Source organism: Chenopodium album, chromosome 2 (assembly GCF_948465745.1).
Source record: "Chenopodium album chromosome 2, dcCheAlbu1.1, whole genome shotgun sequence".
Classification (NCBI taxonomy): domain Eukaryota; kingdom Viridiplantae; phylum Streptophyta; class Magnoliopsida; order Caryophyllales; family Amaranthaceae; genus Chenopodium; species Chenopodium album.
Genome location: NC_137835.1, coordinates 76,821,585 through 76,936,255, shown reverse-complemented (window position 1 = coordinate 76,936,255; position 114,671 = coordinate 76,821,585). Strand labels below are relative to the sequence as shown.

At 33.6% G+C, this 114,671-nt stretch overlaps 9 protein-coding genes, 1 long non-coding RNA gene, 1 other non-coding gene and 7 pseudogenes across 12 annotated transcripts; 8 read left to right on the top strand and 10 right to left on the bottom strand.

Moving 5' to 3' along the window:
- Positions 1–3,976: 3,976 nt before the first annotated feature.
- Positions 3,977–5,352, bottom strand: LOC145588301 (hevamine-A-like). The gene is made up of 2 exons (XM_081644946.1): positions 4,895–5,352; positions 3,977–4,561 (listed from the first exon to the last, which is right to left on the bottom strand). Exons 1-2 carry the CDS (start codon positions 5,350–5,352, stop codon positions 4,135–4,137), a joined length of 885 nt encoding a protein of 294 aa, XP_081501072.1. The 3' UTR covers positions 3,977–4,134.
- A 10,375-nt stretch (positions 5,353–15,727) lies between these two features.
- On the top strand, positions 15,728–17,091 carry LOC145576051 (B3 domain-containing protein REM16-like). Its single transcript, XM_081633841.1, has 4 exons — positions 15,728–15,844; positions 15,936–16,410; positions 16,499–16,680; positions 16,777–17,091. The coding sequence occupies exons 1-4, from the start codon at positions 15,728–15,730 to the stop codon at positions 17,089–17,091; spliced, it is 1,089 nt and encodes a 362-aa protein (XP_081489967.1).
- A 1,784-nt stretch (positions 17,092–18,875) lies between these two features.
- On the bottom strand, positions 18,876–18,948 carry TRNAK-CUU (transfer RNA lysine (anticodon CUU)). Its single transcript has one exon. It is a non-coding gene; the product is annotated as a tRNA-Lys (tRNA).
- Positions 18,949–20,625: 1,677 nt separating this feature from the next.
- Positions 20,626–23,455, bottom strand: LOC145588288 (protein POLYCHOME-like). Of its 2 annotated transcripts, XR_014101572.1 has the most exons (4): positions 23,334–23,455; positions 22,261–22,624; positions 21,151–21,607; positions 20,626–21,118 (listed from the first exon to the last, which is right to left on the bottom strand). XR_014101572.1 is itself a non-coding variant. In XM_081644935.1 (3 exons), exons 2-3 carry the CDS (start codon positions 22,603–22,605, stop codon positions 21,242–21,244), a joined length of 711 nt encoding a protein of 236 aa, XP_081501061.1. In that variant the 5' UTR covers positions 22,606–22,624; positions 23,334–23,455; the 3' UTR covers positions 21,126–21,241. The 2 variants fall into 2 exon arrangements, 1 of the variants encoding a protein (XP_081501061.1); XM_081644935.1 differs by lacking the exon at positions 20,626–21,118 and having other exon boundaries at positions 21,126–21,607.
- A 1,787-nt stretch (positions 23,456–25,242) lies between these two features.
- Positions 25,243–27,829, bottom strand: LOC145576040 (glycerophosphodiester phosphodiesterase GDPD6-like; annotated as a pseudogene).
- Positions 27,830–39,564: 11,735 nt separating this feature from the next.
- On the top strand, positions 39,565–41,958 carry LOC145601146 (uncharacterized). The gene is made up of 3 exons (XM_081657099.1): positions 39,565–39,758; positions 41,403–41,482; positions 41,610–41,958. Exons 1-3 carry the CDS (start codon positions 39,618–39,620, stop codon positions 41,677–41,679), a joined length of 291 nt encoding a protein of 96 aa, XP_081513225.1. The 5' UTR covers positions 39,565–39,617; the 3' UTR covers positions 41,680–41,958.
- Positions 41,959–42,106: 148 nt separating this feature from the next.
- Positions 42,107–46,472, bottom strand: LOC145601139 (glycerophosphodiester phosphodiesterase GDPD6-like). Its single transcript, XM_081657086.1, has 8 exons — positions 46,207–46,472; positions 45,233–45,411; positions 44,550–44,733; positions 44,348–44,422; positions 44,150–44,259; positions 43,163–43,381; positions 42,911–43,066; positions 42,107–42,546 (listed from the first exon to the last, which is right to left on the bottom strand). Exons 1-8 carry the CDS (start codon positions 46,217–46,219, stop codon positions 42,304–42,306), a joined length of 1,179 nt encoding a protein of 392 aa, XP_081513212.1. The 5' UTR covers positions 46,220–46,472; the 3' UTR covers positions 42,107–42,303.
- Positions 46,473–51,549: 5,077 nt separating this feature from the next.
- Positions 51,550–60,510, top strand: LOC145601119 (nuclear transport factor 2-like). Its single transcript, XM_081657064.1, has 9 exons — positions 51,550–51,791; positions 55,249–55,434; positions 56,807–57,110; positions 57,206–57,438; positions 57,528–57,702; positions 58,832–58,953; positions 59,061–59,123; positions 59,867–59,930; positions 60,058–60,510. Exons 2-9 carry the CDS (start codon positions 55,249–55,251, stop codon positions 60,303–60,305), a joined length of 1,395 nt encoding a protein of 464 aa, XP_081513190.1. The 5' UTR covers positions 51,550–51,791; the 3' UTR covers positions 60,306–60,510.
- Positions 60,511–61,113: 603 nt separating this feature from the next.
- LOC145601129 (uncharacterized) lies at positions 61,114–62,339 on the bottom strand. The gene is made up of 2 exons (XM_081657076.1): positions 62,075–62,339; positions 61,114–61,524 (listed from the first exon to the last, which is right to left on the bottom strand). Exons 1-2 carry the CDS (start codon positions 62,234–62,236, stop codon positions 61,156–61,158), a joined length of 531 nt encoding a protein of 176 aa, XP_081513202.1. The 5' UTR covers positions 62,237–62,339; the 3' UTR covers positions 61,114–61,155.
- A 1,253-nt stretch (positions 62,340–63,592) lies between these two features.
- On the top strand, positions 63,593–65,835 carry LOC145588282 (uncharacterized). The gene is made up of 2 exons (XR_014101571.1): positions 63,593–63,744; positions 65,456–65,835. It is a non-coding gene; the product is annotated as an uncharacterized LOC145588282 (long non-coding RNA).
- A 3,608-nt stretch (positions 65,836–69,443) lies between these two features.
- LOC145588273 (translationally-controlled tumor protein homolog pseudogene) lies at positions 69,444–70,590 on the top strand (annotated as a pseudogene).
- A 903-nt stretch (positions 70,591–71,493) lies between these two features.
- LOC145588263 (pentatricopeptide repeat-containing protein At4g16835, mitochondrial pseudogene) lies at positions 71,494–73,439 on the bottom strand (annotated as a pseudogene).
- Positions 73,440–75,157: 1,718 nt separating this feature from the next.
- On the top strand, positions 75,158–75,795 carry LOC145588252 (translationally-controlled tumor protein homolog pseudogene; annotated as a pseudogene).
- Positions 75,796–77,311: 1,516 nt separating this feature from the next.
- LOC145576029 (pentatricopeptide repeat-containing protein At2g29760, chloroplastic-like) lies at positions 77,312–81,315 on the bottom strand (annotated as a pseudogene).
- Positions 81,316–86,468: 5,153 nt separating this feature from the next.
- On the top strand, positions 86,469–88,394 carry LOC145588242 (translationally-controlled tumor protein homolog pseudogene; annotated as a pseudogene).
- A 903-nt stretch (positions 88,395–89,297) lies between these two features.
- Positions 89,298–91,262, bottom strand: LOC145588232 (pentatricopeptide repeat-containing protein At4g16835, mitochondrial pseudogene; annotated as a pseudogene).
- Positions 90,742–94,354, bottom strand: LOC145588222 (pentatricopeptide repeat-containing protein At2g29760, chloroplastic-like). Its single transcript, XM_081644874.1, has 3 exons — positions 94,227–94,354; positions 91,629–93,600; positions 90,742–90,872 (listed from the first exon to the last, which is right to left on the bottom strand). Exon 2 carries the CDS (start codon positions 93,519–93,521, stop codon positions 91,710–91,712), a length of 1,812 nt encoding a protein of 603 aa, XP_081501000.1. The 5' UTR covers positions 93,522–93,600; positions 94,227–94,354; the 3' UTR covers positions 90,742–90,872; positions 91,629–91,709.
- A 1,642-nt stretch (positions 94,355–95,996) lies between these two features.
- On the top strand, positions 95,997–99,366 carry LOC145588214 (uncharacterized). The gene is made up of 3 exons (XM_081644864.1): positions 95,997–96,181; positions 96,386–96,676; positions 98,685–99,366. Exons 1-3 carry the CDS (start codon positions 96,050–96,052, stop codon positions 99,246–99,248), a joined length of 987 nt encoding a protein of 328 aa, XP_081500990.1. The 5' UTR covers positions 95,997–96,049; the 3' UTR covers positions 99,249–99,366.
- Positions 99,367–114,671: the final 15,305 nt, after the last annotated feature.

Genomic DNA, 114,671 nt, shown 5'->3' with positions numbered 1-114,671 from the left:
TTTTAAAATAAATTGAAATCCATTAAGATTACATAATTAAAAAGTCAAAACAAGGTTACAATCAATCTCCTAAATCTCAGTTGAATCGTCCTCCCCATCAGCACTAAGATAAGCAATAAGTATTAATTTGGCCTTATCTATCTATATATTATACTAAAAGACAAGCGCCTCAATGTGAGGATGACAAATGTCACTCTCTCATTGGCTTATCTTATGTATAAAATATATCTATATAATTACTGTTTACATATTCAAGCATAGTTATTTTTGTTAAACTTCAAACAATAAAAGCAAGTTTCTATACATGCATAAGATTTTCATGATTTCCTAACATAAATATTGATTTAATTTTTTGTAAAAGTTTTGTTTAGAACGGACTCACGTGAGTCCGGTCATACAAACAGAAAAAAAAATAAATTGAGGTCATAAATTAGATAATAATAGTCAGATATTAGATTATAATGGTCAGAAATTAAATTATAATGGTCAGTTATTAAATTATAAATATCAGATACCATATTATAAATTTATAATTGTCATAAAATATGTTGTAAATATCAGAAAATAGGTTAAATATATTAGAAATTAGAGTATAATGGTCAGGTATTGAAACCCCTCCTTCCTTCTTCTCTTTCTCTCTCCTCAACAACCACCATCTCTCTCATCTTTCTCTGCAACTCACATTATTAGTTGCTGAAATCATGTAATTTGAATCGATTAGTATTTTTTTGATTAGAGAAAGCAAAGAAGGAAGCGACAAAAGCAGGTGGTTGACGCTGCTAATGGCGGAGTTCAAGAAACATTTCTACATCAAAAGCAAATCGAGCTCGAAATTCAAGCTATTACTCAATTGTTTTACTCATCAATGGCAGAGTTCAATGGCGGAGTTCGAAATTCGAGCTGTTAATGGCGGAGTTCAATGTTTTACTCATTAATGGTTTTACTCGAAATTCGAGCTTTTACTACATTAACAGAAGGTTAATGGCGGACTTCAATGTTTTACTCATCAATGGCTTGCTGCTTAGCTTCTCGATCTCTTAATGCCGCAATTAAAATTAAGGTCTGGGTTTGGGCTCTTTGGTCGGTGGTGGTGGACTCACGTGAAACAGACTCATACAAAACCTTCTGTAATTTTTTATAATAAATATATACTTTCCAATACTACAAATAATCCATAAAATCTTTCCAATCTTTATTTATAGTTAAGTTACAGAATAATAACTAATTTGAAGCAATATGATTAAAGTGGCATAATTAAGAAAACAAATATTTCGTATTTTGAAAGGCTAATATTTTTTTTTTATGAAAATTAAATAAAATCGATAATATTTAGTTTGACGTCAATTATGAAATCAATACAAACATTTAAAAAAAAAAATCAGATGTACAATAAAATATTGTGCACCTATTATAAAAGCTACCATGTAATGAATGAAAGTGATTTATGCTTTACTGATAAAGGTTACCCAGAATAGTCTACAAGTTATCCTAAATTCAATTCAAGTAATCGGATGAATACAAAAGTTTTTGATAAAGATACAAAATAGTGTAAAAATTACTTTTATCGTTTGTTGTACTCCTTGACAAATACTGAATGCTGAGCCGAAATGTTGTCTTGGAAAAAAATACATAATCTTGAACATAAATTTAATTTTAATCGGCCTTTCATTTTCTATACAATGTTTTTTACAATGACCTTTTGTTTTTGTTGCAAAAAAAAAAAAAAAAAAAAAAACTGAACCAATAACCAATCTAAACAAGAAGAATAAAAGTTAAATTGAATTAGACAATTGACGGAAAAGGGATAGATATAAAATGTATTATATATAACTATTAATCATGTTTTAAATTGTAATATTCGTATTAATAATGCTATTACTTATGAATTTTTTTTTAGAAAAACTAACATTTTGATTTAAAAATCGTGCATTGCTCATGTACTATACTAGATATACAACAATCACGTGCAATAATTTATATTGTTTTATACATAATAATACTTTTAACTATAATAGTATGTGTATATAATATAATATTTTTTATAATATAAAAAAATATATGTATATAATGTAATATTTTATAACACGTGTCCTCCATATCAAGTGTAGTCTCATTCACCACTACACCAATTGGTTGTTGGTGTAGTGGTGATTGAGACTACACTTGGTAGGGAGGACCTGTGTGCTCCCCTGCAACAACAATCGGAAGGGGAGTGGAACCTAATAACCTAGAACTGATCCTCAAATCTGGATTAGCCCAAAGGGTGAACCGGATTGAACATCCAACACTCAATGCATATATGACGGGAATTAACTTATCCTTTATCTATCTTATACAAAACTCCAAAGTCTAATTTTTTTTTCAAAATATGATAATAACATTTGTAAATTTTTGTTAATATGAAAGATATAAACCTATCAAAATGTATATATAGTTAAATTGTTTAATAACTTATATCGAATGCGTAGTTTTATTAAAATTATTTGCATGTAATCATTAAATGTGTTGGATGTTGTGTAGCTATGCAATGTCCAAAACTTTAGTTGAGCGACTTTGATTTAGTGATTGTACGGTAAAAAGATATTGACTTCGATCTTGAAACCTAATAGTCTAATAAATTCTAAATAGAAAAATTAAAACAAAAGGAAATGAAAATAGTAAATGGCTTTAAATATTGAAATAAACATAACCTTTTAAATCAATTTAGCGAATTAAAGAGACAATTTTAAGGCATTTAAAATTAAATATAATGGTGGAAAATATATGTAAAAAGAACATTTTTAGATATATAAATGTACATGCACTATTATAAGAGTTTTGTTAACCTTTTTATAATTAAGTTAGAGATAAATCTTAGTAATATATACTCCGTATATTTTATTTATATAAAACTATTAGTATCCATACCTATATACAAAGTAAAGTAAATGGCTTTAAATATTGAAATAAACATAACCTTTTAAATCAATTTAGCGAATTCAAGAGACAATTTTAAGGAATTTAAAATTAAATGGGGGAAAATATATGTAAAAAGAACATTTTTAGATATATAAATGTCCATGCACTATTATAAGAGTTTTGTTAACCTTTTTATAATTAAGTTAGGGATAAATCTTAGTAATATATACTCCCTATATTTTATTTATATAAAACTATCAGTATCCATACCTATATACATGGTATTTATGTCGTATACTATATTTAATCAGCTGTTGGTTATATATATGACTATTATATAATATATAATTTTTGGCACAATGCTTAACTTAGAAAAATATATGTTCTGGTAGGTCAAATATAAGGTTATTATTGTGTCTATAGATTTAATGAGTGCAACGGGTAAATAAAACATGTATATATTAGATTGATTGTAGCTACTGATGCGGATTGTATGATAAGAAAATTTTAGTTTTTTCTCAACGGGAGATATAAATAAATTAGTCCACTTCTTATATAGCTATGTGGAGTATTATTCAATTATTTTTCAATTAATAAAATAACATTATAAAAAATTAAAAGAAATTCAAATAACATAAAATACTATTCAAATAACGTTCCTTTAATTTTTTTTATTGACCATTAGTACAAGTCCTTTAATAGTAAATGAATTACCTTTGTTTTTATTTTTATTTTTCCTACGGGTTTAATAATTTGATTTATAAACCGTGCATCGCACGGACACTATGCTAGTTAAGACCTAAAAGTTTTATTGCTATTTGCCAATATAATTAAGTGTAATGATATAAATACGGAAAGTTACACAATAACGTATACTCTAATACAGTATATCATGAAGTGCACTCCATATAAAAGAGAAATACTTGTATTAAGTTTTATTAATGTTAATTGAAATACATACATAATTTTATATCGGCTATTTTACCAAGCCTATGTTGATATAAACTGATACGAAGAGAAGAGAAGAGAAATTGAGAAGTATTTCTATTCTCTCCTCCCATTTTATAATTACACCCTCTTTAATTCTTTATTTATGTTAAACTACATGCATACATAAAATGAAAACAACGACATTACATAAAAATGCACGTAATTAAATTACGTACACACATCCTTTTAGCTTATTCATGAGTAACGTAAAGTTTCTTGATAAATTTGTGAGTATTCACAAATTCATCAAACGTAGTATTTAATGGAAGGACTGTATTTTTCAATTTGATCCCAATACCTTGACCAAAGCATCACACCTCCATACTTAGGAGATTTCTTAATAACAGGAAGCACTTGTGACTTTAGTACATCTACCGGAATAAACCCGGTGTCGGCGGCTTTAGGGGATGCAGGCAACCCTAAGAACACATTTCTTGCTTTGATTGATGTCCAATAATTCCATGTCTTAAAGAAGTTTTTCTTATTCCAAGCAGTGTACTCACATGAAGGATTGTTAAAGAATCGAACCCAAACGTAGTCGAAAAGGCCCGTGTTTAGGGCAGCATCTAGATGCTTGTCTGGGATGAGGCATTGAGGAGTTGCACTTAGGTACACCTTTCTTGGAGATTTTGTGTTGTAGGCAGCCAAATAACGCGCCAATAGGTCATAATATCTGCATCAATACAAACTATATTTTAGAAATAAAGGACTAAAGGGGTAAAGGTAATATATGTATTATTTGATGTATGTTTTTTTTTTTTTTTTTTTTTTGGGTGTTTAGAGAGCCTCAAAGGGCGGGTGATGATAATCGATTCTAGGTTTCTTGGGATCAGGAGGGAAGCTCTAATCACTTTAGCTATCCCTCACTTTCTATGTATGGTGTATGTAATAGATTGTATAAATTATTTAGTTGTAATAAAAAAAAACAAGAAATAGTTTTAATAAGTCGTAATTGATTCAATCAATTAAAAAAAAGTAATAACACGTTACTATATATGATTCTTACTTTGTTGGTCCACTTTGGATATAAAAGTCGATCCCATCAAGCACAACATTATCAAATGGTCGTGTACGAGAGTAGCCGCCCAAGAAATTGTTCCACAAATAATTTGCTAGGTCTTTAGCTTCAATTGGAGAGTTCAAGGTGTAATCCGCGCCATTACCACCTATTGAGAGTAAGACCTTTACCCCAATCGATTGACAATACTTGATTTCGTTACTTAGAAATCTGCAACCACCTGTTGATGGATTGCAATGTGTAGCAAGATCTAGCATAGGAGTTCTTCCTTTGCCAAACTTACTAAGAAAGGCTATGTTAACATGTGAATATAATTTGGTCGAGCATGCTTGGCTGAGAGTACTCTCACGACCTTGGCCCCAATAGATCGGAATGCTACCCCCATAGGCGGCATCAATTGCTAGGACTAGGACAAGGAAAGAAACAAACAGGACTTTTGTAGTCATTTTGTGTACGTAAAATTTGTTTTTAGTAAGATATATATGTGTATATTTCTGTGTCTTGGTACATTTTAAGCTCAATAAGCGATCATATTTATAGAGTTCAAGAATTATGATCAATTCATGGCTTTGTACGTACTCTAAGCAAGACACATTATATTAAACGACGTGCAATTATAGCTTGTAATAATAAAACACACGGCTTCATGTTGTAAAATTTAGTACTTGTGTATGTACATAGATTGAGAAAGGCCAGTTTATGAAATCTATTGCTCAAGTTCAACGGAATTTAGCGGATATTTCAATACCATGCATTTTCAAAATACAGCAAATTAAACTGGTTGTGATTGTTAAACTATTCATGTCTTTCCGAAATTTGAATTAAATAATCAATGGCTATTGGCTAGTAGCCATTGATTAGCTAGGCTATAAACTGAGGAATAATTTTTTTAGGGCTGTACCGGTTTAGATTGCACCAAACCGCAAACCAAACCGTAATTTTGCGGTTTGCGGTTTGAAAATTGCGGTGCGGTTTTTGAAAATGACCAAACCGCGGTTTGCGATTTGGTGCGGTTTCCAAAAATATTGAGACCAAACCGCACTTTAATGCGGTTTGCGATTTTCATGCTAAATTTTCATTAAAATTATACAAAAGAACTAAAATATATGAGCTAATCTTTGACTATTAGTTAATTAGAGGTTAATAAAAAGAGTTTAATAGTAGAATTATAAACTAATAATTATAAAATAAAATAAAAGTTTTGTTTTAAAAAGAATAATTACAATTTTAATAAAATACGGTTAAACCGCAAACCGCATTTTACGGTACGGTTTGGTGCGGTTTTTTTATAAGTGCGATTTGGTGCGGTTTGAAAAAATTACAAACTGCACTTTTGCAGTTTGGTGTGGTTTATGATCCAAACCGCACCGCGAACACCCCTAAATTTTTTGATAATACTAAGCTAGCTAGTACGGAGTAGCTATTACAGCTTATTTAAATACCAAATATACAGTATATACTTCGTATTTAGCTTTAGTAATCTACTTTATTTGATCTTTATGTTTACTGTGTTTAAAAAGGAGATGATTGTGTTGTACATGTTGGGCCAATTATAACAAGAGTTTTTTTACCTTGCATAATTAGGTTTTAATAAAATAGATCGTATTAAATTATACCACGTGTATAAGAGCAGGGTTTTGTTGGCTATACCTAACGACTTAGGTCTGTTCTCATTGACTAAACTGAACTGATGAACTGAATTTATTAGAGCTGAAATGAATATTTTATAAGAGAAGGAAATTAGGAGCTTATTAGAGCTGAACTGAATTGAACTTATTAGAGCTGAACTGAATTGAACTTAATTAAAAATAAACGTATGAGAATAGGCCCTTGCTAGCTTAATTAATACATACTCCCAGGCTCCACCAAAGTAAGTTGAAAAGATTAAATTCAATGTGTAGGGGCATAGATTTGATAATGTAAAGTTGTAATCTTGCACTTGTAATAAACTAGTCGTAGGATCGCGGAGTATTATTTTGAAAGGGTAGTTGACTTTATATTGAATACTCTGCATGAATTTGCATTAAAAAGATTCACATAAGTTTTGTCAAAAAAAAAAAAAAATTCACATACGGAGTACTTAAGCCCACAGGGTTCAGTTGCATTATGATTCCACTTTGACGTGCAAGTTTTCTTTATAACTGACAATATTAAAGAACTTAAGGTGTAAAGAACTTAAAGATCAAAAGGTGTAACGAAAACCCTATTGATTTGATGTAAAACATTTTCAATGAAATTGTGAAATGCATATTTTCAAGGGGTGTCAAAACCAAGAAACACTAACATTAAACAAAGATCAAAATCTCAACCTCCTTTGGTTTCCATGTTTTTTCCATGTTTTCCTTCTTCCTTTACTCAGCTAATCTTATTGTTAGGACTGTCATCTTCCAATTCGTTCTAAGACATTCTACAACTGAATTAACTTTTCAAGTTGCAGAAATTCTTTTTGATTCTTTAGAAAAATAAACGTGTTTCCCCCAAACGTGTTTCCCCCTTTTCTTAGATAAAGCAAGGAATTTCTAGTATTTATACATGCATTACTCCCTCCGTTATACAATGATGTTTTTGTTTGGAATCTTTGACTTTTTTTTTTAAAAAAAAATTATTCTAAATTTCTCTTAATTTATAAGAACAAATATAGTCATGTGAGATCTAGTTTGATTCGTCTTGATGATTAGATTAATAGGAACATCATTTTAAAACGGATGGTGTATTAAACAAAAAAATGTTCAGTGAGGTATTTATTTAGGTAGCAGTTAATGGTAAATTGGTAATGGGGGTCGTAAGACCGGTAACGTTTGGACATCATTAAACATAGTCCCTCCTCATTTTTTAAATGCATCACTTGCATTTATATGGAGTTTTAGGAGTGTTTATATGCTCTAAGCCTCTAATTTTATATTGTGTAAGTGGGATAAGTGATGATTAATTTATTTTGATAATAATACATTGCAGATCATAAAAGAGATAGTATGTGAAATTGTGAGTCTTTTAATCATTAAAGTAGGAAACATGAAAAATAGAGAAATGATAAAATATTTTGTACTCGTATGTAGAGTTGTTAATTCGGGTAAATGGGTCGGGTAAGAGTAGTGGGCGAGTCAACTCGGGTCGGGTCAATTCAGATTAATTCCATAACCTATGCGGGTCGGGTTTGGGTTGGGTCATGCTTGAGTCGGGTCACGTAGGGTCATATTTCTTATCAGGTTTGGGTCAGGTTTAGGTCGGGTTAATAACAGGTCGGTTTACATTCGGATCAGGTGAACAATAGGTCGGGTTTAATTCGGGTTTTCACGGGTTAAAACGGGTTAGGGTAATTCTCGGGTTCGGTTTAAGTCAATAATTTGCGGGTTAGAATCAGGTCGGGTCATTCTCGGGTTTGAGGCGGGTTCGGTTCAAGTCAATAATTTGCGGATTATAATCAGGTTGGGTCATTTTCAAGTCGGATCATTCTCGGGTTCAAGTCGGGTTCTGTTCAAGTCAATAATTTGCGGGTTATAATCAGGTTGGGTCATTTCCAAGTCGGGTCATTCTCGGATCACTACTAGAAAACAGGGAAATAGCGACGGACTACTTCCGACGGAACAAATATTTCGTCGGAAAAATCGAATTTTCCGACGGATTTTAATTCCGTCGGATATTTCCGACGAATTCTACAAATCCGTCGGAAATTTCCGACGGAATAAAAATCCGTCGAAATATATGTGATTTCCGACGGATATTTCTGTAGGAAATTACTTTTTCCGACGGATTTTTAGTCTGTCGGAAATTTCCGACGGAATTTTCAGTCGGAATATATTTTATTATTATTTTTTTAAAATAAACCCCTAGAAACCCTAACACTCATGTTCAATTTCCGCCTCTTCTTCCTGTCTCCTTATCTTTCCTCTTCTCTCTCCTTCCCTTCTCTTTCGTTCTCACTCCTCTCTCTGAATCTCACTCCCCTCTCTGAATCTCCTGCTCGTTTTCCTTCTTCTTTCGATCTCGTTCTCCTTCTCTATCTCTCCTCTACTCTACTTTCCCCTTAAATCTCCCACCATAGCCAACACTAACCACTGCACCGACATCAACAACGAACAACACCAGCAACACCGACATCAACAACACCATCACCGGCATCAACATTAACAACAATATTCATCCTTTTCGCCCTTATTCTCTCTCTTCATGCTTAAAACAAAGGTTTCCGGGTCAAATTCGACCATGAAAACTCTAGATCTAGAGGTTTTATGGTCGAATTTGGCCTCTTAAACCCAATTTGAAGGTTATGTGTGGTCGAATTAAGGTATGTATCTTTTTTTTCAATTTTGATTTTTTTTTTGTTATTTTATTGGATTTTTTTTATAATTTCTGGTGGTGGAAGGTGGTTGTTGTTGGAGTTTGAGTTTTGTGGGTAATGGTTAGGGATATCAATTTTTTTCTTTAATTTTTTTTGTTAATTTTTGGTGATGACGGTGGTTTTCGGTAGCCACGACAGTGGTGGTTTTTAGGTGGGTGGTGGGGTGGTTTGCTTAGGTTGGGGGGTTTGGCCGAATTTGTAAGGGTTAGGGTTGTAGATCTGGGTTTGGTTTGGGTGGGCTTGGGTTAGGTGAGGAGTCGGATAGTCGGATCTTTTAGGGTTCTGGTGGAGGTTTCAGTGGGCTGGTGTGGGGCTGGTGCTGTGCGGTGGTACGGGTTAGGTGGGTTGGTGTGGGGCTGGTGTTGTGCGGTGGTGACTGGTAGTGGGGGTAGGCTTTTTTTTTTGTTTGTTTTTTTAGAGAATTTTCCGACGGAATTTCCGTCGGAATTTTCCAGGCCCGAAAACCTCTTCAGACGGACGGAAAGTCCGTCGGAAATTCCATCGAAAAAGTGCGTTTTTCCGACAAAGTATATTGCGACAACCAGTTCCGACGGAAAATGAGGTGTTTCCGACGGAAAATTTCCGTCGTAATTTTCTGTTTTCTAGTAGTGGATTCAAGTCGGGTTATGTTCAAGTCAATAATTTGCAGGTTACAATCAGGTTGGGTCATTTCCAAGTCAGGTCATCATATTCGGGTTCAACTAACTATAAATAGATAATTATCATTTTTATCAAGCTAATTATTTCCTTTGACTATAATATATATGTCAATATATTAGGGAACTATAGTCTATAATTTAGGAAGAAAATTATCTCCTTTGACCATACAACAAATATATACTATATTTAACTCTTAAATTTGAGGATGATGCTCCTTTCTTTTGCTGGCCTGGACCGACTTGGTCTCCCAAGACAAAATGCTTTGATCAACAATATATAATAATGTGGTCTAATTTGCATTTAAGGAGATTTGAAATCGGGTCAAGAACAAATTGGGTTGAATTTAGGTCGGGTCAATAACAAGTCGTGTTAATTTTGAGTCGGGTTAGTAACAGATCGGGTTGAATTTTTGGGCTGGGTAAATAATAGGTATGGTAAAATTCGGGTCGGGTCAATAACAAGTCGGGTTAATTTGGGTCAGGTCAATAACAAGTCGGGTTGATTTCGGGTCGGGTTTGTAACAGGTTGGGTTAAATTCGGGTCGGATTGAATTCAAGTCAGGTTAGTAACAAGTCGGGTTAAATTCGGGTTTTGACGGGTTAAAACACGTTTGAGTCAATTTCGATTGAAGTCGAGTTCGTAGCAAGTTAATTAAATTGGCCGATGTAAATCGGTAAATCGGTGCAAGATGTAAACCGGTAAAATGATCGTTTAAAAGCAAATTGAATTGTTCCACACACCCAATTGGACTTCCAGAGGGTATTAGGGACCATGGTAAACATTTCGGCAATTTTTATTTCTGGACGAAAAAAAAAGTCAAAAAATTCCAAAAATGAAGGTTAATATCTACGCTTTTTTGACAAATTTTGGAGGTTTCGGGACCCGGTGTCGAAAAGTCTTGAAATTCTATGGGATACATCTCGGGGTCATATAATGTCATTTGGAACCACTTATGATCATTAGTTGTTGTCATAAATGTTCGTGGTAGGCTTGAATTAATGAAATCGGTGCAAGTTGTAAACCGGTAAATTGGTCGTTTAAAGGCAAATTAGATAATTCCACCCACCCAATTGAACTCCCGGAGGGTATTAGGGACCATGGTAAAAATTTCGGCAATTTTTATTTTCAGGCGAAAAAAAAAAATCAAAATTAAAGGCTAATATCAACGCTTCTTGTGAAATTTTGGAGATTTCGAGGCCCAGTGTAGAAAAGTAATAATATTTTATGGTATAGTGTCGTTTTGAACCATATATGATCATTATATGTTGTCATAAATGTTCGTAGTAGACTTGAGTTAATGAAATCCGCGTAAGTTGTAAACCGGTAATTAAATTGGCTGTTTAAAGACAAATTAGATGGTTCCACCAACCTAATTGAACTCCCGGAGGGTATTAGGGACCATGGTAAACATTTCGGCAATTTATATTTCCGGGGGAAAAAAGTCAAAAAATTCTAAAATTGAAGAATAATATCCACGTTTTTTGAAAAATTTTGGAGGTTTCGGGCCCAGTGTCGAAAAGTCTTGAAATTTTAAGGGATACATCTTGGGGTCATATAATGATGTTTGGAACCATGCATATATGATCACTATTTGTTGTCATAAATGTCCGTGGTAGGCTTGAGTTAATGAAATCGATCCATGTTACGTTGTAAACCGGTAAATTGGTCGTTAAAGGCAAATTGGATGGTTCCACCCACCCACTCAATGGGACTCATGGACGATATTAGGGATCATGGTAAAAAAATTCGGCAATTTTTATTTGCGGGCGAAAAAAAAGGTTAAAAATTTCAAAATTGAAAGCTTAATATCCACGCTTTTTGAGAAATTTTTGAGGATTCAGGGCCTGGTGTCGAAAAGTATTGATTTTTTAGAGTATACATCTCGAAGTCATTTAATGCCATTTGGAACCATATATGATCATTATTTGTTGTCACAAATATTCGTGGTAGGCTTGAGTTAATGAAATCGGTGCAAGTTATTAACCGATAAATAGGTCGTTTAAAGGCAAATTGGATGGTTCCACCCACCTAATTTCACGAATGGTATTAGGGACCATGGTAAACATTTCAACAATTATTATTTCCGGGCGAAAAAAAGTCTAAAAATTCCAAAATTAAAGGCTAATATCCACGCTTTTTGAGAAATTTTTGAGGTTTCAGGGCCCGATATCGAAAAGCCTTGAGATTCTTTGGAATATATCTCGGGGTTATATAATGTCGTTTGGAACCATATATGATCACTAGTTGTTGTTATAAATGTCCGTGGTTGGCTTGAGTTAATGAAATAATAAATGATGTGAAAATGTAATGAACTATGGATCCACTTTTACATTCTTTTACTCTCTGTAGTCGGTAAGTGTTTTTATAAGAAGTGGGAAGAACATTAGAAAACGTAAAGAATATACAAATTTGACCTCAAATTAGATGGAATAAACGTAGGTGAAACAAGTCCACATTGATTTTCTAAAACCACAAAAAAAAAAAAAAAAAAAAAAATATAAGGGGGGTCAAGATTGAACTTAAATGACTATAAAGAAATCTAAATAAACCAAATTGATCTCAAATAAGTTAGACTTTACTTAAAATGAACAAGCTCACGTAGTCAAATCGATTGTAAATAACTCAAAAAGAGCTTAAACAAGCCAAAATTACCTCAGATTTGCAAGAAGTTGTTTAAAATGGAGAATATATGCCTATGAATAAGCCAAAATCACCTCAAAATCTCAGTTATGCAAGAAGTTTCTTAAATAGAACAGGTTTTCATACCAATTGCCAAAAGCACCATTAACTAGTGGATTACTTAACATAAACATAAATAAGCCAATATGAAGTCAAATGATGAGGTAGAAATTACTTAAATTTAATAAGCTCTCCTTTAAACTTCCAAAACCATCAAATAAAAGTAAATAGAATGTAGATGACTTACAAAAATGACCTCAAATTATTTAGAAGTTTCTTAATAGAATAAGTTTACCTATAAACCAAAATGACCTCAAATTATTTAGAATAAGAGCCTTTAAACCAAAATGACTCAAATTATTTAGAAGTTTCTTAATAGAATAAGTTTACCTATAATTTGTCAAAGCCACCAAAAGCACATCCAAATTCACCTATAATCTGCCAAAACCACCGAAAGTCAAATTGTAAATAACTCAAAAGCACCAAAAGCAAGTTGATTGAACATAAATCACTCAACATGAAGATAAATAAGCCAAAATGGCATTAAATAAGTTTGAAGCTGCTTAGATAGAACAAGTTCATTTAGGATCGATGTTCCCAAATCTCCCATGGCAAGTCATATTAATTTACATGATTCAATATGAACATGAACTATAAAAAATGACCTAATATAAGCTAGATATTCCTTAGATTGAACGAGCTCACCTATAATTTGCCTAAACAACCTAAATGAAGTGAACTCGAACATATATCACTCGAAAAGACCTAAATTCAGCAAAATGACCTCAAATAAGCTAGGATTTAATTAAATAGAACAAATTCTTCTATAGTTCACAAAAACCACCAAAAGCAAGTCTTTAACTTAAGTGATTACACTAGAACATAAATAAACCAAAATTACCCTTATTAAACTAGAAGTTGTTTAGATCGATTAAGTGCACCTATATTATCCCAAAATCAGCTAAATAACTCATAAAAGATACCCCAAAAAAAAAAAAAAAAAAAAAGGCAAATGGAAATTTGATAATTCAAAATGATTGTTTATATCATAACCTACAATATCCATATTTCTAACTTAAGTTTTATTTGTTTTGATGGTGCTCTTACTTATTAGGTCTTCAAGATATTATGGGAATCGCCAATAGTGCCATTTAGCAAAGAGGATATACATAAAGTTCGAACTCGATATTGTAATGACTCTATTGGTTTCTCTATAGAGCAACTTTGTTATCCTATGTATATATGTCGAGTTTGCAAAATTGGTGAATTTGTGTGTGGTGGTGGCTGATGTTGGTTTGTGAGGTGGAAAGATCGAGGCGGTGCTGGTTGAAAAGGTAGTTGCAGCCCTTGCAAGTGGTGGTAAAAGTGCTCCAGTTCATCTAACAAACCAGAGCATATAACATTATTAATGCTCTAATTTAAGTGCAACCGAAGCTTTTGATGTGTAATATGCTTCAGTTTATTAGAGGAAGTAGAGAAATTGATGTTCTGAATGCACGAGTTTTTTTTGGAGGAAGCAGAGCAATTGATGTGTTAAATGCTCTAGTTCATCACAGTCTGTCTTTGGAATCTTAGCAGTTTGCATCGCATAAGCACATATGTATTTTTTTACAGAGACGAGTGTGACCATTTTATCGCACAGCAATATAATGCCTAATTTCACTGCCTTAAAATGTCTGTGGCCTTGTATACATTTTATCTTTGTCCGTACCTTTTATCGTGCATAATTAATCTGATCAGGCACTTAAGAACACGAGTGGTGATTAACTTACAGGAATTAAAAGTTGTATGAGATGACTCAGATTAATCCCATAGTATTATTACCACTTTAATCTTGTTCAAAGTATAGTTGTGTTCTTAAAAAGATGTATGAATATAGGACAAAAATGAAGCATATGGTTACTAAAATTAGGAATGTTTGCAGTCATCATTTCTGCCCCTATTTGCTTGGTCATGTGATATACATTATCATATAATTTGATGTTGGACCATTGCACACAACTTTGGTGTTTTATGGCTCAATAAAATTCCACAAATACGTCAATAGAGACCCTTATTTGTCACACCCTTTACTCTTTTCAACAACCATCTTCAACTGCATTCTTTTGCCTCTGTTCTCCTTTCAAAATACAGCTCTTGATTTTCCTGACATTCATAGTGCAGTTCCGCCATCAGTCACCAGTGATCAGGGGCTGTTTAACATTGTGTTGTCCTTGCACTCAGAGGATAAAAGGTATTTCATTTGTACGTACTATTGTTTTTATTTGTAAGAGGTATTGTTGATATATAGTTTTAAGCTTTTTTCATTCAGCATTTATAGGTAAATTGCATCATCATTTCTGACTTGTAATGGAACTAGTGCAATTTGGATTAATTGGCTCAATTGTAACCAAAAATATGTTTTGTGTGTGTGTGTGTGTGTGTGTGTGTGTGTGTGTTTTTGTTTTAACATAGAGTACAATTGAAACTTTCAATAAATTAACGCAAAATAATGAAAAAAAGAAGGCCTAGGATTACTGATTTGCTGAGACTTCACTCTTAAGACAGAGGAGCAAGCTGTATGTTGGCTCAAGTTGTGTGCCTGAACTGGTGCCGGGGACTAGGCCCGGTGATCATGAGATTCTGGTGAAGGGTGTGGACTGTGGAGACATCAGGTCGCAGACCCCCCATTAGGATGTTACAATCAGCTGACAGTCATCAAAACCCGAAAAGAATATGGAAACCTGAGTTTGAGCCTAATTTATATTGCATAAATATTTACTGTATGACTGAAGTAAAATAAAATCAAAAGATCACAAAATTATCTATTAGATTGTTAATATCTAGTAGTCTAGTGTTTATCTAGTATTTTGCATTGACCTTTGGCATGGCTTCAAATTGAATAGTTGATTTTGTGCATTCACTTGCATAAATTCTATGTTATTAGTCATTATACAAGCCTTGTTACATAACAGAAAAATGCAATAGTTGTGAAATAGCAAATTGATGAATATCGGTTAAAGTTCCCTACAATTTAGCACCAATTCTTTAAGAGTTTTGAGTTAAATTCTGACATATAGTATGGAAACATAGATTAAGGCCTAAATTTCTATGTTCAGTGTCACCATATAGGCATTGTTAATTTTATGTTTATCACTGCAGTTATGGGGAAGAAATGCGAAGGCTGTAAAATTGCGGAGAATTATAATTATTGGTCTGAACTTCCTGCAACAAAACACCAATTCTTCAAGGTCATGTATGGCGAATTTGAGCTCCAAATGGTAGGAAAAATTTTTATGAAAGTAACTGTACATACTTATATTATAAATATTAGCTCACTTAATTGTATTTCTCGGTGAACATTTCTTGCAGAATATTCCTCAGAAGTTCATGGAGTGTTTCAAGGAGAAACTCTCCCCCTGGTGTACAATTATAGGGCCAAGTAAACAGAAATGGAAAATCAGACTCTCGAGTACATATAATGAAAGGCAAATGGTGTTTTCAGATGGGTGGAAACAGTTTGTTCGTGACAACGGAGTGGAAACAAATGACTTCTTAGTGTTCCGTTTTGTTGGAGACTCCTCGTTTGAGGTGTCAGTGTTCGACAAGAGTGGTTGCGAGAAAGAGGGGTGTCACTTTTCCATTAATTCCAATTCAAGGTCAAGAAGAACTTCTTGTACAAGTACTCTCCACATCAACAACCATGGTAGTGTGGTTAAAGAAGAAATTGAGATTTTTGACTCATCATCAGAGGATAAATCTTTGTGGGAGGAAGGCGAAGAAGAGACTGAGGATGTAAGCCATGTAACGGAAGAAAAGAGGGAGAGAAGAGGAAGCTCAAGTGAAGGTAATACAAACTAGTCATTTCTCATTCGAGTTTTGTATATGAATTCATATATGTGTTACTGTATTATAACTTGATGACCATGGTGCAGGTAAACTTCCTCAAAGCCAAAAGTACTTCATATCGAATAGGCGGGATCTTAAACCTGGAGAAAAGCAAAGAGCTTCCAAGATGGCTGAGAGTTATAGGCACAACATGAAGGATAATAAGAGAGTGTTACCTATGTTTCAGATAACCATGCTGCCTACACATGTTTACAGGGGATTTTATCTGGTTTGTCTTCCTTTATACTGTGCAAAATTTGAAGAATTTCTTGTCTGTTTCAATATGAATTTGGGTGGATTTTTTTGTTTGTTTGTTTGTTTGCAGACAATCCCAAAGGTATGGGCAAATAAGCATATGATCAAAGAGTCTCACGAGGTGGAGCTGCGTGTCCCAGGCTCTACAAAGGGAAGTTGGAGAGTCGGATGCAGATGGACAAAAGGAGGATCTATACAATGCCAACTTAGATCAAAGTGGCCGGTATTTGTGCTGGAAAACAACTTGGAGGAGTACGATACTTGTGTATTTGAGCTGATTCAGAAAGGAATTTCAGATGATGTTAGAGCTCCCATCTTCAATGTCCACATATTTCGCACTGTTGACCACATTGTTCCCTTGACTGTGTCTACGCGTATGGTCTAGCTTCAAGGACAAACCATGAGCATTGTATTTATGGATACTCTATTGAATTGTGTGTGTTAGAACTCTTAGAAGTCACTGATGACTGATCACTACTATTATAAATCTATAAGGATTACTAATGCATAGCATGGTTATTGGTCCTTTAAGCGCATTATTAGAAAGTCACTTAATTTACTCATGTTTGGTTGCTCCCAAGTTTCACATGCACAACACATTTTCTTTCCTAAGGAACATCCTGCTACTTGAAACCATTTGCATGTTATAGAGTACATAAGTCCGAAAAGACTTTGTAATAAGGCAAACCAATGAATACTGAGAAGTAAAATCAGACTAGAATTAACAAATTACCATAAATAATTGTACTGCAATGAGCTCATAAGTTCTATATCGCCTGAAATCACTAAAATCCTTTTGCAATACAGCCTGCCCTGCTATTCCTTCTTCTCTTGCAGTCACCAGAACTCCTACCATTTTGATGCCCTCACCTCCTAGATCTTTATTACCTTGACCTCCTAAACCAGAATATCACTTTCTCATCCTTCTTTTAGCGCCTTTTTTCTCCTATCTCTTTCTCAGCCCAACACTTCATGAACTGAATGACGTCTACTTTTGAACATCTTATTTTTGACTTGTAAACAATTGAGCATGTGTAGATGTATTTTGACTTGAGATGATTATACTTACATTAAAACTTTGTTCCTCATGCAAATGCCCTACTTTCATCCTTGCCACCATGATGTTTGTGTTTTTGAGCTTATTATGGTCTAGCTTTGAGGAAAACAATGCAATAATTTCTCCCTTGCCAATCTGCTCAACTTTGAGCATAGCCTACTCCATATGACGGCATTTCAGTATTTTTACTAAGTTTATGTTTATTAAGGTGCTTTGCAGTATCAATGATATCCTTAATATGTACCTCCTCTTTTGTTTGATTTTATCACCACTTCCTGGAGGAAGTTAAGGCTTAAGCTTACAATAGATAAGACTCCGTTTTTTATTTAGTGACATGATCATACTTTTCCAGATTACATTAAACTAGATCCTGGGTGTGTCTGGCTGATTATTTTAAGTTGATTTCTTCATCAAGTAACAAAATGAACACGTTAAAGACGGACTCTAAGGAATCATTGTGCACCTGTGTGACTGTGTAAGACTTCTCTGTTTCACTTTTTTCTTGGACTAAAGTGACAGTGTTGTGAGCACAGAAGTAGGATGCAGATAATTTTTTTTGTAAGTAAATGTGTACAAATGATTTAGCTTGAGGCCTTGACCATATCTCACCTTTATCTAATTGTAATATGTAAAAATAGCACAACATTCCCCTAACCTGTTTCTAAACACCAGAAAAATAATAACAGTCACATAAAAACATCAGATGATCAAGCTAGACCAGGCCACCTTCATCTGCCTTTTGATTTGTCTCGGCCAGGAGTCGATCTGCCTTTTAATTCCTCTTTCCAATCTGCCATCGTACATCTCAAGTTCCTTTACAAGCTTGTATGATCATTGTTTGTTGTTGTTGAGAGAAGAATTTTATGCTCACTTAGCATATTTTTCTTACATAATGCAGCAACTTTTTTGTGCCTTTTTTTCGAAATAAAGAGCAAAAGGAAGGAATAAGCAACTGCACAAGTATATTTGGGGTGCTGTAAAGCTGAAAAACTGTACAAAAATCCATGATTATACATTATGTGAATATGTTATCATTACCAGCATCAAAACATAGAAGTTTAACTAACACCTTTATGCAAATCAGACTGAAAAAAGATTGAAAAATTTGTAAACGCCCACCGTGGGGCTCGAACCCACGACCACAAGGTTAAGAGCCTTGCGCTCTACGAACTGAGCTAGACGGGCTGTTATTTAATAGTAAAATGTACTAAATTTATTTAATAGAGTTTTTTTGTTTTAATACTTTAACTAGGAAAGAAAACAAGATTACACGGAAGAACATTAGGGGTCAGACCATTATGATTAGGAAACCAAGTATATCTGGTGAGACATAATGCTAAACCTATGGCTGGATCTTTCTTGCATCAAATCTGGAGTTATTTCACACCTATCATGCCCTTCCACATGAGGGTGACTAAACTCCATTGGTGTAGAAACTTCTTGAGTTTCACCACTATCCAACTTCCTTAAAGTTATTTAACAGTTTGTATAATCTTGATTGTTTACAATCGTATTAGGATTTATGGAAAGAAATTATGTGTAAGTAGCTATTAATATAGTGATTTATTGGTTATAAATTAGGAATAAAGCTTTTCTTAATTTTTGCTCATTTTAGTAATTTTACTAGCTAAATACATGATCATATCCATCATAAAAATTAATTAAAAAAATTATACAGTACTTGTGTAATATATTAGTTAAGGAGTATATAATATGATCCCACTATAAAAATATTAGTCCTATATTAATTAGTTTTAAAAATTCCAACTCTTTGTAAATTTGTATATGTTGATTAATGGGCTTTGCAATATCAATCATATCCTTAGATATGGACAATGGACCTCCTCTTCCGGGTTAAATTTAGTGACATGCATGATTAGACTTTAACTAGATTACATTAGTAAATTGTATGTTTAGCCTGGAATTTTCTTAAAACAAATTAACAAATTAGGTGTATTCTCTGTGTCTATGAAATTATTCTAGATTAATTTCTTTATCAAGGAATCATCGTGCACCTACCAGCACCTGTGTAGGCTGTGTTAGATTTTTCTGTTTCACTCTTTTCTTGGACTGACTATGTTGTGACTTGTGAGCAAAGAAGTAGGATGCAGATTATATTTGTAAGTGAATGTGTACAAATAATTTAGCTTAAGCATTTCTCACCTTTTATCTAATTGTAGTACGTACAAGCTTTGCAATATTCTCTAACCTGTTTCTAAACACCAGAACATAAAAACAGCAAATGATCATGCTAGACCATGCACCTTCATCTGCCTTTTGATTTGTCCTGACCCCTCTCCGAATCAATGGAAGTTAATCTACATTTTAATTCCTCTTTGATTTCAACTACATTGGTACCAGAATTATATATTTTGTTATTATAAAATACTCGTATCATTTACAGTTTTTTACATGGGAAGCGAAATTAAGAATGTATAAAGTAGGTGGTAGGGGGAGTAAGATGAGTATTAAATGGGTGTGGTCGTGTGGAATTGTGGATACACTAATAAGTAGAGGGAGTGACGATAAATTTGTTTTGTACCCAGTAGGGCTGAGATAAAAATGGGATGGGGTGTATGAGATTTTAGGTGAGGACGGGAAAGAGGGCACAACGTAGATTATCATCCACTCCGCCCCAATGACATCCATGGGTTGCATACTCATATACAGAACAACCATGTAGTTGGCCGACTCTAGTCTTGCAGTTTTGCACCCTTGATCTTAACCTGAACACAAAAAAAAAAAAAAAAAACCATTTACCAGAATCAGTTTTCTAGTAAAACTCCACATAAGCGTACCTTTGCCTGTCCACAACATTGTGCTTCAAGCCATCAAGGCCACCAACTTACAAGGTAAAATATGAACGGCAGAAACTCAGAGAAATACATGAATTTTTTCCTTCAATTATACTAAGAATCAATCTTTACAATGTTATCAGATGAAACAAAATCTAATCCGACCTCTCATTTACATGGAGTGCTCCAGTTTCCTCTATTCCTAAAGCAACAAGCATTGCTGTTATGCAACAACTAAGCTGCCAAAAATGCAAAATTTGCCGCGCATCTTACACTACAATGTCAGCAGAGGCTAACAGCTAATATTAGTATTTACCTAGCAGTAATAGTTTGCTTCTGAACTTCACTAGAAGTGAAGTGCAGTAAATGTCAGTTATGATAACTAAATCATAGCTAAGCTTAGATGCTGCCTACCACAGCTACAAGCATAGCTGGTAAACTACATGAGGTGAAAGATAGCTGCAAGTGTAGCTAAACTAGTTGCTGTGAGCGATAGCACAAGCATAGCTGAAGGATAGTAGTAGTAGTATTAGGATATGGGATCATCAGAAGATGATCGCCTTAGGATATGGGATCATCAGAAGATGATCGCCTGTGGCCATTCTCCTCCTTTCAACTCGTTCCCATCACTCTGAACTTGAAAGTACACAAAACTCCCTTCCCATCTGGGCATACTCCATGGGTCATCTCATTGACATCAATGTACGCACCTTCTTTTCTCGTTCTGCCCTCTTGGCAGCAGGTGTCTTCTCTAGTTTTTTTCGATCTTCCAGCCAAACTTCTCTCACCTTTTCAATCGAATGTAGAAGTCTTTTCTGTGGGGTCATGAAATCAGAACCTGTCTCGTTGTTATCAGCATTCCTAGATGTGATCTGCCATACTTTAGTGGCTGGTGAAGGTTGAGGCTTTACTGAAATGGTAGGGAGGGGCGTTTGGGAACCAATTTCTTGCTCAGGCTCAGCATTTGGTGCCGTTGCAGTATCTGTATTTGTCTGCTCTTCAGTAGCCTCAGTGGTTCGATTCAGCTCAGCTCTCCTCCTCTCAATGGCCTGTGTACATCAGGAACAATGCAGGTATTGGTTCACAGATGTAGCAGTAAACATACCAATACATAACACAGCACCTGCTACTTCGAGTAATTAAGCTTGTGCAACAAAATGCCTAATCACTCGAATGTGGCAAGCGAAAAAACGTGTCTAATGAGTAACATTCAAGCCACATTGCTTGTGACACTTAAAAGTAAGCATGACAGATCAAACAATTATCTTCAACTGATTTCTCTAGATTCCAACGTAAAGTTTAAAGTAAGCCACTCTTAAGTGTTGAACTATTAGCCGACATCAATTCAAATACATCCAAAATTGGCACATCATATCTATAGTAACCATTCTATGCAAATTATAGCAGTTTGAATGATACAGTAAAAAGTTCTAGTGTTCCACTTTACTAATCAGTAATCACATATACTAATGTCCCACATAAATTAATTTCAATAAAGATATAACAACTAATTTTTCAGAATCAGCTTTAAATCCCATCATTTCAACATCATAGTTCATAAAACAAAATGCAATCCAATCATACCTACATGTAACAATACTAACACACATTAAAAAATTCATCAGAAAAGATATCAAATATCATTAATTAAACCAAAATTACACTGAAAAAGATTATACAATACATGGGTAAGAATCATTACCCTCACAATAGCAGTGATATCCCTTAAAGGGGTTCTTGGATACCATGAAGGCAACCTACTTCCCCTGCCTCGGGCACCGCCATAACGTCGTCCAGCCATCATCCTCGGAGTTCTGTTTTCCTGGCCTGTCTGCAGTTGCCTCTGTGTATACCAGCCTCGCCCAATCCCAGCTCTTCGACCCGATACACTACCACCACCAGAGACATTTCGAGGCCCGTCTCCAGATAACCCTGTCCAAGTAAGCCCGGGTTGATCGACAATAAGATCAACTCGCCGGGCAGCTCCCCGGTACAGGGCAGATATATCCACAGGTCTTGCTAATCTATCTCTTGATGGTGTAGGCATTTTTTTAATGCTTGAATTCCTGCATTTTTTTTCAATTCAAACTGAAATTAATTACAATTGACAATCATTTGAAACATAAAATGCAGGTTTATGATGAAATTTGAATCAATTAAGTAAGCCAAATTTGAAGAATAGTGCAATTAAGACACCAAGAACTGATTCGTACATTTGAATTCAGCAGAAAAACCCCATTTCTTCAGTAAATTAATTGAATTAAAAATGAAAATACTGAGCAATAATTCAAGATAACCCAGTTATTATTGAAAAGTTGGTTAAATTAATTAGAAACGCAGATGATCAGTGATGATTAAAGAATCAAAGCAATAAACACCTAGAAACAAATTTCATATTCTACCCCAAAATTTGGCCCATAAAATTGAAACCCAGATTAATAAAATAAGCTTAAAGAAACCCATAAAGTCAAACAAATGTTTTTACAGAAATTTGAGCTCAGATAAATAATTATTGATTAGAACACAAAATGAGAAATGCCCAAATAAATTTTCGACGTAAAATGCTAATAAATTGAAAACCCAGATAAATAAACTCACCCATTTCAACAAATGCATTGACATAAACTCAAACCCAGATAATAATTACAATCATCATCAATTAAAACGCATAAAATTAAATACCCAGATAAATTATCAACAAAAAGCTTCGAATTAAACCGAAAACCCAGTAAAATAAATTAAAATTGTCGATTAAATTAACAAAACGAAACATACCCAATGAAATTCCTCCAGAAAATAAGAATAAGAACTGTAATTTTTGAGGAGGAGATGATGAAGAAGGGAGAGAAAACTGAGTTGAGTAAAGGGTAGAGAGAGAAAGTAGGAGAGAGAAAATGGCGAAGTTCAAAATGAGGAAGAGAAGCAGGTTTTATGGTGAAGGGTTTTGTGAATTTGCAGACAAATTTCTCATTTTTTTAATTTTTCTTGAAAATTTGAAATCATGAGCGGGATTCTGTGATAATTTTGAATGGTAGTAAAAAGACGAATATACCCTTCATAGTCTGAATAAAACAGGGTTGGATTGAAGGGTATTTTTGGAATATTGGGATTGGGTCAGAACACGTTTGACCCATTATGGGTATAAATGTAATTTAGAAAGGACAAGTGGGGGAGTGATATAAGGAATATTTAGTCAACTTTAATTGGATTTAAATTTACATAATAATAATATGAAAATGGGTGGATTAATGCATAAAGATATTACTCGTGTGATACAATTGTGAGTGGCACAGCCTTAGAGGGGTACACCAAGTGTTGGAGCGTATCATGATTTATGAATGAATGAATATTCAAGATTATACTATATGGTCTATATCTATGTTGATTTTTATATTGGCACTTTTGTTACTCTTAATCTTATGTCCTATGTTCCTTTTTTTGAATTTGAATTTTTTGGGTTGGATCGGACACAACCAGCCCTAATTTGATTTATTAGTTGATTTTTCAAAGTTAACCTAATTACTTCCTCTGTGTTTTTTTAATTGTTACACTTTGACTTTTTTTACTATTTGTATAATGGTTTTTGACTTAATTAGTTCACTAATCTAGAGAAAAACAAATGTTATTGTATAATACATTGTTGGATTCGTCATAATGTATACTTTCATAATATCAAATTTGTTATAATTTTACTTTACATATAATTAGATAAATTAGTTGTCAAAGTTGTGTCTCGACATGCGTATTTAATCAAACTGTAACACTTAAAAAAACACAGAGGGAGTATTGATTTCAATTTGAAATAAATAAGCACATATCGTAGTAGGAGTATATTTTTTAATTTTATAATGGATTGTGGATTTATGGTTTTAGTTTTTCTATTCCAACCCACTTCAACCTACCCCAATCTAACTTGGCACAGCCCGATCCAAGACCCATCTAACCCGCTGACTAGAGATGATTTTACAGTAGTCGTTTGAAAAATGACTACCATATTATTTTAATGGTATACAATATGATTGGTTTATTTTTTTCACCTTATACAATGGTCATATCACAATTAGTCTTTTTATATCTACTATGCATACATATTTTTTGAAAATTTTAATCCAACATATAATGATTTTTTTTTCAAGAAACTATAAAATAAGAATAAAAATTACATAAATGTAACTAAAAATTTGATAAATCAGAAAAATATTGATAATACTATTTTATACCTAAAAGTAAAGGGAAAATGGAAAAGAATATGTTCTACTCGATTGAAATAAAATACTTCACACTCTGTATGATTTTATTACTGTATGTATCAATCGGGTCATATTTCAGGTTGGGTCACTTCAGGTCACGAGTCGTGAATTTTCAACGCTAGTCCAAAGTTTCGGGTTTGGGTCAACCCAACGGGTTTAGAATAATTTTTTTTTTAAAAAAAAAAAATATATTTTTGGCTAATGTTTAGAAATTTCTAATATTTTAATCTTACTTTGCTATTTGTTTTATATATAATTTCGATCAAACATTTTCACCAATATTATTGTTAGTCATTACATGCCCACTACATAATTTAAATAGTTTTGATACTTAGATAAAAAGTTTATTAAACAACCTGGGCGATGCAAATAATAACTATAACTAGCTTCGCTATTTGTAGAAACCTCATGCAACGCGATGGTAATATTGTTAATCATGGTTTTTTCACCATACCTGGAGAGAGAGGAGCGGTCCATTCTTGGAAGTTATGAAGGCTTCCTGGGAAATCAGTGAAGAGGCCATCCACCCCCATCTTGTTTATCCAGAAGTCAAATTCAATATAAGGATCTTGATGAAACTCGAAATGAATGTATTTGTTCTCATTTTGAAAGGTATAAGGATGCACCTGGAAGTAACAATGGGAAACAACTTAGCATAAAGTCCTTGATTGTGCAACTGAACAAGTACGCACGCACTGAATGTTTATTCAATTAGGTTCGAGGTTGAAATCAGATAGTTGTTTGCTTGTTCCCTAAACATATATAGCAAGGGTCTGTTCTCTTCAACTTAATTTCAATTATGTTCAATTCAGCTCCAATCAGTTTCTAATTTCCTTCTCTTATAAACAATTCATTTCAGCTCTATTCAGTTCAGTTCAGTAAATCATAATACACTCTAATAACTTGGTTATATATAAGTGTGTCAAAGTTTCATATTCCCAGGTGAGTCCAATTAGTCAACAACCCTAAAATTACCACAACTAAAAGGGTTTCATGTATTCATTAACTTCTTCATTAAAATCAGTCAAATTGAGAACTCTTTCATCACATAAACAACATGCTAAACAACATGAAGTTACATGTTCATGCCAAAAGCTACTGGATATGAAAATTTAGATGTTGAAAATCAAAAGAAGGATTACACACCTGAAGACCATGAGCATGTGCTCTGGCAACCAGATCAGTAGGAGATTGCAGATGATTGTTTACTGCCGGAACCACTGTATCCTTCCCCGGCCCAATACCAACTACGTATTTCTTTATGTAGTCAAAATAGGCATTCGAAGTGACTTCAAAGTAAGTCTGCAAATCATCAATTACATTTTGAAATCTAATCAGAAAATAAATGATCATGCATTGATCCATAATGCTAGCAGTTAAAGAAGCAACACAAGCAACTACTCGCTAACTACCAAGTTGATGAAAAAGGATTCACAACAACAGCTAGTGTATTGTTATCTAGTACGAAGTGCGTTGTTTAATTTAACTTGGTAGTTCTTTATATTGCATTTGTTAAGATCCTTCTTGAACCTTGCTAAGCAAGCAAGGTTCAAGAAGGATCCTAACAAATGCAATACGTCATATCTATTTACTCTGTTAAATTTAGAAATTCTAGTAAACATTGGTGGGAATTTATCACTCGCCAACAAATTAAAAGAGGGAAAAGAAAATGAAATAAGGGTAATAACCTGGTTAGTATCTTCTGTTCGCAAAGTTGTGTTATCAATCAAGAAGATTTTGGGCAAGTCTGTCTTATTTGATATGTAGACAATTGATGATGGTGCAAATGATTGAATGAAACAAGGCTGTTTTAGCCAATCTTTAGATAAATATGAGCCATTGTAACCATACTTCTTCAGAGTGTACAAAAACATCCTCAAACTTCTTCCCATCTGGCCACTTCACCTGTAGAAAGCAAATCCATTATCCGTCCTCAGTACAAGTTAAGGCAAAGAAACATATTTGTACTACCTCCGTTACATATTATTTGCAACGATTAGACATTTTTCCTCTCTACTGATTAAATTATGCTCAACGATACTTCAGCAAAAATTTAAAATCTATATCAAAACCCTTAACATGATTTTCAACTGATTAAATTTATACAGGAGAAACTTACATGTTTGTTGATGAATATGGAATCTTTTATCTCTGGATATATCCCGACAACTCTGGAAGCATTGAGAGCAATGGAGATGTACTCTTCAAAAGTAATAATAGGAAACTTTCCTGTATTACATTGAGTATAATTTGTGTTAGTGGACCAACTCAACCAAAAGCTTAAGCTTATGGTTGAGGCCTAGGAATATGTTTTATACTCTATCACTCCCCCTCACATAAAAGGTCTTTTCGGCTTGAAATGTGGATGCAACACAGGCCCAACCATACCTGATGCGAATCAATTCCACTTTGAAGGAGTGGCGGATGAGATTCGAACCCGTGACCTTTGTGTCACGCTGGCTCCGATACCATGTTAGTGGACTAACTCAACCAAAACCTTTAGCTGATGGTTGAGGCCCAGGAATATGTTTTATACTCGATCACGCCCCCTCACACGAGAGCCCGTTTGGGCTAGAAGTGTGGATGCAGCATGGGCCCTCCTCATACCCAGCGCTTAATATTCCATTTGAAAGTGGGGGGGGGGGGGTAGATGAGATTCGAACCTGTGACCTATATGTCATGTTGGCTCTGATACCATGTTAGTGGACCATCTCAACCGGGAAAATAGTGACAATTTTTCTACGACAGCCAGCAAAACTGTCGTAATTTTTAAATTTTACGACGGTTTTTGTTTTTGTCGCAATATTACGACAGTTTTCTAGTTTGTCGCTGATTTACGACGGTTTTTGGCCAATAAATTGTCGTAATAGACATTAAAAATAAGTGTAAATTTTTTTAATATTGCAGAGTTGTTTTTTCAAAAAAAACATACGGTATATAAATACCCCACAATCCCACACCAAACCCTAATAACGCCGATTCATTACTCCTCTCCCTATCAGTTTCTCTCTCCTCTTTCATTTCTTTTCTCTTCTCACTTTCTCATATCATCTCCTCTCTCCTCCTCCCCTCTTTCCTCTCTTTTTCTTCCTCCTCTTTTTTTCCTCTCTTTTCCTTTCTCCTCTCTATTTCTCATCCTCCATTCTTTTCTTTCTCGTACTCCTCCTTCTTTCTACTTAATGTTGAGGGGTTTTTTTTAGTCAAATTCATATTTTTAAAGTTCAATATCGTGATGGTGAGGTTTTTTTAGCCAAATTGGACCATAAAAATTCCAGATCTGGAGTTTTTATGGTCGAATTTGACCCTTAAAACCCAAAGAAGAGGAAAGTTTCGAAGGTATGTTAATTATTTTCGTTCATCTTCATTTGATTTTTATTTAATTTGTTAGATCATGTTATTTTGTCATTTATTTTCGTTTGATTTTTTGTGGTATTTTTGTTTGAATTTTGTACCGTTTTTGATAACTTCTGTTATTTCATTAACTTGTTTGTTTTATTATTCTTGGTTTTTTTTTATTATTTGATGTATATTTGTATTTCTTGTTTGATGTTTGTTATTTTTATGTATTTGTTTTATATTTTCATTTATCTTTGGTTATTATGTTGGGTTTTTTCTTTGATTTTTTGTTTGTTGGGGTTTAACTTTTAGATCTTAATGTTTATTTTTTTGGGTGCAAGGTTAGGGGGTTGTCGGTGGTTAGTGTAAGGGGGAATTGTTGGATTTTAGATTTTTTTTTTGGTTTAATTTCAGATCTAGGGTTGTTTGTGGGTTTATGAGTTTTCTGGGCTTAATTTGGTGGTTTTGGGTGGCGGTGGAAAGTGTGTGGTGGCGCTAGGTGGTTTGTGGTGGAGGTTGGTCGTGGTTACGGGTTATGCGGCTGGGCTATTGTGGGTGAGGGTTAAAGGAGGGATGTGGCTGGGTTGAGGGGTTACGTTTTTTTTTTTTTTTTTTTAATTTTTTGCGACGGCTTTTAGCTGTCGCTAAAGTTGGTGTTTGCGACAATTTTCATGGCTGTCGTAGTTTGCGACGGTTTTTAGCTGTCGCAGATTAATTATTACGACAAAAAATAAAACTGTCGCTGAAATTAGTAAAACCGTCGTAAAAAAGGTTTACGGCAGTCAAACTGTCGCAAAAATAAAATTTTGCGACAATTGTGATTGCGACAAACGGTTTACGACAGTTGATTGTCGCAATTATTTTTTGCGACGGTTTTTACTATTTTTGCGACAAATTTTGGCTGTCGCAAAATAGCTTATTTCTTGTAGTGACATAATTTTAGGCAATTTAATTGATTTAAATAAAATAAGAGGTAAGTGGGGTAATTGGAATAATAAAAAATTGTAAAAGAAAGATATTGGGGTTAATAGTTTATTGAAAAATAATGAATGTGAGAGGAGAGATATAATAATAATAAAATAAAAATAGTAGTGGGTTTGGGTGGGGACCATGAGAAAAGAAAGATATTCCGTATAATATTTTAATGTAGTTTTTTTGCCAAAAAAAGAAGTGTAACACTCATTAAAATACGGCAGAATTTAGTAAGTGTAAAACTTAAAAAAAACACGGAGAGGGTAGTTTGAGTCGGAAAGGTTAGAAGTGAGAGTAACTATGCAATGATCAAGTGTTACCATAAATTTGGCCACAACTCACAAGGCACAAAATCAAAAGGTCTAAGAAGACATGGAAAAACTAATCCGACTCAACTACACCAACCTGAAATGACCCAAATTGTACATGAAACTAATTGGCAATAGATCAAGATATTACTCAACAGTCAACATTCCAATATGACCAACCATAACTGAACTTGAAATGTATCACTCAGAGCCTGTTCACATTTAACGAACCGAGCTGAACTGAACTAAATTAAATTGTTTATGAGAGAAGGAAATTAGGACTTTAACTGAACTAAGTTGAGCTAAACTAAACTGACCTGAAAAATTAAGCTGAAGAAAACATGCCCTCAATCACTCACCACTCCAATACGACAAGCCAAATTGACTTGAACCAAACTTTGATCTAAACGACTCATATACCATTTCTTGAACTAAACTTACCAAAAAAAAAAAAAAAAAAAAAAAAAGAGCTAAACAGTGAAACTTCAGAGTTTACTTCAGACACCTTATTATTAGAGCACTCATATCATGTTGATTATGATTGAAAACCTATAAGACTCAAATATCATGGTCCCAATATAAATGCTTAATGCTACATTCTCAATTCTAACCTTTATCAATGAATCAATTCCATTATAAAAGCCTCCTAGAATAATAATTGCATTGTTCCACAAAGAAATTTCAAAATCTAATCTAATCTAATCTAATATACCAATTCTCCTTTACTTATACCAATAATTCCCTGCCACTTTGGTAACCTTTCGGTACACCATTTGCTAATTCATTTTGCCAATTGGTAGACATACTTCAATTATTATAAATTGTCACCAATATTGGTTTACTGGTTTGTTAATACTACCTCTGTTACATATTAGTTGCAACTTTGAAAATTTTTAAATCTCACAAATAATACCAAAAAATTGCAACTAATATGTAGCGGAGGTAATATTATCAATACGAAATTTCTGGAAAAGACATCTAACTAAAATCAAAATAGGACGAGTTTACTTTTGTCCTTGGGATAATATTAGCTCTCCCATATAATGTTGTTAGGAATAATTATGCTAATTTACCCTAGGATTCTCCTATCACTTACAACGAAATAATTTTACATTCTCCATTGACATGAAAATTTGTGGAAAAGTAAAATGAAAAACAAAAGATAAAAACTGAAGATATATTTATAGAGATTGATATGACAGTTATTTATCACAAAATAACTGTCATATAATCTTATAAGAAATTATTTATTTTATCAATTAAAAAAAGATAAAAAAAAATTAAATTAATATAACCGACTAAACTACACAATTAACCGCACATGCTAAGAGCAAAGCCAATAATTGCCCAAATCAATAATGGTCATCAACTTTTTTTTTTATTAATATCTCTCTTCCATCTCATCCATGCCCAATCACCATGCCTATATATACCCATTACTCCCATTAGTTGCCCTAATTCTTTATGATCATAATATTCATCACTTATTAAGAAAATAAATAAAAATTGACACCTACTCATACCATGACAAATGGCACATACATATTGTTTGCCCACCCGCCAATGGTCATGGATCTGGTCATTAGATTTCTCTCTTCTTAAGTAATGTACTAATGTTTCATTCTATTGAGTTTTTTTTAATACTTCTTTTGTTTCACTTTGTTAGTCTCATATACTATTTTAGGCGTTCCAAAATGATAAACGCATATTGAATATTTCTTAACATAATTATTGAGTGAATAATTTTGACATGGCAAATCTTCAAATCAAAATTTATTATAAGTGAAAGGGAGGGAGTACTTTTTTTCTTTCTCTCTTGATGTTCACTTAAAATATTTTTGATAATTATACTACTAATCATCAACTAACAAAACCATAACCAAATCCCAGTCAAACAGACCCAAATCAATTATACATTAATACATAGGACACTCAAGTTAATAAAGATACCCAACAAATCTTAATACTTTCTCCGTTAATGGTTAATTGCAACAAAGAAATATTTTATATCTCACAAATAATATCCTTTTGTTGCAATTAATCATTAACGGAAGAAGTAAAATGTATCCAATCTAAAATTCACAAATTGAAGACTTATACATAAAATGGTTGACAATCTTGACGTTAGTACCTCCAACACAAATTAATTAGACCAAATTAGGCCCTGATCACTTCACCTTAAAAATAATATTCAGTAAAATTAATTTCATTTCAATACAAATAATTTCAGTAAAATTAATTTCATTTCAATACAAATAATTTCAGTTCAGTAAAAATAAGTTTGATTTAGTACAAATAATTTCAGTTTAGTAAAATTCAGTAAATATAATGAAGAAGTATAATAGATATTTAATAAAAATAATTTCAGTTCAACAAAAATAATTTCAATTCAGCAAAATTAAGGTGGAGTGAACACCAATTCCATTAACAAGCCCCCCTTTTCCAAATAGAAGAATTTTAACTGTTGTTAAGTACAAGTATTCTACAACATTAAACTAAAAAAAAAATTATAAAAAAAAAAAAAAAAATCTACAACTGTCTTTTATAGAATGATCGAAATAAAAAGGCTAAAGAAATTATTTAAGCAGGTGATTGATAACCGAAGAATTATAAGAGGTGGGAAAATAATGCAAAATCCGTAGTACAATAATTTCAAAAAAATAATAATTTGAAAAGTGTTGTTGGTGATTGTTATGGGGTAATTTTGTACAATGGTTGACCGATAATGATAGTCAACGATCGACGCTACAAGACCGGGTCAAGATAGTTACGAGTGCTTCCTAGAATCAAGGAGGGACAATGGGTCAACAAGAATAATTCTTCAAGGTTGTTATTACGCATCTACAATCTAAGCAAGTCCAAGTTCATTGGAGACCAAGTAAAAGGGATAACCGCTACTCCCACTATTTGAGGATGTGGTGGAGGAAATCGTGCAACAACCACCCGAAGTATCTCACAACCACGATGCTGCTACTTTGAAGCTCTATAAATAGGAAAGCCCTCTTCCCATGAAGAGTTGAATCCGGCGTATGTAATCTCCCTCTAGCCATATCATATACTGCTCTTTCACACCCGTATTTCCATCCATCTAGATCTTCCATTACCAAAATGCATAACCAAGCTACTATATTTAATCCTTTAATTTGAAGCCATTACCCACGTATAGCGTTTCCCTATATAATCCTTTAGATTCCACTCCACTCACCCATGATTAATCCCATTATATAATATACTCTATTCATCTCAAACCTTCCTGATAATCCCAAGAACTACAATATGTAGAGCAAACCCTTTGACCTACCGCTACATAGACATTCCACTACAAATACTCCCACCTTGCTACTATATTTTAATCTCTTATGTAATCTTGCAAGGATATAATTCTACACACAAGACTACAACCAATCAATCCCCCTGATCATACTACAAAGACCACGTACTAGCTGATTACTTTTACTTCTATATATGCTTTATTGTTATCAATTAATATACACATATTGTATTTGTAAATATTGGCTTTATGCCCGTACTATAGTGGATTGGTGGCCTCATTGCCACCCGTGGTTTTTACCCACCTTCATTGGGGTTTTCCGCGTCACCATATCGTGTCTCCCCTCTCTTTCTTTATTTTTCTCAACTGCTAAACGTCGCTCCCATTTTACATACTAACGCTCCCTTTTTGACATGAAAGGACGATATTGCCCTTTGTGTAAATTGTAGTGCATAATGGTATAATATCATTCCCGACCCCTCCACTTACTACCACGTGGTAAAAAAAAAATCCCGAACTACGACATCCGACCTCGGCCCACCACATTCGATCTACCACCAAAAATCCAAGTTAATTTTTTTAAAAAAAATTTACTCAGCATTAGCAACAGGTTTAGGACGATGGATGTCGACAACATTCGGACACCGAAAGCTTCGTCGGAGGATTCCATAAGTCGTCGTACTATTTTTTTAAAAAAATTAAAATAAAACATCCGCCTAAAATTTTAGGATCCACGTAGGTGGATCCACTCAAAATTTCCGGATCCACCAAGGAGGATCCGGAAATTTTAGGCGGATGTGGGAGATCCGCCTAAAATTTCCGGATCCTCCTTGGTGGATCCGGAAAATTTAAGTGGATCCACCTAGGTAGATCCACTTAAAAAATTAGGATCCACCTAATGTTTTGGGCGGATGTATGTAGTGCTTTTTTTTTTTTTTTTTTTTCTTAAATTGATTAATTAATCAAATTTACTATTGTAATCTTTGTATTACTATTATTATTATTATTATTATTATTTTATTATGATTAGTATTAATTTTGTGATTAGAGTAATTAGTATTATTATTTTATCAAATTTATTATTGTAATCAAATTTTTTGTTTTCCTGATTTTACTTATTTTTTTTAGAGAATAAAATGAGAGTAAATGAGAGTGAAGTACGAGAGTTTTGAGTACCGTAAAGTGAGTCGTGACTATTTATTTGATAGGGGTAAAAATGGAAAATCTTAAAAAAATGCGAGCGATGCCTAGTAAAAGGGGAGCGACGTTTAACAACTCCCTTATTTTTACGTCATTTACTTTCCGCATCCAATGTTTCTTATTTTAATTTAGTTGATCCGTAGCCCGTATCCCACATCAAATCCTACTTGACGAAATTTAGCATAAACTGTGATAGTACTTACATGGCAAAGTCATGGCATTGGCAAACTCTAATCCTCCAAACCTCAGTCCAGACTACTGCCAGCACTCTGAAACTGTGACTAAATAATTCTGGTCGTAGTTTTCTTTTAAAATAAAAATTAATTAATTAATTAATTCTGGTCGTAGTTTTCTTAAAAAAATAAATTAATTCTGGTCATAGACCTTGTAGTTTTCTTATAAAAAAAAAAAATACTTTTGATGGTAGTTTTCTTAAAAATAAATTAATTAATTATGGTCGTAGTTAGAGCAAAGTCAATGGTTGTCCAAATCAATTGTGGTCGTCAACTTTTTTATTAATATTTCTCTCTTCCATCTCATCTATGCCCAATCACCATACCTAGTTATGCCCATATATATTCTGGTTGCCCTCTAATTTTTTATGATCATAATATTCATTACTAACTAAGAAAATAATAAAAAAAATATAGCCCACTCATACCGTGACAAGTGGCACACACATATTGTCCTGGTCATTAGATTTCTCTCTCTCTTAAAGTATCATCTTTGAAAATTTTAATATTTTTTCTTACTTTCTCTTGATGTCTACCTTAAATGGACAACCATTAGCTTTGCTCTTAGTTAGTTACTTGTGTATCTACTTTGGACCATTTGGTCTACACTAGCCCAATTTTGACTTTTGAATTTGGAGATTGGTCTTGTTTTTGTTCATGTTAGAAAAATTTAAGTTTAAATAAAAGGAAGGTATGGTGTATTTATGTGACTAACAATTATTTTTTTTTTTTTTAAATCAAATAGCAAAATCATAAATTAAATTACAAAATATGTGATTTTTGATATGATTTTGTACAATCAATTATCAACTAGGGATGCCAATCGATCTAGGATCCAACCCAAATCCGCTTAAATCTGTGTCACTCGACTCATATTTTAGAGCATGGGTCCTAAAATTTTAGACTCGAGCGATGGATATAGGTCGAATTTGGGTCTAAGTGCAATGGGTCGGGTCTAGTTTTTGGTTTGAAAAGTTCGGACCCAAATCCGACCCATAGACTCGAATACAGGGGTCTGTTCTCTTCAACTTAATTTCAGCTTAGTTTAGTTTAGCTCAGTTTAGTTCCTAATTTTCTTCTTTTATAAAATATTCATTTCATTTCAGTCCAGTTCAATAAATCAGAACAGACCCTAAAATAAGTCATAAATTATCTAATCTAAAGGATCGAATAACTCTTGGAGCTTTTCGAGGAGTGGCAGCTGTAGTTTAGAGTGACATAACAAGTTTCAACCAAGAGTTGTTCTCTAGACGCTTTTTATCTTCCCCCCTCCCCCATTGTTTTTCCATTAACGATAAGAATTTCCCTACTATATATTGAGATGCCGATCTCCACTTCTCTCACTAATAATTAGTAAAAATAATTTAAATTCAACAAAAATAATTTCAATTCAGTAAAATTAATATTGTTTGGGGTAAAAACACCCCCTATATGTGGACCAATACCACCGCGACACGTGTCCGCAAGCTCAGTGCTCAATGAGCCAATTAGAGCATGACACATGTCACCTAATGATAGAAGGGTTAAAATAGGCTTTAAGCCCATAACCCTAGAAACCGTAAAACGGTGGGAAGCCAATTTACTTAGGTTAAATATGTAACACCCCAATAATTCTCTCTTTAAACCTGTGAGGACCCTGAACAATATTCAAGAGAATTACTGGCGTGCTACCGCCACGTGTTCAAACGTTAAGGCTTTATCAGAAAATAGCAGCGGAAAAACTAAATCAGTTATAAATAAGTTTCAAAACCAACGAATGAAACCAAATTAAGTCATACAACTTGGAACCACTAAGGCCCTTATTCAAAACTCAATAAAAGTAGTAAGTGATTAAATTCAGTGTTCAAATAAATTCAAACCCAAAAGAAATAGTGTCGAATAAAATTGAATCAAAATAAATTCAAACTTGCAAAAGAAATAATATGCAAACAACCAACTCTCTACTCAAGATCCCACAACCCTGATGAATGCTGCATGTGTAAGAACCTGTGGTAATTCTGCTCCCCAATATTACAAGTGTAAAAATTGGATCGTCACAGGGTCATTGAAAGGCGAAGGCCATGACCAAAGAAAGACACACAAAGCACGCAATCAGCAAAGCTGAGTACATACAAGCTGCAAAATAAATTAAGAAATCCATAACATGCTACTAATAATCAATCATCATGCATCATTAAATTATAGACTCAACACACGACTCAACTATTTATATTACTAAGACTCCATTAATTAATAATAGGTAAATCATTATTTTTATTCATTGGATTACGCAATAGACAAGGTTGTCGAACCCATGCTCCATTTGGAACATCAATAAAAGAAAAACCCCATGCCTCCTTTCGGAAACATCAATAAACATCCAACAACCACGGGCGCGACTCCGTGATCGTAGTTAGTATGAGATCTCACCTAACTCCTAGTTTTGAAAAATATTTGAAATAAGAGACTCGTAGATCAGACGACCTCGAGAAAAGTACACGGCTAATACCCTATGTACCCCAACCCCTGATTGTCATTACTCTAGAAGTGCACCAATCCAGAGTTTTATTGCTCATCCATCTTGCACTTTACGTGATTTACAGGTTTAGACTTGATGATGACTCATATGCATAACAACACAATCAATCCAATATCAATTCAATCAAGTAAAACAACTTTTCAATTTCAATTCTTGATTTATTAGTGGCAAGCAACATTTATTATTTATTCCTTTACTACCTCGGTGTATAAACACCTTGAGTGCATAAGGCACCCCAAAACCTTAACCTCGTCTTAGAAGATTTAAATTCTTCCTTTACTCATCCTGCTTGCATAATCATGAATGAGTTATAAATTAATCATTACACCAGTCATATACCTTTGCCTCTAAGCGCACCTTGCATAATTAGAGCACAAATAATACTTGCAATATAAAATAGTGCACATCATTTGAAATTCACAATGTATAACCAAACAATTTAACCCAGTCAATCCTATACATGATACTAAGTTCTCGATCCGTCCTTAAACATGCACCTACAAGCAAGGTTTCGTAACTTGTACGTACCGTAAGTAAACGAATTGGTATGCCACTTTACTAACTAGAAATCACCTTCAATAAACTCCTCTCCTAAGCCAAATAATAATATCTCAATCAATACCCAATCAATCAAATTTACAGCAATACTAACTTACTTTAAAACCTTCAAAATCCAAATCAAACAACACTTTAAAACCTTCCCTTTAGTTAAAATTAAAGGCTTATATATAGTTCTTTAAATTTTCTTCATAAAAACCTTAAAATACAATATTATACATGAAATTACAGCAAGTTCAAAGTCTAATAAAAATCTGAAAATTATATAAAAACCCCTAAAAATCTCCCTTTTTAATGGGTGATTAAACCCTCTTTATAAAACATCAAAAGTAGTACTTAGAAACTATTTCCAACACTTAAAACTTCAATAAAAACATATATTTATACTTAATTAACTTTAAACATAATTAATTTTATTAATCAAACTCAAGGATAATATTTTAAGTATAAAAAAACTTCGTTAAAATCAAAAACTGCCCGAAAATCATATTTAGAGGCTGAATTTGGCCACGAGAGGGTGGTGCTCACTACCTTTAAAACGTTGTTTTCACATGGAAAACACTACTTTTTCATCAAAATCGGATGAGTTCAGAATCTGATCGGGATTAATATTAACAAACGAAAATCTAAAAATTAAAACGCGAATCTACGTGTTCAAAATAATCTGGAATTAAGTTAAACTAATCAGTAGTTATACTCACCAAAATTTCAAAACATCATTACTATAAAAGCCCTAAATCAATTGTTCATAAAAACCCTAAAATCATGATTTTCAATAAATTGAAACCCTATGTTTATAGTTCATAATATATGAAATTTATAACATAAATATAATCTGAAATTTATAATCTTTATACCATTAAAATACAATTTGATACTAAAAATATAATCTTTATACTAAAATCAAAACCCAAAACAATTAAATTAACATTAAGCAAAATAATGAAACAAAGGAGGATGAAAATAAGACTAACCTTTTTGTGTGGGAAATTTTTGGAGATTCATGGGGTATTTATAGGAGAGAATTATTGTAGGGTAAAAAGAAAGATTGGGCCTCATAAAAATAATGGTTCGATTAAGTAAACAAATGGGTTAGGCTTGTGTGATTGGACATAAATTGTAGAATAAAGGTGCATAAAATAATTTGTTCAAATAATTTTCGACCCAGATTAATAATTTGAAACTTTTGAAATTAAATTATGAAAAATAACAAATAAATATTATAAATAAAATAAATATTATAAATAAAATAAATTTTCATTTATAAAATATTTAAAAATACGGGGGATTACAAAATAACCTAAGAGGCACATATCCCAATGCTCTTTAAATACTGATCATTACATCAGTTTTAGGGGATCCAATTCTCTCTCCAAGGGCAATGTCCCCCACAATTTCTCTCCCTTCTGTCTACTTTCTCTCTCTAAAAATACATTATTTCGATCACTGACTTGATCATCGGAGGCGGACCTCCGGCCCCCTTGGGGTCCGTTGTTTTGCAGGTGATCGGGCCGTGCGAGTGTTTCATTGCGGATCTGTCTCTCACGGGACGTACACGCCCTCCACTCGGGTACGTACAAAAAACCCCAAAACAAATATCATTTCAGCAAAAATAAGGTAAAGTGAACGGGACCTTATTGCAACTATTCCTATTTACATAAATACTCCGTATTTGTTCCAGCTTATTTTCAATGCAAATTAGTTTTTAGATCTGGGCGATGTTTAAGTTATTGCATTAGTTTCAAATTAAAATCCGTACTTAGGCCTTGCTCACTTCACCTTTTCAAAAAAAATATTTAGTAAAAATAATTTCAATTCAGTAAAAATAATTTCAGCTCAGTAAAAATAAGTTCAGTTCGGCAAAAATAATTTTAGTTTGGTAAAAATAATTTCAATTCAGTAGAAATCATTAAACTTAAAGAAGAAATATAATAGAGATTCAGTAAAAATAATTTATGTTCTGCAAAAATAATGTCACTTCCGTAAAATTAATTTTAGTTCATTAAAAATAATTTAGGTTCGTTTGGCATCGCTATGGTTTCTGTTTTTTTGTTTTTTATTTTTTAAAAGTATATTATATATGTTACATAATGAATCAAAAATTATTTAGACTTATTAATAAGTTTGAAAACTGACAACAGAAAAGTGAAAACACCTTTTTCCTGTTTCATGTTTTTGGTTTTTAGTTTAAAAAAAAAAATACAGAAAACTAAAAACAAAAAATGATGTCAAACAAGCCCTTAACTTTCAAAAATAATTCAACTTCATTAAAAATAATTTCAAATTAGCGGTGATGTGAATAATACCTTTATGTTTATTTTTTATTTTTAAATAAATTTTCCAGCTACATAAAATCACCACTAAAATAACCAGAAAGGCATCCCTATTTGAAAAAAAGTCTCTGAGAACTACGATGAGTACAAGTGAATCACCGGCGCCGTCGTCATCACCGTCGCCGGTGCGTCGGCGGGAGAGTCCATGGGGCATTTCAGGGGGCGATCACCGCCAACCCAAGCCCCACCGCTGCAACGACCGAGTCGAAGATGTTATTCAGGTCTTTCTCTTTCCTTCTTCTCTTTCCCCTTTTTCCTAAAACCCTAATCTTGCTCTCTTTTTTGCAAACTACCCCTTTTTCATGGACCCATTTCTGCAATTCATTATGCTACATTCTTGGGACTTGGATTCCAACTATAATTGTAGGTGGAATGGGAGATTAGGGTTCTCTTCTTTGATAATTTATTCAATTTGGTGTAGATTTCAGAATGATTCTGGGTTTGTTATGCTATTGTTAGTAAATTAATATAGTTAATTTGACTGTTGTCTAGTTTCTTGATCAAATGCTGAAGAAATTTTGAGTTTTAGTTAAATCAAAACTTTATATCTCTTCAATTTTCCTACTAATCTTGAAACTTATGTGGGTTTAGCTCCATATACCTCTCCACAAGTGTTTTTGGTCTAATTCTCTTGGCTACATAGCTACTAAGTATCCCCTCGAAAACAATGTGCTGTTTTCTTACTTTGAGGTAAGTGGTGATGAATGATAAATGATAAATGGGAAGTTGCTAGTTATGGGTGTTGCTATAGAGAGGTTTAAAGAGTGGAAGGAACTGGAAATCGGTAATATTCGAAGGTATGATCATGGAAATGTAAGGTACTGAGTAGCAATGTGAATGTGCTCAATAATTTTTCCAGATTACACTGGATATATATATATATATATATATATATATATATATATATATATATTTTCTTTCTTCAGATTTAGGAGTTGAGTTTCATAGTGTCTTTTCAGCAAGCTGCATCCAAAGACTAAAAATCAATGAGGTTTAAAATTGTTGTGCTTGAAAATTAATCTGAAATTACTGAAGTATACATTGGTTTCATATTGGATAAACCTTTTTTATATATTTTTTATAATAGGAGCTTTTTGTACCCAGTGCAAATGTCACTGTAAGCCTATTTTAGATTTGGCGACCCTAATTTGCAAAGCTGTAATATAAGTTAAACCTGGTTGCATTGCGTTGGATTTGGATTGTAAGTGCCATAAGTGGCACTCATTTGTCAAAACTGGGCTGTCTTGAGTTATCTTCGATTCTTCATGCTTTCAACCTAAGTTACCTAACTTGATTTTGGTAGCACTTGCCTGGTTTCTTAAATTTTCTTATTCTTGATGAATGAACATACGGAGTATATATGTTTAAGAGCTTCATTTTAAATGCTAAGTCTTTGCGAAATCATATATTGAAGCATTTACTATTGACGTGCATTTGGAAATGAATTCAATAGCATTGTCTTAAAGATATTTTATCTGATAAAATGATGATTTGGTAGACTGTTGAGGTTGAGGTTGAGGTTGAGGTTGAGGTTGAGGTTGAGGTTGAGGGTGTCTGCTTACTCTCCCATGATAGAACTACCTCCCTTGGGCCTTGGCTATGTATAACCCTTGACTGCTCAAGTGATAACTTCTATGTACTACTCCTTGGTAGATTTAAGTGAAGGGAAATTGTTAGAATGACAGACTTTGACAGTTTTTCAGTGGATATCAAATCGAGGAGCTCTGGATACTGGAGTCTGGAGATCTTATGATCCTCATGATGCCTAAAGAGATTATGTTTCATGTTGGGAAGTTCAATATGAGCAATACGAAGTATAAATTTTTGCCCTGGCACTGTTTAACACCATTCTTTGATTGTTGTAGGCTTGTTTCGAAGGAAACCCATTCAAGACTGTTCCAGGTCCTTTCAAGCTTTTCTACCGATGCATGCGCTCAAAACCTGGGTAAGTTTTCTCTTGTTTACTTCCGTTAGTAGATAATTCCACCGCGTTCTTCTAGAGATTACCTTGTTTCTATCACAAAGATTTCAAGTAAATTGAACTGTTCTCATGACGCTTAATTTTAATGCAGGGAGGAGCCAACAGAACCTTTCTACTACTTGGAGCTAGATCCACCAAAGAGAGAAGTACAACTTGAGTGAAATTTTCAGTAAATTTCTCAATCGTTTAGACAAAAAGGGGTATTATTTTGGGTTTTTTCTGATTTCTTAACTCGGAGTGTTATGAATGGTGACCATATATGCATCATACACTAGGATTGCTCTCTTGTTATAAATGAAGAAACACCACTTCATATCATTTTCTTTTTGTTTGTTCTTTGAAATTTTGGTTAGGGTTACCTTGTTAATTTTCACAACTTGCCTTGTGATCGCTCGCTAATAAAGTAATAATATCATGTACACATATTCATTCTGTTGCTAGCACAATTCGTTCAGGGTTTCTGTCTAATATACTCCTCTGTGCATGCGTGTTTGTGGGTGTACACAACCAACTGTTGCGTATACATTAACTTAATTAATACTTAGGGTATCCTATGAAGATAGAAGGAAATTTGACTATTTGAGCAAATGTATCAAAGTACGGAGCCCTTTTATTATTTATTTATTTAATCAAAAATCATATACGGAGTACTAAATTTTTGCAAACACAACACAACTTTTTTTGATGAAAACTCAATAGTGGAAGAATTTAACATTATGAAACTGTTACAACTCTCTTTCTAATTGTATACTTGTTGACATCAAAAGAATGGATGGTGAATAAAATCATTTATACTTTTGCAACATATTGGCAATCTTATGCAACAAATACGCGGAGTAGCCATCAATATTATCACTAATGGAGAGAGGAGAGGTCCATTCCTGGAAGTTGTGAAGGCTGCCAGTGAAGTCGGTGAATAGGCCATCGACTCCTATCTTGTTTATCCAGAAATCATATTCGATGTATGGATCTTGATGGAAGTCGAAGTGCAGAAATTGGTTCTCGTTCCTGTAGGTGTAAGGATGTACCTGTATTCACGTGAACAACTCATTAATATCCCTTCAAATCAAAGTGATAAGTAACGGGCAAATTCTAAAACAAAATGTGTATTAATCTTCCAAAGAACAAAAACTCACTATTTCACAAAGGAGAATACAATTCCTAACTTAATACTATAGCGACTAGTAAATTTAATACTCATGCTTTGTACTTATCCGTTTTTTGAAGTTTCGTTGTGAGGGGAATTAGATATACAGTTTCATTGTGAGGCTAATGTTTCCAACAATTCAACTCAACTTAAAACTAGTCACAGTCAGTTTACAGTCTAATCTAAAAGACTAATCGATCTATAATCAAACAATAATCGATTCAACATATCTTTGGTATACATACCTGCAAGTCACGAGCGTGTGCTCTGGCAACTAAATCCGAAGGTGCTTGGATATAATTATTTACCACTGGAACCAATGTATCTTTCCAAGGTCCAATACCAACAACATATGATTTGATGTAGTCTAAATAAGCATCTGAAGTGATTTCCGAATAAGTCTGCACAAATTCTCCATATTAGAACCAATACAAGAAATGGTGAATGATGGAAGATTACTAATGGTGTTATCTGGAAATAAGACAGTAGCAGAGAACCTGGTTGGTATCTTGAGTTAACACAGTTACATCATCGATCAAGAAGATTTTGGGCAGATCTGTTTGATTTGATACATGCACAATCGAACTTGGAGCAAATGATTGGATAAAACAAGGCTGTTTTAGCCAATCTTTTGACAAATATGAACCTTTGTAACCATACTTCTTCAGGGTCTCCACAAACACATCCTCAAAAATCTTGCCATTAGGCCACTTCACCTGCAGACCAAAATTACACAAGAAGACGGATTACTCTTTATTGTATGAGCAAAAACATTACAAGCAATCTTGACGATCAATATTTCTTAGTGCATGCCAAAGACCAATAGGAATATAGTATAGTCTTGCAACATTTGTTTGGTTTAACTGTATATTGTCATATGCGATATTTTATTAAACCCATGAAAGCAGAGAGATAGCAAAACAGAACTATGTGCTTGTGTCAGGCTCAGCTAACTTATATGATTTGAGTGCTTGAGGCGAAATGAAGAATCCGAGCAACACATGAACAAATCAATCAATCAATCAAAGCCTTAATCACATAAGTGGCATTAAAAGAACCTTTCAAACATCAACCCAATAAACAGCATCCTAGCACTAAGTTGAAGTGTACTTAGATGCTGTACATGCATATGGATTACAACTAGAAGTCTTTACACTCAGAAATATAACTGTTGTTTTCATAAGAATCATAACTACATATACCACCATGTGAACCACTTCAAAGATGGATCTGAAATAAGAAGAGACCCCCACAGATATTGTAGATCTATTTTGACCGAAAATGCTTGGCTGATTCATTTGATATTAGATATTTTAGCTTGGCCAGTTGACATACTGAAAGGTGCCTGACTTGGCTGGTAAGTTTTTCCGGTTCATCCATTATAAGTAAAGTTCTAGTATTGGTGACTGCTAGGCATGTCAACATGTTGGAAACACATTTGTGGCAGTAGAAAATGCAGAGTCAATACAAGTAAATTTACTTACATGCTCATTGATAAACACGGGGCTTTTCATCTCTGGATATATCCCAACAACTCTAGGAGCATCAAGAGCAATAGATATGTACTCTTCAAAAGTAATGATAGGGAATTTTCCTGTAATACAAAGGCATACAATGAAAAAACTTCTTAATTTACAAACCATTTGCTTTCATTACCGCTCTAATCCAGGAATCATACTTACCATTATATTGCTGATCTCTGAACGAATATCTTTGCTTAGTTCTCAAAGTTTGTAGTTCCTTCCATGTGAAATCAACTAAACATGGAAAAATATTATTTTAGGAAGACAATTAATCACAAGCAAGTTGACATCAATTTTCAACAGATAAAAGAGAAGAAATTTAAGATGGGTTGAAGACTCCAATCCGGTAAGGACATCATACCGGTGAAGAATCCAGTGATGTTGCCTCCTTCAACCTCATATGTTCTTTTGCGATCAGCAAACTCCTTGTGGTCAGCAATATCGGTAGTCACATCAAGATTAACATCGTGATGACATATTAGCACACCATCCTTTGTGGCTATGATGTCTGTTTCTATGAAATCTGCACCTTCTTCTATAGCTCTCTGCCAAGGACAATAGCCTTTAATTCCCACTTTTTTCTTATTACATGGTAAACTTAACATTCACACGCCATAATCTATGTCATGAGAACTTAAACCTAACAACACTTCGAATTTATACAAGATTACCTTGGATCAGAATAACATGAAATTATATAAATAAAAAAAGTTATATTATCATGTCATATCACAGCAAATAAATTAGACCACAATTCAAGTTTGCAATAACAGCACATAGCAAAATATGTACTCAAACTACACACAAACAGATGCTGTTGCTATACAACAGACAACAGTTGTTTCATTTACTTGCTGTTGTAATCTTCTCTGACACGATAACAAATCGATTAAGATGCAAGATCATACTGTTAACAAAGTAATTCAACAAAACAATCCAGGCACGCAACAGCATACTGTGAAACTGAAAGCACATTAGAATTTAAGCTAGTCTACATCAGCAAAAAACACATGAAATTCTCGTTGAATATAAATTGAAACACACCAGATATGCAGCAGAAGTTTCTTCAGGAAATTCTCCATTAGAACCTCGATGTGCAACGTTATACGGACGTGAAGTTTGCAAGGGCTGCTTGCTACCTTTATGTTCTTTGCTTGGAAGCTGATATATAGGCCGAGCACTACAGCTTACAAAGAGCAGCAAAAGAGTAAAAGGGACAACACCTGCATATAATAAACATATGCATTAAGTATCTTTGATCAGCCAATAATAACATGAATTCGTTAGCCACCTCACAAAATTCATAAAAATCATATCTTTTGTATGATAAAAAAAATAGGAAAATGATAAACATAACCCTTAGGGCTATGTATAAGAAGCTCAAAAAGGAAATATCAAACAAAGATTAACATTAATTACACCGATTTGTGTGTAATTTTGTCATGAATTCCCAACCTAATTCCATTTTGGAAAGTATATTTAATGCCTATACATAGCCCTAAGGGTTAGGGCTACATATATCATTACCATAAAAATAATATATCAGGAAAATCAAACAGTTTTTGTTTTTATGCTTTCATTGATCTTGTTGGTATATTTTTAGTATCAAGAACATGAACAATTTCAGATTTCGGCATTAGATAACAAACTGATCAAAATCATTATACAAAGTTCAGAAAAACTTTCTGCAAATATTACAACTCAATTTATGTGAATTTCACACAATTTGACATATATCACATTAAAAAAAAATGAATTGTTGCCAAAATTATAACTTTGCTCAGTCTGAATTGTAATTGTATCACGAAACAAATTAAATTAGGAAGAATAACAAACGAAATTCATACCCACCATATTTATTCAAATTAAAATCCAACAACTTCGGAAACAAGATGATCAATTACATTCAATAATTAACTAAAACCCACCAAATATAATTAAAGATTGATGCGTATAAATCATGAAAATCAACAAAATAAAATCAATTAAAAGATTTGGGTAATTAAAATTTTACTTACAGAGCTTAGTCATGATATAATTGCCCCTTATCTCTTTTGTTTCTCTCTCTTATTCAAGTTTGTATGGCATTTATAGAGAATTGAGAAATTCAAGTTGAAATATAATACGATCACTATTCAAAAATAAATTCAAAATTTTAAATTTTTTTTTTTTTTTGGACAATAAAATAAGCTTAATAAGGTGATGCAGTATATTTTTTAATTATTTTTTTGGATAATATAATAATACGCTTAATAAGGTGATAATATTGTTAGCTTTAAAGAATCGATAATGATTAATATCTGAATCCCAAGCATCACTCAATCTAAACTTAGAATATTCTCTTTATCAAAATTATGACTTGTAGTCTTGTAGACATAAGTATTGCCTCGCATTAGTCACATATAATACTCTTTAAAATCTTTATCTTTATTTTTGACCCTTTTTAATAAATACTCCTTCCCTTTTTTTTTTGTTTTTTTTTTTTTATAATATTTACTCCATTTTTTATGCGCGGAGTTTTAGACGAAATTGGAGAAAGTAAAAAATTTAGAGATGGTGGAGTTAGTGGACACTCTCGACAGTAAATTGAAGGAGAGTGAATGTAAAAGGAAATAAAATGTAATTCTATTAGGTCCCATTAGATAAGAGAAATGAATTTAATATTGTAAAAGTTTTTCAAATAAGGAATTAGAGCAAGTATTTAAAAACGGTCGAAAATAAAAAGTGGAGCAAGTATTTAAAAATGGAGGGTGTATAACTAGTGAGTAGCCATGTCGTTGCCCCGAGTTGCTACTATCAGGCGTTGCCCCGGGTTGTTTCATAATAATAATACGGATAGGGATCTCAATGGGGCGGGGCGGATGTTGGCCTTCCCATCCCCACCTAATATTTTCATCACATCCCCGCGGCGGGTCCAATTTTCATCTCCATCCCTGCCCCACCGGGTACAACTCCAAAACCATCCCCGCCCCAACCCCCACTTGGATATCCATCCCCACCTAATCCCCACCAAAGACCCGCCTAATCCCCACCCAAGATCCACCTAATATCCGTATCTCAAATACACAATCTTACATAATTAATACGAATTATAAAATAAAACGTTCTATACACATTTTTGTGTTATAATATAAGTGTCGTACAAAGTATTAAATTAATATTGTATTTCATGTAATTATTTTATAAATAGAATAAAAGTATGTAATTTTGCTTTAAAAGATATATAGATGTGAGTATGAGGTGGGGATGGGGCGGGTACGAAGTGGGGCGGGGCGAGGATGGGGCGGGTACAACTTAAAATCCACCCCCGCCCCATCACCCATGGCGGGTATGGTTTTTATCCCCATCCCCGCCCCGCCACCCACCAAACCGAGACCCATCCCCGCCTCATTGGGGCGGGTCTCCCACTGACATCCCTAAATACGGAGTAATATTAATCTCGATTTTGTAGATTATCTTTGCACAAGTCATAATGTTCCCTCTTTGTCAAAAAAAAAAAAAAAAAATCTCATAATGTTCCTAAATAAATATTTTGTTGAAATTGGTCGTTTTGGGAAACTTTTGTTTTACCAAATTGATATAAAGAAGCTTATAACTACCTAGTAGTTAACACTAGATGAAGCCCGTGTAGTGCACGGTTTGTTAGTATTTTTTTTACAAAGTATTTTTCATATTTATGTGATTATTAAAATTGTTATTATATTAGTTTTAAAATATTTGATAAAACTCCTAATCTCAAAAGATAATATTTGTATTTAATTAATTTAAGCTTTAAATCTCATTCGTTAATTTTGCTTATGTGACATTTGACTTATTACTAATATTTAGATAAAACTCCTAATATCAAAAGATAATATTTTATATTTAATTAATTTAAATTGGGAAATCTCATTCACCAATTTTCCTTACGTGTCATTTAAATTATTTTATTCTAAAAGAAATTAATAATCTCGTATTTAATTGGCTACCACTAAAATTTATTATCCTATATGCCGCACTGAAAAAATTAAATATGATTAAACATTGGTCATGACTTGATAGACCTTTAACTCTACAAGATATTTCCGTTTTTCGCTTTTGACCATATATCTTTCCTCTTAAGTGTTTTCATGCATATTTTCCTATGGAGTAAAATTTATTTGCTTCATAGGATGCGTCTCTATAATTATCGTCCTACGAAGTGTATTAGTAGAAAATAAGACAACTATTTCCGAAATATTTATAAAATTATAACAAAAGTGAAGGAGGTATCTTCCATTCTATAGTCAGGAAAAGGGTAGATAAAAAAGTAAATTGACTTATCACGAGTCATGATCGAGGAAATTGACTTCACTTAACATTTTAGAGGTGTTAATTTGGATGTCTATGTCAAGTTTGATAAGATTAGGCCGGATTAGGATCATTTGGGTGTCTGTGAATCGAAATCTAATCACGTTTTTCTGAGTCGAATCAGATTTTGACGCCTCTACATATAGCACGCCACTCAACTCTATTACGCCATTCTTCTGCAAAGTTATGTGAATATGGTTGTACCGTTGCACACTTGCACCTATACATGGGCAAGAAGTCAAGTGGCTCAAGTTACATCCAATGAGGATAAGAATATAGCTGCTAAGCTTTCAACATCATAAAATTGCGATTACAAATCATTTTTTATAGAGTATAACAAGTAATTTTTTTACTAGACATCACAAAACATACCGAGTACCAGTACACCAAACTTTATGTCTTCATATGGGGGATTCCAGGTAAACGAAGCAGTTATTCCAAGTCAACTATTTAGGAGTCATACAGACATACAGTCAAGGTCCTAGACAAGTAGATATTACATCGGACAAATCTTACTTCTCAACACAACAAGTCAATATTACTGACTACAAAGTGATGCCAATCTCTTCTAGAATAGATACCAAATGATTGACACACATTGTATCCTCTACAATTTGTATCCTCTACAATTTACAATAATCCTTAAATTAAGTAAAACTAATTCATTAAGTACTTCCTCTATTATTCTTGTTTTAATTAACTCGCTTTGACTCTTACACTATTTATCACCTCTCCTTTGATCGTCTTTTGAGAATAATATGTAAGGAAAACATATTTATGTTGGATCTTTTGAATTCGTCTCAATAAATACTATCCTAATATATAATTTTTATTTATGGAGAATTAAAGTTATTGATAGTTAAAGTTTTGACAAATATGATAAAAGAAAAGGTCAAATAAAAAAGAACAGTGGAAGTAATATTTTGTCAACTATATTACGGAGTAGAATGAAGTAAATATCATGACAATTTGCTGCAACTTCACTAATCATTACTCGTACTACACTGGGAATGTAGTTGTGTAGTGATTTTGGAAATGAGCTTATAAAGCATAGGACAAAACAAGCAATATTGATTTGTATTTTAATTTAATGGTTTTGGGAGTCCTTGATTTGAGTATTGTAAGATCATTAATCAATAAGGTTGTACTTTCAAGGATTATTAATTTGTGATTGTAGTTGATTAGTGTTGAAGACTCTTATTAATTGTGTGTTGAGATAATTATGATTAAATGGTTATATATTCTTTGTATGCCACTAAAAAAGTGCAAAATAATACAGAGTAGATTATTGTTGTATTTTATGGGTTGAATGTGTAACATGACTAACATCAATACATTATCATAATATCATCATACTTATCGTATTTCATTAATACGAGTTTAGTATTATTTGTTAGAGCAACTCCAATGGTTGTTTTTAGGGACTAGCTTGCAATTTTAATAATTTTCAAGCTAATAGCCAAACCACTGGAGAGTAGTTTAATAATTAGCTTGGCCTATGCCAAGCAAATTAGCTTAGCTAAGCTAATTAGCTTAGAAATTAATTGTCTCTAATAAAAGACTAATTATTTAAAAAATAAAGCTGAAAAATCTAAATGCTAATTAGTTTAATCATTGTGGCATAAATTAGCTAGAAGGAAGAATAACTTTGCAATCCTAGGTGGCATGTTAGCTTGCCGTTTATAGTACGTAGTTTTTTTTTTTTTTTTTTTTTTTGTCAAAAAAATTCTCTTTGAAGTTTATACTCGTGTTTGCAAGACTGCTGCGCAGCGCAAATTTTCACTCTTATCCTAAGTATGGTATAAATTATTACTTGATTATTTAGACCAAGAGTAGAATAATTAAAAGAATCAAATTAATCTCTAAATAATCTTAAGTGAGAGTTAGATTATTATTATATTTTTTTTTGATTGAAATCAATTTTGATATGGAGCAAGAAGAATCAGATTCATTTTTTGACTTTTTGTGAAAGGTTTGAAACTAGTTTAGGGAGCTAATACATGATCTGAAGCACCCCAAGCTAAGGAAACTAGTCCTCAACACACCTAGATTTTATTTGGAGTAGAGCAAGTCCCAAAAATATTTAATAATGTTAATATGATATGATTCTAATTTCTAAGTTTTAGACTTTTAGTACACACTGTCCAAAACTTAATCCCTTTTTTAGCAAACTTCTTCTATTTAACACAACATATTAAACTAATGTCAACCCATATAGTTACAGAACTATGAAATTTTCACAGACCTTTTTTCTTACTAAACTCTTTAATTTACACACTTTTCTTCTAACTCCATAAATCATGCACGTTTCTTTTTAACTTTAAACATTATAAAACATGTTATGCCTATAAAAGCTAACAAAATAACAATGTTTTTATTAATCTAAGATACTTGAGCTTGCTTATCGATAGCATTATTGCATGAATATCAAAATCTACACTTGATTTTATAGGAGTGGTGGTAATTTTTATTTTTATTTTTTACAAATATGATTATAGTTGATCATTAATTCACGGGCAAAGATAATGGAAATAGCATAATACACCATTGTTTTTCACATATGGAGTATGCTTCTATAATACTCGTTAATATTATTCTATCTCAAAATATCCTAAATTATTTTTTGGTGTTTAGAGAGCCACAAAGGCGGGGGTGAGAATCGATCCCAAGCCTCTCATTAATATTATTCTACCTCAAAATATCCTAAATTATGAAATATCTAGTCGATGCTTATAAATATGATTTGTTGACTTGTTGTACTTGAGACAAAATTTATCTTAAAATTCATTAAATTATCCCGACATCACCCGAGCACAACACAAGCTTATATGAATCTGAGTTACTTTAGCCCGCTCATCTATAGCATAAAAATCAAAATCTACATTTGATTTGGAATACAATCAATTAAAAAAAAAAAAACAAAACAAAATTCTCAAAACTAGCAAAGATCACAAATTTAAAATCTCAATTAGCATAGTTTCTTAATTTAGTACCCAAAAAAAAAAAAAAAAAAAAAAAAAAGAAAAGAAAAACTCGCAAAGAAAGACGAAAATCAGAAAATCACTAAACTACCCAAATTTGGGCATAAAAACAATTGTTCTTGGTTGATCTGATCACCATCTTATTAGCTTTGCAAAAATCACTTCTTTTTCCTTCTCCAAATTACTGCGTTTACTCTTCTTTGTATTTCTAGATCTCTGGGTTCCTCTTCTCTCTCATCCATAACTTGAATCATCAAGATCAAATTCAGCCCCACCCAAATCCATTACAAAAGGTACTATTTTTTGCAAATCAATTGATTAATTTTGCTTAGTTTTTGACTTTTTGTTTAGAGATTCTATTTTTTTCCTTCAAATGTTCATCTGGGTGTTTGATTAATGTTGTTAATTTTAGACAAATTAGGAAATTGATCTGGGTTTATGAGCTTTTTTGTTAATTTTGAGTGTATATTGTTGTTGGGGTTTTTGTGATTTTATAGATTTGTATTTATAATGGTGCTGATTTTGTTGGATATTGTAAATATTCGAGGTTTATGTTTGTATCATTGACCTGCAGATTGTTGAGCTTGCAATTAAGGCTCATTGTTTAGGTTTTTGACTTCTTGTACTTCGTATTCGTTATTGTTCTGGATTTTTGACTTCTTGTACTTCGTATTCGTTATTGTTGAGCTTGCAATTAAGGCTCATTGTTTAGCTCTCACGTCAATTCAGAAGTCTTAATTCGGTTTATGGTTTACAATTTTTGTTCTTTATGCTTAGAAACTTGCAGTATTGTTTGATTTCGGATTTCGGCTTTATGCTCGTAGTAATCAATCTGATTCAATGTATAGCACTATAGCCAGTAATATAGTCTCATATTCTAGTTTCTTTGTCAAGTTCTTTCCATTATTTCCATTAACATATGAGCTTGCACGCTAATTTTGCATTAATAATGTGTTTCTAGAATCATCTGATTAAATTTTGCTCATTCATATGTGTATGATTCTGGTTGGCTGTCTATGTTTTCTTGTGATTTATCACACCCCATCTGACCTTTCTCTCTACCTCTTCTAACCTTTTGAATTGACCCTTGGGAGGAAGATTTTGGTTTCGTTTAAATTGAAGTTGTGGCGATTTTTTTTTTATGAACAAGGGTTACTTCATTTTGTTGCTCAAGCCTGAAAAAGATTTCACTGCCATTTTCGCAGCATGTGACTGCTTATGATTGTAGCCTTGTGCTCTTCACAATCTGCCTTTTTTAGCCAATGATTATTCTTAGGTTTGGCATGACCCTCTATCGATAAAAGGTGTGTATGTATGTGTTATCTGGGATCAGGGGAAAGGTTTATGATAGGAATTAGGAAGAGTACTTGTATTTACCATTTATCCAAAAACGAGCAAAAAAGGAAATCTGATATAAAGTCAACGCATCAGTAGGAAAATGACTGGGTAGCTTACCCTATATTTTTTTTTTTCTAAATAATATTTATTTATATATCTTAAAGCACTTTCCCTGTTCAAGGTGTATCCTTTATTTTTCCTAGACACTGTCTACTTTGTCAGCCTACAAAGGTACAAACACAAGTACGCAACCCAAACTACTTTCAGTTATATGTGATTGAGCTATGGATGAGTGTTGCTGTTGAACTTCTTTGCCCATAACCGTAAAAATGAGAGCTTAGCCTGAATTTGCTCTAACCTATCACCTATGGCTAACTTTTTTTTATTGATATATTTTTCTTGCTATTCTCACTAGATTATTTTTGGAAACCTTTAATGCAAGTTGCCAAAATCTCATTCTAATCAAGTATTGTCTCTTTCTGTAGTTGTCCTATAGTATTTCTAATCTCTATCGCCACATTTAATTCCAAGTCTTTAGCACCAGAATGTTACAAAATTGTTATGAAAATTAAATAAAAGAACACTTCATTTGAAGAAACTGAGACTTATCAGATGTTTTCTGGAGTTTCGTAGGGTATTTTGGGATTACTTTGTCTTGTGATATTCTTTGGGATGCCTGAATTACTTCTTTGTAGAGTAGGGTAGCTGGGCCTTCTAAAGTTCTAAGAGGGTGTTTTGGTTATTGTTCAAGGATTGAAATGGATTGGACTATTGGACTTGATACCTAAAAGATCTGGTAGCACTGACTGTGGTGTTTCAATCATGGAACATTTGAACATCATTATCCCCTCCACCTCCAGAAAAAAGAGAGGAGTGAGATTCACTGGTTCAATACATGTCCTCTCTTCCCTTTTTTGCTGTCAATCGCTTGCAGCTCTCTTTCTCTTTCTCACCAAAACTGCTCAAACCACCAGTCCATACACCACAAGGCACAAGCTCACATCTGTTACCTCTCCTTACTGTATGCACCCCTTCTTGCTTTCAACAACCATCGTGAATTCGCCCTTCCGAGGGGTGAAAAGATATTGAACTTTGGAGTGTACCTGAAAAAGGCTAACCCCATGTTGAAGTTTTTATCAATTGAAGTCATTAGGTACCTTCATCAATTTTCCATGCATGAAGCGTACAGAGAGGGAAAGTATGAATTTACTTATTCTTTGGGTTTTTAGTCGCTGTAACTTTGAGGTGATTTTGAGAGGTGATTTTGAGCTGTGTGGAGTGTTGATTGATGGTTCTGAAGGGTGGCTGTTGGACGGCAGCAGGGGTGTTTATCTATTGGAAAAGTAGAGAGGAGAGATTAAATTGGTACTACAAAGACTATTCTTGATTGTTATTGATCATTGCAAACCAAAGGTGAAATGAGCAGCGGATTTCAGTAAATTTTTGTGCTGGACAGCAGCCAGTATTTTATTCAAAGTTTTTACTTCTTTGTTCCCTTCCCCCCCCCCCCCCCCCCCAAGTTCTTTTTCCGTCCTTTTAGACCTGTGGGAGGAGATAAGTGGTCTTATAGTTTGCTGTTTATTTTGTTGGGGAAGTTATTGTTGGGGGTTAAAGTGGCTTTCAAGGTTAGACAGTTTTCTTAGTTTTATTAGTATTTTTTTAGGATGTAGAATAGGCACTTGTTAAGCGTTCCCAAGTGCTAAATCTTACTAAGATGGATCTGGGATATAATTTTCTGGAGAAGTTTGAAGAGTAGAGAGGAAGCTAGGTTGATGGTGTGTGTATATGTTTCCAGTCGTAGGTACCTTCCCATATATATTTTACTATACATGATCTATGTTATTAGTGAAACTCCAGGTATAAAGCTGAAAGAAACACTAGAGCTTTAATAGGCTGATCTCAGTCTGACCAAGCTCAATCTGAACTTCATTTAGCAGGTTTGATACCCTGCAGAGTATTTATGAGCCGAAATTACAAATCACTTTTATTAAGGTTGAACTTAAAAAATATTCAGGGAAGTGGTCGAAGTGAAGATGCTTCTTCAAGTGTTTTTGCCCTCTGTCGAGCCTGTTCATTTCAATAGTATTTTTATGCCAAAACTTTAAGACAAAATATTGGGGATGGGTACAAAAACTTTGAAACAGCGAAATTTTCCAATTTATTTTGTAGTCTATCTGGTTCATGATGTTGCTCTGCCTAGGCTTTCTTTTTCTGTCCTTCACATCATTTGTGCTCATGGGTTATTTCTGCATGAATTTTCACTTACTGTGCACATTGACAATTAGCCGTCCTTGTAGCAAATCTTACACTTCAAATCAATGTCTGTTGTTTATTGCTTTTCTTTGGGACCTATTTTGTCCCTCTTGGCCATAATAATTTGTGAAGTATGCTTATTTAGACTTTTTGTTTCAGATGGCAACGCAGGCAGAAAGTCCTGCCAGCACTCCAAGTGCTCAAATTGTTGGCAATGCTTTTGTGGAGCAGTATTACCTCATTCTTCACCAATCACCAGAGTTGGTTTACAGATTTTATCAAGATTCAAGTGTTCTGAGTCGCCCAGATTCAAATGGGGTTATGACATCTGTTACGACCATGCCTGTATGTTTAGTAGATTTTAGAAAGCTGTACTCATATTTTGAAGATTTTAATCATCTATGAATTTCTTTTTAGGGCCTGTTTGTTTTATCTAATTTTAACTTATTTTTATCTTATTTAAGAAAAAATTCAAGAAAAATATAAGTTTACACAGAATAATATCAGACATATTAGCTTTTATTCAGAAAATATTATACACAATTTTGTGTTATTTCAGATAAGTTAATTATTTTAGTTCAAATAAATTTAGATATAATAGCCTTAGTCTGCATTCCTGCTTGGAGTATAATCAGTTATAAAATATCATATGTTTCTCATGGTGCTAACATGGCATTAGGAGATAGGATAAAAATATAATTGATCTTGAATTGGTCTAGGACTCTACGAACAACATCTCTAGATAATTGGTGTTTGAGGTTAGTCTTTTGATGTACAGAGATAAGTGATAAATTTATTATTTTTATTCTTTTGGCTGTCGAAGGAAACAACTATAGTTCTGTACATGAAGGGCTCTGTTTTTCAACCTTTCCTAGAAAGTAGGGGCTAGGGATTGCTGAAGCAGTTTTAAAAATCTTTGGTGTTTAGGCATGTGGGCATGTGTGCCGATGTTGGTTTATCTGTCTATTGGTGTTGCTTTACTACTGTGAAACCGTTATATTCTTATTTTGGTTATTAATAAATATTTGGTTGCCAAAAAAAAAAAAAAAGCTGAAGTGATTCCTTTAATAGTACGAGTGGTATATCTCTGGCATTGTAAAGTGTACATATATCTATAATATTATTAAAACTCATGGGGACAACATGCTAACGACATGTGTCACTCATATGCCACATATGCACTACATGTCATTGTTCCTAATTACATTTTCATTTAGTTATTAATATTGTTTAACATTAACTCTTCGAAATTAATTTAATCAAACTTATAATTTATGATGATCCGGGGCATCGCCCGGGTCAATAACTAGTTTAGTATGATAGTTCCTAATTTAATGATTCACTTTTTTCCCCCTTCCCCACAGTGGCAATTCTGGTAACTAAGCTGAAGTGCTCAGAATATTCTGAATTTTCTTACGAAAAATAAGGAGGAACCAGATAGTGTTACATGCTAATAAGCTTGTTGTCTTGATCCAATGATGTCTGAAAATTTTGATTATGCTTTAGACTCTAGAATGTACAATTTTATTGGTTGTGCTGTAAAAGTATAATAGTAACCCCTAATGGGGCTGCAGTTGCTTTATATATGCAACACATCACCTTCCTGGTCTTCTTGTTGATCACTGAATGACCAGAGTCATTAGATTCTTTTGGGAAGGGTGAATGAGATTTGATGTAACTATCTCTATGTATTAACTGAAATTTAATACTTTTACAGGGAATTAATGAAAAAATCGTGTCTTTGAATTACAAAGATTATGTTGCTGAGATAAAGACTGCTGATGCTCAGCTATCCCTGGGGGGTGGAGTGATTGTTTTGGTTACTGGTTACATGACCGGAAAGGATAATGTGAGAAAGAAATTTGCACAATCATTCTTTTTGGCTCCTCAAGAGAAAGGTTTTTTTGTCCTAAATGACGTCTTTAGGTACGTAGAGGATGAAGAGTCAGCAGTGCCAGCCTCAGATCCTGTTAATGTTGCTGTTGAACATGTGGAAGAAGCTCCGCAGGCATCAGAGCCAGGTGAATTTTGATTTTTACCTATAGTCTATAAATGCATGCTCGTTGTAGTTTTGTTGAGAACTATATTTCATAGTTTTATTTGATTTTACTTTCAGAGCAGCCTCCTCCAGCTCCAGTCCATAATGGACCAGTTCCTGAATCCTCGTATGAGGAGGATCTTACTAATGAGGCTGAAGTATGTGATCCTTCGGATAATGAAGATGGGTCAGTAACTGAAGAGGAGGTTATTGACCCCCCAAGTCAGTTAAATCAGAGCAAGGCTGTAACTGTCACTTCAGAGCTATCTGCCTCTCAAGATGATGGACCCAAGAGATCCTATGCATCAATTGTAAGCTCACAGTTGACTCTCTTATTTTAATTATTTATTTTTTATTTTTTTTTTAATGTTGAACCTGTCTAAATAGCTGTTTGTTACAGCTGAAGGCTATTAAGGCCAATATATCACCTGCACCAGTCAAAGCACCTGCGTCTAACTTCAAGGTCAAGCCTCCAACTAGAAACCAGGAAGTCACTGTGAAACCTGCTCTAGTATCAGAGCCATCAGCTTCCACCAGTGAAACTGGTCCTGAAAAAAGCGATGTACCTGAGGAAGGTGCTTGGTTTGCTTCTTTTCGTCTTTTTTTTTTTTTTTAAATTTTTTTTTTTTTTTGCTATGTTTGTTAATACGGTAATAATGGTTATCAAAACTTTGTGATATTGAAGAATTCAGTATTTATTATATTTCATAGCAACAAACTGTTGTGTTGTAAAAAAAAGTCACCGTCATGACTGTGATGTTGTTGCGGAAGTTTCATCTCATGGGTGTTTGTCATATGTTCTTTGATAATCTGGAAAGTATCAATTATTCAAATTTATAATGTGTTACTTGTTAAAAAATCAGTCACTGTCATGACCGTGATGTTGTGGAAGTGTCTTCTCGTGGGTGTTTGTCATATGTTCTTTGACAATCTCTTAAGTATCCTTTTTATCATTGTCATTTAAGACTTTTGGTTCATATCTCTCTTTTAGGTTGCAGTTGAAGTAATTTTTGAACCATGAGATCTTTGTTTGATAAGAAACAAGAATTTTAAAACATGAGTTTGTAGTTATCTTTTATCTAAATCTGATGATTAGACTAATGGCCTTCATAACATTTGAAAACAGATGGTGCAGGAAAATATTGGTCTGTAATGGATGTCAGGTTGTGTTAAACATGCATTACAATTTACAAAACAGTTTTTGTGGTACAAGAAATTGAAATATACAAAGTATTAGAGAAAGACCTTAACAGAATTGAATGGTTCAATTCAATTCCATTGATGCTACCCTTGCTATGATTGAATAAACTTTAGTTAGTTTGAGTTTCATTGATGCATGCACTGGTTATTTAACATTTGCTTTCATCTGTTTAATACTTAGAAAATTAGATATATTCTTGCATAGGTTAGGAATTACAGCTGTTTAAGATATAATAAGCATTAGAATGATTACAGCTGCGTTAAAGTTACATTTTCAAGAAACCTAGTTACGTTGAATCTCAAAATTCCAGTAGTGATAGCCTTGGAGAAAGATCAGATAGAGTTGTAATTAAGATGATGCATATGGACATATTTCTATGAATATTGTGGATATATGATGATGATGATTACCGGGTGATGGTCATCTCTATCTATAATTTTCATAGCGGTCTAGTTTTTGTGTCCTTTTTCCATGGTTCTGAGTCGTGTTTTTGTCTTGTGAAGCTGAAGGTCACTCCATATATGTGCGAAATTTGCCACAAAATGCAACTTCTGCTCAACTTGAGGAGGTCTTTGCAAAATTTGGGCCAATAAAGCAAGGTGGTGTCCAAGTAAGAAGTAATAAGGTATCTGTCTACAAAACTTCTGTTAATGATTAGTGTTAATTTTCCAACCCTAATTAGTTCTAATATTGCATAATTACATATATGATTTTTTTTTTTTGGTCAAGCAGCAGGGTTTCTGCTTTGGTTTTGTTGAGTTTGAATCCGCGAGCTCCATGAAATCTGCAATTGAGGTATGATGCTCAAAAAGCTTCTTACAAATGTCATCTTTGACAGTGTTAGTCACCATGCTGTGTGTAGTTTATCTACTCTCCTGTACTTTGTGTATGGTAGACTATTGCTCTTCCTTCCTCTTCTCTCCCAATGGTAGGAAGAAAATGGACAGAACAATGTAGGAAATAAAAGTAGAAGAGTGTGAATGTATGGTGCTTAATATGAATCACTGATCAAGTCAGCAGCTTTTTTATCAGTGAAGTATTCTGGCAAAGCTTTATTTCTGGTTATGATGTAGTATAGGGACTGGTGATGCAAAAGAAAGAATGGGGCCAGTGGTTTGTGGTTAGAGTATTTGATCTGTCAATGTTGCTGGTATGGATGTAGTTATGGAGAAAAGTAGCTTAATCTATAGCTCAACTTGTTTCTAATTTCGATTGAGAAACTGATCGGAAGGCCTGCTGCGCCTTTCTGTAGCCAGTAGATGGATTGAAAGGTGGAAATTTTAGGGGTGCAACAATTGGATATTCTGCTGTTTCTTGCTTAAGTGCTTAAGTCCTCACTGTGATATTCCTTTTGCTTTACTTTGCAATTGGATATTCTGCTGTTTTTTGCTCTAGTGCTTTAGGTGGAAATTTATTTTTAATGCAGCAGTAATTTGGACTCAATTTTGAATGTTGCATTTTTGTGACGATTTGCATATAACTAATTATTGTTTATGACACCACTTTCATTGATTCCACTCTTAATTGTATTTTTCCAGGCCTCTCCCATTTTGATAGGGAGCCGTAAAGCTGTAATAGAAGAAAAGAGAACTACAACTCGAGGTAAAATTAAAAGTTTCAGCCTTGTATCCATCTCTCTTCTACAAAAAAGAAGCCATATTAAGCAAACTTTTCCCCTGATTTATTTTAAATGGGTGGTTCTGATGATAAGTGGATATTCATTTTGCAGTATCTGCTGCTGCAACTGCCAACAGCGGAAGAGGGAGGTACCCATCTTCAAGGGGTGGCTTTCGCAGTGAGAGCTTTAGAGGGCGTGGAAACTTTGGTGGAGGTCGTGGTTATGGAAGAAGCGACTTTAGAAATCAGGGTGAGTTTTCAGGTAAACCTAGGGGTGGAGCTGGAAGAGGAGCTGAGGGTTATCAACGAGTTGATCAGAATGGAACTGGAAACCCTGGTCGTCAAGGTGGACAGAAGTAGATGAGGAACAATATTTTGATTTGTTTGGTATACACGTGATGAGTTTTTCTATTAACTGTTAATTTAGGGTTTAGGCACTGCTGGATCCTTGATCCCTTCGAATGCGGCTTTTAATTTTTTAATATTTTTTTTTTTGGTTTTCTAATATATGAATTTAGAAATTTGATTATTTTCCTAATAATAATGTGCCAATTTTCTCTTACAATTTTTTTGTTGGCTCATGATGACCTGGTTGCCGCTGTCTGGTGTATTTTGTATGATGTTTATAAACTCATGTTCTTCTCTATGAAGGTAGTGTATTCTGTTATTTTACCTATACAACAGAACAAAAATTTATTTATCTTTGGTATATGTGAGTTTAAGCTTACATGCTAAAGCGTATAGGTTTGGGATCCCTTTTAACAGAACGCATTTGGGGAGAGGGGATTCGCACCATATATGTAAGCTTGTGTGCGATGTATGTATGCACTGCTGCCCTGGGAAGTGCGTGTCATGTGCTTAGGGACATAGGGTGCATGTCATACCCGCGTTGTCCTTGAAAGGTACACCTAAGCGTAAGATAAATTCATAGCATCAAGTCATGTTTTTCTTGTAACACTTCCCTGCAATCCTGTGTATCTATAATTTGTTCGTAACGCATGAAAAAATGAAAACCTTATGAAAGTAACTTCTCCAATTGCTAAAATTTTTCAAGGCTAAGATTGCATGCCTATACCTTTCATGATCCTTAGCAAATGTATTCATACTTCCAAGTATATAATAGTTCAAGCAGTATAGTCTATGGTAAGAATAGATTGAACGAATTACATAAATACGCAAATAAGGAGCATGTATATTTCTTCAGCAAAAATTATTCGATATTCTGTAGGTTTGCTACAAGATTCGAAGCAGCAAAAGCTGCAGATCCTCCGACAACACTAAGCAGTGCAACCAAAACCTGGACAGCTATTTCCCAGGTGTGATCCTCAGGTACCAGAAAAACGAAAGCAGGGCCAAGAAGTAAGAGCCCCAGGCTAAGCGTGAAAAGGGTTGATGGGGTTTCCGGGTTTGTTGCTGCTGATAATACACCCAACTCTTCAGCCTTTGACAAGAGACCTAGTTCCTCTATTGTTGTTAATGACAATCCTGCTTTCTCTGCTGCTGAAAGTAACCCTGCTTTCTCTGCCTTTGTAAGCAGTCTCAGCTGCTCCACCCGCGTCAGCAGCTTCACCGAATTACCCTGCATTGATTTTAGAAAGCAAGAAAGAGGGTTACATGACTCCACCTTGCACCCAATATACTTTCAAATATGCAATACACAACACACACACCCAAATTCCACATTCACAATTTTAAACCATACATTGATCACTAAAACCTTATTTCAAGAACTCCTAATGTATAACAGAACAAAAACTTTCTGCAGTTTGATAAACACATTCATTAATTGAATGTAAAATGACTTTAATATTCCAAGGAAAATAGTATTTTACTCCCTTTGTTTCGCAATAATAAATCAAACTTTGATTTTAAGCCGTCCCAAATAATAATAAGTCCATAAAGCTAGATACCAAATTTCCTATTAGGGAACAATCTGGTATAATTTTTATTCTTATCTACTAAGCTATACAGGTATACAAGAATTCATAACCTCAAAAATGAAGAATGTTGCAAAATACTGCATACATTCATAAAATTTTACAGCTCAAATATGCTGCAAATAAAGAAACACGAATAATTTAAACTAGTAATGTGACAACTAAATTTGAACAGAGATAATATGTTGTTACCTTTTTAGAGCCAGTGGTTTTGGTGGACGATGACGAGTTGGACTTTTTAGAGGCCATAGATAAAACCTGCATTGCCCTTGTTCCATTGAAAGTATTATGAGAATAACATTGAAATTTTACAGCAGGAATTCCTCTACTGCTGAGTGCAGCTGAGGCTTCCATTTTGGGTGTGTTGCTGATGTTTTTGAGCAGAGTTTTGTGAATAATATTAGCCTTTAATTTAGTTTCTATATTTTGCTACAATCAAAAGGGAAAGGTTTGTTGAAAGGCAATCTCTATAGTTTTGTAAACGAAAATTGTGATGGACAAAGGATTTGTTATCCGATGCTGTTATGACCACGTGTTCAATATTGCTTGGCCACTTACATCTCATGGGCCCTCCTTCTAGCTTTTTTTTATTTTATTTTTTTTTTTTTGTAAGAAAATGTAAAAAGTACTCGAAATAATTCTTATATAAAAAATAACAATTGATTGAAGCAGTTAAATTTGACACATATCTAAGATATTATATATGTCAATATTGACCTTATTGTATATAATTAAATATTGCAAAAAAATATTAAATAGTTGATATTACAAAAATTTTAATTAATTCTTACTTTTTTTTTTTAATAGAAATTAATTCTTACTTAACAGTAAGTTTTAGGATAATTTTTTTTTTAAATACTCATACTACTTTTTTTTTTTTTAAAAGTTACTATAACGTTGATAGGTTAATAGTGAAAAAAAATTAAACGTGTCAATTATTATGGGACAGAGAAGAAAAAAACAAGGTATAGGACAAGCCTAATATGGAACATGAGTGGTGGGTTGTGTTGTGTGATTTGGTAAGCCAGGGGTTACTTAATTTTGTCCAATGACATGCCAATTGAATGAGTGGTTTTACCCTTAAACAAAACCTTTAATGCAATTAGCGATTTAATTCAAACCATTAAAAAATTCGGTATTTATCTTAGGGTATTTTATGAAATTGCTTTATGATATTAGTATCTAATAAGAGTAAGCTTAGTCCTGTTCTCTTCAGCTTAATTTCAATCCAGTTCAGTTTAATTCAGCTCCAATCAATTAAATTCTTAATTTCCTTATCTCATAAACAATTCTTTTCATCTCTATTCAGTTTAATTCAGTTCAGTTTAGCTCCAATCAATTCAGTTCATCTCAGTTTAGTAAATCTAAACAGACCCTTAATTCAACCAAAAAAAAAAAAAAATTGTTTATCAAGTGACAATGATAAATAAATAAAGCAACAAAACTATTGTTTTATAATTTTATCAACAACTCTAGACTCATATATATATATAAATTCATGATTTACTACCTCCGTTATAGGTTATGTGCAACGATTAGACATAAAACAGAGAGGGAAAATGTCTAATCGTTGCACATAACACGGAGGTAGTATTTACAATTTGATGATAAAACTTTGGAATCCCCTCCTAAATGGATCAAGTAATTAAAGTGTTAATAAATAAATAAATAAATAAATAGTGGCATTTGCCGAATAAGCCCTTCTTAATTGCTGCTATATTTGCACTCGATCGTTTTACCCTGAAAACCCTAAACCCTAAATCAGAGCTCCAACAATGGCAGACCTCCCAATCTCAGTCGACAGTATTAAGCGATTCTGGCACACCCAGGTTCACGACCCAGAAAAGTGGGCTTTCAACATGGTAACCATTTTATTTCTCACCCCTAATTTTTGCTTTCGCACTTTCAATTTTGTGGCTTTCTTCCCCCTTTTCTTCTTCAATCCATCTGTTTATATAAATTAATGCATAAAGTTTTGATCTTCGTTTCTATTTTGGCGATTTAATATACTTAGATTAGCAATTTTATGCGTAAATCATATGTTTATATTGATTATTATTTTGCTATATTCTGTTTGACTTGGAAGGGGTTTACGATTATATATCCTGGAATTATGTAAATTTAAGGGGCATTTACAATGTTCAAATGATCATGTTTGATATTGTCTTCCTTTTGCAAATTTTTACGCGTTTGATTGCTTCTTTGAGAGGTTAGCAAAATATTATAAGCAAGAAATGGTTAATTGATTTAGGTTAATATAATGTAAAAGTGGGATTTATTTGTATCGATAAGAATTGGCCTGTTGGTGGTGCTCTTATAGGATGTAGAAGGTTCGTCTTATATCCTGAATGAGGGATTATCTAGTTAGTTTCTACCCTCACAACCATACCCTGTACCTGATGTTTTAAAATTATGGTTTCCACGAATTCCACCCGCTTGGTGTTGCAAATTTGTAATTGCCGGTTGGTTTTCGTTTTCCATGCCCGGTTTGTTGTGTTGGTGGGATACTGGATCTGCCTCTTACTGTATTGCCCTTTATAAATATTTATTTTTTCATTATATCTCAGGGTTGTAGATTAGTTTGCTTTCTATCTTAGTGTTTTGGCGCTTGACTAATTGCTTATTGGTCTTTTTAATTAGGTTTTTAGTTTAGCTTTGGACTTCTTTTGGTTGTTTGGTCTTGGGGTATAATTCTCGTGTATACTTGGGATTTTGTTCAATTGTAGCATAGTTGTCTACCTCTTGTTAAGGACAGCATATGGAAAATGTCTCTGCTTATTATATACTATCTCCGTTTTTTATTAGTTGACACGTTTTGACTTTAGTACTATTAACACATGTTCCTTTGACTGTATTTTGTGATTTATACGTAATGAAAAATAGTCATGTGGGATTTTGTTAGATTTATCACGGTATATATTTTCAAAATATCAACTTTTTAGAATTTTTGCTTATCGATAATTAGAGATATTAATGGTTGAATTTGTGCATTGGCAAACGTGACTAACGAATCGTGTCAACTAAAAAGAAACGAAGGAAGTATTTATATTGCCGCCAATTTTGACTGGGACTGTTTTTCTTAAGTCCCTATTAGTATGTGTTCTTTAGTTCGGTTTGCGTTTTCTGATGCTCCAGAAACTGGTTTCGTATAGGATAATATGCAAATGCTTGAGATGTCTTAGGAATGTAGGAGGTTTATGGTTTTGTTCTTTTTGGACACCCCCACATCACACTCTATTGTGGGAGGTTGGATTGGTGGAGGGAGCTTATAGAGTTATAGTCTTATAGGTAATCTGTTCAATAAAGCAATCTTTACTATGAAAGAGGATTTTTTTGATTGCAACTTGACCCGGAATAAACTCAGTGTTGTACATTTATTGTTTCACAATATTGGATTTGTTTGTTGCCTTTACAGGCCATGTTATTATTGGTGTCCTTGTTGATCTGTGGAGGTCTGGGGAAAGCTTTAATATCAGAATTACATTGTATTAAATTAGCTTCAATAACTTTTTGGCATTGTAGATGAATAGGTTGTAATGCTTATATGTTTCAAATTCTGGGTCTGTTTTGCAGAGATTTTTGCGTGCTGCAGGAATGTTTGGTGGCTCAATCATTCTTCTACGAAACTTTGGAGATGCTATTGCTTTGTAGATGAGGATGATGGGATTTGAAGCGTGCTTTATGCTTTGAATTACAAACTAGTTTTCTATCTCTTTTAGCCTTTGCAGTATCTTAGTAAAGCTCAAGTCCTTTGTACTATAAGATTTTACTTTTTATTAGTATCTAGTTTTGGCCTTAGGCAGCATACTATAAGCTGTGCTAAGAGTTATTATTACATTTTGGTTTGAAGTTTGAATTTAATGTTAGTTGCAAAGGTTACTTGAAAATTGTTGGCTTTGCAAACTTTTTTGGTTCTAATTTCAGTTGAATGAAATAAATCTTTGGTTCCGTCATCTTTTCTCTCTACCGCAATAGCTATTAGGCTTTTAAATTTGTAAATTCAGAAGGGCTTGTACACTTTGCATGAGGATTTTGAAAATTTTGTTGTAGGAAACTGGCAAGGCAGCAACTCAAGAGTCCAAGGAATAAATAGACTGTTTGCTGAATTTGTTTTTACTCTATGCTCTTATTTATATACAGAACACAGCAGTCTCAGCACACCCTCAGAAATGGAGGGGTGTGACCTGTGCGCGGATGCCTCCTCTGTGTGTTGGAGTACTATGTAGAAAATATTGAGCGCTAAATGTGTATCTATACATATTTAAGAATTAATTGTGATATTTTATTTAAGGATAAGAATATTATTTCAGATTAACATAATTGTAACAATTATCTTTTCCTAAAAAAACGCATCATATTTCTTAAAAAAAAGAAAAAAATAAAATAAAATTGGCTACGATGCTTCTATATGGAAATCTTAAAAAAAAAAAAAAGAATTAACTGTTTTTCAAATTTTGTGATTCAATAATTTATTATTGTACTCCATATGTGTTAAGAAAATTGGCTCTCCCTATCAACTCTGTATATAATTAGGCTATCATTTTTTTTACTAGTAATAGGATATCATTTACTAAATATATATTTTGACACTTTTATATGATTAAGAATCATCTTTATAATCTATCCAAAAAAAAAAAAAAAAAAAACCATCTACTCCATTATATGGAGTAATTAATTGCGCGCATACATGGATACACCCCTCTGTTGTATCTTATATTCCATACAAATTTTCTGCCTACGTGATCCAAGTGTCCAGTTGAAAGAGTTATTATGGCTGATATAGGCACAACGTTTATGTATACTTTTTTTTTATTTTTATTTTTATGAAACACGTTTATGTATACTTCTAATTGTGAACGTTTATGTATACTTTTTTTTTTTTTTTTTTTTTTTTTTTTTTTTTATGAAACACGTTTATGATACTTCTAATTGTGATATTTTTTTTTTGAATAATCTAATTGTGATATTTTATTGGGTTTTTCTATACAGTGCCCCTGAGGAATTGACTTTTCCAAGCTGTGCCCACCCATTTTCAAAATTCCACAATGTATCCCTAAGGCCCCTTTAGTGTCTACGATGTAACCCTACCCTAATACCTCCGTTAACTTTCCCTTAACTTCAAAATAAAGAAATTAAAAAAAAAACAAAAAACAAAAAAAAAAACCCAAACACCTCTCTCTCCTCCCTCACAACCACCCACCACTACACCTCCAACCGCACCACCACCCCACCTCTCTCTCCTCCCTCACAACCACCCACTACTACACCTCCAACCGCAGTCTCCATTTCCGGCCATCCCTCCCCCTTCGCCCTGACCGCCCTTTTCCGGCCACACCTTCCCTTCTCTTTCAACCATTCCGGCCAGCTCTCCCCCCAGCCACGCCTCATACTACAAAAATCCAAATTCCAAATCAAAGTCGAGAATTTTAAATCTAATAATCCATCGAGTACAAATCAAAACTCAGAATTCCTAATCTCATGGTATAATCGATTGAATTTGGGCGAGGGTTTCGATGGTTTGGGTGAAATTCGTCCTTAAAATCGAGATGATTTCATGAAATTCGAGCTCAAGAAAACCGATTCCAGCGTCGCCAATGCACTTCGCCGCATTATGAACGCTGAAGTTCCCACCGTCGCCGTCGAAATCGAAGTTAACTCCTTCGTTCTCAATGACGAGTTCATTGCTCACCGACTCGGCCTCATAGGTGGTGGGTCAAGGAGAGAGGAGCGCGGCTCGGTGGTGCAGCTGGGGGTGCAACGGAGGTGGGGCGGTGGTGCGGCCGGAGGTGAGGGAGGAGAGAGAGGTGTTTGAATTGGTTTTTTTTTGTTTTTTTTTTTAATTTCTTTATTTTAGTTAACGGAAAGTTAACTTAAGTTAACAGAAGGATTAGTGTAGGGTTACATCGGAGACACTAAAGGAACTTTAGGGGTACGGTGTAGAATTTTTAAAATGGGTGGGCACAGCTTGGAAAAGTCAATACCTCAGGGGCACTGTATAGAAAAACCCTATTTTATTTAAGGATAAGAATATATTTTCAGATTTACATATTTGTAACAATTATCTTTTCCTAAAAAAAACCAATTATATTTTCATAAAAAAACACATCATATTTCCTCCAAAAAAAAAAAGAAAAGAAAGAAACAAAATGCATCATAATCAGCAGTAGATTATATTGAGAATTCGAACATAATCTATGTGAAACTAGAGCACAAATTAATTTAATTGGAGGACTACTCCATATTTACTAAAAACTAATCAATTTTCTAGTTACATTTATATCAAACTTCGCAGGAAAAGTATAGGTAGGGAATATTTCTATCATTTCAACCTACCTAACCATCTAATCACATAAGATAAATAATTAGGTAGATTATAGCGTTAAAAGTATAGGTAGGGAATATTTGTTTCCTAATAAAACGCACCTAATAAAGGAAATAATAAAATAAAATAAAAAATTAAAACAATATTATTCATCTTCAACCTTAACATTTAACAATGGCGGATTGCTATTCAAAATAATAATAATAATAATAATAATAATAATAATAATAATAAACCAATTGCGGATGAATTTTGAAATTGTATCTTCCAATGAAAAAAAGTAATTATTTTCCAATCAAGAACCGAGAAAAACGTATGATCAATTTCATTTAATTTGTTCACTTATATCAAACTCCATGAATTATATTTTTGTATGTACTCATTAGATTTGGGGAAGAAAGAAATAAGACACGGAGTGTACACAGTAGCTTTTTATTGCCCATGTTTTGGAGATTTTCATTTTTATAATTTTTTGTTCCTTTTTTATTCTTCGAGAACTTCAAGTTTCGATCAATAATGGCTGTCATTGTTTAATGTTTTTTGCATGTCATGAATGTCATCGTTTTTCTAATATTTTTCACTATTGATTATATGATTATCAATTTAATTATGAAATTAAATAAAATACAAGAATTTAATAATATGAACAAAAAAAAATTTTGAAAAAATAAATTTAACCAAACTAGAGTTAATGTCTTGATGATTAAACTTGATCACTGTGTAATGACTTGATGACTAGACTTGATGACTGTGTAATGACTTGATGACTAATGACTTGATGACTAGACTTGATGACTGTGTAATGACTTGATGACTAATGACTTGATGACTAGACTTGATGACTGTGTAATGACTTGATGACTAGACTTGATGACTGTGTTAATGACGTGATGACTAGACTTGATGACTATTTTGTTGAGTTATCGAATTGAACGGCTAGGATTAGTCTATTAAAAAATAAACGGATGAGATTTAATCTCTTACCGTAGTTGTCCATAGTCGTCCGTAGTCGACCGTAGTCGACGATTACGATAGAAGCTTCGTGTAGTGTAGACGAGTTTAACTCTATACAGAGTATTAAACACTGCGTGCTCAACAATATAGAATTCCAATTCACACTATTCTAATTTTAAAAAATAGAAAATATATCCAAAAATAAAAGTTACAGTGTATGAAGTTTAGAAAATAAAATAAACAATGTCAGCTATAATCAATTACTGTATTTGTTAAAGTGTTAGGAGTAAAAGATATACATTAGTGGATGGATGTATATATTTAAGGAATAACATTAGCAATGTCAATTATTGGATAATTAAACTTCTAAAAAATTTGAGAGTGCTTTAATTTTATCGGATTATCATAAATCCAATGGGAGAAATTTTAAAGCGGTGATAATTTGCTGTAATTAGGAAATCACATATCTTGTATGCTACATCACCTTTGTTAGCTTTCCTTAATTTTTTTTTTTTTTTTTTTTTTTTTTTTTCAGTCAATCCGATTAATTTTTGGAAAAAAGAGTTTCCATAATTTTGCAAAGTTTGTAACTCTCTAGAATTAGGTTACTTTAAGGCGGTTTAAGTTACTCTATATATACCCATAACACAATACACTAATGCCAACAAAAAATACACAAGAAAATAAAAAACATATTAGATTGATTCTTATTCTTAGCAAGTTAGAAGAGAAGAAGAAGAAAAAAAGAGTCTAGAACAATGATCGTGTACGAGGATATCATTAGCGGAGACGAGCTATTGTCCGACTCGTACCGGTGCAGCGAACTCTTCAATGGGTGTCTATGGGAGGTAGAAGGGAAGTGGGTTGTGAAAGGCGGTCACATTGATATCGACATTGGTGCCAACCCTTCAGGCGAAGGAGGAGATGATGAAGAAGTTGTTGATGATGAGGAGGCTGTCAAGGTTGTCGACATTGTCGACAACTTTAGGCTGCAAGAGCAACCTGCCTATGATAAGAAACAGTTTATTGCATGGGTTAAGAGGTACATCAAGAACTTGACTGCCAAGTTGGAGGGTGATAATGCTGATGAGTTCAAGAAGAACGTCGAGGCAGCAACAAAGTTTCTGATGTCGAAGCTCAGTGATCTTCAGTTTTTCGTGGGTGAGAGTATGCACGATGATGGTGCTACGGTCATGGCTTACTACAAGGATGGTGCTACTGAACCGACTTTCTTGTACTTCGCTCATGGTTTGAAGGGAGTCAAGCATTGAAGGGTGCAAGTATGCTGAGGGACTAATACACAAGTAGTAGTGTTTGCTATGATTCTAGTCTTTTAGATTTGGTTATTCTGTTGTTTAAGTTTTTTTCCTGCATAAATTTGGTTAACTTTTGGTATGTACTCCATATTAAATTTCCTAAACGTAATATAATTCTTACTTTCTAAGCATATATTGAAATTATGTTATTTTGCTAATATCATGTACAATCAGTACCAAAATGCCCTAATTGAACCATAAGGAAATAACAATTACTAAAATTTGAGGAATTTGGCGAATTCTGGGTTTAGTTGCACCAAATTTGGACTTCTTTTGGTTGTTTGGTCTTGGGGTATAATTCTCGTGTATACTTGGGATTTTGTTCAATTGTAGCATAGTTGTCTACCTCTTGTTAAGGACAGCATATGGAAACTGTCTCTGCTTATTATATTGCCGTCAATTTTGACTTGGGTTTTTTTTTTTAAGTTCCTATTAGTATGTCTTCTTTAGTTCGGTTTGCGTTTTTCGATGCTCTAGAAACTGGTTTCGTATAGGATAATATGCAAATGCTTGAGATGTCTTAGGAATGTAGGAGGTTTATGGTTTTGTTCGTTTTGGACACCCCCACATCACACTCTATTGTGGGAGGTCGGATTGGTGGAGGGAGCTTATAGGTAATCTGTTCAATAAAGCAATCTTTACTATGAACTCAAGTTTTGTACATTTATTGTTTCACAATATTGGATTTGTTTGTTGCCTTTACAGGCCATGTTATTATTGGTGTCCTTGTTGATCTGTGGAGGCCTGGGGATGTTTAATACACTTATCACTATAGAGTAAAGCATAGAGAAGCAGACCTAATATGCTCCTCCAATCTCATATTAGTTCATTTGTTATGTCTTCCGAGTATTAAAGGGATGGAACTCATGATGAAGCAAAGCTAAACAAACTCAAAATCTATCAAAAGATTCATAATGTATGTGTTCTCTTTTAATAGATCATAAGAAAAAGGTGTATATGATGGAGAAGTTTAAGCAAAACTCTTGAATGCCTTGCTCTAATCATTAGAATCATGCATATAGAAAATGACTTAGTATAAGAATTATGATCCATATAAGATGATACATAACACAACCTATTTATCTAGACATCTAGTGTTTTCTGTTTCATTATCATCCTCACCAGTCACCAGTAATCATTACAAGAGCAGCTCCCATCTTTGAAATGGTGAAACCTTGTACTGTCTCTTACAATTATTTCCCTCTCTTCAATGGCTGATATGAACTTCAAAGCTCGATGACAATCTCCACATACTCTCAGATTTTTAAAAACACGAATAGGCAAGCCTTTGGGCACCTTCATCAATCCATACGTGACTGCCAATTTCTCGCCGTGCCATAACAGCAGTTTTTGCTTCTGCTCCTCACCAACATCATGCAGTGCAAATTCAAGATCAGGTACATATCCAGCCAACTTCATTTTTATCTCAAGCTCACCGAGCTTTTCATGAATTGCGGGCAATTCTGGGTGTACTCTATCACTTGACCTAAACTCATGAACTGTGTTCTTTATCTCGATCCAACTGTAACCTGGAATTTTCACCACATTATTTTTCTTCATGGACTTCCAAACCCTAGAAACATTGTCCCAACTCTTATTAACAGCGTAAACATTAGCTAGTTGGACATATGCTGCTGCATTTGTTGGATCAACCTGAAGCAAGTTGTTAGCAGCAAACTCAGCTGATTCTATATTCTTATGGATTCTAGCAGCTCCCAAGAGGCTCTCAAATATTGCAGCATGTGGTTTGAAGGGCATTTGCTTTATTAAGTCGGTAGCTTCTTTAAGCTTACCAGCACGGCCTAGGAGGTCTACTATGCAAATGTAGTGCTCTCGTTTAGCCTTAACCCCATAATCCTTCTGCATTGAATCAAAATAGTGCATCCCGAGATCTACTAGTCCAACATGATTACAAGCTGATAAAACTGCAACAAAAGTGATCCAATCTGGCTTTACTTTCTTGGTTTTCATCTCATCGAACAGAGCAAGGGCTCTCTGACTTAATCCATGAGTAGCATACCCTGAAATCATGGCATTCCAAGTAACCATGTCTTTCCTAGGCATCTCTAAGAACAATTTCCATGCATCCTCTAAAACTCCACATTTGCTATACATACTCAACACTGATGTCCCAACTGTCATATCCTTATACAACGGAGACTTGTACACAAATTGATGAATTTGCTTCCCTAAGAACAATGCTGATAAATTGCTACAACCCAACAGAGCAATAGTCAGGGTTAACGGAGTTGGCTCGACCCTAGATTCTACCATCATCTTAAAGAGATTAATTGCATCTTCTGCTCGAGAATTGTCAACATAACCAGCTATCATAGCATTACATGTTACTGAACTCTTCATATCCATTTCCTCATACATTTTTTCAGCCATCTCAATCTTGCCAATTCTCATATACCCACTTATCAATGCAGTCAGAGCAACCACACTCTTAAATGGATCTATCCTAAACAACCGAACAGCCGTATCCAAATCCCCACTCTCTGCATAACCCGATATCATTACATTCCACGACACGCTATTCCTCTCCGGCATTGCTGAAAACAGCCTTTTTGCTTCTTTCATCATCCCATTTTCTGCAAAACCCGAAACCATAGTATTCCAAGAAGCAATATCCTTAATAGGCATTTTCTCAAAAAACAACTTAGCACCATCAACATCTGAATTACGCAAATAACAGGACAACATTGTATTAAAGGAGAAAATATCTGGTTCGGGAATTTCATCAAACAGTTGGCGGGCTTCTGCTAGCGTGCCGGGTTTTCGAGAATACCCAGCTAACAATGAATTCCAAGTAACGGTATTCTTAACAGGCATAGTATTAAACAAACTAAGAGCTGAAGCTAAATCAGCTGATCTAATATATCTTGTAATCATTTTATTACAAGAAATGATATCATAGTATTGCCCATTATCATGAGAAAGATTAGAATTTGATATATTTGATTTTATGTAATTGGGGTGAACCAAATTAGAGAAATTTAATGAATTTGGATGGAATTTAATGGGAATTTGATCTGGGTTTTTATCAATTTCTGGGTTTTGAGTTATTAAAGTTGAAAAGAAAGAATGTTCTTTGATGAGAGTGAAAGTCACATAGAAAAATTGGTAAGAATTTGGTTTTAGTGAGAGATTGTGCATGATGCATTTTTAGGAGATTATATGAAAAAAAAATAAAAAAAAAATAAAAAGTAAGATTAGAATTTGAGTTAGGATTTCAAAAAACTTGGAGAAAAATCTCAGAAAATTATTGAGGAATTAGAAAATTCAGTTGGAAGAAGGTGTTGGCGGGAAACGCACAACTTTTCGAGAAAGTTTAGGCCCTTTCGGTAAATTTCATGTTTTTGATGTTTATGTGTTGGCCTTCGGCATTTTAAGACATATTTGCGACTTGCCGCCTCACACGGGCAAACCGCTAGAGGTAAAGATGACATTGGGTTAGAATGGTTAGAGAGTAGAGACACGACACAATCTAATGCGGAAAAAAATGGCACGATTGCACAAGGATATATAGGTATAATATTTAATGTTACTGAGCATGTTGGGTCGTGGCCTCGTGGGTCAGGTTTGAGCCACTTTTTTTGTTGTTTATTTTTAAATGTATGATATGCCCTGATCCAACCATCTGAAATGATCTTCAAAGATGTTCAGTAAATTACTTGGAGTATACGTTTTGTATTTCAGGTTACTTAGAGTATACGTTTTGTATTTCAGGTTACTCGTATCTAAGAAACTTTTGATTTCGACACTTTATTTTTAATGAAAAATATGTAGTACATATTTATGTATTATCCTTCGTAATAAGTGGAGAAATACTTTATATACTTGTGCATAGGTGATCTACAAGACGGGCTTAAGTTAATTCAATTGTAAGACGATCAATTTGAGAGTAACTATATACTAGTATAACAATTTTACGTTAACTTTAATCCTTTTAAGGAACACTTTTAATTTGTAACGAGTTTGATTGTATTTTAATGTGTAATTTCTAATAAATACGTGCCGTGAAGGCTAATAGGATAAATCTAATGCATTATAAGTGTTTTTTAAGAGTAAAATTTATATTAGGAAAAGGGTAACTTTCGCAATAGGTAAGAGTAACTTTAAATACTTTTACGATAACTTTTATTTGTCCTACAATAAATTAATGAAAGTGCGCCTTAATACTTGTACAAAACACTGCTCAACCATATAGAATTCCTATACACACTATTTAAATAAATAAAATTAGAAAATATATCCAAAAAAAAAGAGTTACAAATTATAAAGTTTAGGAAATAAAATAAACAGTGCCAGCTATAATCAATAATTTTTTTTTGTTTTTGTTAAAGTGTTAAAAGATAAATGTATATAATTTAGGAAATAAAATTAGTACCGTCAATTATTGGATAATAATAAATTTCCAAAAATTTTGAGAGTGCTTTTATCCGATTATCAATCCAATGGGAGAAATTATAAGGCTGTGATAACTTGGTGTAATTAGGAAATTACATACCTTGTACTTTTGTATGTTACGTCACCTTAATTTGTTAAGTTTCCCTAAAACTCTCTTAACTCTCTTTTTATTTTTGAAAGGAAAGTTTCCTAAACTTTGCAAAAGTTGTAATCCTTATAGAATTAGGTTACTTTAAGGCGGTTTAAGTTACTCTATATATACCCATAACACAATACACTAATGCCAACAAAAAATACACAAGAAAATAAAAAACATATTAGATTGATTCTTATTCTTAGCAAGTTAGAAGAGAAGAAGAAGAAAAAAAGAGTCTAGAACAATGATCGTGTACGAGGATATCATTAGCGGAGACGAGCTATTGTCCGACTCGTACCGGTGCAGCGAACTCTTCAATGGGTGTCTATGGGAGGCAGAAGGGAAGTGGGTTGTGAAAGGCGGTCACATTGATATCGACATTGGTGCCAACCCTTCAGGCGAAGGAGGAGATGATGAAGAAGTTGTTGATGATGAGGAGGCTGTCAAGGTTGTCGACATTGTCGACAACTTTAGGCTGCAAGAGCAACCTGCCTATGATAAGAAACAGTTTATTGCATGGGTTAAGAGGTACATCAAGAACTTGACTGCCAAGTTGGAGGGTGATAATGCTGATGAGTTCAAGAAGAACGTCGAGGCAGCAACAAAGTTTCTGATGTCGAAGCTCAGTGATCTTCAGTTTTTCGTGGGTGAGAGTATGCACGATGATGGTGCTACGGTCATGGCTTACTACAAGGATGGTGCTACTGAACCGACTTTCTTGTACTTCGCTCATGGTTTGAAGGGAGTCAAGCATTGAAGGGTGCAAGTGCTAAGGGACTAATACACAAGTAGTAGTGTTTGCTATGATTCTAGTCTTTTAGATTTGGTTATTCTGTTGTTTAAGTTTTTTTCCTGCATTAATTTGGTTAAATTTTGTTATGTACTCCATATTAAATTTCCTAAACGCAATATAATTCTTACTTTCTTAGCATATATTGAAATTATGTTATTTTGCTAATATCATATACAATCAGTACCAAAATACCCTAATTGAACCATTAGGAAATACTCACAATTACTAAAATTTGAGGAATTTGGCGAATTCTGGGTTTAGTTGCACCAAATTTCTCAGAAGAGCAGGAAAAGAGACCACAAGATTTCAAAAGATGAAGATTAAATTATAATTTGACTTATATATCTGATTCGTGATACAAATTTGAACCAATTTATAGTTTTATACAGGTCCGGGCCACATTAATATATGATTAAAGTATATATGTTTATCTTCCAATAATCTTCCTTGTTAAAACGAATTGAGGGGGTCTTTGGCCCTTACTGACCACACCAGAGAGGCGAGAAGACCTTAAGAGCAGTCAATCAACTCCCGTGCTGTGATACACACCTGAATAGAATACCGCGAGAGAGGGTCAGTTCTGTTATACACACCTGAATGGATGTTAATGTGTAACACTAGGACTAGACTAAAGTCAACGCCATAATAATATGTACAAACTTTCTGCCCCTAGGTCCTAGAGAATAACAAGACAATGGCAATAGGGAAAAAATGGTTCAATGTATCATTATGTCATAAAAAATGAGCAAAGTGTTGTAAGCATAAAGTTTAGATACCAGATTATTTGATGAAAGAGTATCCCTTACAAATTTTGTTTACATCTCTCCAATTTCATTGATATTACTGTCATGGTGGCAGTTTCAGGGTATTCCTGAAAGAAATTCAAGAAGCTCACATTTCTCTGCATCTGCAAATTGTCGAATGCAACATTAGGGTGGACTTATGACAACAAATATCAAACTCTTTGCTAATAATCAGGAGTGAGACAGTTGTCTTTGACAGTTCAAAGTGAACAATTACACAAATAATAATGCATGCTCCAAATGGGTTATGATACAAAGAAAAAGAAAAGTTGGGTGTGAGGTAAGTAAGAGAAACGGACAGACAAACCAGAAAGGTAATGAAGAAGGGAATACTTCCATATTTTGTGATTCCATGACAATCAGGAATAAATATAAAGAAATTACATGATATTGTGGAGACAAAATGAAAACAGATTGAACAAAAACGTTTATAAAGGACAAGAGACCACAACTTAAGCTTTTTCCCCACTCTTTTTTAACCATAATGAATCCAGAGACCATCACCCTGTAAAATATTTCTTCTGAAATCTACTGTCTTTCCATTTAAAAATCTTTCCTATTATACTGTCATGTCATGGGTATTGCTTCTAAATTTTCACATTAAGCTTATACAAAACAAAGGCCAAGCTAACATTTAAAACATATCACAGATACATATATAACTCTCGCATGTAGTAGCATAGTTGATAAACTGCAACAACAAGCTGCAATAAAAGAGTAAGACACTAAAGGTCTGGACAGTGAATCCAGTAATGAAATTCCTGTGCCTGCTTCAAAGAACCTTTGTTCAAAATACAATATCCACACACCAAAGAAGAGAGGACAAGGGAGGTGCATTCAGTTTGGGATAACTTTCTTGTTAGTCATTTGAAAGCCGGTATTGTGGATATTTGATATGCAAATCTTGGCACAAGATAGGAACAGTTTCTAAGCAAGAGAAACAAGACCACAACAAAGCAAGGTACATATTATGGGGAAAGAATAGTAGATACCTCTACATTAGTTGGATATATTGCGCAAATTTTACGGCATATGTCAAGCATCTCAATACGGCAAAGCTCATGAATTATCAGCTAACTCGGCAACTTCATTTCCTTCAACAGCCAACCCAACATGCCATCGATGCTTGCAACATCATGATGTGAACAGGGTCCAGCCAAAAATTCATGGACAAGCCCATCAATGCAAATCCAGCTACAGCCTCGGTGCTTTTTCACCCTCTGCTCCTTCATCAACCGCCTTAGGCCTGAAACTTCACTCCATTCATGATCATGAACCAAAGAATTAGATAGCATGACATAGCCAGCAGAATTTTGAGGATCAACTTTAATTAGTTTTCTGGACATGTCTTGAGTAAGTTTTCCCTTAAAATGAAGCAGGCAACCTCCAAGCAAGGCACCTCAAACAAAATTATTAGGTTTAAAGGGCATGGATTTGGCAACATCAAGGGCTTCTTCAATATGACCAACTTGAGCCAGGAGGTCAATATAGCAAGCATAGTGTTCCAATTGAGGTGAGATAGAAAATCTTATTTTCATATCTGGAAAAATTTGGCGCCCTACCTCTAACAACCCTGAGTGACAACATGCACATAAGACACTAGTAAATGTTCCACTATTGGGACTGTAGGGAATAGTTTCAAGCCTTTAAAATCCCACTAGCTTGAACCCCACTGTGATCATACACTAAAGTACGGTAGCGTCCAAAAGGGAAGAAGATAGAGCAAAAGAGTCGCCAACAAGTTCTTAAGGAACTTGTAAACCGTTCATAAGGTCATGAACCAAAATAGGGTTCGGGGATGATGGTACAAATCCAACCTAAAAGAGATTGAACCTGCCCTAATAATAGGCCTCTACTTTATTCTGCTCGTATTCATGTGCGCTTTCTGATTAACATGCAATCAATAGGTTAACCCTAAACCTGTTTAATCTATGTTGGTTGAATTTAATGCACAAATAAACTATTATTGGCGATCACTTGAAATTATAATCACAATTAACCCTAAACAAGATTATTAAATATCTTATTAAGTGTGATTGCAAGTACCAAATTCCCTTTAAGCATGCATAAAAGGTGATCAAGCAATAACAAATAAAATAATACATATCAAGCAACATAATAAATAATAATCATGAATAAAATAATCATCATTAAAATAATAATAAAATAATCATAATCACCATAAAAATAATGATAATTATAATCATGTTAAAGCATAATAAACATAGCAAGATCCTAGGCATGATACTAACAAGATTAATAACAAATCCTAGCATGTCACTAAGCAATAAAAATCAAAGCTTTAGCCCTAACATGATACTAACATGAATTAATATTAGGAAGAACATAGGAAGCATCACAAGAATCATATTTAATATTAAAGTTACCCTAGACATGATACTAGGAATTAAAATAACAATCTAAGCATGATTTCTACATCATAATATCAATTAAACCATTAAAGTACTTACTTGGATGCCTCGTACCTCTTTCTAATAACAAAATACACACGTTAGTAACTTCAAGGAAAATAATAAATCAAACAATTAAATTAAATAATTGAAAGAGAGATTTGGGACCAAACCCTCAGAAATTAAAACCTTTCACGTCTAGGGCGAAGGCAACTTCGAATATGGCTAGGTGTATCAAGATCTTGTGAATGCAGAATTTTGTATTAAAAAAGCAAGAAGGAATCTTTATTCTAAAGAATTAAAGAAAGAAGAATGCTAAAGAATGAATTAAAAGAATTGATGAATGATTGAATGAATGAAAAGAATTGATGCTTGTTGATGAATGAAAACGGAGTTTTTGATACGATATTTATAGAGAAAATCATCCAAAAAAGATAATTTAACAAAACAGAGTCTGAAGATCGAAAAACAACCTTGGCGCCAGGACCAGTGGCTAGCGCCTGGCGCCAATCCTGGTTCAGGCGCCAGGGTTGGACGCCAAACTGATTTTTAACGCGTTTTCGAAAATCTGATAAATTTCCTGTACTGGAAGATAAAATAATATAATTCCAATCGAAAATGCTATTTGATCTTGATTAAAACTCTGAAGAGTCCTAATTGAATTAGGAATGAAAAGAACCTTCTAGAATGTTCTAGAAGACTAAAACCATTCCTAATTACATTAGGAATGATAAATTATATTAGGCCCTCCCCTAGATCATTAGGCCGTACTTAAAGCTCAAACCGGGCCCAGTTTAGTAAATTGGCCATAACTTCCTCAATATTCATCGAAATTGGGCTTACAATATATCGTTGGAAAGGTCTTTGCAAACCCCATCCAACTACACCACTATTGGACCCGCATCATGGACCAACCAAACTGGATTGGCTGTTTTCTTAAAATAAAGTTTTCAAAAACAGGAAGAAGAGAAAAGAAATAAAACTTTCCGCAACACTAGACCTTTCCACACTTTCGTTTCATTCAATTATGATTCGACGTGAAAGGCACTCATCACCGGGTTTGGTTTTGGGGAGACACAAATGGGTGTCTACAGGGACGGGAGCCCACTGATCAGCATTTCATTGAAAAGGGTTAATGCTTCTTGTCCTTCGCCATTCACAGCCAGACCCATAATCATGACACTATACGATATAACATCCTTTGAAAGCAAAGACTGAAAAACCTTTTTTGCTCTGCTCAGATCACCACATTTACAATACATGTCAACCATAGCAGTCGCTAAGAATGAGTTCGTGCACAGCACACTTTGCCGTCCTCGTGACTTCATGTACTCATGGACCCAAATACCAAGATCAATATCACCTACTTGAGAACAAGCAGAGAGGACGCTTACCATTGTAACGTGGTTTGGATTTGCATAAGGGTTATCTATCATCACCCTGAAAAGACTCAATGCTTCCAGGGCACAACCATTTTGAACATAGGCACCAATAATAGCATTCCACGCTACCACACTTCTTTTACCATTATCACCAATTCTATCAAAAGCTTCCTTGCTTTTATCCACATTCCCCCATTTTCCATGCAAATAAGTAAGCACCATGTTGACCGAATCACCAGTGGAGCTAACAGTGCCATAGTCCTTTACAGTATCTGTACATTTATCTATCCAGTTCTCCAGTTCACCAATATCAAGCTTTGCACATGCAGATAAAACACTGACCATGGTTTCATTTTCTGGGGTTATGTTTCCCTTAACCATCAAAAGAAACAGCTGCAAAGCTTTCTCAGATAGACCAGACTTATCATAAACATCAATTAAACAGGTCCAAGAGAACACCATACTTTTATCAGGCATTTCATCAAACACCTTGTGAGCTGATATAAAGTCTTTTAGACCCTTTGCATATGCAGCAACAAGGCCATTGCAAACCGCCGAATTACCCAAAAAAACCAGTTTTCATGATCTGGGTATGGAATTGATTTACATAGCACACATTGCCAGAATGGATGCAAGCTTTTAGGAGGAAATTAAAGAAAAAGTAAAATCATTCGGAAAAAGTGGCTGCTGTTTTAAACGTTTAAAGAAAGAAACAGTAAGGGAGGATTGGCTCTTTTCTTCAGACAAGATTCTGATTATGGCATTGAAAGGAAATATTGTTGGGGCTTGCAATTGTTCGAACACACTTAGGGCAGTCGGAAATGAGTAACGCCCAATAAGACGTGTTGCTATATGACTATGTTGATGGGCACCTAAACAGATAATTCGTTGATGTTCAGAAATTTACGCCGTGCAAATAAGCTGATGCCACAATTGAAAAAGCTAACTTATAGTTTCTTCTTTGATGTTCAGAGATTGCATAACATGATTTTCAGATAATAACCCAATAAAAATACCAAATTGAATCAACAAGCAATACACTCAGCAAGATGTAATATATTTATATTTCTGTAAAAACCTAAATACCTATTCAATCTAAATTCCATAATTTGATCTCAACCTTGTTAAAGAACAGCAAAAACCCTTAATTGAGAAACTGAAAGCCTAACCTAAATCAACCACAAAATTTAGCTCAATTTTCAATTCATAATCATAACAAGAGAAATATCAATGAATTGTTATTGCATTCTACTATGTGCAGAACTCAAGCAAAGCAGAAATCAGCAAGTAAAAACCCCAAATTTACAACATTATATAGTAATGATGAAATGATATTACTCTAATGAAGTTTTTAATGAAGGGCTTCATATTAAATCTATTGAAATTCATAAGCAGGCTAATAAAGGGGACAAATAATTAAAAAGTTCAAAAGAATTTTTGTTTTTTTAAAAAAAATTGAAAGTAAAAATTGGGAGAGTGAAGAACCTGAAGTCCTGAAGGAAGGAAGCAGTTGCAGTTGGAGAAGAACTGAAGAAGAATGATAGTGTGGAATGAGTCCAGAGGCAGCTTGAGGCGGGAGAAGTTAAGTGTAGTACTGTGTGGCAGGTAGAGCCGTAGAGCGGGTTGAGTTGTGTTACTTTCGTGTTAGAACTTTCAATACTAAGGGCCTGTTTCGATTGACTGAACTGAGCTGAACTGAACTGAACTGAACTGAGCTGAACTGAGCTGAACTGAATTGAACTGAGCTGAACTGAACTGAACTTATTAATTAGTGATTTTTAACTACGGATTAGTGATCTTTGATTATTTATTACTATACATATGTGTATATACAAATGTACATATTAAAATATTTACGAAAAATATACTATATAATTATAATTATAAAATGTATGGAAAATATATTATAAAATGTATGGAAAATATATTAAAAACTTGAAACCTCTAAACATTTTAAACACATATACTATTTAATTTAAAAATAAAATAGTATTAGGACAAAAGAACACAAAACACTTACATGTATCTAACCCATTTAAACAAATTTTAATTTGTGTAGTACTCTAATTTTCTCAATGAGATTAACATTAGAAATATGTATCAAAAAAATAGAACCATTTGAACAATGAATTGTATTATTATTATTATTGTTGTTGTTGTTGTTGTTGTTGTTGTTGTTGTTGTTGTTGTTGTTGTTGTTGTTGTTGTTGTTGTTGTTGTTGTTGTTGTTGTTGTTGTTGTTGTTGTTGTTGTTGTTGTTGTTGTTGTTGTTGTTGTTGTTGTTGTTGTTGTTGTTGTTGTTGTTGTTGTTGTTGTTGTTGTTGTTGTTGTTGTTGTTGTTGTTGTTGTTGTTGTTGTTGTTGTTGTTGTTGTTGTTGTTGTTGTTGTTGTTGTTGTTGTTGTTGTTGTTGTTGTTGTTGTTGTTGTTGTTGTTGTTGTTGTTGTTGTTGTTGTTGTTGTTGTTGTTGTTGTTGTTGTTGTTGTTGTTGTTGTTGTTGTTGTTGTTGTTGTTGTTGTTGTTGTTGTTGTTGTTGTTGTTGTTGTTGTTGTTGTTGTTGTTGTTGTTGTTGTTGTTGTTGTTGTTGTTGTTGTTGTTGTTGTTGTTGTTGTTGTTGTTGTTGTTGTTGTTGTTGTTGTTGTTGTTGTTGTTGTTGTTGTTGTTGTTGTTGTTGTTGTTGTTGTGTTGTTGTTGTTGTTGTTGTTGTTGTTGTTGTTGTTGTTGTTGTTGTTGTTGTTGTTGTTGTTGTTGTTGTTGTTGTTGTTGTTGATTATTATTATTATTATTATTTATTGATTATTATTATTAGTATTATTATTTCAATTATTATTGTTATTATTATTATTGTTATTATTATTATTATTATTATTATTATTATTATTATTATTATTATTATTATTATTGTTTTTGTTGTTGTTGTCGTTGTAATAAGAGCTTAAAAGAATGAAATTTGGCTTTATATCATTAGCAATATCATTAGACATAAATTAAGAGTTGAGCTGAACTGAATTGAACTGAACTGAGCTGAGCTGAGCTGAGCTGAACTGAACTGAACTGAATTTCAACGGAACAGAACAGGCCCTAACTCGACCCGTTTAACTATTCGTGTTATGTCGTGTCGACCCATTTAATTAACGGGTCAAATACTCTTAACCATCAACACTAATCCCTTTTTTTCGTGTCTGATTTGTGTTGTGTCAGATTTTACCACCTCTAAGTTCAAATAAGCAAATATTAGGTGAACTAACTCAAGGCCTAAACTACATTAGGGATGTCAGTGGGGCGGGTCAAGTAGGAGAGCCGCCCCAATGGGGCGGGGATTGGTCTCGATTTGGCGGGTGGTGGGGCGGGGATGGGGATAAAAACCATACCCGCCATGGGTGATGGGGCGGGGGTGGATTTTAAGTTGCACCCGCCCCATCCCCGCCCCGCCCCACCCGCCCCACTTCGTACCCGCCCCATCCCCACCTCATACCCACAACTATATATATTTTAAAGAAAAATTACATACTTTTATTCTATAAAATAATTACATAAAATACAATATTAATTATAATACTTTGTACGACAATTATATTACAACACAAAAATGTGTATAGAATGTTTTATTTTATAATTCGTATTAATTATGTAAGATTGTGTATTTGAGATACAGATATTAGGTGGATCTTGGGTGGGGATTAGGCGGACCTTTGGTGGGGATTAGGTGGGGATGGATATCCAAGTGGGTGGGTGGGGTGGGGATGGTTTTGGAGTTTTACCCGGTGGGGCGGGGATGGGGATGAAAATTGGACCCGCCGCGGGGATGTGGATGGGGATGAGGATGAAAATATTAGGTGGGGATGGGGATGGGAAGGCCAACATCCGCCCCGCCCCGCCTCATTGACATCCCTAAACTACATATTTATTTGGTATCAAACTAAAGCTTACTAGGTACCTAACTATGTCAATTGTCAAATTTGAGAATAAGATTTGTATAGTTGGTATGACCCTATAAGGCCCTTCTTCTACCATTGTGAGAGGGGTTCAATTCTCAGGCATATTCTTAGGTGTAACCTCTTGCACCTAATGTAGGTGCAACAACATGAAACACAGGAATTTATGGATGAAACGCAGCCCAAACTCAAATCATACAAAATGTTTTTTCCCGCATTAGTTTGTTTCTTTTTTAAAATTTTTAGTTTCCTTCTTCCCAATTCTATATTTTCTATTTTCTTTCTTAATTCTCATCAAAATTTTCGATCATAAATTCCATTATAATTTTCTTTAACTCTGTTTTTTCTCCTTTTTTTTTTTTTCAAATGATTCATCAAATCCAACCACGAATGTTGTTGAAGATTGTTCTTGATCAAAAATTTGCAATAATGATGATATAATTACAATGATCTTCATCCCTTCGTCATTTTGTGAAATGATTTTGAGTTTCAGAGAACTAATGGAGAAGAAGGTGGGTTTTATTTTATTTTCTCTCTCCTCCTTTCTTTTTTTTTTTTTTTTTTTTTATATATATTTTTTGTTTTTATTCTTAATCAATCATAGATCAGTAATTATTTTATCTATGATGAGTCAGGATTAGATTTAAGATATATAATCAATTTTTTGAGTTGGAATAATTATAATCGAATATTTGTATAATTTATGTAAGAAAAATGAACATGTAATAATTTAAAATGAACATTTATTACAAAATGAACATTAGTACATGAAACATGAACATTTTACTACAAAAAAATGAACATTTTTATTATAAACAATGAATTTGAACTATTTGAATATGAAAATCATGTTCATTTTTAATATACTAATTGTTTATAACTTTGTTTATCATGTTCATTTTTGTACGTGTTCATTTTAGTTTTTTTAAAAGGTTTTATTCAATTATTGCAATTGTATTTTGTTAAATTTATATCAATTTGATATATGTATGAATTTCGATTTATTATGTGGTGATTTTGTAATGAATTTTGATCAATTCGATTAGGTTTGTGAACATGTAATTCATTTGAATTGAATTTAAGACCTTTAATTATGAACATAAGAAAATTGAAGAAATAAAAAATAAAATGATTATGAAAGATACACATTATAAGTATTAAAAAAAATATGAACATGCATTAAAAATATGAATATACACATATTAGAAATTGAATATACATATTCAAAATATGAACATATGCATTATTGGTTCATTTTTTGAATGCGCATGAACATAAGCATTTCAGAAGGTGAACATATAAATAAAAATTATGAATATATGGATTTCAGAATGTTTACATAAGCATTCAAATATATGAACATATGCATTGGTTCATTTTTGAATGCATATGAACATAATTAAGCATTTCAGAAGGTGAACATATACGTAAAAAATATGAACATATGGATTTAGAAAGTGAATATATGCATTTCAGAAAGTTTGTAAATGGATTCAAAATCTGAACATATGAACTTTAAAATGTGAACATAAGTATCCGTTTGGTTTCACTATTTTTTTTGACAATTCCAATAAAAAATTTCGAACAATTTCAAACAAAATTAAGTGATAATCATATAATTCAAACAAACTTAAGTGAAATTTACATAAAATTGTCTTTTTTTAGAGAAGATCCTTTTGATTTTGCATCTCTTCTTTAATGTCCATTGATGTTTTTGCAGTTTTTTAGTGAGAGAAAATGAAATAAAGGAGAGAGAAAGTGAAAAAGAGGGGAGAGAGAAAATCATATAGAAGAAGAGTTTTGAGTTTGAAAGTGACGTCCCATGTATTGGGTGTGAGTGAGTAATTGTAATTACCGTGTTTTTTTTTAGTTTTAGGGCCTTTTTTAATTGGGTTGTGTGTAATTGGGCTTTTGGGCTGCTGTTACACCTATCTAAGGTGCACCCTTGTGCACCTTAGACCAATTGCAATTCTCACCCTAACCAACTAAAATCTCCGATAATCCAATATACTTCATATTATACTAAAAATAATTAAGGCCCAAACTTCATTGATAAGTTAGGCCCAATCATTAAAGCAAATTGAGACCAAATTCTAGATAAAATTAGGAACAACAGAAAAAAGCTGTTCGAGAGAAAGGCTCTCTCAACTCTCAATTCTCAACTCCAAGTCAAGGTTAGTTACTTAGCTTAATTTTCCCTGAAATTAATTTTCATATATTTTTAATATAGTAATAAAGCATGGGTTTTGGCTTATTAATCTGTGTTATATATGTACTGTTTTAATTAATTGTTGTATTTTTGGAGTAATATTGTTGGTTTCTGAACTGGGGTTTAGTTATTTGTTCAGATAATTGAGGATTTAATTTGTTGAGATGATCATATGAATATATATATTTATGATTTTTACACAATTTGAAATGTTGATAATAATAAGCATGTCATAGCTGTTAACTTGTAATTTTTTGCTGACTAACCCTTTGGATGGTTTGATTTCCGGTGCTTTAATTTATATTAGGGTAACTTTCGTAGTACTTTTATAACTTTTATCCGTCTTATTAAATAAATTAATAAAAGCCCTTTCAAAAAAAAAAAAAAAAAAAAAAAAAAAAAGTGCGCCTTGATCAAGATTTTGTGTAGACGAGTTTTAACTTTATACAGAGTATTAAACACTACGTGCTCAACAATAATATAGAATTCCAATTCACACTATTCTAATTTTAAAAAATAGAAAATATATCCAAAAAAAAAGTTTTTTTGACAGGAAATAAAAAGTTACAGAGGATGAAATTTAGGAAATAAAATAAGCACTGCCAGCTATAATCAATTACTGTATTTGTTTGTTTCAAAAAAAAAAAAAAATAAATAAATAAATAAATTACTGTATTTGTTAAAGTGTTAGGAGTAAAAGATATACATTAGTGGATGGATGTATATATTTAAGGAATAACATTAGCAATGTCAATTATTGGATAATTAAACTTCTAAAAAATTTGAGAGTGCTTTAATTTTATCGGATTATCATAAATCCAATGGGAGAAATTTTAAAGCGGTGATAATTTGCTGTAATTAGGAAATCACATATCTTGTATGCTACATCACCTTTGTTAGCTTTCCTTAATTTTTTTTTTTTTTTTTTTTTTTTTTTTTTCAGTCAATCCGATTAATTTTTGGAAAAAAGAGTTTCCATAATTTTGCAAAGTTTGTAACTCTCTAGAATTAGGTTACTTTAAGGCGGTTTAAGTTACTCTATATATACCCATAACACAATACACTAATGCCAACAAAAAATACACAAGAAAATAAAAAACATATTAGATTGATTCTTATTCTTAGCAAGTTAGAAGAGAAGAAGAAGAAAAAAAGAGTCTAGAACAATGATCGTGTACGAGGATATCATTAGCGGAGACGAGCTATTGTCCGACTCGTACCGGTGCAGCGAACTCTTCAATGGGTGTCTATGGGAGGTAGAAGGGAAGTGGGTTGTGAAAGGCGGTCACATTGATATCGACATTGGTGCCAACCCTTCAGGCGAAGGAGGAGATGATGAAGAAGTTGTTGATGATGAGGAGGCTGTCAAGGTTGTCGACATTGTCGACAACTTTAGGCTGCAAGAGCAACCTGCCTATGATAAGAAACAGTTTATTGCATGGGTTAAGAGGTACATCAAGAACTTGACTGCCAAGTTGGAGGGTGATAATGCTGATGAGTTCAAGAAGAACGTCGAGGCAGCAACAAAGTTTCTGATGTCGAAGCTCAGTGATCTTCAGTTTTTCGTGGGTGAGAGTATGCACGATGATGGTGCTACGGTCATGGCTTACTACAAGGATGGTGCTACTGAACCGACTTTCTTGTACTTCGCTCATGGTTTGAAGGGAGTCAAGCATTGAAGGGTGCAAGTATGCTGAGGGACTAATACACAAGTAGTAGTGTTTGCTATGATTCTAGTCTTTTAGATTTGGTTATTCTGTTGTTTAAGTTTTTTTCCTGCATAAATTTGGTTAACTTTTGGTATGTACTCCATATTAAATTTCCTAAACGTAATATAATTCTTACTTTCTAAGCATATATTGAAATTATGTTATTTTGCTAATATCATGTACAATCAGTACCAAAATGCCCTAATTGAACCATAAGGAAATAACAATTACTAAAATTTGAGGAATTTGGCGAATTCTGGGTTTAGTTGCACCAAATTTGGACTTCTTTTGGTTGTTTGGTCTTGGGGTATAATTCTCGTGTATACTTGGGATTTTGTTCAATTGTAGCATAGTTGTCTACCTCTTGTTAAGGACAGCATATGGAAACTGTCTCTGCTTATTATATTGCCGTCAATTTTGACTTGGGTTTTTTTTTTTAAGTTCCTATTAGTATGTCTTCTTTAGTTCGGTTTGCGTTTTTCGATGCTCTAGAAACTGGTTTCGTATAGGATAATATGCAAATGCTTGAGATGTCTTAGGAATGTAGGAGGTTTATGGTTTTGTTCGTTTTGGACACCCCCACATCACACTCTATTGTGGGAGGTCGGATTGGTGGAGGGAGCTTATAGGTAATCTGTTCAATAAAGCAATCTTTACTATGAACTCAAGTTTTGTACATTTATTGTTTCACAATATTGGATTTGTTTGTTGCCTTTACAGGCCATGTTATTATTGGTGTCCTTGTTGATCTGTGGAGGCCTGGGGATGTTTAATACACTTATCACTATAGAGTAAAGCATAGAGAAGCAGACCTAATATGCTCCTCCAATCTCATATTAGTTCATTTGTTATGTCTTCCGAGTATTAAAGGGATGGAACTCATGATGAAGCAAAGCTAAACAAACTCAAAATCTATCAAAAGATTCATAATGTATGTGTTCTCTTTTAATAGATCATAAGAAAAAGGTGTATATGATGGAGAAGTTTAAGCAAAACTCTTGAATGCCTTGCTCTAATCATTAGAATCATGCATATAGAAAATGACTTAGTATAAGAATTATGATCCATATAAGATGATACATAACACAACCTATTTATCTAGACATCTAGTGTTTTCTGTTTCATTATCATCCTCACCAGTCACCAGTAATCATTACAAGAGCAGCTCCCATCTTTGAAATGGTGAAACCTTGTACTGTCTCTTACAATTATTTCCCTCTCTTCAATGGCTGATATGAACTTCAAAGCTCGATGACAATCTCCACATACTCTCAGATTTTTAAAAACACGAATAGGCAAGCCTTTGGGCACCTTCATCAATCCATACGTGACTGCCAATTTCTCGCCGTGCCATAACAGCAGTTTTTGCTTCTGCTCCTCACCAACATCATGCAGTGCAAATTCAAGATCAGGTACATATCCAGCCAACTTCATTTTTATCTCAAGCTCACCGAGCTTTTCATGAATTGCGGGCAATTCTGGGTGTACTCTATCACTTGACCTAAACTCATGAACTGTGTTCTTTATCTCGATCCAACTGTAACCTGGAATTTTCACCACATTATTTTTCTTCATGGACTTCCAAACCCTAGAAACATTGTCCCAACTCTTATTAACAGCGTAAACATTAGCTAGTTGGACATATGCTGCTGCATTTGTTGGATCAACCTGAAGCAAGTTGTTAGCAGCAAACTCAGCTGATTCTATATTCTTATGGATTCTAGCAGCTCCCAAGAGGCTCTCAAATATTGCAGCATGTGGTTTGAAGGGCATTTGCTTTATTAAGTCGGTAGCTTCTTTAAGCTTACCAGCACGGCCTAGGAGGTCTACTATGCAAATGTAGTGCTCTCGTTTAGCCTTAACCCCATAATCCTTCTGCATTGAATCAAAATAGTGCATCCCGAGATCTACTAGTCCAACATGATTACAAGCTGATAAAACTGCAACAAAAGTGATCCAATCTGGCTTTACTTTCTTGGTTTTCATCTCATCGAACAGAGCAAGGGCTCTCTGACTTAATCCATGAGTAGCATACCCTGAAATCATGGCATTCCAAGTAACCATGTCTTTCCTAGGCATCTCTAAGAACAATTTCCATGCATCCTCTAAAACTCCACATTTGCTATACATACTCAACACTGATGTCCCAACTGTCATATCCTTATACAACGGAGACTTGTACACAAATTGATGAATTTGCTTCCCTAAGAACAATGCTGATAAATTGCTACAACCCAACAGAGCAATAGTCAGGGTTAACGGAGTTGGCTCGACCCTAGATTCTACCATCATCTTAAAGAGATTAATTGCATCTTCTGCTCGAGAATTGTCAACATAACCAGCTATCATAGCATTACATGTTACTGAACTCTTCATATCCATTTCCTCATACATTTTTTCAGCCATCTCAATCTTGCCAATTCTCATATACCCACTTATCAATGCAGTCAGAGCAACCACACTCTTAAATGGATCTATCCTAAACAACCGAACAGCCGTATCCAAATCCCCACTCTCTGCATAACCCGATATCATTACATTCCACGACACGCTATTCCTCTCCGGCATTGCTGAAAACAGCCTTTTTGCTTCTTTCATCATCCCATTTTCTGCAAAACCCGAAACCATAGTATTCCAAGAAGCAATATCCTTAATAGGCATTTTCTCAAAAAACAACTTAGCACCATCAACATCTGAATTACGCAAATAACAGGACAACATTGTATTAAAGGAGAAAATATCTGGTTCGGGAATTTCATCAAACAGTTGGCGGGCTTCTGCTAGCGTGCCGGGTTTTCGAGAATACCCAGCTAACAATGAATTCCAAGTAACGGTATTCTTAACAGGCATAGTATTAAACAAACTAAGAGCTGAAGCTAAATCAGCTGATCTAATATATCTTGTAATCATTTTATTACAAGAAATGATATCATAGTATTGCCCATTATCATGAGAAAGATTAGAATTTGATATATTTGATTTTATGTAATTGGGGTGAACCAAATTAGAGAAATTTAATGAATTTGATATATAACTCTCGCATGTAGTAGCATAGTTGATAAACTGCAACAGCAAGCTGCAATAAAAGAGTAAGACACTAAAGGTCTGGACAATGAATCCAGTAATGAAATTCCTGTGCCTGCTTCAAAGAACCCTTTGTTCAAAATACAATATCCACACACCAAAGAAGAGAGGACAAGGGAGGTGCATTCAGTTTGGGATAACTTTCTTGTTAGTCATTTGAAAGCCGGTATTGTGGATATTTGATATGCAAATCTTGGCACAAGATAGGAACAGTTTCTAAGCAAGAGAAACAAGACCACAACAAAGCAAGGTACATATTATGGGGAAAGAATAGTAGATACCTCTACATTAGTTGGATATATTGCGCAAATTTTACGGCATATGTCAAGCATCTCAATACGGCAAAGCTCATGAATTATCAGCTAACTCGGCAACTTCATTTCCTTCAACAGCCAACCCAACATGCCATCGATGCTTGCAACATCATGATGTGAACAGGGTCCAGCCAAAAATTCATGGACAAGCCCATCAATGCAAATCCAGCTACAGCCTCGGTGCTTTTTCACCCTCTGCTCCTTCATCAACCGCCTTAGGCCTGAAACTTCACTCCATTCATGATCATGAGCCAAAGAATTAGATAGCATGACATAGCCAGCAGAATTTTGAGGATCAACTTCAATTAGTTTTCTGGACATGTCTTGAGTAAGTTTTCCCTTAAAATGAAGCAGGCAACCTCCAAGCAAGGCACCCCAAACAAAATTATTAGGTTTAAAGGGCATGGATTTGGCAACATCAAGGGCTTCTTCAATATGACCAACTCGAGCCAGGAGGTCAATATAGCAAGCATAGTGTTCCAATTGAGGTGAGATAGAAAATTTTATTTTCATATCTTGAAAAATTTGGCGCCCTACCTCTAACAACCCTGAGTGACAACATGCACATAAGACACTAAGAAATGTTCCACTATTGGGACGGAGCCCACTGATCAGCATTTCATTGAAAAGGGTTAATGATTCTTGTCCTTTGCCATTCACAGCCAGACCCATAATCATGACACTATACGATATAACATCCTTTGAAAGCAAAGACTGAAAAACCTTTTTTGCTCTGCTCAGATCACCACATTTACAATACATGTCAACCATAGCAGTCGCTAAGAATGAGTTCGTGCACAGCACACTTTGCCGTCCTCGTGACTTCATGTACTCATGGACCCAAATACCAAGATCAATATCACCTACTTGAGAACAAGCAGAGAGGACGCTTACCATTGTAACGTGGTTTGGATTTGCATAAGGGTTATCTATCATCACCCTGAAAAGACTCAATGCTTCCAGGGCACAACCATTTTGAACATAGGCACCAATAATAGCATTCCACGCTACCACACTTCTTTTACCATTATCACCAATTCTATCAAAAGCTTCCTTGCTTTTATCCACATTCCCCCATTTTCCATGCAAATAAGTAAGCACCATGTTGACCGAATCACCAGTGGAGCTAACAGTGCCATAGTCCTTTACAGTATCTGTACATTTGTCTATCCAGTTCTCCAGTTCACCAATATCAAGCTTTGCACATGCAGATAAAACACTGACCATGGTTTCATTTTCTGGGGTTATGTTTCCCTTAACCATCAAAAGAAACAGATGCAAAGCTTTCTCAGATAGACCAGACTTAGCATAAACATCAATTAAACAGGTCCAAGAGAACACCATACTTTTATCAGGCATTTCATCAAACACCTTGTGAGCTGATATAAAGTCTTTTAGACCCTTTGCATATGCAGCAACAAGGCCATTGCAAACTGCCGAATTACCCAAAAAACCAGTTTTCATGATCTGGGTATGGAATTGATTTACATAGCACACATTGCCAGAATGGATGCAAGCTTTTAGGAGGAAAGAAAAAGTAAAATCATTCGGAAAAAGTGGCTGCTGTTTTAAACGTTTAAAGAAAGAAACAGTAAGGGAGGATTGGCTCTTTTCTTCAGACAAGATTCTGATTATGGCATTGAAAGGAAATATTCTTGGGGCTTGCAATTGTTCGAACACACGCAAGGCAGTCGGAAATGAGTAACGCCCAATAAGACGTGTTGCTATATGACTATGTTGATGGGCACCTAAACAGATGATTCGGGCATGGATTTGGAGGAGGTGACATCGAGAGATATTATGCCCTTGCAGGAGGTTATACAATTCAAAGAAATCAGGTAAATTGGATTTCAAGTACATCAGTTTCTATTAATCCTGCTTGAACCAAATACCACGACGTAATCAACTTGATGCTTTTACAAAATTTGCTGATGTAAACCTGGATAGATATAATATAGGCAACTTGAGGTCAACTTGAGCACGACAGAAATTTACGCCGTGCAAATAAGCTGATGCCACAATTGAAAAAGCTAACTTATAGTTTCTTCTTTGATGTTCAGAGATTGCATAACATGATTGTCAGATAATAACCCAATAAAAATACCAAATTAAATCAACAAGCAATACACTCAGCAAGATGTAATATAATTTATATTTCTGTAAAAACCTAAATACCTATTCAATCTAAATTCCATAATTTGATCTCAACCTTGTTAAAAAACAGCAAAAACCCTTAATTGAGAAACTGAAAACCTAACCTAAATCACAAAATTCAGCTCAATTTTCAATTCATATTCATAACAAGAGAAATATCAATAAATTGTTATTGCATTCTACTATGTGCAGAAATCAAGCAATGCAAAAATCATCAAGCAAAAACCCCAAATTTACAACATTATACAGTAATGATGAAATGATATTACTCATTAAAGTTTTTAATGAGGGGCGTAATATTAAATCTATTGAAATTCATAAGCAGGCTGATAGAGGAAACAAATAATCAAAAAGTTCATTAGAATTTTTTTTTTTTTAAAAATTGAAAGTAAAATTGGGAAAGTGAAGAACCTGAAGTCCTGAAGGAAGGAAGCAGTTTCAGTTGGAGAAGAACTGAAGAAGAATGATAGTGTGGAATGAGTCCAGAGGCAGCTTGAGGCGGGAGAAGTTAAGTGTAGTACACTAGTACTGTGTAGTAGGTAGAGCCGTGGAGCGGGTTGAGTCGTGTTACTTTCGTGTTAGAACTTTCAATACTAACTCGACCCATTTAATTATTCGTGTTATGTCGTGTCGACTTATTTGATTAAATGGGTCAAAAACCCTCAACAGTTAATTCAGTTCAGTTCAGCTCCTAATTTCCTTCTCTTATAAAATATTCAGTTCAGTTCAGCTCATTTCAGTTCAATTTAGCTCAATTCAATTCAGCTGAGTTCAGTCAATGAGAACAGGCCCACCGATAATCAAATATACTTCATACGAAGTATTATACTACTCCGTAAAAAGAATTAAGGCCCAAACTTCATTGATAAGTTAGGCCCAATCATTAAAACAAATTGAGACCCAAATTCTAGATAAAATTAGGAACAACAGAAAAAAGCTGTTCGAGAGAAAGCCTCTCTCAACTCTCAAGTCTCAACTCCAAGTCAAGGTTAGTTACTTAGCTTAATTTTCCCTGAAATTAATTTTCATATATTTTTAATATAGTAATTAAGCATAGATTTTGGCTTATTAATATGTGTAATGTATGTGCTGTTTTAATTAATTGTTGTATTTTTGGAGTAATATTGTTGGTTTCTGAACTGGGGTTTAGTTGTTTTTTTTAGATAATTGAGGATTTAATTTGTTGAGATGATCATATGATGAATATATATGTTTATGATTTTTACAAAATTTGAAATGTTGATAATAATAAGCATGTCATAGCTGTAAACTTGTAATTTTGTGGAAGTTTATCTGATTTTTGTTTTTCCATCATAAACAAATTTTTTTGCTGACTAACCCTTTGGATGGTTTGATTTCCGGTGCTTTAATTCCGAAATTGTCGTCTATTAAGTTATGAATTGGCCAAGTATTTCTAAGTATATCGAAAGAGAGTGACATCGATCGATTTATCATAGCTCGAGGAATTTGTTAATTGGTACCTTAGTTTAAAACAGTCCATTTTATTGATCAAGTTGAGCAATCATCATTTCCTTCTTTCCAATATGACAATATAGTGTTGATTAAATGCTACTAATTATTGCTTTTCAAGCAAAAATTCGTTAATTGATTTATTTGATTAGCTTCACTCTTTTTGTCAAATTTACAAGAACCATTGAAAAACTCTTGTTAGACCATTTTTTTTTATAAGTACAAGTGTACGACATTTATTTTCCTTGAAATTGCATATAAACTGATCTCCAAGGAAGAATTATTACAAATCCTACATATAGTGTAATTGTACAAAGAGTTATTTGATAGTTTACTAGGACGGCTATTGAGGGGAAGGGGGGATTTCATTCATCATTGTGCTTTGAGTGTGGCCGCGTCTTAGTTTAATTATGTGGGACTTCTAAGATTCATCTTTGGGTATGTCGGTTGGTATTGAAAAGGATTGGTTCTTGGTAGCATAGCGTAGCTCACAGTGTCTTTGTTTCATATTATGACTGGGTGCTTAAGCTTCAGGTTATTCAGCAACAGATAGGGTAATTTTCCCACAGTTGAAATAACAGAAATTTGAGTAACATAGTTTCTTAGCAATAGTTACGTTGATTTGAAAATGATTTCAAATCCAACTAGCGCAAAAGGCCTTTATTTGAGAACTGAGATGCACTGCTGCAGATAGCGAGTCAAAGGTTATTACCTTTGGTTGAACTTTGTTAGTCCTCCTGAATGATTCTCTTTGCCTTAAGTGAATGTTCACTCTTTCTGATAGCAGATACATGGATCGTTGGACTGGTATTTTAAAGGTTCCTGTTTGCCCAAAGGGTACTGCAATTTGTAGAATAGCCGCGTCTCTCTGTGTTTCACCTTCAAAATCACTTCTTGTAAGTTATCATCTTATTAGACAGTTAGCAACTTATTCACACACTTCTTAGCTTAACAAAGCTAGTGAATTTATATCGATGTTAGTGCAGAAGAGTAATTATGGGTGGCGTGGTTCAAACTCGAAAATGCACTCTTTCATATGAGATTTTATTTTCCATATTCATATATTGATATTTGAATATGAAATTTGATATGATATCCAGGTGCCTACAGCAAATGTTATCTTCTTTAATGGAGATCGAGTTGAAGGGACTAACAACCCTGTTATTGAGAGACTATCTGATGTACAAAATATAGCCAACATTCTTATGTCAAAACTTGGAGCTTCTATTAATGCATGGGTTATTGAGGCCCCTACATTCAATGGCCCCTTTGCTATATACAATGAATTTATTCAGTCTCTTAACCAACGGGGGGAGCCTCAATCCTATAGGCCTGATGGATTTCCAGCCTCCATGTCTGTTATTGCACTTTTGTCAAATTTCCTAGAAGAGGTATGCCTGTTTCGTATATTACATATGAGTAGCTTTTATCTTTTCTTCATTTGCAAATGATAGTCATGTCATGATCTACAACATAATTTTCTTCCTTGATTGATGTAATTACTTTTGAGATGGTAGCTAAGAAAGTTTGAGATTGTATGTAGTATGAGCATGACAATGCAAATTAATATGTAATGGAGCAATTGGGTTGCTCTACTAGAATTTTAGAGATTGTTGATCTATAAACTATTATTTCCTGGAGAAACACTTAATGGTCATAGTAATTTTTTCTCACCCCCTTCATCTGTGTACTTAGTTATTGTTTGCATAATTAGTGATGAGTCATAATTGGATTGTGTTAAGGACCGGTCATTTGCTTGTTCAGGTGGCAGAAACAAGTCACTGAATTGAACACCTTTTCTCCTATGTGGAATATATCTTTCCTTAGATATTCACGCCTTATCCAATATGAACAATCATATAGGAGATACGTGATTCTTGGTAGATTTTAGGGCTGAAAGTTAAATGTTCTCACAATGAAAATTTCCCACTCCCAAGATTATTTGTCTTTGCTTATATGTTGACATTGTCAAAACTCACAAGGTTCTTAAATGGGTAATTGTTTGATTCATTAAACTATTGCTGTATAGAGACTACCCGAAATTGTTCCTTTGACTTACTTTTTCTTGGTTGGTAGGACACTATTTTCTCACATTAAGGATCCTCTGCTTCTTGTTAGAAAGTTGGTGACCCCCCTTCCCCCTCTTTATTTCTCTTCATATTACGAGATATAAATATTTTCTCACGCATGTCATCTTCCTTTGCGTTGTTCTGAAAACTTTTTTCACACTGCTGTGTGAAAAAGCCTAAAGGTCTGCATAGAGCAAGCTTTTGCACACAAAAGATTCACAGCGCATTCATAATATGCTTTTCAGGGTTTTGTCACTAGTTGCATTACTAGAGGCACCTCATAAATAAGTGTTTTGCTTGTTATGTTAATCCTTGTGGGTTTGTTTATGACTTGAGCCTAATATTCTTGGAAGTGTTGAATTTAGTGAAAAATTTTGTGGTTGCATTACACCTTGTGTGCTGTCAATCTTGTGGCTGAGGTTGTGTGACGGATCTTAGCTTGACCGGCAAGAATTAAAATAAGTTTGTACCTGTGATGGAAGATTACAGTTGCAGATAGTGTTTGTAAATTGGAATGCAACTGTGCTTATTATTATTGTGTTGAATTCCAAATCAATTTTTGCTATTTTTGACTTTTTTGTGCTTGTGTCTTGATGCTTTTGTTGGGGGATGTTGTTTGGTTAAAAGCTGACTGGCAATCTGGCATCATTGAAATTGATAATGACTCAAATCCATCTTAAATGGAGAAGTAATCATATCATTCATATGTACCGTGTGATATTTGGGCTGGTTATGCAGCCATGTGGGATCAACACACGTCTCCTCATTTAGAAACTCTTGGTTTAGGGTTTTCTTACAAATTTGCTTCTTAAATTTGGCTATTTTCAAAAAATCTTTGTTATGTTCATGTTACTCAATTAATAATACATGGATGTCCCAGCTGACTCTAGCTGGTTAGATGACTACAAATTTGTGCAATGTGCAATACTAGTGCGAATATGCATGACCACTTCCTTGCACCTTAATACTTGGAAAATTAAGAGTTTGAAGCATCAGCTTGTTTAGGTGTTGCTGTTAAAACTATAGAAAATTAGTTTATATGCATGACATGTTTTACTATGTAATTGATAAAACAAAATTAGGGTTCATTAAGCAGAAACTATGATAATTAAAATAATGCGCCAAAAAAAAAAAAAAAAAAAAACCTATTAACTTATTCTTTTTTAAAATTTGATGTGATTTTACTTCTTCTTGGCTTGTCAAATATAAACATACAATCATCCATAGTTAAGCTAGTAATTCTGCATTAAAAGTGCTGAATATTGATGCAGATGCCTCAACTGCGTATTCTTAACGACATGCTTATAGTTCTCTGCTAAATTGTTTGCAGAGGGCCAAGGACATCAGTTGCAAAGAGCCGGGGCTCTTTGCGGAACATGCATCCTCATTTCTTCCTAGAACCTTTGTTTTTGGTTTTAGCAAGGGCGGCGTAGTACTCAATCAACTGATTACGGAGCTTGGATTTTCAGACATAAAAGATATGGAGGACCCACAGCAGCTTACTTGCTTCAACAAATTTGCAGGAAAACAAATTGTACCAGTTTCTAGAGAGAGCTTATTTGACAGCATAGCTGAAATCCATTATGTTGATGTTGGACTAAATTCTTCTGGTGCTTATCTCACTGATGATAACGTCATTCAAAGAGTAGCAGAAAGGCTTACCAAGAGGGATAAAACCATGCGTTTTGTGCTTCACGGGACTCCGAGACAGTGGAGTGATGTAAGGCGGCCTTGGATACGGGAAGAAAAGGATAAGTTTTGTCAAATTCTCAGATCCGAAAGTCTTAAGAGCAAGGGAAAGCTGGAAGTTTACGAGAAAAACTATTTTGCTGAATCATTTCCTAACTTGCAGATGCATTTTGAAATAATTGAAAAACTAATTGTAAGTTGGTAAAATGGATATCATGTACAAAGTATATATGCTGCATTCATGTCATCATGCTTTTGAAAGTTACTACATACTCCGTGTATATTATTACGTATAATCATCAATAATCAATCAATAACTATATACTAAAAGACGCACCATGACATCAGCAATGACATGTGTCATCTCCTGATGTGTCTTTAGTATTTTGTTTTTTAAATTTTAAAAAAAAAATTTCTTTTTGTCAACAAAATAAACAAGCAATAATGTTTACCTTTTTTATGTGAAATGTAATTTATTCTACAAAGATTAAACTTTTTATTTTGTATGCCATAAATTAACTTATAAAAAAAATATGGAGTAAATAAAATAACCGTGCATGGCACGGAACTTTACCTAGTTGTATATATTAGCAAATGACTGAGATTGGTATTCTTTTTTTTACTAATTAGAGTATCATATTGACAATTTACGCCTAAACTTTAAATTTCTAATTTCTACAAATAAAAGTCAAATGGACGACAAACCAAAATTTTTTGGGTAGATGAAGAAAGAGTGGAGATTGGTGGTAGTGGTGACGGTGGTTGCCAATGAAGGTGATGAATTTGATGATGAATTTAGATAGAAGGGGAAATGATTTTAGTGGAAATGATTAAGTTAATTAATGTTAGGCTTTAACTTAATAAGATAAAATCAATAGTTTAATTAGAGGGTGTTTGGTTCGCAAACTGGTATGGGGTTGAAATCGGGAATGAAACCATAATCAAACCATAGTGGTATGAGTTTGGAACTTGATTCTTACTACCATATGTTTGGTATGCTTATGGAATGAACATATTTTGGGGGTTTGAGGTATGGGTTTGAAACTCTTAAAATCATAAAACAAACACGAGGTATGGGTTTAAACTATTCTAACCCATACCTTATACCTTAATAATGTGAACCAAACACCCTCTTATGGTGTTTAAAAAATAAAAATAAAGAAAGGGTAATTTTGTAAAATTACACAAAAAACTTATTTTTAAAAAAATCACTTTCTTGCAAGTAATGTAAAGCATTCGTTTTTGAAAATTGTTGTGAGTAATAAGAAACGGAGGTAGTACATTCTTTTATTTCTTTTTCCCTCTCAAAGACTATGCACATTTAACTCAAAAAATTATACACATTCATGTTTCACTGAATTCATTCTCTCTCCTCCATTAAAGTTTATTCATAATTCTAACTTAAAATTTAGAAATGAGAAAGTAATAATGGTTATGAACAATTTGTAAACATAATGATTAATCGGCCGACGACATCATCATGTGGAGAATGTTCAACTAGCAATGCACATATCATTGAAAAAATTTGCACCTTTAGTACATTAAATTTGCACATTCAACTTAATAAATATGCATAGTTTAGTTTAAAAACATGCACAAATTTTACAAGAATAATGCAGATTTAGTTTAAAATTAAGCATATACAATGTTCACTTTTACTCGATTCCCCTTTAATAATCCTTTTAGATTATCTTCGAAACACAAAGAGAAAAATAAATGGGGAAGACCGGAAGAGATATGAACAGATAAGAGGGAGAAGGAGGGGAATGGAGAAAATAGAAAGGAAAGTAGGGAAAAAGATATTTACATTTTTGTCATTAATGCATTATGCAATTAGAGTTATTAGATCATTGTATTTGAACGTACAAGATTCCTTCTCATTCTATACATTTTAAGCCCCTTTTCAACTTACCATTGTCTAATTGTGGTTTTATTTCATAATTTAGAGTCTCATTTATTGTGAGAGTATGTTCAGAAATTTTGAATATTACAATATACTATTTGAATTACAAGATTTTGATTTGAATTTTCTTGTAGACGAGTAAGAGATTAAACATGCATTATAATTAAAATGAGTAAAATTCGCCAAAAGCTAATAAAAAGTGCAACAAGTCTAGGAAAAATTGTGATCTAAACCAGGCTTTGGAGCCAAACAAGAAAGAGTTATTAAGTTCTTAATTTTTCAAATATTTGATAACTCTCACGCATGACCGTGAGTATATTGGGGCTTTTGCGCTGAAACTTTGTGAGGTTTTTTACAGTTAAGTTTTGTTTTCAATCCACCCACAACAATGCACTTATGCGCCCATGTGGTGGCTACGGTCCTCGGAATCGAAGATATTGGGACCGTGATTGATAGCTATGCCTTGCGTATTCCTTCCTCATGTCATGCCTATTTCTCCCCTCTCTTAAAAAAAACATATGATGAATTCTAAACTTAAGGAGCATATTATATTAAAATGGAAGTTGAAAAAGATCGGATGAGTTGATTTTTCAAAAACTGTATACCCTCCATTTAATCAATTAATTCCTCCTTTTTAGTACAAACTACTGAGTAGTTTAATCAAGTTTTTTGAGCTAGCTAATGATTTGGAGAAAATCAAGTCTATCAATTAGTCTCAACTTGTAATTAATCATCTACACAAGACTTTGACTGACTCCAAATCCTCTTTAAGTGAGAGTGGTAAAAATCGGCGTGTTTTCAATAGTTGTTCCCCACTCTAGACGTGTTTCATTTTTAGAGAATTTCATGCATTCGTCTTACTGAACAAAGTTAATACAGTCTTCCCCTTGAGAATTTTTTTATTAAAATGATCGATGTTTGGAATTTGAAACATTTGACTGTTGATAAAGTAAGTTGGAATTTGAATATTTTGGATATTAATTGACTATTTACGAGGTATTAATTATATTCTTTTTTCAGATATTATCCTGCGCTGTATGACAACCTTGTTTCGGTGTTTATTTGATGCCACCTCCGATGAAGATGCCAGCTCATGTGGAGATGCCTCATCCATTGGAGAATGAGTTAACTTTATCAAGAGTAAAATGATGGTTGTAGAGCATACACAATGGTTGCCCAACCCCATCTTGATTATTGATTATTTTATTATTTTATCCATCTTCCACCTCACTTATAACCACTCTTATAACCATTTAATAACCAATGTATGCCAATAGTTAACCATAATATTTTGGTTATACATTTTCTCTCTCCTACTTTTACCCAACCCCACCACACAATTTATTACTTAAATTCTATTATTATTAAATAATGCATTTGGTAATAATCATTCAAAATTAATAATTATTTATTAGCATACATTAATTAGATAAAATCTCAAAAATTTAAAAATAATGCAATTTTGATATTAATTAGTACGTAATTAGTCGTTAATTAAGACACAAACAATAATTGTAACCCTACTATTTTGGGGCTGTGATGAGTTATGAGATTTTGTGGATTTTTTTTTTCTGTTAGATTTTGGAATGTTCATCTTAACACAATTTGCTAATAAGAAGAGTAATTTTCACTTAAAAAAAAGTTGTTTCAAAATACTTCAATATTGGGCTCATTTTATAGAGAAAAATAAAATAGAGCCGTTGGTGTATTTTTTTTTTTTTTTTAGAATTGTATTTTAAAAATTATGGCCGTTACAAAAATTACAACGGTTATAAATTCAGAGCAAATCTCAACCATTGATATTTGTATTACGTGTCAAAATCTTAGCCATCCATGTCAACCAAAAAGCAAAAAAAAAAAATTGCATGACCATATACATAACTGGTTATTTGAATAACCTGGTTATTCAATTGATACCCCAATAATTTCTCTCTCCTCAATATTTTATTAATATTTTCATTTTCTCTCTCTTAATAACCACCCAAATAGTTAATGGCTGTGGATACTCTTAGTATTATGTTTTACTATAGTGAAGTTTTATATATAGGAAAAGTTTACAAGAATAATCCCACCTTTCACAAGTCTTCTCAAAATGGTCCGACCTTTAAAAAATCTGGGAATAATCCCACCTTTTAGGGTTATCTTCTAAAATTGGTCCTTAACTTGTTTGTGACCAATATAGCAGGTAAACTTGATATGTGTTTCATCCTAATTGATCTAACTTTTTTTTTTTAATGTTAATTTTGATTTAAATAAAATAACATCCTCCCCTCTCCCCTCCTCTTCCTCCCTTTCCAAACCACCATCCAGACTTCAACTCTGTGGAGCCGGATGCACCATGCTTGGTGTATCCAGTGTTCTTTAAAAAAGGCGGAATGAACATTTAACTATTCAGTAAAGAACATATAGTTGTTTTGTAAAGAACATATAGCTATTTTATAAAGAACATCCAGTTTTATATGTTTTTTTGTAAATCTAAAGAACATTTGTAATATTAGTAAAGAACATGATAATATTAAAGAACATTATTCATATAGTAAATGTACATTTGGTATAAATGATCATGTATGTATATGAAAATGTACATTTTACTGTATTATAATGTATATTGTATTATATTCTAATGAACATATATGTTATAATGTTGGTTACATGTTTTATGTACATTGTATTATTTGCATCATATAAATATCTGAAAAAGAATATTTTACTGTATTTTAATGTACATTGTATTATTTGGATCTACAACTTTTTCTAAATTTGTCCATTTGCTTGCTTTCTTCTTCCAAAATATATTAATCGGTTGATCTTCTTCAAGAATTTCATTTTATTTCTCATTGCAACAACAAAATTATATCAAAATCGCAATTAATTTTCAATAAAATCAAATATTACAATTTTCAATCAAATTTATAAAAAACAAACACTCAAACTCAAAATAAACAAGTATGAATGTCAAATAAACAAGTATAAATGTCGAATTTGGTCTTACCTTTCGTTTTTATTTGTCATCTTGAACAATTTTGGGCTCAAAATTTCGAATTTCTTGAAATTTTGTTTGAGGAATTTAAATGGGTTTGAAGTTTTGTTTGGAGAGAGAAAGTGGACTTTTGGTAAAAAAAAATTGAAATGATTTGTAATTAATGTATGGTAAAAAAAAATAATTATAGTGCTATTTATCTATTTCATTATACAAAATTTCTTTTAAAAAAAATATATATACAAAATTGTTGCATAAAAAACTGATGTACATTACAAATGAACACTATGTTTTTTAATGTATATGTCCATGTACATTATAAATGACTACTATGTTCTTTTATATGACCATGTTCATTAGTATATATCTGAATGTTCATTCCACCTTTTTGTATTTTGGAGCGGATGCACCATGTGGATCGTGCATCCGCCTCTACGAACCAACTATTAATATTGAGGTTTTGAGTTGTTAGTGGTGGTGAGATGGTGTGTTGAGTATTATGGGATATCAGTCATTCGCTAGGGGGTGCTAAGGGGAAGTGTTGCAGATGGTGGTGGTATGTGTGAGAGATAGACTGTGTACGTGATTTATTTAGGGGGTCAGGCCGATGGATAGGAGAGAGAGAAGTGAGGAAGATAACTAGATGCGTAATAAAAATAAATAAAAATATTAAATATAAGAATTATCGATTATTTAAGTTGCAAGTTAATTGAATAGTCATTAAAGGTGGGATTATTCCCAGATTTTTAAAAGGTTGGACCATTTTGAGAAGACATGCAAAAGGTGGAATTATTCTTGTAAATTTTTTCTTATATATAAATATTGTTTCACGTAATTTGTTAACTTATGAATAATTTTATATAATTTGTTTATGTTATTTGAACCACTAATAAAACATGCTAAATTTGGCATAGTGGGGTAGCCTTGTCTCAACTCTTGGTTCATCACGAACCCGGATAACTGTGTAGTAATCAGTCAAAAAAATTCATTCTTCCCCAACAAATAAATCTCTAAAGCTATAAAAACTGCCAATTGGAATTAAAATGCTACTAGTATTACTAGTTGCAATATGAAACAATGATGGCAAATTAAACTCATTTTTCCTCATTCTCATCCTTATCAGCTCATCTCTTTCAATTTTCCCAAGTTTATATCGCCCACAAATAACATTATTGTCTACCAGAGTTAGTTATATGTATCTCATTTGAAATTCTTGGTGCATATATCTTAAATAATAATAAAACAATCCCATAAAAGCAGCAAAAGTGGTAACTATAACTAACAATTCTACAACATTTGTAAGATAACATTGAATTATAGAGCAAATAATTGAAAGTCAAGCAGCAATAACAGCTCCTAAAAAGCCCGACTCACTCTTACGTTGAAACGCCATCAAGAGCCAAAAAAAAAAAAAAAAAAAAAAAAAACTCCATATGTTACAATTGCACCTGCAATTGCCCCATACCAATCATATTTTTTAATGCATTTGGGAGGAGAGATAAAATCAATGAAAGAGCATAAAAAAATTGTCTATTGGTTGGTAGTCATGGGTTTCACTAACCAAATTTTTTGAAAATATTTTTCTCCTCCAACCTTGAAACAATAGTGATAGATACCCGGCTAGTAACAATCCAAAGAGGAAACATACCAACACGGCTATAAAATACCCATTGCCATCATTCACCTCAGCGAAAAAACCTCTTCCCTTCCGTACCCCCAATCCAGCAAACTTGCACTGGATTTTTTTTCTAATAATAAGATTTCCCTATCAAACAGAATAATCGATACCAAAATCCAACTTGCAGATAATCTCAAATAACATAGGCGATTCCGATAGGTATTAGTCTTAAAGAAATCTCTAATAATAAACCAAAATAGATCTCTAGACATGGCTAGCTATAACGCCGCGTCAGCTGGCCTATGTACAATTAGGCTTGGAGAAGATGTTGAGCTCCCCAAGAAGGCAAAAACGATGCAATTTCGTGAATAATGCCCTTGCTGTTTTTAGTAATCATGCTCGAGCATCAACTGCTTTGAGAAGGTTACATAACACGGAGTAGGTTGGTTTAATGATACTCAATCCGTTCCACCTTTTTGAGATTAATGATAATAAAAAAGAGCTTAACAAACTATTACAATTTACAGAACTTAAAAACAATTGAGAACACTAAACAAGCATACATTTGAAAATCTAATTAAAAGAAGGAAACAAAAGCATTCAAGTAATTAAAGAGATAATTATTAGTTTCACAATGCAATGCTTGGAGGTGATGAGTCATCCCCAAGTCACACTCAACAGCTTCAGGTATCACCCCGAGCTTATCCAACATAGCCATATACTCCGCTAAGCAAAAACTCGAAACCAACAACCCAAGCACGGCATAAAAACCCGTTGAAGAATATTTTTCCAATATCATTGCGATTTGACATGATTGAAAACATGCCATCAACAATGCAACCACCCTTGCAAGCCCTATCAAAAAGGCCATATTCATATAATCCCTTAAAACATTATTTGACTTTGTATTTGATGAGCTTATTAGTAATTTTCCACTCCCTTTTTTCCTTTTGAAATCAACCATATAGTAACCAATGCAATACTTTGCTGAATCATTACTACGTGGTGGCGGAATGGTTAGGTTCAGAAAAAATATTTTGCTGAATCATTTTCTAACTTTTTTTGAAATAAAATTGATTCATAAATAAGTCATACGACATCTACAAAGAGATTAAGATTTAACAAATACATAATAATTGAATCAAATAAAAACATTATGTAAGCAAAGCTACGATCGTTGTTGCAAATCGTCATTTCTTCATACCCTCTTTCATATCGCTGTGATTTACAACCTTTTTCGGCGAGGGTGTCTATCGATCTGTTGTAGCCGTGCAAAAAATTTTCGTCTGATTCGTTCGATTGTTGTCGAAATATTAATCTCTTTTTCAATCCCGCACAAAATTTTACCCATGAAACAACTCTATAGCAATCCATGAAATTAAAAGCAAGTCCTCCCTCAAAAGAGAGAAGAAAAACCCGGTCTTTCGAAGGAGCCAAATCCTCCTAAAGAGGAAGAAAAACCCTGTCTTTCGAGGGAGAAATATTCCTCCTAGAAGAGGAAGAATTATTATAAACCTAAAGCAAGAGAAAAGACACAAAAGAAACAACGATTGGGGCTTTCCACCGGTAAATCCGATGGAAGCCCCTTCAAAATTCAACAATGGAGGCTAGGGTTTTAGAGAGAGAAGAGAGGAAAATTATTATAACTTGCACTAATAATCATTTCTTAACTTGTAGATGCATTTTAAAATAATAGAAAAACTAATTGTAATTCGATAAAATGGATATTATGTGTTCAGTTTTGAGACAATAAGAAATGGGTCTTTGATACTTGTGTTTTAACATTATGTATCAAGTATATATGCTGCATTCATGTAATCATGTCATGTTTATGAAAGTTATGTTAGCAAATGCCTTATAAAAAAAAAAGTTAGAAAATGACCAAAAAAGTATTAAACCCTAGAATTAATTAGGTATATCTAACTCTAATTAATACTAAGTGATGCCTTATGTTAAATATGGAAGAGAAAATAAAGAGAGATGAGGGAAGATTGTTACGTTGTATTTCATATTCCATCTAGTACGGGATATATATAATGTACATTACCTAGGGTTCCATCAATGGATAAAACCAAATACCCAACTCTAGAATATTCTAGATTGTACATGGGATAATAGTCATCCATATTTAGATATTATCATAACACTCCCCCTTGGATGACTATATATTGAATAAAACAATAACTAACATTTACTACAAAACCTGTACAAAATAATACACTATAATGCGCATAAGATGTTGCCTCGTTAAAAACCTTACCAGGAAAACCCAGTGGGGGTTAAGGAAAAAAGAGTGCAGCACGCATTAACTCCCCCTCATGACTACATCACTTGAGATCTTTAAGACGACGCAATCAAATGTCGTAAGCTAACTTTTTGAATGTTGCTGTCGGAAGAGCCTTAATAAATAAGTCTGCTGAATTCTCACTTGAACGAATCTGCAATACATTTATATCTCCATTCTTCTGAAGATCATGAGTGAAGAAAAATTTGGGTAAGATGTGCTTTGTTCTGTCGCCTTTGATGTATCCTTCCTTAAGTTGAGCAATACAAGCAGCGTTATCCTCATATAAAGTTGTTGGTGCCTCTTTCCCAGATGATAAACCACAAACTTCTTTTATATGTTGAACTACCGACCTTAACCATACACATTCACGACTAGCCTCGTGAATTGCTAAAATCTCAGAATGATTGGAAGAAGTAGCTGCAATGGTTTGTTTCATGGAACGCCAAGAAATGGCAGTACCACCATATGTGAACACATATCCAGTTTGTGACCGACCATTATGAGGATCAGATAAATAACCTGCATCTGCAAAACCAATCAAATTTTCTTTGGACAACTTTGGGAAAAATAAACCCATATCCTTCGTACCTTGAAGGTAACGAAGTAAATGTTTAATCCCATTCCAATGCCTTCGGGTTGGACATGAACTAAACCTTGCTAATAAATTAACTGAAAATGATATATCAGGTCGTGTATGACTTGCAAGGTACATTAGTGCTCCAATTGCACTAAGATACGGTACTTCAGGACCAAGAATTTCTTCATCATTTTCTCGAGGTCGGAATGGATCTTTCTCTACTTCAAGTGATCTTACAACCATAGGGTTGCTCAATGGATGTGTTGTATCCAAAGAAAATCTTTTAAGAACCTTTTCTATGTATGTTGATTGATGCACAAGGATTCCATTCTCTAGGTGCTCTATTTGTAACCCCAACCAAAATTTTGTCTTTCCTAGATCTTTCATTTCGAACTCTTTCTTTAAATAATTGACAGTCACTGAAATCTCTTCAGGAGTTCCAATGATATTCAAATTATCAACATACACTGCAATTATAACAAATCCTGATCCAAATTTCTTCATAAAAATACATGGGCTGATAGGATTATTCTTATAACCTTCTTTCAACAAATACTCACTTAGACGGTTATACCACATACGCCCAGATTGTTTCAATCCATAAAGAGATTTGTTCAATTTAATACAGAAATGTTCTCGAGAACTAGATTTTGCTGCTTCCGGCAGCTTGAATCCTTGTGGGAGCTTCATGTAAATGTCATTATCTAGTGGGCCATATAAATAAGCTGTGATTACATCCATCAAACGTAAGTCAAGTCCTTCTCTTATTGCCAGACTAATCAAAAATCTAAAAGTAGTTGCATCCACCACAGGAGAATATGTCTCCTCATAATCAATACCAGGTATTTGTGAGAATCCTTATGCAACTAAGCGTGCCTTATATCTTACAACTTCACCCTTTTCATTTCTCTTTTGCACAAAGACCCATTTATATCCCACTGGCTTTACACCTTCAGGTGTACGGACTACAGGTCCAAATACTTCTCTTTTTCCAAGAGATTTTAATTCTGCTTCAATTGCTTCTTTCCATTTTGGCCAATCATTTCTTTGTCTACATTATTCAATGGATTTTGGTTCATGATCCTCATTATTATCCATAACATCTAATGCTACATTGCATGCAAAAACATCATCGACGTCGATTTGATTTCGGTTCCATGTAATTCCAGACATGATATAATTTATTGAAATTTCTTCATTATCAGGTACCTGAATTTCTTCTTGTATCATGTCTAAAGTCTCTTCTGGAGATCCTTCGGAAATTGTTTCTTCAATTTGACCATCATCAATCAATGCTCCTTTTCTTTTCCGAGGATTCTTATCTTTGGAACCTATTGGTCTTCCACGTTTTTGGCGTGGTTTAGACTCATTAGCAATTTTATTTTGTCCTTCCGGGACATCTATTTTAAATGGAGCATTAACAACTGGAATATGTGACTTGGTCACTCTTTTTGGGTCAACAAACGAGTATGGCAATTGATTCGCTAAACTTTGTAAATGAATTATCTTTTGAACTTCCAGTTCACATTGTTTAGTTCGAGGATCAAGATAGGATAATGATAATTCATTCCATTTAATTTCATTTTCCAGCTCTCTCTTTTCTCCCCCTAATGTTGGGAAAAGTGACTCGTTAAAATGACAATCTGCAAAACGAGCCGTAAATAAATCCCCTGTTGTAGGCTCAAGATATTTAATTATTAACGGGGATTCAAACCCAACATATATCCCCATCCTCCTTTGAGGACCCATCTTAGTGCGTTGTGGTAGAGCTATTGGAACATAAACCGCACATCCAAAAATTCTTAGATGGGAAATATTTGGTTCCTGACCATAAACCAATTGTAATGGGGAGAACTTGTGATAACTTGTTGGCCTAATGCGAATTAGTGTTGTTGCATGTAATATAGCATGTCCCCAAGCAGAAATTGGGAGATTGGATTTCATAAGCAATGGTCTAGCAATTAACTGAATACGTTTTATTAATGAATCTGCTAGACCGTTTTGTGTATGAACATGTGCTACAGGATGTTCAACATTTATCCCAATGGACATGCAATAATCATTAAAAGCTTGAGATGTAAATTCACCAGCATTGTCAAGCCGAATAGTCTTAATGGGAGTATCTGGAAAAAGTGCCCGTAACTTAATCAATTGGGCAAGTAATCTCGCAAACGCCAGGTTACGAGTTGATAACAAAGACACATGTGACCATCTAGTTGATGCATCAATTAAAACAATAAAATATCTAAATGGTCCACATGGGGGATGTATGGGCCCACAAATATCTCCTTGTATACGTTCCAGAAAACTAATTGATTCAAAATTAATTTTAGCTGGTGATGGGCGAATAATCAACTTGCCTTCCGAGCAAGCAGCACATGAAAAATTATTATGAAGAATCTGCTGGCTCTTCAAAGAATGTCCACATGAATTCGTAATTATTTTTCGCATCATTATTGAACCGGGATGGCCTAACCGGTCATGCCAAACAACAAAATCATCAGTAAACTTCTGGTTTACTATAGCATGAGCTTCAATAGCATTGATTTTTGTGTAGTACAAACCACTAGAGAATGTAGGTAGTTTCTCCAAAACATGTTTTGAGCCTTGAGTTATATTTGTGATTTGAAGGAATTCGTTATTTTCTTCATTGATTGTCTCAATATGATAACCATTGTTGCGAATATCCTTAAAACTTAATAAATTTCTTTGAGACAATGGGGAGTATAAAGCATCAATTATTTTAATTTCAGTTCCCCAAGGCAACTTTATAGTGGCTCTTCCGGAGCCCTCAATGATATTTGTACTACCCGATATAGTACTTACATCAATCCTTTTCATCATCAAATGAGAGAAATATTTTTTATTTTTAAGTATTGTATGTGTAGTTGCACTGTCATCAAGACATAATTGTTCACCATTCATAGCAAATTGAACTTGAGTAATATCCATGTTCTTCATGAAATAAAATACATGTCAAAATATTAAGCATAAAAATAAAGATGATAAAACAAATAAATCAATAAAAACACTCAAATAGTTCATAAATTTATAAAGCAAAAATAAGCAAACATAAGTCTAATACTTAAAACTGACATAAAACAATATAATTTTAATTTTAATTATTCCCTTCTGGGGCAGTGAAGAAATCGGCAACTTCTAAATGAGTTGTACTGCCAAAATCAAAATTATCCCCTTCCGGCTTCCGGGGAAGTAAGGAAATCACCAACATCAAATTGATTGGCATTGCCAAAATTAAAATCACCTTCACCATCTTCAAGAACAAGGTTTGCCTCAACTTTCTTTCCTTTCTTCAATGATTCTTGGTAAAGTTCAATTAGATGCTTTGGAGTTCTACAAACCCGAGACCAATGACCTTTTCCTCCACAACGGTAACATATATTGTTATCACTTTTCTCTTTTTCATCCCTACGTTCCCACGTCTGGTGGGAATGTAATTTTGTGAAATGACCTCCACGACCTCTACCATATCCACGTCCACGACCCCCGGCCACGCCATTGGCCACGACCACGACCTCTACCTCGACCACTACTGCTGGAATGGTATCTGTTTTTAGTTTCTTTTTCATGATTTTTCATTAACAGCTCGTTATTTTGCTCAGCCACAAGAAGACAAGATATTAATTCAGAATATTTTTTAAAACCTTTTTCTCTATATTGTGTCTGCAGGACAATATTATTAGCATGAAAAGTGGAGTATATATGTCTTTTCAAGCATTTCTGCATCAGTAATATTTTCTCCACATAATTTCAATTGAGAAGTTATTTTAAACATAGCTGAGTTATATTCACTAACAAATTTAAAATCTTGCAATCTCAAATTTAACCATTCATAACGAGCTCTAGGGAGTATCACTGTTTTTTGGTGGTCATACCTTTCCTTTAGATTACTCCAAAGGATTTGTGGGTCTTTCAAAATTAAATATTCATTTTTGAGCCCTTCATGGAGGTGATGGCGAAGAAAAATCATGGCTTTAGCCTTATCTTGAGGTGTTGCCTTATTAGCCTCTTTTATTGTTTCACCAAGCCCTTTAGCATCTAGGTGTATTTCAGCATCTAACACCCATGATAAATAATTCTTTCCGGTAATATCAAGGGCCACAAATTCGAGCTTGGCAAGGTTCGACATTTTTCACTATACAAAATAATATTAAAATATAAGTATATATAAATAGTATTCAAAAATATGTATTAAACGTTATAATCATGCATAAATAAACCTGATACAAATCATGCATAAATAAGAACGAAATAGAAGATGAGAACGTTAGCATGGAGAAAAATAAGAATGGAACCTTAAATTATATATCATGCTCTGTATTCGTTATATATGTTGATATTCCAATAAATAAGCATGCAAAAGTAGATAAATGTTAAATTATAATTGTTATGGGCAAGAGAAAATAAAGAGAGATGAGGGAAGATTGTTACGTTGTATTTCATATTCCATCTAGTACGGGATATATATAATGTACATTACCTAGGGTTCCATCAATGGATAAGACCAAATACCCAACTCTAGAATATTCTAGATTGTACATGGGATAATAGTCATCCATATTTAGATATTATCATTACACCTTACTTTTTTTTTTTTTTTTTTTTTTTTTTTTTATAAACTGAGTGAATTTACTTGAATTGTGTATTCATTGAACTGGGCTACGAAGTCCGTGCAAAAAAAAAAAAAAAAAAAAAAAAAAGGCTACGAAGTAGCCATTAATGGGCCTCTTTGGGCATGCCCGAATGGTTTGGTTATTTGGGCAAGATTCAATCAGAAATAATTTTACCTGGACCACATGTGTATACCATATAAATTATGGAGTAAATGACAGTCTTCAAGGATCAAGATGATAACAATCGTTTGAAGGTTTGATAATATAAGTAATTTCTTGACCCGAATCAAAAATAATACTGCTTCATCCGTCCCTAAATTACATTCCTACTTGTAGCATTTATTCCTCACATAATAGAGAGAAGTAGGAAAGTAATTTAGGGACGGAGGGAGTAGTAATTTGTTAATTGAAATTGGAGTATGATGATGTAGATTGACGAGTACAACAGAAAAATCTATAGTAAAAAAAGACCAGATCTCTCACATCATCACATGTATAATAGTAAAGATAGCTAGCTAACAAGAACCATGTCTAATTATCCAATAAAACTATTTAGTAGACAACACATTAAAATTTGTCTCAGGATTTGATCTGATTTGTATGTAGCTTATTAATAGAACAAACAATAATTTTGCATTGCCTTCAATTCTACGGCAAACATACATACCCCAAAAATGTCCAATTGTATGTTATGTGAATAATAGCAACAAAAGTAGCTAATCAACCAATATCAAATAGGAGACAAGTTATCACAAATTCACAATGCAAACTCATTACAATGTAGTGCTGGACTCCCACCAACATATAATTTGCATCCTTGGTAAAAGTTTGAATTGATAAATGAGATTCTATATTACATATGAACACGGCTTATAGAGAGGTATGTACATTATGAACATGGAAAGACATACAAGCCGGAGAAACATAATAATAATTGCAAAGATCTTCAATTAATTAAGGAATGTTAATAATAATTTAGTCATACATGGGAAATCCGACTACAAACTACAAAATATATTGTGGGAGCTACTGTATTTAATTTGGAGCTGAACTGATTGAAACTGAACTGAACTGAACTAAGCTAAAATGAATATTTTATGAGAGAGGGAAATTAGGAGCTGAACTGAACTGAACTAATTGGAGCTAAACTGAACTGATTGAAGCTGAACTGAACTGAACTGAACTGAAATTAAGTAAATGTGAATTGGCCCTATATTTTATGCTAAAATTTATAAAATGTGTCAAATTTAAATGTACATTAAATTAACTTAATTTCTTCTCATATGATCTAACAAGCCGGTGTATACTGGCCGGGTAAAATTGTAAAAGGGATTATTTAAAAATATATATGCATCCAAATGCAAGGTGCACTATAAAGTTATATTCTACTTATTATGATATCTATTATTTCAAAAAAATATCTATTATTTATTTAATCACAGATTAGCAAAAATTACTGTAAAGTGTATTTATTCAAGCTCAAACATCTCCACCATAAACTGTAATTGTAATGGGTGTACGTTATGCAAATCTATCTCTACTTATATACTAAAGTAATCACTGGAGGGACACTTGGCATGATTTTGTGAATAATTTTTCTTTCAAAATGCTCTACTTAAAATAAAATAA

Bases quoted from the DNA above. Each gene is read 5' to 3' on its own strand.
- LOC145588301 (XM_081644946.1), bottom strand. From the start codon at position 5,352: ATGACTACAAAAGTCCTGTTTGTTTCTTTCCTTGTCCTAGTCCTAGCA. The intron at 4,562-4,894 runs GTAAGAATCATA...GTATTGATGCAG, and splicing joins ATCCAAAGTGGACCAACAAA to ATATTATGACCTATTGGCGC.
- LOC145576051 (XM_081633841.1), top strand. From the start codon at position 15,728: ATGGGGAAGAAATGCGAAGGCTGTAAAATTGCGGAGAATTATAATTAT. The intron at 15,845-15,935 runs GTAGGAAAAATT...CATTTCTTGCAG, and splicing joins GCGAATTTGAGCTCCAAATG to AATATTCCTCAGAAGTTCAT. The intron at 16,411-16,498 runs GTAATACAAACT...ACCATGGTGCAG, and splicing joins AAGAGGAAGCTCAAGTGAAG to GTAAACTTCCTCAAAGCCAA.
- LOC145588288 (XM_081644935.1), bottom strand. From the start codon at position 22,605: ATGCCTACACCATCAAGAGATAGATTAGCAAGACCTGTGGATATATCT. The intron at 21,608-22,260 runs GTAATGATTCTT...TGATGTACACAG, and splicing joins ATATCACTGCTATTGTGAGG to GCCATTGAGAGGAGGAGAGC.
- LOC145601146 (XM_081657099.1), top strand. From the start codon at position 39,618: ATGAGTACAAGTGAATCACCGGCGCCGTCGTCATCACCGTCGCCGGTG. The intron at 39,759-41,402 runs GTCTTTCTCTTT...TGATTGTTGTAG, and splicing joins GAGTCGAAGATGTTATTCAG to GCTTGTTTCGAAGGAAACCC. The intron at 41,483-41,609 runs GTAAGTTTTCTC...ATTTTAATGCAG, and splicing joins TGCATGCGCTCAAAACCTGG to GGAGGAGCCAACAGAACCTT.
- LOC145601139 (XM_081657086.1), bottom strand. The intron at 44,260-44,347 runs GTAAGTATGATT...TTTGTATTACAG, and splicing joins CAGAGATCAGCAATATAATG to GAAAATTCCCTATCATTACT. The intron at 43,067-43,162 runs GTTCTCTGCTAC...GAATTTGTGCAG, and splicing joins TAACTCAAGATACCAACCAG to ACTTATTCGGAAATCACTTC.
- LOC145601119 (XM_081657064.1), top strand. From the start codon at position 55,249: ATGGCAACGCAGGCAGAAAGTCCTGCCAGCACTCCAAGTGCTCAAATT. The intron at 58,954-59,060 runs GTATCTGTCTAC...TTGGTCAAGCAG, and splicing joins TCCAAGTAAGAAGTAATAAG to CAGGGTTTCTGCTTTGGTTT. The intron at 59,931-60,057 runs GTAAAATTAAAA...TTCATTTTGCAG, and splicing joins AAAGAGAACTACAACTCGAG to TATCTGCTGCTGCAACTGCC.
- LOC145601129 (XM_081657076.1), bottom strand. From the start codon at position 62,236: ATGGAAGCCTCAGCTGCACTCAGCAGTAGAGGAATTCCTGCTGTAAAA. The intron at 61,525-62,074 runs GTAACAACATAT...AAATCAATGCAG, and splicing joins AAACCACTGGCTCTAAAAAG to GGTAATTCGGTGAAGCTGCT.
- LOC145588222 (XM_081644874.1), bottom strand. From the start codon at position 93,521: ATGTACTTGAAATCCAATTTACCTGATTTCTTTGAATTGTATAACCTC.
- LOC145588214 (XM_081644864.1), top strand. From the start codon at position 96,050: ATGTTCACTCTTTCTGATAGCAGATACATGGATCGTTGGACTGGTATT. The intron at 96,182-96,385 runs GTAAGTTATCAT...TATGATATCCAG, and splicing joins CACCTTCAAAATCACTTCTT to GTGCCTACAGCAAATGTTAT. The intron at 96,677-98,684 runs GTATGCCTGTTT...AATTGTTTGCAG, and splicing joins TGTCAAATTTCCTAGAAGAG to AGGGCCAAGGACATCAGTTG.